The sequence below is a fragment of the Pristis pectinata genome, chromosome 27 (genome assembly GCF_009764475.1).
Source record: "Pristis pectinata isolate sPriPec2 chromosome 27, sPriPec2.1.pri, whole genome shotgun sequence".
NCBI classification, from domain to species: domain Eukaryota; kingdom Metazoa; phylum Chordata; class Chondrichthyes; order Rhinopristiformes; family Pristidae; genus Pristis; species Pristis pectinata.
In genome coordinates this window covers 6,145,222-6,289,400 of record NC_067431.1, presented here as the reverse complement: position 1 = coordinate 6,289,400, position 144,179 = coordinate 6,145,222, and the positions used below count along the sequence as shown (strand labels likewise).

General features: G+C 41.8%; 2 protein-coding genes across 6 annotated transcripts; both read left to right on the top strand.

Moving 5' to 3' along the window:
• The first annotated feature begins 9,573 nt into the window (after positions 1 to 9,573).
• Positions 9,574 to 46,409, top strand: ei24 (EI24 autophagy associated transmembrane protein). Of its 5 annotated transcripts, none has more exons than XM_052039931.1 (12): positions 9,592 to 9,638; positions 12,147 to 12,195; positions 13,441 to 13,568; positions 16,227 to 16,375; positions 18,895 to 18,955; positions 21,458 to 21,524; positions 23,187 to 23,311; positions 28,123 to 28,242; positions 29,117 to 29,228; positions 32,192 to 32,303; positions 34,282 to 34,356; positions 40,279 to 46,409. In XM_052039931.1, exons 3-12 carry the CDS (start codon positions 13,527 to 13,529, stop codon positions 40,439 to 40,441), a joined length of 1,026 nt encoding a protein of 341 aa, XP_051895891.1. In that variant the 5' UTR covers positions 9,592 to 9,638; positions 12,147 to 12,195; positions 13,441 to 13,526; the 3' UTR covers positions 40,442 to 46,409. The 5 variants fall into 5 exon arrangements, 3 of the variants coding, with proteins under 3 accessions (XP_051895890.1, XP_051895891.1, XP_051895893.1); XR_007958289.1 differs by lacking the exon at positions 12,147 to 12,195 and having other exon boundaries at positions 9,593 to 9,638; positions 13,389 to 13,568; positions 40,279 to 40,644; positions 41,055 to 46,409; XR_007958288.1 differs by lacking the exon at positions 12,147 to 12,195 and having other exon boundaries at positions 9,593 to 9,638; positions 13,389 to 13,568; positions 40,279 to 41,829; positions 44,891 to 46,409.
• A 16,321-nt stretch (positions 46,410 to 62,730) lies between these two features.
• On the top strand, positions 62,731 to 128,630 carry stt3a (STT3 oligosaccharyltransferase complex catalytic subunit A). Its single transcript, XM_052039794.1, is given in 19 exon segments — positions 62,731 to 62,794; positions 90,260 to 90,383; positions 95,212 to 95,272; positions 96,682 to 96,803; positions 97,202 to 97,347; positions 98,430 to 98,520; positions 101,171 to 101,238; positions 101,240 to 101,278; positions 103,458 to 103,622; positions 104,724 to 104,904; positions 107,974 to 108,129; positions 110,165 to 110,256; positions 112,121 to 112,276; positions 113,464 to 113,652; positions 114,628 to 114,744; positions 119,108 to 119,210; positions 123,220 to 123,408; positions 126,393 to 126,508; positions 128,343 to 128,630. Coding segments are annotated over 18 exon segments (2,118 nt in total). The 5' UTR covers positions 62,731 to 62,794; positions 90,260 to 90,295; the 3' UTR covers positions 128,382 to 128,630.
• Positions 128,631 to 144,179: the final 15,549 nt, after the last annotated feature.

Sequence of the window (144,179 nt, the reverse complement as noted above, 5' to 3'; positions counted from 1 at the left end):
TTCTCTCTTTTCTCTCTCTCCTTTCTCTCTCTCTCTTTCTCTCTCTCTCTTCTCTCTCTCTTTCTTTCTCTCTCTTCTTTTCCTCTCTCTCTTCTTTCTCTCTTCTTTTCTCTCTCTCTCTTCTCTTCTCTCTCTCTCTCTCTCCTCTCTTTTCTCTCTCTCTTCTCTCTTTCTTTCTCTCTCTCCTTTTCTTCTCTTCTCCTCTCTCTTTCTCTCTCTCTCTTCTCTCTCTCTCTCTCTTTCTCTCTCTCTCTCTCTCTCTCTTCCCTTTCTGGGTTTTAAAACTAACAATGTATACATGTCAGATATAAGTTACTCTGCTTAACTAAATTAAGTTTACAGAATTATGTTCCTAGCTTTGAAACTGCAACTTGCCTGAAAATGTGTTCTATTTCTTAGAATTTTAGAAGAGCGTCATCGAAGAGTTTGGTACGTTTACATAAAACAATTGTGGGATATTATATTTTTAAAAATAGTCTGTCTGCAGAATAGAAGTACTGCCCCAAATAGTGATCACTTGCACTTTCTACATTCTGTATCCCTAGGTCTGAGCCATCATACTAATGGAGAAGTAACAGCAACAGAAGATGCAAGAATATACAGGCTGATTGACAGTTGGGAGGCACCATGGAGAATCCTCAAATGTCTGCACTGATAAATTTGGCTCCCTTTTGTATTTGATTCATGATGGCAGACAGGAATGATCTGAACCAATAGGTACACAACAGATCTAACCTCAGTGCGGTCAGGTGTCAGGCAAGGCTGCATCATCACCCCAACACTGGCTACCTGAGGAAAAGGGTGTTTGAAGATCAAGACCCGCAAACTTTGCACAAAACTCGTGGTCCAGCAGGCAGCAGTGACCCTTCCATCTACATGCTTCTGAGACTTGGATTACCTACAGCGCACACTTTGAGCTACTGAGAAGATACCAACAACATTGTTTACAAATCCACTAGAGAGAGAAACAAATGAATGACAGAATTCTCTCTCAGGCCAATATCCATAGCATTGAGGCCCTAATTACACACAGTGAGCTCTATTGGGCAAGTTGCATCAGTTGCATGCCTGACATCAAACGGATGCTCCATTCCAGGCACTGTTATGGTTAGAGATTACTATCTGGACATGTAAAGAATCAAGGGTCTTTTCAATACTTGGGGGGGGGGGGGGAGGGAGAGAGAGGTGCAAAATCCCCACTGACTCTTGGGAACCCCTGCTCAAAGTGAAGCAGGAGCATTTGGACAGGACTGAGAACCTGGTGCAGGGAGCATGTCATTTGCAGAAGGAGCACATCATTTCCCAACCCTGCCAAGCAACCCACCCCCAGCTCCCCCCCCCACCCAAAATCCGTGGGCCCCACATTGGTCTCACCACATCCCAAACCCTCAGAACTGGAGTGGAAATAAGTTGCCTGGAATGGGGGGCTGTAGTTATAAGGAGAGATTGGAGAGGCTGGGATTGTTCTCACTGGAGGTCACTCCTCAGCTTCCTGTGCTCATGGATGTTTATAATAGATAGGGTCAATCTTTTTCCCAGGATAGGGGCTTCTAAAATTGAGGACATGGGTTTAAGTTGAGAGAAGAAAGATTTAAAGGAGATATGAGGGGCAAATTTTTCACACAGAGGATGGTAGGTATATGGAACAAGTTGTCAGAGGAGGTGGTAGAGACTGGTACAATCACAGCATTTAAAAAGCATTTGGACAGGTACAGGGTTAGGAAAGAGACAGGCTTGTGGGCCAAATGCGGGAAACGGGGATGAGTGTAGATAGGCATTTTAGTCAGCATGGATGAGTCACACTGATGGGCTCGTTTCAATGCTGTATAACTCTGACTATGAGAAGATGGTGGGCAGTGGGGAGATGGATAAGCAAAAGATGATATCCATGAGATGATGAGACCAGGGTTGCTAGGGGGATGAGTGGTTGCAGTCCTCTGGTCAAATGGGTTTCAGAAAGTAGTTAGAGGGTGATAATTCAGGCAAAGAAGCATAATGTGTCAGGCTGTGCAAATAGAGAGAGAAAAACTGATCCAGTATCACAGGTGGACGATTTGCAACTGAAATGGCCTGAAATGTTAACTCTTTCTCTTTCCACATCTCCAAACTACATTGTCATTCGATTTTCTAGCCCATTGTCTTTGCAGTTGACACCATATCTCCCAGCCACTGTTTCAGGCTTTTTATTTTTACATAGCTAGCTGTTTGTGGGTGTCCAGTGAAGAAACCAAACCATACATTTAGATTTTTCATTAGAATCCTACAGTTGTTTCTGGTGCAGCTCTATCACTGCTCTGTTATATTCACCTTGGAGCCAACCTGACTCTTCAATGCTGCTGTCCACTTCCAGCTCTAATATCTTTCATCTGTGCTGCTGCCTCTATCCATTTGCTGCTAATGTTATAATTAATAAAAGATATTGTTAGAATGTTTGATGGAATTTTTGTTTTCGAATAAAAGCTGATTATTTACTCTGCAAAAAGATTCTGTAAGCCTTTTCTCCTGTCCTGACTATAGTGATCACCAGTTCAGATTGATAGAAGTGGAAATTAGTCAATCAGTCATATTATAAATTGTAGGGATTAAAATTGAGTTGGTAGATTGTACTAATAGAATCCCACCACTACAAAATAAAAATAAGCCAAGATGCTCAGTTTTTGGCACTGATTTTATGTCCTATTGTACTATAGCTGGGTGACCATTTGTTCTAATTAAAATCTGAATTGTCTTAATACTAAGTTTGTTCCTCCTGTGTCCTCATTGACACAATTGTCCTAGTTTTCACGTGGAAGATAAACCAGAGAATGATGTGCATTATCATCAAACCACAGCCACATAAGGCAATGAAAGCTTATTTTCAAGACACTTATACCCTGGGTATGTATGTCCTTGACAACAAACTTGAAATTTGAACAACTTGCTTTTATATCAACGAGTGATTGATCCCCCTATCCAGGGGGATGAGAATCCATGCAGAAAGACAGAGGGAATCAAAGCAGAGACCAAAGCAAAAGTTAGAAAAGCGAAAAGTAAGAGTGATACAGAAAAGTCGAAAGCAAAGGACAAAAAGGTTACTAGATTCTAAAAGGACAATGAGTGTAAGGGCACTTTATCTGAATGCCGATGGTATTCGAAACAAGGTCAGTGAACTTGTGGCACAAATCAGTACAAAGAGGTATGATTTAGTGGCTATTACAGAAATGTGGTTGCAGGGTGGAGATGAGTGGGAATTAAATATCCAAGGGTATCAGGTAGGATAGGCAGGAAGGTAAGGGAGGTGGGGTAGCACTTTTAATTAGGGATGAGATCAGGGCGATAGAGACAATATAAGATTTAAGGAGCAGAATGTTGAGTCCATCTGGGTAGAGATTAGGAATGGTAAAGGGGAAAAGTCACTGGTGGGAGTTGGCTATAGGCCACCAAATAATAACATTACAGTGGCACAGGCAATAAACCAAGAAATATTTGATGCATATAAGAATGGAACGGCAGTTGTCATGGGGGACTTTAACTGTCACATAGATTGGGCAAATCAAGCTGGTCGAGGCAGTCTTGAGGAGGACTTCATTGAATTCATCCCTGATAACTTTCTTGAACAGCATGTTAGTGAACCTACAAGGGAAAATGCTATCTTAGATCGGGTTCTGTGCAATGAGACAAGTAAAATTAATGATCTTGTCGTTAGGGATCCTCTTGGAAAGGGTGATCATAGTATAATTGAATTTCTCATTCAAATGGAGGATGCAATAGTTTGATCTAAAACCAGTGTATTATGCCTAAACAAGGGAGACTACAATGGGATGAAAGAGGAGCTGGCTGGTGTAGACTGGGAACACAGGCTATATGGTGGGACAGTTGAGGAAAAGTGGAAGACTTTCAAAGAGATTTTTCACATTGCTCAAAAAAAAAGCATGTTCCAGTTAAAAACAAGGAGAGTAAGGATGGGGAGAGCCAGCCTTGGATAACTAAGGAAATAAAAGAAGGCATCAAGCTAAAAGGTCATGCATACAAAGTCACCAAGAGTAGTGGGAAACTGGAAAATTGGGAAAATATTAAAAAGCAACAAAGAACTGCTAAGCATGCAATAAGGAAAGGGAAGATAGATTATATAAGTAAACTAGCACAAAATTTAAAAACATAGTAAAATCTTTTGTAATTATATAAAGCAGAAAAGGGTGGTTAAAGTGAATGTAGGTCCCTTGGAAAATGAGAAGGGGGAATTAATACTGGGTAATTGAAAATGGCCAAGGCCTTGAACGACTATTTTGTGTCGGTCTTCACAGTAGAGGACACATCTGATGTGCCAAAGAGAGATGTTATGGATGTGATGGGAGGTGAGGTCCTCGATACAATCGCTGTCACTAAACAGGTAGTGATGAGCAAACTGGAGGGCATAAAGGTAGACAAGTCCCCTGGTCCTGATGGGATGCACCCCAGGCTACTGAAAGAAATGGCAGAAGTTATAGTAGCAACGTTTGTGATACATACCAAAATTCTCTGGACTCTGGGCAGGTCCTGGCGGATTGGAAGACAGTGAATGTCATGCCACTGTTTAAAAAAGGATGTAGGCAAAAGGCAGGTAACTAGAGGCCAGTTAGCTTAATGTCTGTAGTTGGGAAAATGTTTGAAGCTATCATTAAGGAAGAAATAGCAAGACATCTGAATAGAAGTGGTTCCATCAGGCAGACACAGCAGGGATTCAGGAAGGGCAGGTCCTGTTTGACAAACTTACTGGGGTTCTTTGAGGATATAATGAGCGCAGTGAATAGAGGGAAACAGGTGGATGTTGTGTACTTTGATTTCCAGAACGCGTTTGATAAGGTGCTGAATAAAAGACTTATCCATGAGATAAGGATGCATGGAGTTGGCAGTAATGTATTAGCATAGATAGAGGATTCGTTAACCAATAGAAGGCAGAAAGTTGGGAAAAATGGGTGTTTCTCTAGTTGACAATCAGTGGTGAGCAGAGTACCACAGGGGTCGATGCTGGGCCTGCAACAGTTCACAATAATCATTAACAATTTGGAAGAGCGGACCGCGTGTAATGTATCTAAGTTTGCTGGTGACACTAAATTGAGTGGAAAAGCAAATTGTGCAGAGGATGCGGAGAGTCTGCAGAGAGAGATAGATAGGTTAAGTGAGTGGGCAAGGGTCTGGCAGATGGAGTACAATGTTGGTAAATCTGAGGTCATCCACTTTGGAAGGAAAAATAGAAGATCAGATTATTATTTAAATGGTGAAAGATTGCAGCATGCTGTTGTGCTGAGCGACTTGGGAGTGCTTGTGTATGGATTGCAAAAGGTTGGTCTACAGGTGCAACAGGTTATCAAGAAGGCAAAAGGAATGTTGGCCTTCATTGGTAGAGGGATTGAACTTAAGAGCAGGGAGGTTGTGCTGCAACTGTACAGGGCACTGGTGAGGCCACACCTGCAGTACTGCGTGCAGTTCTGGTCTCCTTACTTGAGGAAGGATATACTGACTTTGGAGGCAGTGCAGAGGAGGTTCACCAGGTTGATTCCGGAGATGAGGGGGTTAGCCTATGAGGAGATATTGAGTCATCTAGGACTATACTCGCTGGAATTCAGAAGAATGAGAAGGGATCTCATAGAAACATATAAAATTATGAAAGGGATAAATGAGATAGAGGCAGGAAGGTTGTTTCCACTGGTAGGTGAGACTAGAACTAGGGGACATAGCTTCAAGATTTGGGGGAATAGATTCAGGATGGAGATAAGGAGAAACTGCTTTTCCCAGAGAGTAGAGAACCTGTGGAATTCTCTGCCCAGGGAAGCAGTAGAGGTTACCTCATTAAATTTATTTAAGACACAAGTTAGATAGATTTTTGCATAGTAGGGGAATTAAGGGTTATGGGGAAAAGGCAGGCAGGTGGAGCTGAGTCCACGACCAGTACAGCCATGATCTTATTGAATGGTGGAGCAGGCTCAATGGGCCAGATGGCCTCCTTCTGCTCCTATTTCTTATGTTCTTATGTAAGGGAGTGTTGGTGGGACAGGGACGTGGTTATAGTGTGCTTGAATAATCTGAGAAAACAAAGTTTGTGGGCTTCTGGAATATTTCCTGAATGTTAACCAGCACAGGCACATCAAGTGGAGATTGAATGTTGAAATGAGTCTGTCCAACTTTCTTTCTATTCTGACAGTACTTTAATGCAAGACTGCAATCTTGGCAGAGAGCAAATCTGCTAGTAATCTGATAAGGGACAGAAGGGAGAAGACCCATTTACTAGACAATTAAATAATGTTGTTGCCTGTAATTTTCAGGGGTCCCAGGCAGCAGGCACAAGAGGGGGGAGCACCACATTCATTACACAACATTCATGGCTCGGCTTGATTGGCCATTAAGACTCCCCCAGCAGCTCAGAGACAAGAGACACTAAAATTAGCATCAGTGGGGCTATAAAGAGAAAAGATGAAACAGCAGCTCTGCACACAGCCACAGGCTGAAGGGCAGGCTATGGGAGGAGATTTAACAGGTATGTCACTGAGGTGAAGAACTTCTGCTGCACAGAGGCAAGAAATTGGAATGTTGAAACAAACTGCAAATACTCAATAGCCAGGAGCCAGTGACACCACAGAATGTAACCAGGTAATGTGGCAGAAAAGTAATACATGAGAAAGGAAAGAAAAAAATGGAAAAGGGTAGTTGGAACTGTGTGGTTCCCAGACCAGTGAAGGATTGGTGGGAGAAGTATACAGAGGGCTAAGCAAGAACGAGAATTGTGGAGATCATCGTGACATGTTTTTGGTTATTAATAAATTTAAATGTTTCATGAGCTTCTGACTCAAAGGTTCTATAAATTTGTGGCAAAATTTAGAGCTCCTAATGCGTTACATGGATCAATGTTTCATAATTGTATGAAAAGGTGTGTTCTTGCTAAATTTGTTAATTCTTGAGACTCTACATCCAGAATCAGAAGGAATTTTGAGCAAAAAACTAGAGATTAATTTTTAATTGCAGACATGGGCTTGTTTTTGTTTAACCAATAGATTTCTTGACTGCTGTGGGAAATTAGAGATAAGGTATAGTAAGATAAAGAGATCACCTTGAAACCAAAATTCAAAGTTACAGTAAATTTAAATCCATGGAGCATTTAAAAATAGTCTGAGTTTGGCTATAGTTAAGAAACCGCATTTGCTTCAAGAAGTCTTAAGTTATTCTATGGTATTAATTCAAGTAGTCATTAAAGTGCAGATTAATTCAACTATTGCAAGTCTGAGAGCTTGGTTTTCAGATTGATTCCTCCCACATAGAGGTTTTATCAAGGAACGAGGAAGCATAAACTTGATTGAAATTAAGATGTATTATATCAATGCAACAGATTAATAAAGAATAAGGTAAGGAAAAGATTTTATCCTTTGCCAAAGTAATGGTGAAGAATTTATTTTTTTACCTTAAGAAGTATTTTAAGAAAGGTTCCATTCTTTCAAAAGAGTCCACAACTTGTGTGAAGTGGCACCTTTCATATAAGAATATGATAATTAACGTCTTTTCAATTTTATTTAATTTCTTTTTCAGAGCAATTAGTAAGTATTGACCAGAGTAACAGACAACAGAGGGTTGATTGATGGTTTTTGAATTAGAGAAATGTGAATAGTGGCATTTCCTAGAGATGGGTGTTGGGGCAATTGCTGCTTTTTTTCTCTGCACTAAATAACTTAGACTAGGAGGTGCAATCCATAATTTTTAAGTTTGCATATGACACAAAACTTGGTAACATTGTGAACTGCAAGGTTAGTTATAGTTTGCAGCTGGATATAAACAGATCAGTGGAACAAGCAGACACATGGTAAGATGCAGTTTAACAGAGAGAATTGTAAGGTGATGCATTTTAGTAGGAAGAGTGAGGAGAAGCCATATAGAATATGGAACATAATATAGAATAAAGGATACTGTTGTTCAGGAGCAGAGGCACTTAGGCATACATGTGCACAAATCTTTGAACGTGGCAGAGAAAGTTGAGAAAGCAGTTAGTAAAGCATACACAATTCCAGGCTTTATCGAAAGCAGGGAAGTTACACCAAACTTTTATAAAAGACTGATGTGGCCTCTACTAGCTTATTGTGTTCATTTCTGTTTGCCACATTATAAGCAGGTCGTGAAGGCATTACAAAGACTCCAGAAAAGATTTACAAGAGTCCCAAGTCCTGGGATGAGTGACCACAGTTGCTAGGAGGTTGGGACTGTTTTATTTGGAAAAGAGAAGGCTGATTTGATAAAGTATATAAAATGATGAGGAATTTGTTCAAAGTGAATAGTGCAGGCTGTTCCACTTTGGTGGGTAGGGTTGAGGATTCGAGGTCACAGGTATAAAACAAAGGGGAAGAGAATTAAGAGTGACATAACTAAAAACATTTTTAAGTTGGAATCTCGAATGCAGAGGAAGAAGGAATAATAAATATGATTGAAAAGCGAAAGTATTAGGGACGCGCAATAAAGGACTTTATTCCTTGGAGTGTAGGAGACTGAGGGGTGATCTTATTCAGGTGTATAAAATCATGAGGGGCATAGATAGAGTGAACGCATAGTCTTTTTCCTGGGGTTGGGGAATCAAGAACTAAAGGGCATAGGTTTAAGGTGACTGGAGAAAGATTTAATAGGAACTTGAGGGGTAACTTTTTTTTTTACACAGAGGGTGGCAAGTATATGGAATGAGCTACCAGAGGAAGTGGTTGAGGCAGCTACAATAACAACTTTTAAAAACAGTTGGACAGGTACATGGATAGGAAAGGTTTTAAAGGATATAGGCCAAATGTGGGCGAATGGGACTAGCGTGGATGGGCATCTTGATCGGCATGGACCAGTTGGGCTGAAGGGCAGGCACAGTAGTGTACCGGTTAGCGTAACACTTTACAGCGCCAGCGACCCAGGTTCAATTCTGGCCACTCTCTGTAAGGAGTTTGTACGTTCTCCCCGTGTCTGCGTGGGTTTCCTCTGGGTGCTCTGGTTTCCTCCCATATTCCAAAGACGTACAAGTTAGGAAGTTGTGGGCATGCTATGTTGGCACTGGAAGCGTGGCAACACTTGCGGGCTACTCCCAGAACACTAAAGATGTATTTCACTGTGTGTTTCGGTGTACATGAGACTAATAAAGTTATCTTACCTTATCCATGCTGTATGACTCTACGAACGGTTCAACAGATAATCTGTTAGGTTCATTTATTTTAGGAAATAATAAATTTGGGACTTGTGTAGTGGGTTCCAACTCTTTGAACCATAGCAGTTTTCCTTATAACCTATTGAGTAGAAATGAAGTCCTATGTCCAATTACAAACCCCTTTTTTAAGTAGAATTAGGAGAGAATTCCCCACTTTGAGAATGGCTTTGAGCCCTGGGCTATGAGAAGCTAACCAGCATTAACAACCATATAAAATACACACTCACCACTGGCTCCCTCCACACCCGCCATCCATACCCCGACCACTTTTTTTTTAAGCCCGCGAAATGGACGCCGGGATGTGTAGTTCCTTTGCAGCCGACGCGGGGGCTTGCTCCGGGTTGCATGCCGGGATGTGTAGGCGAATAAAACTACACTACCCGTCGCCGCGCGCTCCTGCGCATGCGTGGCGACGGCCGCTGGCCAGGCCTTGAGTGCAGAGCGTTCGCCCTGCGGGGAATGAGTGAGTGTTTATCGGCTTGAACTGGCGGTGAGAGAGAGAGAGAGAGAGAGAGAGAGAGAGAGAGAGAGAGGGAGGGAGAGAGAGAGAAGGTCAAGTGGAGGGTTTAAGGTGAGGGAGGGTGGAGGGGAGAGTTACTGAGAGGTCTGGAGTGTGGAGGTTGTGTGTGTGGTCACTGGTGGGCGGCTGGTTCCTGGGTCATTGTCCTCTCTCTCTCTCTCAGGCACCGTCTCAGGGTTGTGACTTACCCCTTGGCTCTGCCCCTCGATCCCTGCTACACATTTATTTGTTTGCATTTTGTACCACGGTAGTTTTGTTGGTTGGGTGGGGGGAAGAATAGCCTTGTTAAAGGGTATTATCCCTAAGGGGAGAGGGACGCAAATATTATTTGGACATAGTTTCTCTTTTTAAGATTTAGATCCGGGGAAGAGGCGTCTGTTCGTTTCACCAGAGCAAAAATTTATCACATGCTTCAGCAAAGCAGTGACAGAAAACCATTAAAAACCCTGCCTGAACAGGATTGTGCTGTCCCTTGGTGTTTGTGAGCTGTTTTTGATGATGTTGTTGAGGGTGGGATGACGTGTCATCTTTTGTGCAGTGCCAGAACTCTTGTGCTCTGACAACTTCTATGTTTGGGAATTTGATGGGATCTGTTGTAGATTTTAAATCAACTCAGTTTAATAAAATACATATTTCTGTCACATGGCATAAGAGCACACAAGGAAATAAGGTTAAAATTGTGTCATCCCATGTTTCTGAGACCGGTATTGCAATGTCTAAACCAACAACCTCCTCTGCTCTGGTTGCTCTTCAACTGAAACAGACTTTGCCAAACATGTACCAGAACCATGTAGTGGTATTGGCATATAGTGGGTGTTCAGTGTCAATTATGTGCAGATGTTTGTGGTTGCAAATGCTTGCTGACCCCGCCTCAAATCTTCCTAACCAAAAACACTGATTTCTCTTGTTCACTACACTTTGCTAAAATACTGATTTTTATTTTGTCCGATATAAGCTATACTTCTGAAAGAAATTGGTATCTGTTGCTTTAATAGCTACATTACCTATGTGCAGACATTTTTGAGAATTGGGAAAGCATGTATTACATGTGGCACTGTAGCTACAGAGTTCTACAAACTACTCAATTGCTGGAAATGGAATGTGACACCAAGCCTTAAAAGTAAGCAAAATATCTATGAACACCCTTTTATTGGGAAGAGTTACCCTTGTTGAGGCAGGAAAATATTGAAGATGTATCACAGATTAATGCCATTCAGAACAATATAGTGATGGTTTCTGTTGCTCTGGTGCTAGGCCATGTGGCTATAAATGCCACAAATGGCTCTAGACTGCAGATATTGCCATTACCCATGTAGAATGTTCTGTATGTTACTAAACCCATTATGCAGTTGAATTTATTTATAAAGCTTTGCATATTTCATGACTTTATTTTTGGATAGAGGATTTACATTTCTGGTGAATCACTTTTACCTGCAAGTTTCCAGTCACGGAACTTTGACCAGTTTAAAAACCTAACTCATCTGTGTTTACCACTTGCTTAAATCTTTTGTTAAGTATTCCAGACTGCAAAGAAATTTGAGAGGTGTTTCTGAAATACTGCTTAAGTTCTTTTCTGTCAACTGTGACACCACCTTGCAATCATTTGACGTGATAAAGGCATAGTGTTGAACCTTGGAACTGCCTGCTTTATATGGCTATGACAATTGCATCGTTTACTCCACTTTTCAAACTCATCCGGCATCTAGTCTTTACAAATCGCAGTTACCTCATCATTGAGAGAGGAATGGAACCCACAGAAAGGGAGATGAATCAATTCTCATTGTTAGGGTGGCCCTGACTTTGTGTGCAGTTGTGCTTTAATTTGTTTCCAAATGTGAGGGAAAAGCAGTAGGACGCATAGCTCTATGAGTTCACTCTGCTATTCAATAAGACTATTGCTGAACCTTTGTCTTATCCACTTTTCTATCAGGTCCCCATATTCTCTGATTTTATTAGTGTCCCAAAAATGGTTACTCATCCTTGAAAATACTCTCTTTTTAACTGAACATCCATAGTCTGTGGTAAAGAATTCCAAATATTGCAGTCCTCTATATAAAGACATTTCTTATTTCAATCCTAAATAGGTGACCTCTTATTGTGAGATCCCATCTTCTAATTGTAGGTAGTCCAGCCAGAGAAAACACTAGTACCACCACCACCAATATTTGTAGTCAGCCCTCCTGAGTCCTGAATCTGTAACCTCTCATTTTTCTAAATTCCAGTATTAGTCAACCTTCAAGTGACCTCATAGGACAACCCTTCATCCATAGAATCAATCTATTGAATCTGTGCTGTTTATTTGCTGTGCTGCTTCTCAGTTTTGAAGACCTCTGAAGTAAATTAGAATAAGTTGAACCAAATCAGTAATATAGCTGACATAGATTATATAGAAAACCATCTTGCGATGACGTGGAAGGAATTTATTCAACTAAATCATGTGCCTCTCCCTAGCTTTAGTGTTGTACACTTCAGAGTTGATGTCCGGCACACGATGGAGAAGGTATGTATTTTTTTTGGAAATTCCACAACTGTGCCACCCATTTGGCATCATTCTAGAGTACTGTGGGTGGCCCATAGACATGGTGCCAGACATAAGGACACATTTAGGCTTGGACAACATTACCTTTCCAACTGAAAACTAAACTTGGTCTGGAGAGGTTCTCCATTTCATGCTGATCTCACCCTCCACTGCAGCGTAGTCTGTTTAATTATTAATTAAAACTACTAGTATGCTGTATTAAATTGGTAATTTGTATTAACATTGTATAATTCTTGCTGCTGAAGAATTTGATTATTTTCAAACCTGTAAACAGTTTTTTTTGCAAGAATATATTTGTCTCCAAATGAGAGTCCAATGAGTGTGTTAATGGAAGCTGGGATTCCTGTCATTGTCACAACTTAACACACTAAGGGTAGTAGATATCGTTCTTGTTTAAGAGCAAATATAAGATAATTTTGTTTCAGTTTATCACTGCTGATTTTTTTTATATCTTCTCTTTCTTTATGGACCCTGATATTTTTAGTTTTTCAGTTTTCATTTTCAATTCGGTTGATGCTGACTGTATTTTCAGATACTATCAATGTTTGGCAAACTCGGGTAATGCTCAAAAACCTTTCAGTAAGTGCCTCAAATTTCTTTTTATCATTTAACTGAAGTATCATTTAATCATAATGAAACCTGTCCCAAACTGCCCCAGATTTCGTTTCTTAAGGACTTACCCCACCCCCTGCCCTCCAGTAATCCAACCTCCAACGCCAGGGGTGATATCGCTGCATCTCCACAAACAAATGTAATTGGTTGGTACAAATGCAGATATTCTATGTAGAGTAAGTTGCATTCTTAGAAGAATTCAGTGGTTGGCATTGCAAGTGTGTTTTGTATCTGTGTTGAAAAACAAAAATGTGGATCTTTGTCAGATCAAATGTGTTTTGTCAGATCAAAAAGAATCAAACTACTCCATCTCCATTTTAAGTCTCTTGCAATTTATGTGCACAAATTGTTATATTACCACAATCATGAAAGGACTTCACTTACAAGCCTTGATTGAGCAGAGGCTGACAAACGAGAGGTTACTAAACAAAGTCATATGAAATCTATTATTCCCCTTCCAAACTTCTGCACAGTATAGGTAGAAATACTGGAAGTCAGTTGAATACATTTACTTTTGTTACCTGTTGCCCTTCTTTCTCCAGCCTACTCATTCTTTGGATGTGATCTGTCTGATTCATCTGTTGATATCCTCAGATGGTAGAAGATACGGCAGGTTCCCATGATGAAACCCTGCTGTGAAGTTGCTGTTGCTATGGTGTATAGTTGATGCTACTCTGGCCATGGCGGACAGTGTTAGGACATTCCTTTTGGATGTTGTTAAGGTGAGTGTCCTCTATTAAATTGGACCTATTCTGAGATACCATGTCCAGAAGAAAGATCACACAGTCAAACCTGCAGACTTGGCATGGATTAGATTTTTATTGGGTGTATTGCTCACCCTCAATTGCCCTTGAGAAGGTGGTGGTGAATATTCTCTTAACACCCAGTAGTTTGATAGGCCATTTTGGGGCATTTAAGAGTCAGCCACATTAATGTGGGTGAAAAGGTAAGAAAAAACTGCAGATGCTGGAAATTTGAAATAAAACTAAAAATGCTGGAAACACTGTCGGTCAGGCAGCATCATCAGTTTCTTTTTCTGCAGATGCTGCCTGACCTGCTGAGTGTTTCCAGCCTTTTCTGGTTTTACATTGCTGTGGGATTGATCACATATAGGCCAGACTGAGCAGACACTGGGTAACCTTCTCTAAAGGACTCTGGGACCCAGATAGGTTTTTATGACAACTTGGTAGTTTCACGATCACCATTATTGTTCAGGATTTATTTAGCTTCCCTAACTACCCTTTTTAGATGTGTGTTAAACTTGCAGTGAAGCCTAACATTGAAATAAGTATTGTATCTTGCTGTGGGGTGTGTTCAGAACTTTTTTATGCACAAGCAAAGCTAGCAATTACAGTACCCTTAGCACACCACATAATTAATGAATTATTTTGGAATAAAGCCTCTGGCTGCTGTGTTTGACTATGCAACAATGTGCACACCACATGATCACACTAATGAAACTGACCATTTGAGCTCAGGGCAGGCACGGTAGTGCAGTGGTTAGCATAATGCTATTACAGCGCCAGCGACCTGAGTTCAATTCCCACCGCTGTCTGTAGGGAGTTTGTACGTTCTCCCCGTGTCTGCGTGGGTTTCCTCCGGGTGCTCCAGTTTCCTCGCACATTCCAAAGACGTACAGGTTAGGAAGTTGTGGGCATGCTATGTTGGCGCCGGAAGCGTGGCGACAATTGCGGTCTGCCCCCAGAACACTCTACGCAAAAGATGCATTTCACTCTGTGTTTTGATGTACATGTGACTAATAAAGATATCTTATTTTGGTGATGTTGTTTAATAGAGGAAAATTAGCCAAGATAACAGAGAACAGCAGCTTTCGCATCCATTTCATGAATTGTAAAGGCTCTTGGTTGATAACTCAGCTGAGAAACAACACTCCCTCAGTGCTGTACCCAAATTTTGTTTTAAATCAGAATCGGGTTTATATTCACTGACGTATTTTGTAAAATGTGTTGTTTTGTGGTAGCAGTACAGTACAAGACATAAAAACTGCTATAAGTTACAAAATAAATAAATAGTGAAAAGAAGAATAACAAGGTAGTGTTCATGGACTGTTCAGAAATCTGATGGCGGAGGGGAAGAAACTGTTCCTAAAACGTTGAGTGTGGGTCTTCAGGCTCCTGTACCACCTCCCTGATGGTAGTAACGCAAAGAAGGCATGTCCCGGATGGTGAGGGTCCTTGATGATGGAGGGATAAAGGGGATCTGAGGGGTATATCTTTCACACAAAGACTACTTGGTATCAGGAATGATTTGCCAGAGGAGGTGGTGGAGGTGGGAACATAACAACATTTAAGAGGCATCTGGATAGGTACTTGAATGAGCAAGGCATTGAGGGATATGGAATTAATGCAGGCAAGTCAGTTTGGTATCGCTAGGCATGGACACAGTGGGCCAAAGGGCCTGCTTCAGTGCTGTACACCTCTATGACTATAATAGGTGCATGTCCCTAAAATAGGTTCTGAATCTGGGTTAATGAGCAGTTATTCTGTCCAATTGGGCCCTGAGATAGACTTAGAATTTTCTCCACTGAGCTGTCACAAATGCTCCTCATCTTGTCTTCACCCAGCAGAGATTCGCATCCCAGTGTTAATTCATTTTGTTATTGCCGTTTCAGGTTCCCACATTAAATCAGCTAAGGCGGATCAAACCTGAAGCAATTCTGGTTATCATGCAACTTCTTTCAATTGAGTTGATTTATTTGATAGGGATATGAATACTGCTGGTTGCATTTGAGTGGCTTGTTAAGATATTTTGAGGCTAGGTTTCCTTCCCTGAAGAATGCGTTTGATCTAAGTAGGCTTGTGATATTTCGATAGTTTCATTATTAGATTTACGATTACCAGTTATTTTAGATTGCAGATTAATTACTTGAATTTAAATTCCCCAAGTGCCTATTTTCATTTTTCAATCATGTCACCTTTAATAGCCCGTGTCTCTGGATACTAGTCCAGTAATTATACCACAATGCTACCCCCTAGTAGAATTTTTAAGATGGCCAAAATGTTTTAAGGAGGTGAAGACCATTTCACATGAAACTACTGCAGAAGCTTCAGTACCAGAGTAATCGTTAAAATTTGTAATGTACGTATTTATTTCAGTTTAGACTTGTTTCCCGAGATTTTTAATACTTCTCCCTAATCAGCTTTCATTCAGGTAAGCCCAATCCCTCAATTTGTGAAGTAAGCAAATTGCTAATTATTGGCTTCTTCAGATCAGCTCCTCAAGCCTGGGTACCACGGTGTCATGTTGATGCACCACAATAATACATTAACATCGTCTTTGATATGAAAGGCTTCCTCATTAAAGGACAGAAGTTATAAAAGGTCAAGAACTGCCTATGCCATCTGCTTTTTTTTCCCCAGGGGATAGGGGATTCTGTTTTTGGAATACGAACAATCTCCAAGCTTGATGAACGGATTCACCAGAAGCGAGAAGAACAAAGAAAGAAGAAAGAGCAACGCAGTGCGTTGGCACACCGCAGAGCTCAGATAGAAGAGAAGAGGGAGGAGAAGTGAGTAATGACAGGCTACCTGTTACCAAGGCCATTGAATATAAAATAAATGAGAGGCTGGCAGGTTTGAGGGACTGAATTTACTAAGGTACCAGAGTTCTGTTTTGATGTATATATGAAACAAATGCAATAAGAGCAGAAATGTGAATTTTATCATTTGTTGAATGGGTAGAAATTACAGTTTTTCCACGTATGTTTGAATTTTTAACAGAGCTAAGAGCAAGCTTGGAGGAATATAGAAATTGTGAAGGATACCTTTAGGGTATTTTTTAAAAATACTAATGAAAATTGCTGAATTAAAAATTAAAGTGAATGTGCTAACTTATGCACGTGTTCTTATGAAAGATTTGTCATGAATATAAAGGTCCTGATGTTCGGAAGCAGTGTAAAATACATTCCTTGGGTAAAATTTTTATTGGGTAAAATTTTTCTTGGCAATGAATGCATTTAATGAAAGGCTGATTATTATACAAGGAGGAAAGGGATAGATACCAATAATAGAAAGAGGAACAAGACCTCAGTTGAGCATTGATACTGGCAGGAACTGACTCAATTCGATAATCTGATTTGATTCTCTGCTGTTCTTAAGATTCTATATAATAATTTACGGGGAAGGAAGTAATTTTGAATTGATAAGAAGACCGCACAACTGTTTTTCTTTCACAGATTTCAATTGTTTCTAAACTTTTTCTCATTTTAAGTGAATTAAAAGTATGAGTTTAAAACAAAAAATTGTTAAATGATGTGATGGTATAACTTGCATTCTAAAGATATTTAAAAAAGTGTCATGGAGAAAAATGTAGCTAAAAGAACTGACAAATCCCATGAGAGTCATAATGAGCCATGAGAATCCAAGCCACCTGCCGAACCTTTAACCATCTGAATAAGCTAGAGGGATGCATCATTATCAAAATGTCTGAGGGGGGAAAAAAAAACAAAAAATTTTGAACAGTTAAATAGCCAGGGTGCTTTTAACTGCTGTGTCAGTTTAAATGTAAATAGCCTGAATCCAGAATCACTGGAATTAAATAAATTTTGTGTCCCCAGAGGTGAGTCACACTTTTGTTTCCAGAGTCAATTTGGACGTAATCACCTGAAGTTGAGAGTTGAACATTCCCCATCATCAAAGAGGAGATATAAAAGCTCCACAAGACACAAGTAGAGTTCCCTTCATCTGAATAATCCCTTCATCTGAATAATCCCTTTATCCCATGCGATTATCAAACTTCCCTTAAAGGTTCACCTCATTTGACTACGTGGCTAACTCAACACAGATACAATGCAGTTGACTTATTCAGCTATTCAATAGAATGGTTGCATCAGGTTCAATTTGCCTTGGAGGCTTTTTAACTTTAACACTTATATGGTGCTGTGGGTGGGGGTTTGGGCGCATGTGGAGTTGGTTGCTCCAAGAACTCCATCCTTTCCCATGGATCTTGCAGCCAATGAAAAGACTTCAGCTCCTGTCCAATAATCAGTAAGGGGTGCAAAAGCTGTATCTAAGGGGTGCTACCAAACACATCCTGCACATTATCCGTGACTGGGTTAAACGGAATGTGTGGTGTCATGTTGACCCAGCAGACATAATGTATTATGCATAGAAACAAAATGGGGTGATGGCTTTGGTCATTATGACACAGCAGGGGAGAAAGTTTGAAGAGTAAGCCACCCAGTGTAAGAGGAACTTGGAATAGCCCAACCTGGAACACAGGGAAGAGTAAAATTATAATTGATAATGTCTTTCTCTTAAAATTCATTTGTGTAAAAACATCAAATACAGGGAACATAATTTCTTCCATTTATTAACTTTAGTGTGTCAGTTAATGCACAAGTTAAATTCCTGCCTATGATCCTTATGTGAATTAAAGACTGCATTAAAATGGTACCTGATTGAGATGGGGTGATTGAATTAAAATGATAAAGTGGGAGCTGAGGGCACTGTGGAGGGAGAAGTGTGATATCTGCATATAAGCTTGTGTTCTAGCATCCCCTGCTACCTGTCCATATCAGAATGACAGTGGCTAGCAATTTGCCTTTTCCATTCCTGAGGTTAGGAGTGGGGCTGGGTAACGCAGCCTTCAAGTTTGAATCATGCAGAGAGAAGGCAGCTGCGCTGTAGAGGTTGGAGTGGGCATTGGGAATTTGATGAGCAGCCCTGTGTTGGTAACAAAATGATACAAATTCCAGGATAATACTTGAAGATATGGAGAGGCTTCAAGGAATTGTGATGAGAGTTAAGATTTGGAATGCTTTGCTAAAAACAGATTGGTTATGGCGCTAACATGAAGTTAAATGTAAAAATAAAACCGGGAATAAGTAGAGAAATGCAATGAGACTGAGCAGCTCCATTCGGGGGAACTAACACAGATACGAGTCTGAATAGCCTCCTTTATTGAAATGTTTGTTCTGAATAGTACACCAGGGCCATGTAGCAATGTGGGCTTGTCTGTAGGGCCAAAGACTAGACTTGTCTAGAACTCATCATATCTGATGAAAGACACCCTGCTTCTGTTTTTCAGTGAGCCCCGAATAGCAAACAGGATTGTGCAGTGCTGTGCCTGGAACGGAGGGATATTCTGGGTAAGACACTTAATTCAACTTACTGTCAGGTCCTCCTAAAGGATGGGAAGTTTGACTGTATACTAAAACCACTTATCCATCAGCAATTTCAGATATATCTTTATTTGAGTAGTTTAGCAGCCTCCTTTCATTATAAATGATCAGAAATTCTAGTCGTTTGAGCATCTGCATTGATGAAAGTGGAAGAAGTCCCTATTTTCCACTCGAACAATTCAATCAGTAACTATCCATAGCAACCCTCTGCAGGTGATTTGTAATGGATGATTGTTCTACTGATTATAGCAATAGTGAGCTTAATTATAGCATATGATTACAGCATTCTCTGTTGCAGCTTGTGATAGTAGATTCGGATTCATTCCTGGATGTTACCATGGTAGGCAAGTATAGCTTTATTGCCTATTTCAATTGCCCGCAACAAGGTAATGCTTAGCCACATTTTTGAAATGCTATAGTCAGTGTGGAATAGAAATGATGAGAATAAAATCAGTGAATGGAGGGGAAAAAATGGCTTTATTCTTTTGTTGAAGTGGTTTGGAGAAGCTTGGTGGCATTGTAGGCCATTTTGAGAGGGTAGTGGATCTGATATAATGGGAAAGATTAGTAGATAAAGGACATCAGACTTTTTTGATGTTTTTGTGAACGGAATGATGTACTGTTTTGTAACGGGAGATTTACAGGATTCTATATTGTTCTGTGGCTAAGGTGCTGTTCTTTTTTAAAAACAGTTATATTGTTTTCAGTTTCCTATGATTGGTGTTTAACTTTTGGGAAGAAAAGTCTGCAAACTTTGGGATGTTGTCAAAAACAGAGCAAAGTTATATCTCAATCAGTGCATCAAATTAAAGCTCTGCAGTCCAGCCACAACTAGTTGGGAATGGTGGTGGACAATTAAATAGTTCCAAGAACATCCCCACCCTCAACGATGGCAGAGCCCACCTTGAGTGCTGGAAGCAGGACTGAAGTTGCAACAGAAAATGCTGGAAACACTCGGGCAGCATCGGTGGAACGAGAAGCAAAGTTAACAATTCACGTCAAAGGCCCTTGGCTTAAAGCATTTGCAGCCATTCTCGGTCACAGTTACCAACTGGAAGATGCATCTCCAATTCCTCCTGAGATCACTACTAAAGAAGCCAGTCATCAGCCGGTTCAATCCCCTCCACGTGAAATCAAGAAACAGCCTAGGGCACTGGACACGACAAGGGCTTTGGAACCAGATAACGTCCATCTGAAGACCTTTTGCTCCAGAATTAGCAGCTCCTCTAGTTGGGTTTTTCCAGTACAGTTACAACACTAGCATCTACCAAACAGTGGGAATATTGCTCAGGTATGTCCTGTTCACAAAACCTGAACCCATTCAGTTTGGCTAATTATCACCCAATCAATCTACTCTTGACCTTCAGCAAAGTGATGGAAGCAGTCATTGTAAATGCTATATCAAGCAGCACTAACTCATCGATAGCATGCTAACTCATGCCCGCTTTGGATCTCACCATCATTACTCAATTCTGGACCTCGTCACAGTCTTGGATCAAAGATGGGCTGAATTCTGGAGGTGGGCTGAATTCTGGAGGTGAGCTGAGAGTAACTCCTTTGACAACAAGAGAGCATGTGAATAAATGTTGCAACAAGGAGCTGTGACAGAATGGAAATCAATGGGCATCAAGTGGAAAATGTTCTAATGATTGCAGTCCTACCTCCTACAAAGGAAAATTGCTATTGGAAGTCAATTATCCCAGCCAGAGGGCGTCACTGTAGTTCTTCAGGGCAGTGTCCTAGGCCTGACCATATTGAACTGCTTCATGTATGATCTACCTTCCACCATAAGGTTGGAAGTGAGGATGATTATTGATTGCTCAATGTTGTATTTAGTCAGTACATGAAGCTGTCCAAGCTTACATGCAGCAGGGCCTTTGCCACGTTCAGGGAAGGGGTGATAATTGGCATGTAACATTCATGGCACACAAGTGTCAGGCAATAACCATCTGCAGTAAAGAGTTTAACCACTAGCCTTTGATATTCAATGGCATTACTATCGCTTGGAACTGATTAAGTATTTAGAGGTTACTCTGGTCCTGTTGCACGTTACCTCTTGTGTTTAACAGTAATGAAATGTATGTTGTTTAGCAGCCACCACCGATCCTCAATAGATTTATTGTGATTGAATGGAATTTAGTCAAATTCTTTTGTGCCAGAAAATGTTGCACCTTTTGCCAGTGGTGAGACATAGAGGAAATCCAGGGTGTCTGCAAGTTTCTCAACACGTTCTAGTAACTATTTGCACTGGGCTGTGATCAGACCACATTTGTAGACTGTGCAGCCATCAGGGAAATGAAGGTAAAGGAAAAACTGAGGTATAAGGTTGTAAAATTGCACATTATATTCATCTTAAAGGAACGCAATAAGCAACAAAAACCCCAGTTGTAACTTTTATTGCAGTGAATATTTGATGCGGTCATGTGCCATTGTTTCCAGTAACAGTTGTTTTTCTTTCTTTCCACACAGTTGAGTATCTTTGTCTTTTACCGGGTCTTTATCCCTCTGCTTCAGGCCATCACTGCACATATTATTGGTAAGGAAACATTGCAAGAGTGAAATCCCTGAGCAATAGAATCCCACAAAAACAAAAATTCCTTCAAAGGTCCCCAGCTGGTTGTTTAGTAAATGTACTGAATGGTGTGAACCAGGCCATGGACCAAAAAGATCCCATGTCAATCTCCAAGTTTTGTTGAATTGTGTGAACTAGAGTATTTTGTTGGGAAGAGTAGCATTAGCTGTGAGTTAGATGCAGTTGAGATAGTAATTGTCCACGATCTAACTGTGTGCCACAATAGCCCGAGGAACTGAATGGCCTATTCCTGTTTGTATCAAGGCTCAACCAGGAGGTAGTGGATAAAATGTAACCTCGCTAGGGTGCGAAAAAGTAAATTTGGGTTCCCTTTTCCAACCTCCATCAGGATGAATGTTAGAAGGTGATTGTGGGTAGATATAAGGTGAAAGTTCAGATTAGTTTACTGTCACATACACCAGGTTGCAAAGAAGTTCCTTGCTTGTGTGAAGCTCAGAGTAATAATAAATGGTAATAATAAATAAAACTATAAGTACAGCGACAAGTGCAAGAAAATGGTGCAAAGTACGACTGAATGGTGCAAAGGTAGTAATACAATCTGACTGGCCTCCACTCTGCTTAATTACATGAAGAATGGCCTTTTGGGTGAGTAGTCCGAAGTCCGCGTTATCAGGAGGAATGGGAATAAAAAGTCAGAAGTAATATTTGGAGTCTGATTCTATTTCAAAGCCATTGCAGTTTTACAAGGCTCTTTCCTTGTTTACTTAAGACCCATTTTAAAGTTTCAAGGTTAATGAGTAGGTTGTCATGTTGATAAAATAATTTGTTTGATTGGACCTATATGGACAGGGGAGAATATCAGCTAACTCTGTACTGACCGTTAAGGTGTTGCGAAACTACTTAGTCTTGTGCATACCCCTATTGTGCACATTTACAATAATGTTACCTTTTTCCAGGGCAGAGAACACACTGGAACTTATTTTGTATGTATGGATGACAATTTACAATTATATTAAAGAATTGGATGGGGTGGATTACAAGTTTAAACTGGACACATTTTGGCTATCTTTTCCAGTAATTCCAGCAAGCTGGTTCACACAGCTACACAAGCTTTAACCAGTGCCTTGTTGAAATTATGCTTGTTCAAATATATCAAAAATTCCAGCAACATTGTGACATGTTGTTTCGGGGAATATTGTTCCAGCAACATGATCTGACCAATTGAAAACAAAAAAAGTGGCTGGCTCCCCATAAGCAATGGAAGAGAGAGGTGTATCTGCAGTCCAGGAGGGCCAGTGGAAACTACATTAACAATTTCTTAGTACTTTGGGGAATCAAACTTGATTACAGTTTCCACGTGCATTAGAATAATTTTTTTTAAGTATCTTTACTATGAAGTTCTTCTTTCATACTTCAACTTCTTGTGAACAATGCACTTTTACTTTTCTCATTTTAATTTGCATTGCTGCTATTTTACAGTTCTGTTGTTTCTACACTTCCACAGGACCAACTATTAGTTTCCCTCTTGTCTTTCAAGCATCCACAAACCAACTGTTTTGCATCAGGCTGCTTTTTCTGTTAAGGGGAAATCACTGGTTTTAAGCAGATTGGAAGTTGCTAATCTTTAACTATTTTGGTAACTGGTTTTTGTTTTTGCCTGGGCAGGTGATCCCTCATTACATGGAGATGTCTGGTCCTGGTTGGAATTTATCCTGAACTCCACCTTCAGTGCTTTGTGGATATTGCCTCTCTTTGTTCTCAGTAAAATAGTGAATGCCATCTGGTTTCAGGTAAGTAATACTCAGCATTGGAGCAGGTTTTCCCTGAAGATTGTTCAGTTATAATTTTGAGGCTGGATACTCCAGGGTGAGTCAGACATTTCCCGAGACACCAGAAAGGTTTTCCCTCATCTGGGCACATCAGGAGTGTGATGAAATACTGATCACTTGTACAGATGAATGTAATCTCTAATATCACCTGGGAAGTTGGACATCATCCTGGATGAAGCAGCTAGCATTGGGACCCCTTCCACCATCGCTCCCTCACTCTGCTAACTTCAGTATGGGATCTGCATTATGACTGCAATAATTCACTGGATTTTGTTTTTACAGCACCTTCCAAATTAACAGGCTCTATTAAACTCCATTAGCATGGAAGTGGGCCTCTCAGCCCATGTCCATGCTGATCATCAAGGGCCCATTTGCACTAATACTGAATTTTTATTCTCCCCACATTCTCATCGACTTCCCCCAGATTCTACCACTTGCCCACACACTAAGGGCAACTTAACCCATCAACCAGCATGGTTTTTAGGATGTGGAAGAAAACAGGAGCACCTGGAGGAAACTCGCATGATCACAGGGAGAATTTGCAAACTCCACACAGATAGCACCAGAGGTCAGGATTGAACCCGGGTAGCTATAGCTGCAGCATCCCTGAAAAGCACTGATAAGAGGCGAACTAGAAGCCAACCTCATTTGGAAATGTATCATCTGTCACACATTGTCGCTCAGTCAAACTCCCCTTCACGTGAGATTAATTTCAACACGGACTGCACTGTTTCAGAACGGAAACTCACTTCTGCCTTCTCAGGTGGCTAGTGGTAGGCAGTAAATGTCAGCCCTGCCAGTCTGAACCTGCTGCAAGGAAGATTTTTTAAAAGTACATTACTAATTTTCAGACATTCATGTGATTTTAAAAACCCGAATTCTAGAATTAATCAGCGTGTCGTGCACTTTGTGTGGAGAGAGAATGTTTCGGGTCAATGACTTCATCAGACCTAAAAATAAAGGTGAAAGTGAAAACTGGTATGTTTCAAGTACTTAAAGCAAGAATAAATTTAAAGCAACAGTCCTACCATCTCTGAACAACTCAAAACACAATGTCAGTAGATTTAATTTGCCAAAGCTCTTGATAAATTTACTTTGGGCTAGGAAATCTTTTGGATATTTGAGATAGGCATGGAATACAATCACCGTATCTTTGACTCCCATGTTGGGCTATTTTTAAAAAAAAAATTCATGCAGTTTCTATTTCCCCAATTTAGAATGTCATTTTTCCCAGCAAGGATGCATTGCACTGACCCAAGCTCAGATTGGCAGACCCAGGTCTTTGGTTTTAATCTATTATAACTCCACAGTTAATTAGTGCTTAGCTTTGCCAAGCTTCCTATTGCTTGTGCTGTTGAAGCACAAGTAATACCTTGCAGGATCATATCAATTCAGCACATGAGATGTAGTAGGTAGTGTTGCCCATTGAGCCTGCTCCAGGATTCATGAATTTCCGATGGGTCTCTCTAATTCAATCTTTACGTGCCAGGCCCATAATGTCATGATTCTACTAGCATTCAAAATCTATCCATCTGTCTTCAATGTAATAATAAGACTCACAACCCTCAGGCGTAGAGAATATCAAATTTGCAATGCTAAATGAAGAAACATAAGCCTTGTTTCAGCTTAGTCTCAAGATTTAAAAAAAATTTGGCACTTACAGTTTTAGATATTTAAATCAGAGCACATCTTCTCCCTCTGCCAGTCCCCCAGCATCTATCTTGTCATGCCCTAAAAAAAACATCTATATTGCACCACTTCTAAATTCATCAATAAGAGTCTAGTCTACTCATTTTCCCCACACAGGACAACTTATTCATCACTCAAAGCTATATTGTAAACCTTTGCACCTTCTTAGACAAGTATATCCTTCCTTAGGTCACATCGTACAAAGGCAGTAGCCAATATTCTTGCATTTCATCTTGTAGCATTGCAGTAAGCTTTTATACTCCAATCTATCTGCAAGAAAGGCCAACATTCTTTTTGCTTCTCCTTTTGCATACTGCACCTGCATCTTCTGAGGTTCGCACTTAAAAGTAAATCCTACTTGAATAGCAGCATTGCATTTTCTATCTTCCATTTCTATACTCAGGAATTCTGGAAGATCAAAAGTCATTCAATCTCTATAGCCACTTAATTAAACTTTTAAATGTAGGTTATCAGGATCTTGTGATTAATCAGATTTTAATCCCAGTTTTCCGGCACTGTTTCTTGAATAATGTCTTGTGCCTCTGCTCACATTTACTTTTGATTGCTAAAACCTTCTACTGGTAGGTTTAAAAAAAAATTAAACAGTTTTGGGTTTATTGCTGGTTAATTTCACTTCCTCTTTGTCAGTTTCTTGGTTAGCCTTTACTGAATTCAACAATCTTACTTTTGGCAAAATTATAAGGATCTTCCTTTAGTCTAATATCTTCATCTACTTTTGTTGGCCATATTTGTACCATAGAGTGGGGGTGGGTCCTTTCTTGAGTGAATGTCTATTTGCGGAGAAGTCGTCCTAACTAATTCAGTACGCCTAGTTCCATTCGTGATATCTGACAATAAACCATCAACAGTTGAGAATCTATCAGATCTTTCTAGTTCAGGTTTCTGAAGACAGAGGATTAACATTTGAAGTCACCTTAATCCTAATTAGATTCCCTCTTGCCTGTTTTTAACATTTTTTCCTTTGGATATGAGAACTTCAAAAAGGTCAACACTACTGTTTCTGTGACATTCTCCCAATAACGATTAAGGAATGCCAATTACATATCTAAACCAAGATGGTGTGCAACTTGGAGAGAGGCTTAGAGTTGCCTTTGCAAATTTCTGTCATGCATCCTGTATGTACTGTACCTGTGATACTCTGGTGGTTCAGGGAATGGAGGTTTAAGATGGATGCTCTACTGATCTTGTGAGTTGTTTTTTCTAGATGTTGCAGAGTATTAAAGAGTACTTCCTGTAATGTATCTAAAACGTATTTCTCCAGGCAGAGAGCTTGATTTCTGGGACCCATTGATCTGTTAATTGGTAGAAGTTCCCAGAGGGAAGTGAAGGAAACCTTTGCTCCCAAAGTATTGGTGTCAGGAATTCATTGTCTGAAAGGGTTGTGGAAGCTGAAATTTATAAAATACATCTGAATGAATCCTTGCAGCTGTAACCTACAAGCAGACCAAGAGCTGAGAAGTAACATGAATAGTTCTGTATTTACCCAGCACAGACACAGTCAGCTGAGTGGTTGTGCTGTAAGCTCTGCTGTAAGCTCTTTATTTTAAAGGATTCCATCATGCTTCATTGTACCTTGCAGAAAGTTAGGAGTTGAGTCACCTGCCACAGGACACATCTCACCTTAGAATTGCTCTATAATGCCTTTTTATGTGATGATCCCAGTTATGCTTCTGGTCAGTGTGACCCTCCCCCCACACCTCACCCATTGGTCAAAACAGGACAGCTTTGCTGGTTGTCAACTGCGTTCCCACCTCTTTCTCCCGCCCCACACCCCAACCCCAATCCACCAAAGAAATGTCACAATTCGATTTTTCAGAATGGAAAACCACCCTTAAAATCATTTGCTTCCAATAAGAGAGTTCTTGCATGTGGAGAGTGATAGCAAGGAGTCAGATGTTAGAGGATAAACCATTCGCAAAAAAAAGACGCATGTAATAGTGAAACAATCAAAGGGAAATAATGTCTATATTTTGTTAAGATTGGTTTAAATGTCTAAAATGCAATTAGCCCAGGGAGATGGAGGTTTCCTTGAACTTTTGCCAAGCTAGTGGCAAATATTCTAGTGGGAAGTGAAAGACTGAAGGAGGAAGAATGTAGCAGAGCATGCTTTACAAATGATAGACTTTATGAATGATTGTGCAAAGCAAGAGGAATTTTGGCATTAGTCCAGTATATTTGATCCTTGTGCATGTCTTGATTCGGATCCCATAAACTGATGTAAGCAAACTTGTTTCTTGAGTGCTTTTCCAAGGCTGTAGCAGATATAGTGGTTATGTTTTTAACCACTATATCTGTTTATAGTGGTAGGAAAAAGGTTGACGGAATTTAATGCTACATGTTGTTCAGTTAAACAGAATCCTGATGGTGAGATTCTATTTGATCAAATGATTTCTAAAAAGAAGCTTTACTTAATTAAAGAATAACATAGGTTAAATTTGTATTACCTGTTATTTAGTTCTAACTGTAAGCTACCTGAGCTCAGTTTTACAGAGCTTTCAATCTGAGATTATTGCTGGCTGTTAAGAGCTACCATTTTCTCTAGTAAAGCAAGGACAGGATGTACCTGAACACCTAGCTGCTGGGTCGGCATGGGATGAGCAGAAAAATAAAATTGAAAAATTGGTAACCTAACATAAGAGGGAAAACTCTGGAAATGCATGATAGATTAAACAATCTGTAAAGAGAGTAGATCAACAGTGCACACTTAAAGTTCAGAGTCCTGGGAGGAGGCTGCTAAGCTACAAAGATTCTTGAAAGAAAATAACCTTCGTTGTGGGAAGATGGAAGATGCATATACTTATGTTTATGCCTTACCACCCATCGCTCAATCCCAGCATTAATGCAGACTTGATTCTTTATAGTAAAAACAGAAAATGCTAGAAGCACTCAGTAGGTCTTTGACCTGAAATGTTAACTGTTTCTCTTTCCACAGATGTTGCCTGACCTGCTGAGTGCTTCCAGCATTTTGTATTTTTCTTTCAAATTTCTGGCATCTGCAGTTTTTCAGTTAAATTATCTATAACATTGCTTCACTTGTTACAACATTGTTCTATGTGTTACAGGACATTGCCGATCTAGCATTTAAAGTGTCTGGAAGGAAAGCACAACCCTTCCCCAGCATCAGTAAGATTATCGCAGACATGCTCTTCAACCTGCTTCTGCAGGCCTTGTTCCTCATTCAGGTATGATTAGATCAGAAGCACAATGTTATTTTAACGAACAGATCAGACTCCAAGCCTAGAGTAGGTGTAGTTTTCCTTGTCAGCAATAGGATTATTTTTATGTTTGACTATGTTCTGTTTAAGCACTTGAACCACATGCTGGTGTGGTATTGATGAAACCCAAACTGGCTGTTGATGAGAAATGTTCATCATCATCATCTTCTGGCCCATTCTGTCAGTAGGTCTCAATTTCTTTACACAGATTTATGCTGGCATTTTTCTGAACAGCACAATTCTTTGTTAGATTCTGTTATAAAACTGTGAAGAAATGTGAAGTTTTATTGGTAAACGTTGAAGGGGAAAAAAGACTGTCTTTGGGACATACAACAAAACTCTGCAGTTAATAAAATACCTTTTAAATATAGGCTCTATTGCAATGTAACATAGGAAGTCCAGCTGTCAGTGTATGGAGAGCAAGATTCCACATTCAACAGTTTTAATCACTGGTTGGGGGATTAATATTGGCTAGGACACAGGAGGAAATGGCCCAACTATGTTTGAAATAGCACCGTGGAATTTTTACTGTCTATCTGAAGAGGGAGAATGGTTGACAGGTTAACACCTCAAACAAAAGAGGGCACTTATAACAATGGAGCACTACCTTCATAGTGCATAGGGTCTTCCTGGAATTTGCAGTGAGGTTCAAACCCACAACCCTGTGGTTCAGATGAGAGTGAAACTCCAGTCTCTCAAGCAGTTGGGTTATGACTGTGAACTAGGCTGAGCTAAAAATAAACTGGAGTTCCTGGTAATTCAATACCTTCTGCTGAAAAGTGTGAGGCCAGGGTTGGTTCTGGGATGCTATTTTACTGTTAATCTCTGTTTCTAACTCTAGGGACTGATTGTGAGTCATTTTCCTATTGAAATCATCGGACAGCTGGGCAGTCTGTTCCACATGTCAATGCTATATTCCCTGTACTGCTTTGAGTACAAGTGGTTCAACAATGGTAAGTAAAGTTTGTGCCATTAACATCTGATGTAAATCGGGTGTGTAGAAATGTAATTGCATGAAAATGAAAGATGGAGAAAGACCAGCTTGTCCAGTGAGCCCAATTGCGAAGTTCCTACACAGCTTGTCGCCACCACCAGAACCCCCAACCCAGTCAACTACATAGCCTCTCTGGGAGAAAAGAGAAAACAAAAATAAACTTATTAATTTAGTTAAAGCACACCTGGGAAAATTCTTCTCTGATCATGAAAGCCATTAAGTAACTTCCCAGAGAGCAGGTGAACTGGAGAGAGACACACTACCGGGCCTGTTTTGTTGACCAGATTAGGAGTTTCTTGCAAATGAATGCAGTCAGTTGGTAATAAGATATCTTTATTAGTCACATGTACACTGAAACACACAGTGAAATACATCTTTTTGTGTGGAGTGTTCAAGATGGCAACTTGTTCAATAGGAAAGTAAATTTGTTTTGGCAGTGATTACACCCTGACCACTCACTTCATCCTCTTATTTAATTCATGCTCGTGCTGCTCGACACCTCCTCAGCAAGATCCCATTACAAGAAGAGAATCAGTTCACTGGATGAATAATAATTTAAGGCAAGCCTGGTAACACTAACAGCTGGCCTTTGTAGCACTTCATTGCAGGACCATATAGTAGAATGATAGTGAAGGGAAGGCTGGGCAAAAATGCACAGTGCAGTCGCTCAGTAACTAAGCTGCTCGGTATCTAAGCCACTCACTCCTGAATAATTTGGTAAAAAGCCACTTACAGGACTATATTCCAGCAAAAACCACCAAGTGGACAAATTGTATGTCCCCACTGGAAGGGCAGCAATTTAAAGTTGGACTGTCTGAGGGACACCTGTTTCTCAGCCTAGTTATGGTACTAGTGACATCATCAGTTACAAGCCCTTATTCATAGAGAAGTACCATAATTATATGCTTGCTTAAATAGGTTCACCTCCCTTCAAGTCACCTGCTACGTCAATGAGTGCAAAGGTCCCCAACTGATGCATGCTATCTGAGTACGATTAATGCTAATTGATACAAATCTCTTGGATACAGTTAATAGCAGTCACATCATGAGGGTCTAAGATTAGATCCAACATTCGATAAATGTCAGTGGTTGTGTCCTTTTATCTGGGGGAAATTTCTCAAGCTTAAAGCAAAACCTAGGCAGCAGATTGATTTTCACAGTACTGTTTGGGAGCCTTTTTGGGGGCTTTTTTTTATTCTGTAACTAACGTGAACAGGCAGATGTGACACTGCATGAGTCACTTCAGGATTTTATAGAATACACTTTGTTAGAGAAACAAAGGACTGCAGATGCTGGAATCTAGATGAAAAACACCATGATGCTGGAGGAACTCAGTAGGCCAGGCAGCATCCGTGGAGAAAAGCAGGCGGTCAACGTTTCGGGTCAGGACCCTTCTTCAGGACTGAAGATAGGAAAGGGGGAAGCCCAATATATAGGAGGGAAAAGCAGAGCAGTGATAGGTGGACAGAAGAGGGGAGGCAGGGTAGCAAATAGAATATTTATTTTAAAAACTTTTTTTTCTTCCCCAACTTTTCTTTGTGGGATGCCCATGCAAATATTGATACCCTTCCTCACCCCTTCCCTTTACACATAGATCTTGATGTCTTCCTAAGTATGTCGCAATTATTGACATCTTCCAAATATCATTTTCAAATGATGGTTATACCTTCTTCCTGCTGTGCAATGGTTTATGCCCAGCCACAGGACAGATGACGTTTCAGTGCAACTTTGCATGCGAAAGGTTGAATGCATCTGTAAGGCGAGCCTGGTGATTGAGTCTTTGAGGAGGCATTTGAATGCACAATTTTCTGATGTCATCAAAAAGTTAATGACTGGGTCACAGCTTGTGGTTCCCTTTGAGCCCTTACTACTTATACACTGTTTAAAAGTCATGTAACTTGAGATCTGGACAGAGTAGTTTTCACACTATTGGAGACATCCTGATTGAGGGTCCAAACCAGCAACTTGAAAAAAAAATTGCAGATAAAAAAGTTCCATTTAAATCTGTGGAAGTTTGTTTTTGAGGTATGTTCTGCTCCCAAAGGGAGACAATATTCAATGATCCCCCTGTCTCTCCCGCTCCTATCTTTTATGTTCTTATCAAGCAAAGCAGAGAAGGCTCATTAGGTTGATTCCTGAGATGAAGGGGTTGACAGGCTGACCATGTTGTGCCTATACTTATTGGAGTAGAAAAGAATGAGAGGTGATCTCATTGAAACATATGAGGTTCTGAGGAGGATTCACAAGGTGAATGCTGTGAGGATGTTTCCCCTAATGGGTTATCTAGAATTAGGAGGCATAGTTTCCCAATAAGGGGTTGTCCACTACAGAAGGAGCTGAGGAACTTCTTTTCTGAGGCTCATTAGGTTGGAATTCTGCAGTCTAGTTGTTGTAGAGATGGAGACATTGAATATATTCAAGGCATACATTGACACACATATGATCTTCAAGGGAGACAGTATAGGGAGATTGTGGAGAAAATAGTACTGAGGTCATGATTGGATCAACCATGATCTTACTGAATGATGGAGCAGGCTTAGTGGGCCAATTGGCCTATTCCTGCTCCTTTTTCCTTACGTAAACCCAACTGAAGGCCCTGACATTGTAATGTTGTGGCAGGAAGGTCTCTGGATCTGGGGACCTTGGCTTTTTCTGACTCAACACAGCACACTTCTAGTCAAATGGTTGTAGATTCAAGGAGGAAAGAGTGTAGCCCATTAGGCTCATAGTAACCTGATATGAAGGATCTGTAATAATTTGTAATGAGATAATGAATGGATTGTTGCGATGCATGGCAAATGTTGTATTGAATTGCATGACCTCAATTAGATAGCTGAAGGTTCTCCAATTTTCATACCTTTAATGTATATTTTAAATGCAAAGCATTGTCTTGAAACATTTGTTCTTTGTGTGTGCGTATAGGGGTGGAGATGCACCAGCGCTTGTCCAACATTGAAAGGAATTGGCCCTATTACTTTGGTTTTGGATTACCCTTGGCTATTCTCACTGCTCTGCCCTCGTCCTATGTGATCAGGTTTGTGCTGTGCAGAAACTGTCTAGGTAAAACTAGCTGGAAAAAGTAAGAGGTCCTTGGCATAAATAGTGTTACAAAAGTAGCCATGCTTAGGACAAGACAAGATATCTTTATTAGTCACATGTACATCGAAACACACAGTGAAATGCATCTTCGCGGGAGTGTTCTGGGGGCAGCCCACAAGTGTCGCCACACTTCCGGCGCCAACATAACATGCCCATAACTTCCTAACCCATACATCTTTGGAATTTGGGAGGAAACCAGAGCACCCAGAGGAAACGCACGCAGATATGGGGAGAATGTACAACCTCCTTACGGACAGCGGCCGGAATTGAACCCAGGTTGCTGGCACTGTAATAGTGTTACGCTAACCGCTATACTACCGTGCCAGAAACATTACAATTTACCGCTTAGGCTAGGCTAAAGTATTGTATGTAGCTGTGGCTGCGTGTTTTAGGAAGCTTGTCAAAGCCATTGATAGGGCACGTGAGATTTACTAGCAGAGAATGGAGAGTGAGGGTCTTCAGTTATGTGGAGAGGTTGGAGAAATTGGGATTATCTTCCTTAAAGAGGAGAAGGTTATTTGCATATTTTAATAAAATTATTCAAAATCCTAAAGGTCTTCGTAACTATAACTAAAGGTAGAGTAAATGGCAAGTGGATCAATAAACCAAAGAACACTGATTTTAGCTAATTAGCAAAAGCCAGAGTTGAGATGAGAGAAAAATTTATGTAATTAGTAATGTGATCTACAATTCATTACCTGAAAGATTGGTTAATTAAACTTCAACTGTAACTCTCTAAAGAGAAATAAATATGTGAATATTGAAAATTACCAAGCTCTGGGGAACAGAACAGTAACTTAATTGGACGGCAGTTCCAAAGACTAAGCACAGTCAAGGTGGGCTCCTCCTTAAGCTGTAAATTCTGAGATTCTCTTACGTCCCCTTCCAACACCACTGCCAAAAAAAACCCATGACCCCTTGGAAGATCTTGCACCACTTTCACCCCACTTTTTCTTTCTTGAAGTCCCTGAATATATCATTGCTTCCAAGGTCTGTGTCCTTTTCCTCCAAGTTATCTGTTCGAATCTCACCAGGTTTGCCTCCCTGCTGCCTCTGTGTTGTCAGATCCCAAGCCAGTTCAATTTTCTCCAGCCAAACCTGGGTAAAACTGCTGTCCCATTTTTATTCAGCAGCCCCAGCACAAACCCCATCTAGCCACTGGTTATAACTGTCTCCCTGCCCATTGTTTTATCAATCATGAAATCCTTATCTGTGTAAACTTTGTCCTCCCCAGCATACAGACCCATAAACTTCATCACCTTTACACCTGAGCACACCTTCTGTGGAAACTCTCATGACTTTATAACCGTCACATTTGTATTTTCCATTGGTATCCACACTGGTTTTCCATCCTCTGCCACCTGTGAACTTCAGCTCATCCCAGATCATATTCTGGACCACCCATTACCCATGTCCTTATTATCAGCTCCCAGTCCCTCAGCACCTCAGATTTAAAATTCTGCTTTTTGTATTTATGCCTTTGCATGCTCACCCTCCCCTGTATGTGTTAGTTTTCTGCAATTCCCTCTCCAGTTGCTAGTTATAGTAATTGCTGCAGAAACCCTGAACATTAGGGACAGAGTGGAAAGAAATCAAAAAGATACAAGTGGTGATATGACAAAGCGTATGAGAATTGGATGAAGTGTGTTCAGGGAAGAAAAGGAGATGTAAAAATTCAGAGTTACAGAAAGAAAAAAACACTTCTAGGCAGAAGGAATTATATTAGACCAAAGTGGATTTATAGTAGTGTCAGAAAGGTTAAATCTATTGTGTGTGATCAATGAGGCCAAAGGCTGAAACCAGTAATAAAGTGTGGCTGCTAGTCTGCTTCCAATAGAAGTAGTATTCTGCCTAGAGCAGTGTGTTAATATTACCACTTTGTAACAGACAATGTCTCTTTTTATGTTTTACAGTGGCTGTTTGTTCTCCATTCTCTTTCCTCTGTTTATAATAAGTGCAAATGAAGCAAAAGTCCCAGTGAGGTCATTGTGAGTACACTTTGATTCCAATCTCTATCACTCCACTGAAACTGTCCAAGTATTTTTAAGGTTCACTATTAGAGATTGAATTAAGGAGGGAGGTTAAGGATCTTCTGCCGTCCCATAAGTATGACAACAAACCACCTTTCACCAAGCTGGAGTGAGACTGATGCTGTATTGTGACCATCTCCCAGATATTGCTCCTCAACAATGATGTTTCAACTCTCTCTTCAACTCCAGAAGTATTAAGGTGTGACAAGAAAAGTGATGTTACTTCACTTCTGAGTGGAGATTTTGAATTTAGCCTTGCCTGATGACCATCATCACGCACTATTTGTCATAAGGGTACAATGTACATTTTGCGGAGTTCCAACCCATGTCTCTTTGTCCACAGCTTTATGCATTTCCCTCCAACATGTTGGTGGGTAGAGTGACTTGTTTCACGGACGATGCCAGAAGCCTTGGCAATTTGTACTAAAAACACATGCTTGTTATTCTTGTTTCCATTCTCACCTACCCTAATCAAGTATGTTGCCCCAGTGGTCCAGGTTAATGTTAGCCAACCATAGCACTGCACATCCAAGTGCACAGCAAACTCCCCTTCCGTCACTGCCTGGTTGGTCCTTTTATCTTGTCAAAGGGTACATAAGCTGTTTAAAAAGGTGGGAAGAAAATCATAGTTGGGTTTTGAAATGATAAAATAATCTGGAGATTAAGCTTTAATTGCATCCACATGAAGTAAATCACCAATGATTATAACGTGGGAATTTCTTTTGAAGTGGGTAGCAAGAAAAATCATGTTCATTCGCAATGTTAGAAATTTACAGCACGAAGAGACTTGTTCCATGCTGGCAAAAAGCCACTGTTTGGGTTGATCTCACGTTCCAACTCTTGTTCTGTTGGCTTACATTCTTCAAGTGCTCATCTAGGTGTCTTTCTTGTATCATGAAAGTTCCACTGCCCTTTCAGTTAGTTCCGGATTCCATCCTACATCTTGGGTGAAAATATTTTTCTCCATTGTTTCCCTCTAATCCTTCTGTTAATACACTGAATATCTATCCCAAAGTTATTGACCTGCCTGCTGCTCCCCCAATTAGGCTTATAGTCATTTTACACTCAAATCAAATCTTCCCTCAGTCTCCCTTCTTCAATCCCAGACTATCCAGTCTTTCCTGGTAACTAAGAGTATTTAGTCATGGCTTCATCTTCATAAATCTCGAATGCACCCTCCCATGCCATCACATCCTTATGGTTTGGTGATCAAAACTACATGCTTTAGTAACACTATATCCAAGTTCTTGTATTCTATGCCACAATGATAAAAGCAAGTACTTGTCTGCCACCTTGATCACAAGACAAAGGAACAGAAGTAGGCCATTCGGCCCATCAAGTCTGCTCCATGAGCTACACGAAAATCTATTCCTATCTAGCCCCAATTTCCGGCCTTGTCCCCATATCCCTTGATGCCTTGACTAATTAGATCCCTATCAATCTCCTCCTTAAACGCCCCTAATGATCGGGCCTCCACAGCTGTACGTGGCAAAGAATTCCATAATTTCACTACCCTCTGGCTAAAGAAATTTCTCCTCATCTCTGTTTTAAACCAGTACCCTCTAATTCTAAGATTGTGCCCTCTAGTCCTGGACTCACCCACCAGGGGAAACAGCTTAGCCACATCTACTCTGTCCAGTCCTTTCAATATTCTAAATGTTTCTATGAGGTCCCCTCTCATTCTTCTGTACTCCAGTGAGTACAGTCCAAGAGCCGACAAATGCTCATCATATGTAAGCCCTTTCATTCTGGGAATCATCCTTGTAAATCTCCTCTGAACCCTCTCCAACGTCGGTATATCATTCCTAAGATATGGGGCCCAAAACTGCACACAGTATTCCAAATGAGGCCTCACCAGTGCTCCATAGAGCCTCATCAACACTTCCCTACTTTCTACACTATACCTCTCGAAATGAATGCCAACCTAGCATTCACTTTCTTTACTGCCGATCTGACCTGGTGGTTAACTAGGGTATCCTGCACGAGTACCCCCAAGTCCCTTTGTACTTGTGTACTTTGAATTTTCTCCCCATCTAGATAATAATCTGCCCATGTATTTCTTTTTCCAATGTACAATGGCACACTTCTCAACATTGAGTCTCATCTGCCATTTCTTTGCCCATTCTCCTAAACTATCTAAGCCTCACTGCAACCTTCCTGCTTCTTCAATACTCCCTACTCCTCCACCTATCTTGGTGTCGTCTGCAAACTTAGCCACAAAACCATTTACCTCATAATCCAAATCATTAATATACAAGGTAAAAAGAAGCGGCCCCAACACCGACCCCTGCGGAACACCGCTAGGAACCAGTAGCCGACCAGAACAGGATGCCTTTATTCCCACCCTTTGCTTTCTGCCAACCAGCCAATGCTCCACCCATTCCAATATCCTACCTGTAATTCCATGAGCTCTCATCTTATTAATCAGCCTCTCGTGTGGTACCTTGTCAAAGGCCTTTTGAAAGTCTAATTAAACAACATCCACAGCCTCTCCTTTATCCACCCTACCTGTGATTTCCTCAAAAAACTCCAATAGGTTGGTCAGGCAGGATCTTCCCTTCACGAAACCATGCTGGCTTGGACCTATCTTGCCTGGCACCTCTAGGTATTCCATAACCTCATCCTTGAGTATCGATTCCAATATATTTCCCACCACCGATGTCAGACTAATAGGTCTGTAATTTCCTTTATGCTGCCTCCCACCTTTCTTATACAGCGGAACTACATTTGCGACCCTCCAGTCCTCTGGAACCATGCCAGAGTCTATCAATTCCTAGAAAATTATCACCATTGCCTCTGCAATCTCTAAAGCCACCTCCTTCAGAACCCGGGGGTGTACCTCATCCAGTCCGGGAGACTTATCTGTCTTTAGTCCATTTAGCCTCCTTAGCACCTTCTCTCTAGTAATCTTAACTGAACTCAGTTCTATCCCCTGAGATCTCTGACTATCCGGTATATTGCTGATGTCTTCCACAGTGAAGACTGATGCAAAATACTCATTTAGTTCCTCTTCTACCTCTTTATCATCCATTATAATCTCTCCCGCACCGTTTTCGATTGGTCCTATATCAACCTGTGACTCTCCTTTACTCTTCATATATTTAAAAAAAACTTTGTATCCTTTTGAATGTTATCTGCCAACTTCCTTTCATAATTCATCTTTTCTTTACTGATGACCTTCTTAGTTTCTTTCTGTAGGTTTTTAAAAGTTTCCCAGTCTTCTGTTTTCCCACTAATTTTTGCTTCCTTGTATGCCCTCCCTTTTGCTCTTATTTTAGCCTTAACCTCTCATTATCCACATTTGTGCCTTTTTTCCATTCAAAACCTTTTTTCTTGGAATATATCTATCCTGCATTTTCGTATTGTAAAAATTCCATCCATTTCTGCTCTGCTGCCCCTCCAACTAGCTTATTCTTCCAATCAATTTGGGCCAGTTCCTCTCTCATGCCACTGTAATTTCCTTTGGTCCACTGAAATATAGATGCACCTGCTATCAGCTTCTCCATTTCAAATTTGAAACTGAACTCAATCATATTGTGATCGCTAGTTCCTAATGGTTCCTTTACCTTTAGTTCCCTAATCACCTCCGGTTCGTTACACAGCATCCAGTCCGAAACAGCCGGTCCCCTAGTGGGCTCATCAACAAGTTGCTCCATAAAGCCATCTTGTAGACATTCCACAAACGCGCTCTCCTGAGATCCACTACCTTGCTGGCTTTCCCAATCCACTTTCATGTTAAAATCCCCCATAATTATCTTAACGTTGTCCCTCTGACATGCTTTTTCTATTTCTAACTGTAACTTATAGTCCACATCCCAGCTGCTGTTAGGGGGCCTATATATAACTGCTATTATTGTCCTTCTACCATTGCTATTTCTTAGCTCCACCCAAAAGGATTCCACTTCTTCTGACCCAATGTCCGTCCTTTCTATTGATTTCATATCATTACTAACCATCAGGGCCACACCACCCCCTCTGCCTACCTGCCTATCCTTCCTATACACTGTGTACCCCTGGACATACAGTTCCCAATCACATCCATCATTAAGCCATGACTCGGTGATTGCCACAATGTCATATTTTTTAATCTGTAGCTGTGCCACTAGGTCATCCACTTTATTCCTAATACTACGTGCATTTAAATATAGTACATTTAGGCCAGTATCTGCTACCGATTTCATTGTACTTCTGTTGTTCAGCAAATTATCCGGACTTTTCACCTGCCTTTCCTTCTTACCATCTTCACTGCACACTGTCTTAAACTTGTTCCTATATACCTCTTCCTCTATCCTAACATCCTGGTTTCCATCCCCCTGCCAGATTAGTTTAAACCCTCCCCAACAGCTATATTAAATATTCTTGACCTCTTGAGTTACCTGACATATCTTCAGGGATAAATACAGAATGCTGGAAACGCTTAGCAGGTCAGGCAGCATCTGTGGAAAGAGAAAACAGTTAACATTAGAAGGTTCTGTGATAAGAAATGTAGACACAAGAGATTCTGCAGATGCTGGAATCTGGAACAACACACACAAAATGCTGGAGGAACTCAGCAGGTTAGGCATCATGTGGAGGGAAATAAACAGTCGACTGTATATTTCCCTCCACAGATGCTACCTGACCTGTTGAGTTCCTTCAACATTTTGTGTATGATATGAAATGTTAACTGTTTCTTTTCATAGATGCTGCCTGACCTGCTTCGTATTTCTAACATTTTCTGCTTTTATTTTGGATTTCATATTCAATCTCCAATTTTTTTTTCATTTAGTATTTTCGGGTATGTGTGGACATGCATTCCAACAACTGCCGATTCTTCTGCACTTCTTTGTATCTTATTTACTGATTCATAGCGTTGTTTCCCCTTCCCACGTGTATAACCTCATTTCTGTAGATTAATTTCCACATGCCACTGTGCTCACCTGACTAGCCCATTGACACTTCCCTCACTTTCAACCATATTAAGTGTACGGCTGTACATTTGAGTCCAAATCATTGACATGTATCACATAAATCAGGAGGTCTGGTACTGAGCCTTGTGCATCCAGCCTTCCAGACTCCTGCTCTGGTCACATCAGTTACTTCAGAACTGCAGTGACAGCAAGTGCTCTGTGTTGGATCTACAGATGGGCAGGAGGTGCTTGGCAGGACAAGTGGGTGGGTAATACAGGAGGTTGCCGAGGAAGACCCTTGCATGCCTTTCCCCATAGCAGACAGTGAAGAGACCATTCTGTAGTTCAACAATCAGATTTCTCTCCTTGCTTGAAGACAGTAAAACTTGTTACACTTCCCTTTGTCCCGCTGAGCTAATTTTGAATCCAGTTTGCTACAGTCCCTTGGATCCCAATGCTTCTTGCTTTCTTTATCAATCTGCCACATGGAACTTTCTCAAGTACCTTGCTACAACAAACGGACTACCCTAATCAATGTTTGCCATTACCACATTAAAAATTCAGTCAATTTCACCAGTCAAGTATGTACTGACTGCCTGATTAACCTGTGCCTCTCCAAATGTTGATTTATGCTGTCCCTCAGAATTTTTTACCATAACTTGTCCACCATTTTATTAGGCAGCCTGACCTGTAGTTAAGTAAATACTTTTCTCACTTTTTAAGTAACAGTATCACCATTGGCAGTCTTCCAGCACCGTGCTGGTAACTAAAGATGATTGGAAATCGATAGTCAGGGCCTTTGTTATTTCCTAAGAACTTGTGATAACCTAATGATTTATTGACTTTTAAAGATGTAGGCCCCCTTACTGTGACTTCTCTCTCTATGGGGTGGAGGGGGTGGGTGGTAAAGAAACTTGTTTGGGAATGGGGAATTGCAGTTACTCTTTATAAATAAAACTGATTAAAATTGTTTGCTCTTCTCCCCTTCCAGTCATTTTCAGCTGCACCTCTTCTCCTTTGTTATCATGCTCAGCAACAAACTCTTTCACAAGACAGTTCATATTCAAACTGCCATGACAACAACAGGGTCATCTGAGCATCTGCCATCTTCTCATCTGTCCCCTGCCAAACAGAGACCCATGATGCAACAGTAAACTCCAGTTCAGGGCACTTTGCTTCCTGACACTTTGCACAAGGTACACTCAAAGTTTTGCCTCCTATGAAGGCAGGACAGTTTTCCTGGAGGCTTTGAGTAGCCACGTTTCGCTTGCATGTCTAGATGTGGATTGTACCTGGCACTTCCGACTTCCAACCCTGAATCTGTACATAACTTGTCCTCCTGCTATGGAGCTGGCAGGTAAAAGGTTTGAACTTCGATCTGATTTTAATGTGGTAACTTTTATGTGAGAAAGCATTTTATAGAAGATGTACGAGTGAGACAGAATTTGCAGCAAATACTAGCTGACTTGTGCCTAAATGTTACTTTTTTTTTGTACACATTTGTGCCAAGTATGTGACTTACGGAATACAATGCTTTGCTTTATTGTTGTTTTGAGGGAGTTTTGTGAGGGGTGGGGGAAATGAGGAACTGCCTGTGGGATTGTAAAAATGTAACTGTACTTGTGTCAGTATTAGTCTCAGTCCAGATAACCATCAGGGATATCATAATGGAACGGTAACGTGTTCTAGCTCAATATTAAACCAATAATGATTATGGTAAGTGTATTCGTGATCCTATTGAATGAACGAAGCCTGTTTTTTTTTTAGAAATTTGGTTGTTTTGAAGAGGGAGAATGGTGTACTGCAGTGGACTTCACAAAATCTTGCTCCTCAACTGAAAATCTTGCTCCATCTATTCTTAATGTAAGATTATTTCCATGTAGATTGTCTCAAATCTGCTGTTATGGTTAGGATTGATGGTGTTCACACCACTGACTGTTGGATTTATGGCTAAGTCACATACTGACATACACGCTCACTGAGCAAGTAAGTGAAGGTCACTTGCACTAATCTGGGACGAGGAGAAATACCCAAATGTTCCACTACCTGACATGCCTTCTGTAAGCTGTACCAAAGTGGGTTTGTTGCTCTTCTGAACTCTTTGGCAGATTAGATGTTTAATTTAAAGTCCTTATTGCACAACGATCCAAACATTCTTTGAAAGTAACCACACAACATGGGGAACCCATATCTTGCCACAAGTAATGTTCAAGGCAAGTGATCCTGATCACTAGTCAGTCAAGACTTTTTGTAGTAAGTCCATTCCAGCCCCTTCCAACTTACAAAACTAAACTGTTCATGTTAAGAAGTCAAATGAATAAAGTTGGTTAAAGTTGCCACTTTGCTTCGCCAGCATGTTTGTAAATTAGATCTGATATCTTGGAATAGTTGCAACACAGAAGGTAACCACGTGGCCCACCGAGTCTACTCTATGTTGACCAATGTGGTGTTGAAGAAAACCACTTAAGCAAAATGTAGGAATGTTTGGAGACGGAAACATGAAGGGTCAGGTGCCCTCTTCTCCCAGCCTATCCCCCACATGGTAAGATCATGCTTTGTAAACTTTTGAGGTTTGGTTCACTTCTGTGCTTTTTGTCATTTTGCCTTTTTTTCCTGGATTGGTTGCTGTTCAGTGAGCTGTTATATCTCAGTCAGATTTAAAAACCTACAACTGTTGGCCAAGGTATTTCATTATTAATGATTTTCTGGATTTCAAGTTATAGCCAAATATATTAAAAAAATTAAAAGAGCAAAGTACAATTGTAACGAAGAGCCAGTATGAGTTGGCTGTCAAGCCCATAGCATATACATCAGATTTTAATGAATTAGAGTATCTTCATGACTGGCAGGGGAAGGGAAATTTTGAAGTATAACTTTGATTTCCCCAGTGGAGATTGACATTGGTGAGCAAGAGTAGGTGTAGATTGAAAGATCAAAGGTGTATTTGTGGTAATGAAAGCCACCATGTGTAAAGTATGCTCGAGGTTGGTTATGTGGGCAGTTATTGAATGACACAGATACTGGATGACATGAAGTGAAAGAATAGTTACTGTATTAAGTGTGTATGGAGGGCTGTGGGTCGAAGCTAATTAAAGTCACCGTAAAATTAATTTTGGGTTAACTCAGATCCTGACCACACTTATTCCTCACCTCCGATTTCCACATGACCTGATGTTGACAGATTTTTTTGTTAATTTTCTGCTTTTCCCTCATCACCTAAAAAGTGGTGGCTTTTTGCTGAGGGATAGGGGACTACCTAACCCAGCTGGCAAGGTTCAACCAGATCACCATACAGGTATGAACCAGGAAGACCATTTACCCATCCAGAAAGACGCTAAAGGTCCCTGTTCTACAGCTGTTTCAAAATTGTTCCAGAGCGTTCATTTTTACTGTCTTACCCACAAGTCTACTGTGTGAGTTGATCATGTTTATAAAGCAGAATTTCCTGGAACGAGTTCTAAATTTTGCCTTTTACTAGCAGGAATCTATCCTGCCTTTTTACAGTTATTAGTTTAAAATTGTTCCAGTGTCATGTTGCTCAGTTGTCATGTTTGCTTTTGTAAGGTTGCTGCTTGTTAACTCCCCTTGTAGTTGAAAAGCCTGTTTCTCTAGCCTTTCCTCTGAACTTTGCTCTTTGAATGCTTCATATCTCCAATGAACAGAAATCAACATTATAGACTGAGGCAACAAATCCATGGTACTGCAGTGCATAGGATAGCTTTAGCTAATTTCAACCATTTGATAAAAAGATGCTTTTAAACCTGTTCTAACATTGAGATTTAATGCACTTGGTGTTTTAAAACTTATCAAGTAGTTTATGTACCTCTATGATCTACCTTGGCCATTGGCCAAGTTCAGCAGACTCCTGTGGCCTATCCTATGATAATCACAGACATTGGATAAAGGTTACTAACAAACATGGGAATGATGATGATGAGGATTTTCCTTTCCCCTGCTCCGAGATTGGATCCAGGTATACCACAACCAATTTTAGCAATAGTGTGTGTACTATGGAAGGAGAAACCAATGTGTGGAAGAGATTTGTTATTTTACCCAACTGAGATTCTATTGCAGAGCCTGTTCTCAAATGAGGTGTGTCAGAACAGTAATATGAAGACCAATATGTCTAGTTAGCTCAGTAACAATGTTAGTACATAATTCTGTGAAGAAAGGTTTTGAATAGGGTAAACCCCATTGCATCAGAGGGAAAATCATAACCAACGTCATTGTGTTTTAGTCGTTTTTGCGCTTTGTTTTTGATCGATGTTGTTCACCAAGCTGATCACTGAAAGTAGTTATCACCAAGTTTTCTTAATCTTGAATATGTAGAATAAAAAAAATTAAAGGGCGTTCTCTGTCTCTCTGGTGCGGACTGCGGCAAACAGCCAGGTTCGTATAAAGACGGGCTCTCAAGTTTGCATCATTTGTTGTAAAGTTAATCTTTTTTTCTCTCGTATTTTCCCTTTTTTGTGTCCATCACTTTCCCACGTTGAATGCTTTTCCACAGCTGACACTGTGGGACTTCTCTATAAATCCCTTAATTACATTTTATGGCACGATTCCCTCCAGAGGTTTATATGTAAGCCACTTAAATCCCTCATTTAGATTCCAGCCTGTAACTTAAATATATTCATCACTATTATTCAATATTTAATGAACAAATTAGCTGATCCAAAAAAGACTGTCCTGGTGTGATTTGTGTATCTTTAATTAACGGCAGCTCTCCAAGCAAAGTAAGTTTGGTTTTGGTTCATAACTCTGAATTGCATGTGACCTTTATTTACAGAGACTATCTGTACTCACCCAGGCATTAATTTATGGGTTGCTTTAATGCTGCAAAACTTCTGCCTGCTCCAGGTTATTTGCATATTAACTGGAAAAGGTCCTTGAAGCTCCATATAGTCAGCAAATACTCTTGAAGATGTGTGCAGACAGAAGTTAGCAAATCCCATTTGTCAAGTTTTACAAGTTGTTGCATCTCACTCCTTGCAATAGAGACCCATAAAGCAGGTTGTATCTATGTTCTTGCCAGGGCCACTGCCAAATGAAGTCAGATCTCATACCATTTAAACTCTGTGTTGGACCTTCAATACCAATAGTGTGCCAGTAAAATAGTTAGCCAGTGAAATTAAATTTTGAAACAGTATGATGAGAAACTAGCAAACTGAGCAGTCAGCAAGGTCTCAGGCCAAAGTAGATTATGGTTCAAGTAAACACTAATAATCATTTCAGGAAGCTCTGGAACTGAACGCAAAAAAAAACCTGTAGATGCTGGAAATCTGAAAAAAAACAGAAAATACTAAAAAACCACTCAGATCAGGCAGTATCTGAGGAAAGAAACATTTGACGTTCAGGCTGAAGACCCTTTGTTAGAACCGGAAAAATGATAATTTTGTTGCAATGAAGATGGTGGGGGGTGGTGTATCTGTGATAGGGTGAGGTCAGGGTTACTGTCGGGCTGAGCTGTAGGAGTCCTCTGCTCATGGGTTAAAGGAGGCAGTTAGAGGGCGATAATATAAAGAAACACATTGTTGCTTAGCAGGTCAGACTGGACTCATGGGGGGAGAGAAAGTAATTGGTTCAATGTTGCCTCCATTCTCCAGTTCTGATGTGGGATCTTTGACCAGAACCATCTACCTAAAACGTAGGAGTGTTCCATTGGAGCCCTGCTGGCTCTAATCTCATCAGCTGACCAAAGAGGAAGGGCTCACTGGAACTTTAAAGACTGAAAATGAAGTCCACCCTCATTAGATACAGTTTTAACTGATTACAGGAGAAAAGACTTCTTGGAATGCCATTGGTCTTCATTCCACCCCCCCGTCCATTATTTGCTCCAAGTTGCCTTGAGTGAGTGAAGTTGCTGGCATTTGTCAATTGACCATGCTGGAGATTTCTTTACTGCAAAGAATTCGTCTGTGGGAGTTGTAACAGCATTCACTTAAATTGACTGTGTAGTGATCACATCTTTTGTCTGCTGAAGAAAAGCATTGGTGAACGTTCCTTTTGCATTGGGTTGCTTCTAGGCTGTTGCAACTGCCTCATAGCATAACTGTTTGACGCAATTAATTGCACATAACTTGTATTCTTGTTTGTATTATATCTTGTGTGATTTGTCATGCAATTGAAACACCATCTCTGATTGTGAATTGTTAAGCTGTGAGGTTCTGGTAATTGATGGGTTATTGTGCTACCCTTGTATATCTGTTGTTAAAATGTATATTTTAACTTTCATCCTTGAAGCTATTTGCAGGAGACATGGAAAAGGTTCAAGCAGATGCTGTAAGTTCAGATTCCTTCATCCCACAACCCCTGGGCACTGCTATCTGATGCACCTATTTCTATTTCTGTTTGTTTGCAATACAGTTTGCAGCTATCAGATGAAACTGTTGCTGCACTGATCGATGAAAGCTTTCAGCAGCTAAATTACTGAGGGCTAGACAAAGCTAATATGGTTTTTTTTAAACCCAGTCCCACCCTCCTGAGGGGTCAAGTCAGTCAAGGGTATTGTTACACCGTTGCCGGTTCTAAGTGACACATTTAATGCTGTGTATCAGCAGGGTGCAGAGGGGTGGGGTCAGGCATCACCTCATCCCAACGTCCACCACCTGCAGCAGGGATCACTGTTACCCTGGCTCAGTGCAGGTCTGGCTGTTGGTTCTGCTACCCCTAGTTACTTGGCTTTAACAATGTCAACTGAGTGATTATTCAGAGATGGGATGCATCCTCAATGGTAAAGTAAAACCTCTCTCACAACAAACCAAAAATGGGATGTGAAATATGTGGTTACAGGTGTGCTGAAGGACTGAGTCCTAATGTTTTCTTGGCAAGCTGCTTGTACTCCTTTATATGAAGGACAATATTAAACTTTATTTCTAATGTACATTTTCAAACTTCATAAAGCATGTTGCTTTCAAGCTACAGGAAGCTTGAGCTGGTCAACTTTTTTAAAAAAAAGAGCAAGTCTTAATGTGCTATGTTTTGTGAACTTGTACAAGGTTAAAAGTTGTTTTACATTGTATGCTTTTGTAATGAGGATAAGTCCTCGGTCCCTGTCAGACTGAGGATTTTCACAAGACAGTTTAGTTTACTTGTCAGTGTACGTACCACTGAACGTGGAAATAAAGGCACTTGTACCAGTTAGAATCTCAAATTTCTGAATGAGAAGCTGAAGAATGAGAATGTGCAATTCAGTTTTGGAAGAAGACCTGCAAAAAAAATATAACCACACTCAGTTGTAAATAGCACCAGCCAAGTTAGGGAAAAAGTGCTTCAATAACTCTCACAGGGCACTCAGTTCATCACCTTAGTTATGCCAGAGGTTCTGGGGCCAATCCATGATCAGCAGTGCACAACCTTTCCTAAACTGTTGCAGAATGATTTTTCACAGTACAGGGAAATATTATGAAATCATTGTACATCAAAATACGTTATTAAAATGCATGTATTCACACTGATTTAATCCAAGAAAAGATGAAGGTAACAATTTCAAACCATAACCATTGACCAGAAAACATTATGGTGAAAATGGGAAATTGTTGGAATTTTGCCGATCTATCAAATGCAAGGGATTGCCCAATTTTACAATGAATCCGTTTCACTGCAGAATTCCAGCACATGAATCATTTCTGTAATACTGTAATATATCTGCTGATCTCCCGTGCCCACATACATTATGTGAAAGAAGAAAAAAACTTTGAGTGGTATTGGCAGGTTGGGGGGGGGGGGGGTGATTAATAAAGTGACAAAGGTAGTAGGACTAGTAGAACATAATTAAGGGTAAATAACATTAAAGTTGTATTATCATCACACAAGATTCAGTTTCATACTCAATATGCCATGTGCAACCAACAAGACTTTTAAGTAAGTTTAAACAGGCTGACTTGAAAAGAATACAGGAATTTTTCATACTGATGCACAAAATCTTTATACTAAGCCAAGGAAATAAATAGTCTAATCAGGCCACACAATGACAGATTTGTATACATCAGCTCCTTTTGGTCTGGCATTCAAATGACTTACAAATACAGAGAGGAGTAACATGCAGTGAAAATTACGAACCGCAGATGCTGGAAATCTAAAACGTGAACAGAAAATGCTGGAAATACTCAGCAGGTCAGGCTGCATCTGTAGGAAGAGAAACAGAAGTGTCTTTGACCCGAAACATTAACTCTATGTCTCTTCGTACAGATGCAGCATGACCTGCTGAGTGTTTCCAGCATTTTCTGCCTTTATTTGAGAAGTAACGCCAAGTCTGGATTCATCCCTGAAAAATCTTTGGAAATGATACACATAATCATTGCTGGAGTAAAATCTATCCACTAGTTTTTCAAAATGTTGATAAAACCAGCATATTTTCCACCAAAAAACCTTTGCTTGATCATTTTCAACTCTGAGGGGTCAATAGACTAATTCTCTTGCACAGGTCTGAGAAGTAACAATTGCAAGATAAAAATGGTAAATTGAAAAGTAGGAGTGGTTGTAGCAATCAAATTGTCATGGGTATGATATCTGTATTATAAAAGAGAGCATCTAGGACAGTTTAGCAGTTTGCAAGGGAAATACAAACTGATGGCCAGACAGAGTTCTTTTAAAAATCATCTAAAGCTATCTGTATATGAATGATAATTAAAATTAGAGGGAACAGTAGATCAATATATAGTATTAAAGGTACATTGAGTTGTACTACCATGTGTGCCATGACCAGCTTTACTCTTCCTGGAAGAGTACAGATCCAATTCAGGAAGTACGGTATGGCCATCAACTCCAATTCTTAAGTCTGATGCATTTAGACAAGATTATGCCAAATGATGTAATTGGTCATGGTAAGTAAAGTTTCATCTGAACCAAGTGTTATGTCAAGTACCAGAAATCCTACTGTATTGTGCGGAAGGTTGGATCTTGGATTACTGGACACAATCTGGCCAAACCAAAATAAGTTTAGGACTTTCCGGGTGGGGTTAGGCTCCAGGCACAGGAAGCACAAGGGGGGGAAGTTCATTTCAGAAATGTATTTGATGAAAATTAGAGCAAAACCCGGGAACTGGAAACATTTGAAAACCATAAAATTGGGTTTGGGAACACTGGGGCCAGTCCTAGGCAATGCGCAATCTGGAGCTCTGTGGCTGGAGGGTGAGCAGGGTGGGGAGATGGTGAGAAAAGTCCTGGAGATCGGTCTGGGCCCACAAGAATATGGTGGAATCTATATCACTGGGGCTAAAAGTAGTTATAGAATGACGAGTTCCTGGAATATTGGGGGATAAAACCCTGTGAAGTGGAATTAGAGATGACCACCTGTTTTCTGACCAATAGATGTCACTGCTCCCACTTTCCTCTTCACTAGTTAGCCTTCCCAACCTTCAGAGAGAAATGCGTGAACTTTTTGTGTAATAATACACACCATTTCTACCTCTTTCCCTATTACTTGTCTGCTTCCATCTAAAAGCATAGACTTTATTAAACATAAATTTCTCCAATCAAAAAAATTACCCTATAAAACACTCATAGCTCAAAGTATATTTTCCTCAAATCCCAAAACTGATTCAAGAAAAAGCCCTTTTTTTTTAAAAAAAGCTGAATTTTCAATAAAATGAAAAAGGCAGTGGATTGCTTTGATCTAGCTTACAAGATCAGTTCTTTCTAGGCCATCAAATAGATCACAGTACAAATAAGGAAATTAATGGTGCATGCAACAGGGGAAATACCGTAATCATGAGAGACTGGGTAAATCAATTTATAACTAACAATGTAAGGAATGAATGCATGAAATGTGTACAGGGTGAATTGTTAGATCAGTAATGTTGAGCAACTGACGTACCAACAGGCTATTTTAGATCTGTGCAATAATCTTGTTATTAAAAGAGTCCCTAGGAATGAGCAACTTTTATGATAAAATTTATATTGTTTGAAACTGATATAGATAAATATGAAACCATAAGTTTTTGATCTAAACAAAGGAAATTGTGAGGGTATAAGGGCAGGTTGGCTGTGTTACACTGGGAAGTTACACTTAAAGGTATAACAGCAGACAGATAATGGCCAGCATTTGGAAAAATTCTACATGATTTGTAATAAATGTGCATTCCTTTAAAACTAAAACTTAAAAAGTGTCTGCAGTGGATTACAGGAGAAACAGTGTTGAGGCTCAAAGTTGCCAGAAAAAAACAGCCAGTCTGGGGCCTGGGAGAATTTTACATTTCAGCAAAGATTGATCAAGAAATTGATAAAGAGAGTGAAAATAGAACATGTGAAACAAAATCAAACTGTGAGAGGGTATGTAAAAAGGAAAAGAGTAGCAAGAGTGATTATGGCTTCCTTACAGAGAGCAATGGGAGAATTTACCAAGGAGAATAAGCAGAGAATTAAACAGATACTTTAGACCATAAGGTAAAGGAGCAGAAATAGGCCATTCAGCCCATCGAGTCTACTCTGCCATTTGATCATGACTGATTTTTTTTTTTCTCAACCCCATTCTCCCACCTTTTCCCTGTAACCCTTAACCCCCTTACCAATCAAGAACCTATCAATCTCTGCCTTAAATACACACAACAACTTGGCCTCCACAGCCGTCTGTGGCAACAAATTCCACAGATTCACCACCCTATAGCTAAAGAAATTCCTCTTCATCTCAGTTCTAAAGGCACGTCCCTTTATTCTGAGTCAGTGCCTTCAGATTCTAGACTCCCCTACTAATGGAAGCATCCTCTCCATGTCCACTCTATCCAGGCCTTTCAGTATCCGGTAGGTTTCAATGAGATCCCCCCTCATCCTTATGAACACCATCAAAAACGCCCAGAGACATCAAATGCTCCTCATACATTAAGCCATTCCTTCCCGGGATCATTCTTGTGAACCTTTTTTGGCCCACCAAGTTCCTGCTGACCATCAAGTAGCCACCTATACTGTACCCCAGTGTTATATAGTGACAGACACCAATACTGTACCCAAATGTTACACAGTGACAGACCCGTCCCTACCAGTACTGTACCCCAGTGTTACACAGTGACAGACCCGTCCCTACCAGTACTGTACCCCAGTGTTACACAGTGACAGCCCTGTCCCCACCAGTACTGTACCCCAGTGTTACACAGTGACAGCCCTGTCCCCACCAGTACTGTACCCCAGTGTTACACAGTGACAGATCCGTCCCCACCAGTACTGTACCCCAGTGTTACACAGTGACAGATCAATCCCCACCAGTACTGTACCCCAGTGTTACACAGTGATAGCCCTGTCCCCACCAGTACTGTACCCGTGTTACACAGTGACAGATCAATCCCCACCAGTACTGTACCCCAGTGTTACACAGTGACAGCCCTGTCCCCACCAGTACTGTACCCCAGTGTTACACAGTGACAGATCAATCCCCACCAGTACTGTACCCCAGTGTTACACAGTGACAGCCCTGTCCCCACCAGTACTGTACCCCAGTGTTACACAGTGACAGACCTGTGCCACCACTGCACCCAATTGTTACAACTACAGACCTATCTCCCCAGTACTGTACCCATTATACTGTAACAGATCTGTTAGAGATGGATCTGGATATAGGTCTGTACAGGCCAGGGGGTTCAGACCAGACCCGAACCTGTACATGGGTACCTCATCCCTGCTTCCGTGGTCCCAGGTTCAATGTCAGGTTGGGCCCCAGGGACTCGAGCATGCAGAAATTGAGATAGTCAACATCTGGTTTGTAACTGTATTCATGGCACACCTCCTAAATCCCCATGCAGCAGCAGAAGCTTTTAAGGAATTGGGCCTTTCCTGGGGATCCTCAGATGTGTGGATAACCCCATGGTTGAGGCAACTGAAGGCAGAGGGGTGCCACACAGGTCTGTGGGGTTGGCATTGCAGACAGGCCAAACTGACCCCTCCTTCAGGCCAGATGTTGTGCCCCACAGTCCAAAAATAAGTTGTCTTCCAAAGATGATAAGTGGTGAGAAATGATTATGTCTGTCTGTGTACCCAACTCCTGTTTGCATTGGAAAGTGTCTGATACTGTTCTAGTTATAAAAGTGCAGAGACATCGCGTGTCAGTCAGGTCTTTACGTAAAGCCACCAGCGGCATGAACATAGATCATAGAACATGACAGCACAGTACAGGCCCTTTGGCCCACAATGCTGTGCCTACATTTTGTCCTGCTCTGAGATCTATCTAACCCTTCCTTCCCACGTAGCCCCCTGTTTTTATATCATTCATGTGTCTGTCTAAGAGTCTCTTAAATGTCCCTAATGTATCTGTCCCCACAACCTCTGTCGGCAGTGCGTTCCACGCACCCACCACTCTGTGTTTAAAAAAAAATTACCCCAACATCTCCCTTGTACCTTCCTCCAGTCACCTTAAAATTATGACCCCTCGTGTTAGCCATTGTCGCCCTGGGAAAATGTCTCTGACTGTCCACTTGATCTATGCCTCTTATCATCTTGTACACCTCTATCAAGTCACTTCTCATCATCCTCCTCTCCAAAGAGAAAAGCCCTAGCTTGCTCAACCTATCCTCATAAGACATACTCTCCAATCCAGGCAACATCCTGGTAAATCTCCTCTGCACTCTTCTAAAGCTTCCACATCCTTTCTATAATGAGGCGACCAGAACTGAACACAATACTCCCAAGTGTGGTCTGACCAGAGTTCTATAGAGCTGCAACATCACCTCGCGGCTCTTGAACCCTGCCTAATGAAGGCCAACACTCCATACACTTTCTTAACAACCCTATCGACCTGTGTGGCAACCTTGAGAGATCTATAGACGTGGACCCCAAGATCCCTCCGTTCCTCCACACTGCTAAGAGTAGTGCTAATCTCACTGCTATGAGATTTTTGAAACCCTCTAATCTGCAGAAGCATTACTCACTTTTCTCCAAGTTTGCCAACTCTCAAACTTATGTCCAATTTTCCTGCATCTCTTTGTTTGAATCTCTCCAATCAGGTTTCTTTTCCTATCTCACCACTAGAACAGCCCGAGCCAAGTCGTACAAACATACCAATTAGGTGTAGTTTGCCCCTTTGCCCCTCCAGCCAGTTAGTAGGACCATGGCCGATCTGATTGCAACTTCGGCTCTGCAAACCCATCTACCCCCTCGTGACCATTCATTCCTTTGTTTATCAAGAGTCTATCTACTTTTGTCTAAAAATATTCAAAGACTCTCCTTCATTCGACTTTGCTGATGAGTGTCACATGTTAGCATGTTCCTGGGAGACTTTATGTACTTTTTCTGTCCACGGCTATCTGTTTCTTTCCAGTGTAACGCAGGTCACAGTCTAACTTATACCTTCTGCAAGCTTTAAGCAGAACTCTGTTCCAACACGTTCCTTGTAGTTATCATTAATTTTAATTTAATTGACCATCACACTTTGCTTCCTGATCATGTTAACAGAATTAATATACATGTTATATTTGCTTTACAATCTTTATCTTGACATTAACAATCTTTGCAACATTATTCCATTGGACCAACAGCAATGCCAAGGTACAGCAGGAATTTCTGCAGCTAGAACATATTATTCATTTAAACCCCCTTTAACAATGACACTGTTTTCCTCCAAAACATTCTGCTCTTCCCCAGCTCGGCAGCCTTACTTTTGCTTGGTTACGCTCTTACCCAGTCAGAGTTGGACCATCTCCAGGAACAGGGGAGACACCAGAGACTGCAGATGCTGGAATCTGGAGCAACAAACTATCTGCTGGAGGATCTCAGTGGGTTGATCAGTGTCTGTGGGGGGGGGGGGGGGGGGGGAGGGAAGGAATTGTCGACGTTTCGGGTGGAAACCCTGTGTCAGGACTGAGAGTGGGAGAGGTGAGATGGCCGGTATAAAGAGGAGAAGGGGGAGTGGTGAGACACGAGTCCAAAGTGATTGGTGGACTGAGGAGGGGTGAAAGATGATGGGCAGATTTTGCCAGGTCGGGGAGGGGAGCAGGGGTGGAGTTGGGAGACGGTGGCAGGTGAACGATAGATGGAGGCAGACAGAGAAAACTAAACTGAGAGGGAGATGGAGCAAGGTGGGGGGAGGGGACGGTGAAGGTTGGAGACAGCTGCTGGAGGGAGAGAAGCAGGAACAGAAAGCGCCACCAGTTCTGGACCCTGGTAAGGAGTTGATCTCATCTCTATTAGGGGAGATGTGAATGGCAGATAGAACCAGAACTAGATAGGGGAGGGAGCCTGTGGGTGAACCGTGTGTGGAATGGGTTGCAACAGTTTCCTTTTTGGTGCCTGTTTTCTCCAGTGATCCATCCTCAGCCTCTTCCAAAGTCCTTTGGCAACATGCCCATACAGCCATATCACTAACCTCCGCCAACCCTACCGAATCCTCCACTTCTGTCGTCGTAAATTAGCATTCCCAAGGTTTACACCATCTTGTGCTAAAAATCACGAGGAGCTTTTTCCAAAATTTTGATCGATGACGGGGGATTGCTTCAGTCATAGACAAATGATCTGCTTCTGGAACACGCACCAAGGTCTGCAGTCCTAAAAGGACGGCAAAGCCAACAGCACTAGGACACCAGCCTCACTTTATGTGGTATTGACACTCATCTTCATGGTACTGGAACTGTGAAAATTTGTGTTAATTGTATTGGAATAGTTTATACTTGGCTCGATAAGAATTACATTCATTTCTGCCCTCTGCCTCATTTCTTTACAAACAATTACACCTTTGGCTCCAGGCAAACGTGCACCGAATCCCAGTCTGCATCATTCTCAACTTGCATTTCTGCATTCCTTTCGGAGGTAACTGTCAAGATGCTTCAGAAGGCACCTCTTGTCAAATGGGAAAAGGATGGACTGGAATTAGAGCTACTGTCAAAGACAAAGTCACTTGGTGATTGAAAGGTGGGGAACAAGGCAATGGTGCTGAGAGGAAGGTCATTATGCCGGAAAGTTTGTGACCACAATAGAAACAAGTAGATTTATGTTGTATGGTGGACAAAGATGCATTGCCGGACAAGATTACAGAGACATAATGCCTCTGTAAAATTAATTAATTGAACCAAGGTAAAATTTGGTACATTTAAGGTGTTACATTTACCTGGATTGTTAACATTTTGGATGAACTGTAGATTGTTGACAGTAAAAAATATTGTAGATAGTTTGAGTAAGGTGCCATGTATTCAGTGGATTTTGAAACTCAAATCAGAATGTATGCAGTTGTACAGGAGATATGAACTGCTCAAAGCCTGTGTTTATTTATTAAAGGTTCTTCACAAACTGTCTCTGGAACTTTGTAATCCAGAGAGCAGAGTCATATAACACAATCCTTATAAATGGATGACAGCCTTAAAGAAATTGGTAATTGGTTTATTATTGTCACATGTACAGATATACGGTGAAAAGCTTTGCTTGCATGCCATCCAGACAGATCATTTCCATACACAAGTACATTGAGATGGTAATGAAGGAAAAACAGTAACAGAATGCAGAATATAGTGTTACAGTTACAGAAAGTGCAATGCATGCAGTCAAATAAGGTGCAAAGGCCATGATGAGGCAGATAGAGAGATCAGGTGTTTTTTATTGTACAAGAGTTCCGCCGTTCAAGAGTCTTATAACGGGGATAACCAGGCTGTCCTTGAGCCTGGTGGTATGTGTTCTCAAGCTTTTGTATCTTCTGTTTGATGGGAGGGGGGAAGAAGAGACAATGTCCAGGTGGGTGGGGTCTTTGATTATGTTAGCTGTTTTTTCGAGGCAGCGAGAAGTATAGACAGAGTCCATGGAGGGGAGACTGGTTTCCGTGATGTGCTGAGCTGTGTTCACAAAACTCTGCAGTTTCTTGCGGTCCCGGGCAGAGCAGTTGCAATATCAAGCCATGATGCATCCGGATAGGATGCTTTCTATTGGTGCATCTACAAAAATTGGTGAGGGTCATTGGGGACGTACTGAATTTTCCTTAGCCCAATCATTGTTCATTGCAAGGAAACAAAAAAAAATGCTGGAAATCTGAACTAAAACCAGAAATCACTGCAAATACTCGGCAGGTTAAGCAGTATTTGTGGACAGAAAAATAGAGTGACTATTTCAGAATCAGAATCAGAATTATTATCAGATTTAGATGATGTAAACTTTGTTGTTTTGTGGCAGCAGTACAGTGCAAAGACATAAAATTACTATAAATTACAAAAAAAAAGTGTAAAAAAATCTGAGACCGTATGTCAGAATTAGGGAAAAAATAAGAAAAGGTAACTTTAACTTGCAGAGAAGGTGACAGGAGGACTGGCCAGGAGAAAGTCACTATCTCTGAGAAGGCAATACCAGATTACATGGGTTAATGAGGTAGTTAGAAGCAAATACAGAGACACAGAAGATTCTGCAGATGCAGGAATCTGGAGCAACAGACACAAAGTGCTGGAGGAACTCAGCAGGTCAGGCAGCATCTGTGGAGGGAAATAAACAGTCGACATTTTGGGTTGAGACCCGTCATCAGAGCTGCAGTTAGAAGCAGATTAGGCCTTTTTGTCTGCTTTACTATTATGGTTTGCTAACAGCAGGGCTGTGGGAGATACCCAGCAGATCAGGCTGTACTGATGGAGAGAGAAACATTACATATGGGTGACTGGCAAAAATTGCCAATCCTGATACAGAAATGAAAGAGTGAGTTACCTACCATTCATAATTTTACTACAGTTAGATATTGATCATCAATGCAATTAAGATGTTACTAAGGCCATTGACATCAAAGTGGAGTGGTAGGTATGCATTATGTCACAGACTGCAAGAAGAGACGTGGTGAAAGATTCAGTGTCCTGATGCAGGGTCTCGACCCAAAACGTCGACCATCCCTCTGCCTCCACAGATGCTGCCTGACCCACTGAGTTCTTCCAGTAGTTGTTTTGTTACTCCAGATTACAGCATCTGCAGTATCTTGTGTCACTGAGCACCTGACATGATTGGGAAGAAAAGAACATTACATCCAAAATCTCCAACCTACCCCATTTGTCCTACATAAAAATATAGCAGCCCGGTCGATAGGCACCTCATCCACAACCATTCACTCACTCCACCAGTAAGATACGATAGCAGCAGTCTGTACCATCTACAGGATGCACTGCAGCAACTCACCTAGACTCCTCATACTGTATCTTCCAAACACACAACCTCTACCAACTAGAAGGACAAGGGAAGCAAAAGCATGGAGAACACCACCACCTGGAATTTGCCCTCTAAGTGTTGACAGGGCTGCTTTGAATCGGTGGACTGGACCACATTCAGGGATTCATCTTCAGATCTGAATGAATATGCCACAGCCGTCACAAACCATCAAGACCTGCGTGGATGAGTGTGTGCCGTTGAGAACACACCGAGTTTTCCCAAACCAGAAGCCCTGGATGAACCAGGAGATTCGCAGTCTGCTGAGAGTTAGATCTGTGGCGTTCAAGACATTCAAGACCTACAAGAAGTTCAGGTACGACCTACGGAAGGCCATTGCGAGAGCGAAAAGGCAGTTCCATGTTAAGTTAGAGACCAATTAGATCCACAACAGCTGTGGCAGGGTTTGCATGCCATTGCTTCCTATAAGGCAAAACCTAACAGCATAAATGGCAGTGATGCTTCACTCCCCAGTGAGCTCAATGCCTTTTATGCACGCTTTGAAAGGGAGAATGACACACCTGTCAGCGTCACTGCCTGGGAGGTGACAGCATCTGGTGACCCTGTGATCTCTGTCTCGGAAGCTGACGTTAGAACATCCTTCAAGAGGGTGAATCCTCGCAAGGCGTCAGGCCCCAACAGTGTACCTGGCAGGGTACTGAAAATCTGTGCCGACCAACTGGCTGGCGCGTTCAAGGACATTTTCAACCTCTCTCTGCTGCAGTCAGAAGTTCCCACCTGCTTCAAAAGGACATCAATCATACCAGTGGCCAAGAAGAGCAGGATGAGCTGGCTCAATGAATATTGCCCAGTAGCACTCACATCTACTGTGATGAAGAGCTTTGAGAGGTTGGTCATGGCTAGAATTAACTCCTGCCTGAGCAAGGACCTGGACCCACTTCAATTTGCCTACTGCCACGACAGGTCTAAAGCAGACACAACCTCACTGGCTCTCCACTCGGCATTGGAGCACCTAGACAACAGCAAAACATACGTCAGGCTGCTGTTGATCGATTACAGCTCGGTGTTCAACACCATCATCCCCTCAGTACTAATCAACAAGCTTCAAAACCTGGGCCTCTGTACTGCATCATCGACTTCCTCATCAGGAGACCACAGTCAGTGCAGATCAGTAATAACACCTCCTCCTCACTGACAATCAACACAGGCACACCTCAAGGATGTGTGCTTAGCCCACTGCTCTACTCTCTCTATACTCAAGACTGTGGCTAGGCACAGCTCAAACGCCATCTATAAATTTGCCGATGGCACCACTATTGTTGGCAGAATCTCAGATGGCGGTGAGGAGGCGTACAGGAGTGAGGTAGATCGGCTGGTTGAGTGGTGTCACAACAATAACCTCACACTCAATGTCAGCAAGACCAAGGAGTTGACTGTGGACTATAGGAAGGGGAGGTCAGGAGAACAGACACCAGTGCTCATTGAGGGTCAGCGGTGGAAAGGGTGAGCAGCTTCAAGTTCCTGGTCGTCAACATCTCAGAGGATCTACCTTGGGCCCAACATATTGATGCAATCATGAAGAAGGCATGCCAGTGGCGCTACATCATTAGGAGTTTGAGGAGATTTGGTATGTCACTAAAGACTTGCAAATTTCTACAGATGTACGGTGGAGAGCATTCTGACTGATTGCATCACCACCTGGTACGGAGGCTCCAATGTGCAGGATCAAAAGAGGCTGCAGAGGGTTGTACACTCAGCCAGCTCCATGACAGGCATAACTCTCCCCGCCATTGAGGACATCTTCAAGAGGTGGCGCCTTAAGAAGGCAGCATCCATCATTAAGGACCCTCACCATCTGGGACATGCCCTCTTCTCGTTACTACCATCAGGGAGGAGGTACAGGAGCCTGAAGACCCACACTGAATGTTTCAGGAACAGCTTCTTCCCCTCTGCCATCAGATTTCTGAACGATCAGTGAGCATTACTTCATTATTCTGCTTTTGCACTATTATTTGTTTTTGTAACGTAAAGTAATTTTCATGTCTTGCGTGATACTGCTGCCGCAGAATAACGCGACATATGTCAGTGATAATAAACCTGAATCTGATTCTGAAGCCACACACCATCCTGACGTGGAAATATCGCCGTTCCTTCACCATCACCAGTTCTAAATCGTGGAACTCTCTCCAATAACAGTATCGTGGGTACAGCCACACCTCAAGCACTGCAGCGGTTCAAGAAGGCAGCTCACCACCACCTTCTCAAGGGCAATTACAGATAGACAATTAAATACTGGCTCAGCCTGCAAAGCCCGCACCCCTTGAATGCATGTATTTTTAAAAAAAAGCAAGACTTATCTCTTGGTTTAACCTTCCAACCAGCCACAAAGATCAAAACTAAATCATAGAACCATAGAACCATACAGCACAAAACAGGCCCTTCGGCCCACCGTGTCATGCCGTCCATCAGACCACCCTCACACTACCTAACCCCTTCCTCCCGCATATCCCTCTATCTCACGTTCCTCCATATGCCTATCCAACAAGCTCTTGAACCTGTTCAATGTATCTGCCTCCACCACCTCCCCAGGCAGTGCATTCCATGCACCAACCACTCTTTGGGTGAAAAACCTCCCCCTGACATCTCTCCTGAACTTCCCACCCATAACCTTAAAGCCATGACCTCTTGTCTTGAGCATTGGTGCCCTGGGAAGGAGGCGCTGACTGTCTACTCTATCTATTCCTCTCAATATTTTATATACCTCTATCATGTCTCCTCTCATCCTCCTCCTTTCCAGTGAATAAAGCCCTAGCACCTTAAGCCTCTCCTCATATTCAATACCCTCCAATCCAGGCAGCATCCTGGTAAATCTCCTCTGCACCCTCTCCAATGCCTCCACATCCTTCCTATAATGAGGTGACCAGAACTGAACACAGTACTCTAAATGTGGCCTAACTAGAGTTTTGTAAAGCTGCATCATAACCTCGCGGCTCTTAAACTCAATCCCACGACTTATGAAAGCCAACATCCCATTGGCCTTCTTAACTGCTCTTTCCACCTGTGAGGCAACTTTCAACAAACTGTGAATATGAACCCCCAGATCCCTCTGCTCCTCCACACTGCCAAGTACCTTGCCGTTTACCCTGTATTCTGCCCTGGAGTTTGTCCTTCCAAAGTGTACCACCTCACACTTCTCCGGATTGAACTCCATCTGCCACTTGTCAGCCCAGCTCTGCATCCTATCAATATCCCTCTGTAAGCTCCGACAGCCCTCCACACTATCCAAAACACCGCCTATCTTAGTGTCGTCCGCAAACTTACTAACCCAGCCCTCCACCCCCTCATCTAAGTCATCTATAAATATCACAAAAAGTAGAGGTCCCAGAACCGATCCCTGCGGGACACCACTAGTCACTGCCTTCTAATCCGAGGGCACTCCTTCCACCACAACCCTCTGCTTTCTACATGCAAGCCAATTCCTAATCCACACAGCCAAGCTTCCTTGGATCCCTTGGCCTCTGACCTTCTGAAGAAGCCTCCCATGAGGAACCTTATCAAATGCCTTACTAAAATCCATGTAAACCACATCCACCACACTGCCCTCATCTATCTTCCTGGTCACCTCCTCAAAGAACTCTATCAGGCTTGTGAGGCAAGATCTTCCCTTCACAAAGCCATGCTGGCTGTCCCTAATCAGTCCATGATTCTCTAGGTGTTCATAAATCCTATCACTTAGAATCCTTTCTAACAGCTTACCCACCACAGACGTGAGACTCACCGGTCTATAATTCCCTGGCCTATCCCTATTACCTTTTTTGAACAAGGGGACCACATTCGCAATCCTCCAATCCTCCGGCACCACCCCCATAGACAACGAGGACTCAAAGATCCTTACCAGCGGTTCAGCAATCTCCTCCCTAGCCTCTCGAAGCAGCCTGGGGAAAATCCCGTCAGGCCCCAGAGATTTATCTGTCTTAATATTATTTAACAACTTCAACACATCCTCTCTCTTGATATCAACAACCTCAAGAACATTACCCTTACCAGCACTCCCTTCCGCATCATCAAGACCCCTCTCCCTGGTGAATACCGAAGAGAAGTACTCATTGAGAACTTCTCCCACTTCTACCGCCTCCGGGCACATTCTCCCACCTTTGTCCTTAATCGGACCTACCTTCACCCTAGCCATCCTCCTACCCTTCACGTACTTGAAAAAGGCCTTGGGATTTTCCTTAACCCTACTAGCCAAAGCCTTTTCATGTCCCCTTCTAGCTCTCCTCAGCCCTTTCTTAAGTTCCTTCCTCGCTACCCTATATTCCTCACGGGCCCTGTCTGAACCTTGCTGCTTATACCTCACGTATGTTACCTTCTTCTCCCTAACAAGTCGTTCCACCTCTCTCGTCACCCACGGTTCCTTCACCCTGCCATTCCTTCTCTGCCTCACCGGGACATATTTATCCCTAACATCCTGCATAAGATCCTTGAATATCGACCACATCCCCATGGTACATTTTCCTTCAAAAAGGACATCCCAATTTACACTCCCAAGTTCTCTCCTTATAGCCTCGTAGTTAGCCCTTCCCCAATTGAAAAACCTCTTGTCCTCTCTGCACCTGTCCCTGTCCATGACAATTTTAAAGGTTATGGAGCAATGGTCACTGTCCCCCAAATGCTCACCCACCAATAGATCTTTCACCTGTCCCGGTTCATTTCCTAAAACTAGATCTAACATGGCATTCCCTCTAGTCGGCCTGTCAACAAACTGTGTCAGGAATCCCTCCTGGACACATTTAACAAATTCTGTCCCATCTAAACCTTTGGCACTAAGCAGGTTCCAGTCTATATTTGGGAAGTTGAAGTCTCCCATTATAACAACCCTGTTATTTCTGCTTCTCTCCAAACACTGCCTGCCAATCTGCTCCTCTATATCTCTACTGCTACTGGGGGGCCTATAGAATACTCCTAGTAGAGTAACTGCTCCTTTCTTGTTCCTTAACTCCACCCATACGGACTCTAGAGATGATCCTTCTACAACATCCATCTTTTCCACAGCCGTAACAGTGTCCCTGACCAGTATCGCCACCCCTCCACCTCTTCTCCCCCCTTCCCTATCCCTGTTAAAACACCGAAAACCAGGAATATTCAATATCCACTCCTCTCCTGACGTCAGCCACGTCTCAGTAATAGCCACGATATCAGAGTCCCCCATACTTATCCAAGCCCTCAGTTCATCCCCCTTATTCCTGACACTTCTTGCATTTAAGTAAACACACTTCAGTCCATCTACCTTACTACTTTTACAGCCTGTATTCTGCTTCTCCTTCCCCAAAGCCTCTCTACCTGTTTGATCTAACTTTTCCCCATTCCCTTCTTCCTCTGACCTACTCCTTCGGTTCCCTTCCCCCTCGCAACCTAGTTTAAACCCTCCTGAACCACCCTAGCAAACCTGGCCACAAGGATATTGGCCCCCCTCAGGTTCGGGTGTAACCCGTCCTCTCTGTACAGGTCCCACCTTCCCGAGAAGAGATCCCAATGATCCAGAAATCTAAAACCCTCCCTCCTGCACCAACTTCTCAGCCACACATTTATCTGCCACCTCCTCCTATTCCTACCTTCACTATCACGTGGCACTGGCAGCAATCCCGAGATTGCTACCCTTGAGGTCCTGTTCCTCAATTTTCTGCCTGGCTCCCTGAACTCACTCTTCAGGACCTCATCCCCCTTCCTACCTATGTCGTTGGTGCCAATATGGACCACAACTTCTGGCTGCTCTCCCTCCCGCTCAAGAATTCTGTGGACCCGATCAGCGACATCCCGGACCCTGGCACCTGGGAGGCAACATACCATCCGGGATTCATGCTCACTGCCACAGAATCTCCTGTCTGTTTCCCTGACTATCGAGTCCCCTATCACTACCGCATGTCTCTTTCCCACCCTTTAATCATAGGGACATTAAAAACTACTGTGAGTAATTTGCCTGGTCTTTGCATCTATTTGTCAGTGATAAAACATCCAGAAGTAACTTAAAGATTTGTCACCCTAATTACATCTGGGCCCAATCAGACATGCTAACATTCAACTGGAAAAAAGATTCTTATTGCACAGATCCATGTAATTTAGCTCTGTGGTCAGGTCTGCCGCCTCCCCCTTAGATCCAAGGCAAGACTCCCCCAGCCCCAGGTCCTCCTGCATCCCATGAGGCCCGGCTCCGGGAGCCCCGCCCACCTCCGTTCACCCTCCTCGGTCCGCGGCCCCGCGAGAATGACACGTACCTCTTTGTGCGCTCAACCCAACTTGATAGCCGAAGCGGAAAGGGCGGATTGACGGTAGAATCGGCCAATCAGAAGGCGGAGTGTCCGGGGCTCTGGGCGACGATTGGTCGGGAGGCGGACGCTTCCGGTGACAGGGTAGGTTGAGGTGGCCGTGTGGCCTGAGCTGGTGTTGGATGGAGTGAGCGCGGAGCCGATCGGGTAAAGTGGGGGCCGGGGTGAGGGGTGGGGGTCGAGGGCCGGTCGCTCGTTACTGTCGGCCGGGGGCCCGAGGCAGACGTCGGCGTGAAGCGCGCCGGTGCTGCAGCCCCTTGGCCTCTTCCATCCTGTTTCCCGCGCCCGGCGCTCCCTCAATTCCTCCCTCCTCCTCTCCTCCCCTCCTCCCCTCCTCCTCTTCCTCCTCCCCTCCCTCCTCTCCCTCCCTCCTCTCCCTCCCCTCCCTCCTCTCCCTCCCCTCCTCTCCCTCCCCTCCCTCCCTCCCCTCCCTCCCTCCCCTCCCCCCTCCTCTCCCTCCCTCCCCTCCCCCCTCCTCTCCCTCCCTCCCCTCCCCCCTCCTCTCCCTCCCTCCCCTCCCCCCTCCTCTCCCTCCCTCCCCTCCCCCCTCCTCTCCCTCCCTCCCCTCCCCCCTCCTCTCCCTCCCTCCCCTCCCCCCTCCTCTCCCTCCCTCCCCTCCCCCCTCATCTCCCTCCTCCCCTCACCCCCTCCTCTCCCTCCCTCCCCTCACCCCCTCCTCTCCCTCCCTCCCCTCCCCCCTCTGTCACCCTCCTTCCCCTCCCCCTCCTCTCCCTCCCCTCCCCCCTCCCCTCCCCTCCCCCCTCCCCTCCCCTCCCCCCTCCCCTCCCCCCCCTCCCTCTCTCCCTCCCCCCCCTCCCTCTCTCCCTCCCCCCCTCCCTCTCTCCCTCCCCTCCCCTCCCCTCCCTCTCTCCCTCCCCTCCCCTCCCTCTCTCCCTCCCCTCCCCTCCCTCTCTCCCTCCCCTCCCTCTCTCCCCTCCCCTCCCTCTCTCCCCTCCCCTCCCTCTCTCCCCTCCCCTCCCTCTCTCCCTCCCCTCCCCTCCCTCTCTCCCTCCCCTCCCCTCCCTCTCTCCCTCTCTCCCTCTCTCCCTCCCCTCCCTCTCTCCCTCCCCTCCCCTCCCTCTCCCCCTCCCTCGCCTCCCCTCCCTCTCCCCCTCCCTTCCTCCCCTCCCTCCCTCCCTCTCTCCCTCCCCTCCCCTTCCTCCCTCCCCTCCCCTTCCTCCCTCCCCTCCCTTCCCCTCCCTCCCTCCCTCCCCTCCCCTTCCTCCCTCCCCTCCCCTTCCTCCCTCCCCTCCTCTCTCTCCCCCCCCCCCACCTATTTGCCCCGGATCCAGCCTTCTCCTGTTGCCCCATTGTCCAGCCCTGCACCCACTGCTTTCCTCCCCTTCCTGATCCTGGTTCTTGGCCACCGCTTAATGAACTTTTGCTTGGTTGCCCCAGAGTTTCACTTCACACCCACACACTCCCTCTTCCTTTAAATGAAGGAGGATGCACTCCACATTCTTTCTGTCTGACCTTTGTCTAAAGTTGTGGAGCACTTTCTCGATCTGTGTGTGTTCACCTTTTCTCCTTGTTAACCATGTGCTTGGTTGTCTTGTCCAGGTTTCCGATCTTAAAAACACTCTTATGAAAATATGATTATCCACCAACAAGAATCCCTGAAAAAAAATTGAATCAGGGCTAGAGTTGCTTTCATACTTGATCATTTGAATTTTTTAAAACTTACTTTCCAAATATTAGCTTGCATTTTCCACTTTAACTTTACTGCATATATGAATACATGCTCCTTCCATCTTCTAAATTATCTTGCAGCCTGTGTGTTAGCCCTGACTGTCTTAGCCATTGACTTCAAATTAAGTGGTATCCTAGTCACAGTTAATTCTATCTCATGGTGTTTTATAATGCCCTGGTAAGGGTCTCAGGGCTGTGATTGTAAACTTTTTTTGCATTTTGCTATTGTTCAGATCCTGAGAAACTTCAAGTTCCCAGCATTTGATTCCTGCCTCTGATTTAGGAAAGACCAAACCTGGAACATTGTTACATATGGTTGTCTGATCTTGTGCCATTCCTAATGAGACATTGAAGTAATTTGACTCTGTAAAAGTACTTCAATGCTGCAGAAAACTATTAGCCTGCATGACAGTGTTGTGTACAGCGTGATAAATTATCATTAAATCTTTTGCACCAATGAAGAATAACTTGCACTCTTGATCCTGAGTGGGAAGGTCGTACATTGAAGCCCCTTTGTGCATTAAAGCTATGCCTTGTTGGAACTGCTATCTTTTTTTTGAGTCATTGATCAAATGGTGGTTGTAAAAGATCTGTAGCAATGTTGTGAAATTGCATAATGTGGGGAAAAAAATGAAATTGCCCATCATGGCAGGAAAAATAAAAGTATATATGTAAATGGTGAGAGAATACATGGGAATCTGCCCTAGTGCAAGATTCACTAAAGACTAGTATACAGATACAGCTAGGGTTGGGAAACCTAACAATGTTATTTATTGCTAGGAGAATTTTATGCAGTAATAGGGAGTTTATACTTCAGATATGTTGTTGTTGACACCTCTACATTGCTGGGTACAATATAGATGTTCTTATTTAAAAAGGAAAATTAATGCAGTTCAGAGAAGGTTTACTGGACTAAAAGCTGGATTGGGCAGTTTGCCTTTTGAGGAAAGGTTAAGACAGGATAGATATGAATCTGCTGGAGTTTAAAAGGATGAGAGGTGATTTGATTGAAATGTACAGATCCTGGGAAGTCACGACAGTGGATATGCTGAGAACATTTCCTCCTGTGAGAGAATCTAGAACTAGGGGTCACTGTTTAAAATTAAGGAGCTGCCTATTTAAGACTTGGATGAACTTTTTTTTATCAGAAGTTCACGAGTCTTTAGAACTCTCTTCCTCATGAAGGAGGTGGACATAGAGTTTTTGACTATTTTTAAGATAGAGATGGGTTTTTGATAACCAGTGGGGTTGAAAGTTACTAAGGGTGAATGGGAATGCAGAATTAAAGTTGTACTCAGATCAGCTATGATCTTATTAAACAGCGGAGAAGGCTTGAGGATTGAGTGGCCTGTTTCTCTTCCTAAATTGTAGTGAAAATTAATCACATTGCCTATTATTTATTTATTAACCAACATAACCCTGGTTGAGTAAATCAGAAATCTTTGATATTTAGCCTTTGCTGCCTACAAATTGGCTGTCCATTTTCTACTCAATGATGAGCCAAAATGCTTCATTGGCTGTAAAGCTTTTTGGGATGTGAGGTTGTGAAAAGTGTATAATTTGAATCTTCTGAACAATTTGACACTAAATGTATGTTGAGCTCGCCTACAGAAGGTGGAATGAAAGTGATGAAAGGATTGTTTGGCTTCTCAGTTTTGTAATCTTTTCCCAGTGCAGTCCTACCCAGTTTGCAAACACTGGAATTATTTAGGAATGTACCTTTCATTTAAAGAGAAATTGGAAGCCGTTGTCAGATTTGAAGTGTTGGGCTTCAGTGTTATTTCAGCTCTCAAAAATGAGTTCGTAACAAAATGTTTAATTGAGCAGTATGTTGTAGGTTGTTAGTTAATTTTACTTTTGTAAAGTGATGTTTTTGCAATGGCCATATTTCATGCACTTCTCTTTCATCCCTTTGCAATGCTGTTGAAAGCTAATGATCTGCCAAAGCAAAAATGGTGGATTTTTCATTATACATGTCAACTGTCAGACCAGGGTGACCATATCAATTTCAAAGTGGAACTGTGAACTTCCCAAAAAATAAACGATACAGAAAATAGAGTGCTCACTGCCAGCACCTTGGTTGAAATTATTTTTTTTTTAACAAACTGTTCATTCTAATTTTTTCAAGAATTCCACTATAAAAGTTTTAAGAAAAATAAGATGATTTCATGCACAGAAATACTTCTGATGTATAATGGCTACTGTAAGGGAAATATGGCAGCTAGTCTGCAGGAACAACATGAAGCAGATCACTGCTTCATCTTAAGTTTATTTATTGATTTTTGGGGTTCCAGGTGTCATTGTCAAGGCAGTTGCCTATTGCTTTTCTCTAATTGTCTTTGATCGAATGGTGGTGAGCTGCCTTTTGTGCTGCAGGAAACCTTATGGTGAGTGGACTCCCACAAGCTCTTGATGAAGGTGTTCCAGAAGTTAGATCTGGTAACGATGGATTGGAGATATGTTTCCCAGTCCGAGTAATGTGTGACTTTAAGGAGTAGGTGTGATGGTGTTGTCTTTGAAGCTCTTGTTCTTCTTGGTAATAAAAATTGCAGGTTTGGGAGGTGCTGTCAGAATAGTCAATGTACGTAAGTGCTTCCTTTGCATTTTACAGATGGTACATGCTTAGCCACAGTGTGCCAGTGATGGAGGAGATGTTAGTGGGTGGCCTGGTCCTGGATGGTGTCAAGCTGCTTGTGTTGTTGCTGCTGCACTTCTTTGAGCAAGTGAAGGGCATTATTATACTCCTGACTTGTGCCTTGTAGATGGTGGAAAGGCTTTGGGTTCTCGGGTGAGTCACTTGGCAGAGATACCCAACCTCCGACTTCCTCTTGTTGCCCTGATATTCATGTTACTGGGACATAAACATTTGGTCTACATTTCCAGTTAATGATGACTTCCAGGATATCGTGGATGTTGAGCGAGTGATGGTAAAACCATTGTACATCAAAGGTAAATGAAAATAATAAAAAAAAACACAGATACTAGAAATCTGAAATAATACAAACAGAAGCACTCAGCAAACCAGGCAGTGTCTGTGGAAAACGAAACATAATTTTTCAGGTCCTAGACCCTTTGTCAGAACTGAGAAAGAGAAAAAAAGTTAGTTTTCAGTACCAGAGAAGGTTCTCCCCAACCCTCCCCGTTTCTCTGGAACTGGTTTTCTCTTACCCTGTCCTAACAAAGGCTCTACCACCTGAAATATTAACTGTTTTCCTTTTCCATAGATGCTGCTTTCTGAATATTTCCAGCATGTTCTTTGATTGTCAATGGTAGGTGGTGAGACACTTGTTTTGATATGGTTGTTAACTGGCACTTTTTCTGATGTGTATGTTACTTGCTGCTTCTTGCCCTCCGCCTGACTATTGTCCAGGTCTTGCTGCATGCTGGAGTGGACTGCTTCATTTGCTAAGGAGTTGTGAATGGAATCGAACATTGTGCAATCATCAGTGAACATTCCTACTTGTGATGGAAGGAAGGTCATTGATGAAGTAGTTGGGCCTAGGACACTGCCCTGAGAAACTTGTGCAGAGGTGACCTGGGCCTGAGGTGACTGATTTCTAACACCATTGGATTGTTCCCCTTGACTTCTGTTTTACCAGGGATCCCTGATGTCAAGGGCCCTTACTCTAATCACTAGTCCATCTTTGGATCAAGGCTGTGATGAGATGTGGAGCTGAGTGGTCCTTGCAAAACTCAAACTGGCATCAGTGAGCAGGTTATTGTTTAGCAAGTGCCATATGACACAACCATTGGTGACACTGATTTACACTGGGCAGTAATTAGCCCGAATGGATTGGGGGGAGGGGGGGTTTATGAACAGAAAATGCCTAGGTAACTTTTCATATTGTGGATAGATACCATTGTTGTAAATGAACTGGAATGGTTTGCGTGGATGTACAGTAGGTTCTGGAATGCAGATCCTCAGTATTCTGGGTGGGATGTGCTTTGCCTGGTGTGCTGTCAGCAATTTCTTGATGTTGTACAAAGTGCCAAGGTGAATCATCCATTTGGTACTCTGCCTGGACGTGGTTGTGAATGCTTCATCCGTGTCTTCAGTGCTTGCATGTAGGGCCCTACCATTCTTGAGAAGAGGGATGTTCTTGAAGGTGCCTGCTCTTGCTAGCTGTTTAATTGCCTACTACCATTTATTGATAATTGGTTTATTAGTGTCACATGTTCCAAAGTACAGTGAAAAATTTTGTTTTGCATGCCATCCATACAGATCATTTCATTACACTAGTACATCGAGGTAGTACAAGGGAAAACAATAACAAAATGCAGAATAAAGTGTTACAGTTACAGAGAAGGTGCAGGCAGGCAATGTGTAAGGCCATGAGGTAGGTTGTGAAATCAAGAGTCCATATCATCATACAAGAGGTCTGTTTAATCATATAACAGTGGAATAGAAGCTGTCCTTGAGCCTAGTGGTACATGCTTTCAAGGCCTTTGTATCTGCCTGATTTTGGGGGGGTGGGGGGGAGCGCGGGGAGAAGAGAGAATGTCTGGGGTGGGAGAGGCCTTTGATTATGTTGGCTGCTTTACTGAAGCAGCGAGAAGTGTAGACTGAGTCCATGGAGGGGCGGCTGGTTTCTGTGATGTGCTGGGCTGTGTCCACAACTCTGCAGCTTCTTGTAATCTTGAGCAGAGTTGTTGCCGTACCAAACCATGATGATTCCAGATAGGATGCCTTCTGTGGCGCATCTGTAAAACATGGTGAGGGTCAATGGGAACGAGCTGAATTTCTAGCCTCTTGAGGAAGGAGAGGTGCTGGTGTGCTTTCGTGGTCATAGCATCTGCGTGGTTGGGCCAGGATAAGTTATCAGTGATGTTTACACCTAGGAACTTCAAACTTTCAACCATCTCCACCTCAGTACCATTGAAGTAAACAGGGTCATTTATGACAAGATGTAGCAGGACTGCAGAGCTTTGATCTAATCCATTCATTGGGCAATGGTTTTGTTATGTCTATTACACGCTTAAGGTTCTGTGTCATAGCTTCAACAGTTTGATATATCACTTTTGGGTATGCCTCGTGCTGCTGCTGGCATGCCCTTTTGCAGTCCTCTGAATCAGGATTGAACCCCTAGATTGATAGTAATGGCAGCATGAGGGATATCCTAGGTCATGAAATTAGAGATTTGGTGTTGTGCATTTCTACTTCCATTGATGGTCCAAAGCCCAGTGTTTAGCTGCGAAATGTGATACTGTCTCATTCACAGGACTGTACTACCACACAACGTGATAGAATATGTTGATGAGGATGGGATTTTGTATTCTCAAGGACTGTACAGTAGTTACTTCTACCACTGCTGTCATGGGCAAATGCGTCTGCAAGGTGAGGGGAAGACAAGCAGGTTTATCCATCGTGTTGATCACTCGCTGTCTGCTGCACACCCATTCTGGAAGTTATGTCTTTCAGGACTTGGACAATTCAGTTAATGGTGCTACTACCAGCCATCCCTAGTGATGTCCCCTACCCAGAGTACCCTGTTTTCTTGCAATTTTCAGTGTGTGTTCAATGTTGTTCAAAGTGGAAAAGCACAAATTCATCAGCTAGCACAGAAGGGTCCATGGTAATCAGGAGGAGGCTTCCTTGGCTAAGGTTGGCATGTCATGGGTCTATGGGGCGTGGTATCACTGAGTGCTCCCAGGGCTGCTCCTCTCTCTGGTGGGTCAGCTCCCCTGATGGGACACGGCATAATCGGGGATTGTTATGAAGGTATCTGGTGTGATGTCAGTACTCTATGATTCTGTACACTTGCCTTTGTTGGGCTATTGCTGGGCTAGACGGTATAACAGCTCTCTCAATTTAGTCCCCAGTTATTTGTGAGGTATATGTCTGAAGGGATCAATTTTGGTGCTGAAGTTGATGCCAGGTGGGTGTGTTTGGTTTTATTCTTTCTCTGTTTCACTGTTGGGGTTGTGATGCAACTAAAAAGCTTGCTAGGCCATTTCAGAGGGCATTCAAGAGTTGACCACACTGGTGGGTCTGGAGTTGCAAGTAGGCTAGAGAGGGAAGGATGGCTTATTTCCAACCCTGCAGGACATTTGTGAACCTGATGGATTTTTGTCATCATCATTACCAATGACTAGTAAATTTAGTTAATTAGCTTGTTGGTTGTGTAAATTCAAAGGGGATCATGGAGCATGAGATCCTTTTATACTTTAATAAAGAGTGATTAAGGTTTTAATGTTCACTTGAATGAAGATACAAGACGACATTGTGCTGTCTCATCTAAAGAGATGTCACTTTTAACAATGTGGCACCTAGTAATGCAATTAGTGCAATGTTATCCCAGGACATTTTTCCAATCTAACTGATGTGTGTTAATTGTTGATTTTAATTGTTACTTGCGGTGCATGAATAATATTAAGAAATTAGTTCCTTTCTCCTCTGCTTGAAGTAGTTGCTCTGTGTATTCAGGACAGGTAACCTTTTCACTGTCTGCACTGGTGGTAGTCCTGGTCAGATCTGTGACTAGTATTTCTGTTCTAAAATAATTGTTAAAAATTAGTTAATGCAGTAGCTTGGGAATGTCCTTGCTTTCTGTGAGTTCCAGAATTGCTTGGATTTTGTAAGGAAGATATTGGTATCTTGCAGCTGCTGTTCTGCACTTGTAGCTAAGGCACAGAATTGAATTTGATTCTACATTTAACTCGTACTGTAATTTGGCACAGCAGAGAAAGAACATTATTCTGCTTCTAGCAGCCCACCTCATTCTGTATCTGACCAGGAAGTGCTGATTAGGTGGCAAAAGCATCAGTATTGTAATCCCTTGTCCAGAAACTTCCCTCTGTGTAGCACCCTTCACAGGCTATCTCAAAGGGGGACAGGGAAATTTCTAAGTTGTTAGTTACTGTTGTGATATTAGAAACCACAGCTAATTTGGTCTAATGACTCACCTTATTACCCTCAACACTGGTGCCCTACAAGGCTGTCCCCTTGGCCCCGTACTCTACTCCCTATACACTCAACTGCACAGCCAGATTCTGCTTGAATTCCATCTGCAAGTATGCAGATGACACCGCCATAGTGCACTGAATCTCAAATAATAAGTCGGAGTACAGGAAGAAGATATAAAACCTAGAGGCATGGTGTCATGACAATAACCTTTCCCTCAATGTCAGCATAACAAGAGAGCTGGTTATTGACTTTGGGGGGGGGGGGGGGGTAAGGGTAGGCAGTGCACATGCTTGTCGTCCAGCCACATGGACATGTCCCCTCTGACCCTCACCAATTTTTATTGATGCACCATAGTAAGCATCCTAGCTGGATGCATCACGGTTTGGTATGGCAACCGCTCTGCCTGAGGCCCCAAGAAACTGCAGAGTTGTGGACACAGCTCAGCACATCACAGAAACCATCCTCCCCTCCATGGACTCTGTATACTTCTTGTTGCCTCGGTAAAACATGATCAGAGACACGCCCCCCACCAGGCTCAAGTACCGCTTCTAACCCACCGTTATAAGACTATTGAACAGTCCCCTAGTACAATAAGGGACTCTTGACCTGACAATCTACCTCGTTATGGCCTTGCACCTTATTGTCTGCCTGCACTGCACTTTCTCTGTAACTGTAACACTATACTCTGTATTGTGTTATTGTTTTCCCTTGTACTACCTCAATGCACTGATGTGGTGAAATGGATGGCATGCAAAACAAAGTTTTCCCATTGTACCTTGGTACATGTGACAATAATAAATCAACTTACCAATTTGTATAATAGTAAACCGATTTACCAATATTGAGTCCTGAAAGCTGCATATTCACCACATGGAAAATGCTGTTCCTCAACCTTACATGGGGCCTCATTGGAATGGTGCACAATGTTGCAGACGGGTTGGAATGGGAGTGAGATGGAAAGCTTAAGGTGACAGACGTAGACTGTTAATGAGGCCCAGTGCAAGGTCAAGGAACAGAACTTTGGTCATGTGCCAGCTGAGTCATGGGAAACATTTATTAGTGGTAAATATGCTGGGGGAGGGGAAAGATAGCAGAATTTGCTCAATGAGGATGGATTGTAGAACTGTTAGCATATCCCACCCCTGCACCATTTTATGCTTTGATGAGAAAAGTAAACATAAGAATTAGGAGCAGGTGTGGGGATCTAGTGTTTCAAACCTCCTGCATCAATTCATCAAAATCAAGGCTGATCTTTTACCTCGGGACCATTTCCTGTACTGTCTCAATGTCGCCGAATTCTTTTAATATCCAGAAATCTGTCACTTTCTATATTGAACAAACTTGGTCACTGAGCCTCCACAGCCCTTTGCAATAGACAATTCCAAAGATTTACCATCTTCTGATTGAAGAAATTTCTCCTTATTTTGCTTCTAAAGGACCTATTCTTTATTCTGACACTGTTGCTACTGGTTCTGGATTCTTCAGTCTGGGGAAATATCCTCTCTGCATTCACCATATTGAGCCCTCTAAGAATTTTATGCTTCAATGAGATCCCCTCTCGTTCCTTTAAGTTCTGGAGAATACAGGCATAGTCTGCTCAGTCTATCCTCATACAGCAGACACACCGTCCCAAGAGCTAGCCTAGGGAGTCTTCACTGCATTCCCTCGATGGCAGGAATGTACTTTTTCAGGTAAGGAGACCACAAGTGCAACTGTATACAAATACTCCAGATACAGTCCCACCGAGACTTTGTACAGTTGTAGTAAGATGTATTTATTTTTGTATTCCAGTCCTCTTATAATATCAGCTAACATATCATTTGAGGTCATGCCCTCTTAGAGTCATAAAGCGGTATAGCACTGATACAGGCCCTTCGGCCCAACCAGTCCATGCTGACCATAGTGCCCACCCAGCTAATCCCAATTTCCTGCGTTCGGCCCATATCCCTCTAAGCCCTGCCCCTCCATGTACCTATGCAAATACTTAAATGATACTATTGTACCATGCCAAAACCACTTCCTTTGGCAGCTCGTTCCATATCCTCACCACCAACTGCGTGAGAAACTTCTTTCCTTTTTCAATCTTTTTATTAGTTTCCAGATTAATACAGATTAATATATAACATCGATGAATGTACATGTAATGCAAAGAGATCAAGAGAACAATCATGGCATAGATAATCATAAAGAATAATAAAATATAAAAAAAATCTTTAGATCTCACGATCTCTTAGTAGATGAATATATTATAAAAGAAGGGAAAGAAAAAGATTTATTGTGTATATAAAAGAAAAAAAATCCCCAAATCAATAAAAAAAATATAGTAAATAATATATCAAACCAAACTAAAAAGAACATTCCAAAAAATAGACAAAAGAAAAAAAACTGAACTGAAATTTCTCAGTAGAAACTTCAGTATTATGTCATCAACTCCATTCCTCTAAATTGAAAAGTTATTGAAAAGGCATTTATATCATATGAAAGTATTGAATAAATGGACTCCAAATATCTTCAAATTTAAGCGAAGGATCAACAGTACCACTCCTAATTTTTTCCAAGTTTAAACATGCTGTAGTTTGAGAGAACCATTGAAAAGTAGTAAGGGGTATTGGATCCTTCCATTTAAGCAAAATGGATCGTTTGGCCATTAATGTAACAAAAGCAATCATACGGTTAGCAGAAGGAGATAAATGGCCAGACTCTATCCTTGGCATCCAAAAATTGCAGTGATAGGGTGAGGTTGTAAATCAATATTCAATACAGTTGAGATAATGTTAAAAATGTCTTTTCAATATTTTTCCAAAAGAGGACAGGACTAAAACATATGTGTCAGAGAAGCCACATTTGATTTACATCTGTCTCATATAGGATTTATATGGTGATAAAAATGGGCTAGCTTATCTTTTGACATATGGGTCCTGTGAACTACCTTTAAACTGTATCAAAGAATGTCTGGCACACATTGAAGATGTATTAACTAAATGAAGAATTTTCTTCCATGTCTCTATAGGTAAAGATGTCTGGAGTTCATTTTCCCATTCATTCTTAATTTTGTCCAGTGATTCTGGATGTATTTTCATAATTAAATCATAGATTATTGCTATCAAGCCCTTCTGATAAGGATTAAGACCTAAAATTTTTTCCGTAATTTCAGTTTTATATGATGTCGGAAAAGAGGGCATTGTAGCTTTTAAAAAAATTTCTAATCTGCAAATATCGAAAAAAGAGTGATCTAGACAAATTGTATTCGTTAGACAATTGTTCAAAAGATGAAAAACAGTTATCAATGAATAAATCACGAAAACATATTATTCCCTTTTCCATATAGAAAAAGCTGAGTCAACTCTGGATGGTTGAAAGAAAAAAGATTGAATGGGACTTGACAAGTTAAATTTATTCAATCCAAAAAATTTACAAAATTGAAACCATATTCATATTGTATGTTTAACAATTGGGTCAATCATATGTTTACTTAATTTGGTAAGTGCAAAAGGGAGTGAAGCTCCTAAAATAGAAACTAATGAAAATCCGTGTACTGATTGATGCTCAAGGTTTACCCATTTGGGACATTGAGTTGCATCTAAATCTTGTATCCAAAAAATTAAATATCTGATATTAATTGCCCAATAGTATAATCTAAAGTTAGGCAGGGCCTTACCACCATCCTTTTTTAGTTTTTGTAAATATTTCTTACTTGACCTTGGGTTTTTATTCTGCCAAATATATAAAAGAATTTTAGAATCAATAGTGTCAAAGGATTTCGGGATGAAAGTTGGAATCGCTTGAAATAAATATAAAAATTTTGGTAAAATATTCATCTTAACCACATTAGTTCGGCCTACCAGTGATAGAGACAGTGGGGACCATTTAGTAAATAATTGTTTAACATGGTCAAAGGCAGTAAATCAACTTTAAGTCCTTATGTTTCTTGGTAATTTTAACACTTAAATACATAAAATAATCAGTTACTAATCTAAAAGATAATTGCCTATAAATTGAGGTTTGCATATTTAATGGAAAAGTTCACTCTTATTAAGATTTAATCTATAGCCAGAAAAAACACTAAACTGATCTAGTAGTGATAGTACTGTGGGGATAGATTCCTCCGGATTAGAAATATAAAGTAACAGTTCATCTGCGTAAAGAGATATCTTATGAATCTTCTGTCTGCGAGTAATACCACATATGTTTGAAGAATCCCGGAGTGCAATAGCCAAGGGTTCCAAAGCAATATCAAATAATAAAGGGCTTAAAGGGCAACCTTGTCTAGTACCTCGAAAAAGCCTAACCAAAGGGGATCTTTGATTATTAGTAAGTATTGAAGCCATAGGTGTATAATACATCAGTTTGATTGCAGATATAAATTTAAGGCTAAAATTAAATTTTTGAAGTGTAATGAATAGATATTCCCATTTGACTCTGTCAAACGCCTTTTCAGCATCTAGTGAGACCATAAATTCTGGAATTTGGGATGAAGGGGTATATATAATATTCATTAATCTCAATATTAAAATGTAAATAACGATTCTGAATAAATCCTGTCTGGTCTTCCTAGATAATTTGTGGAAGAACCTTTTCCAATCTAAAGGCCAATATTTTGGAAAATATTTTTGAATCTACATTTAATAAAGAAATAGGTCTGTAAGGTGCACATTCAGTGGGATCTTTATCCTTTTTAAGAATTAAAGAAATAGTTGCTTCGTAGAAGGACTGTGGTAGTTTACCCACTGATAGGGCATCTTTAAAAAACTTTTGCTAACCAGGGAACAAGAATATCAGAAAAGGATTTTAAAAAATTCGACTGTATATCCGTCAGGGCTGGGTGTTTTACCCGAGTTCATTGAAAATATTACTTTCTTTATTTCTTCCTCCGAAATGGGTGCATCTAATATAGAACGTTCATTTAAAGATAATTGGTGAATCTTCAAATCTCTTAGAAATTCATGCATTGATGTAGAGTCCTCAGGGGATTCTGATTGGTATAAAGAAGAATAAAATTCTTGAAAGGATTTATTAATTTGAACATGATCTATTGTGTAGGTACCATCTGGTTTACAAATTTTATGAATCTGACGTTTAGTTAAAGTAGCTTTCGATTGGTTGGCCAATAATTTACCAGATTTGTCACCATGTATATAAAATTGACTTCTGGTTTTAAGTAGTAGATTTTCAATTGAAGATGTTAATAATAAACTATGTTGTAATTGGAGTTCTGTTCTCTTTTTATAAAGCTCCAGATTAGGAGTATCAGAATATTTTTTTATCGATTTCTTTAATCTTGTCAGCTAATATACATATTTCATTATTGGTTCATTTTTTCAATCCAGCGGAATATGTGTAGCGACTGACCGTCCAAGCAAGCAAACCAGCTCGGCGGTCGGGTTGCACGTTGTCGGAGCGGCGCGGCCCAAGATGGCATTGGGCCTTCGTCTTCCCCGAGCGATGGGGAGAACCTGCGCATGGGAAAAGTTTGATGACGTAGCGCATACATCATTTCCGTTTTCGGTGGGCGGGAACCGTTCTTCTTAAAAGGCCCGTGCAAGGCAGGAAAATAAATCAGTTTTGTTCTGCAGCCCATCGACTAGTGTCTTGCTTTCACATCGCAGTAGCAGCCGCTACATTGGTGACCCCGACGGTCCAAATGGATTTTGGACCCGCACAATGGACGACAACGCAGCAGCCAATGCAGTGGCACTGAAGCTGCCCAACTTTTGGATGCTTCGGCCCAGCGTCTGGTTTGATCAGGCTGAAGCCCAATTCCAACTTCGGCAGATCACCTCCGACTTCACAAAGTACTACCACGTGGTCAGCTCTCTGGACCAGGAGACAGCCGCCCAGGTCAGAGACTTCATCCAGTCTCCTCCGGAGGAGGATTAGTACCTGGTTTTCAAAGACCACCTTATTCGGACCTTCGGCCTCTCCCATCGCGAGCGCGCCGCCCACCTGCTTCATCTCGACGGCCTGGGGGACAGATCCCCCTCGGCCCTAATGAACGAGATGCTGGCCTTGGCTCAGGGACACAAGCCCTGCCTAATGTTCGAACAGGCCTTCCTCAGACAACTACCCGATGACATTTACCTGCTGTTGGCCAATGCCGATTTCAGCAACCCACGTGAGGTAGCCGCCCGGGCAGATGTCCTGTGGAAGGCCAAACGCAAGAGCGGGTTGTCCGTCGGCCAAATCGCTAGGCCAGGAACCCAACGCCTACCTAAACCAGTCCCAGCAACCGAGCGACCACACCCCAGAAGCACAGACGACGACACTGGCGACCAGCTGTGTTTCTACCACAAGAGGTGGGACGCAGAGGCCCGTTGATGCCACCCACCCTGCAAGTTTCAGGGAAACGCCAGGGCCAGCCGTCACTGATGGCTGCGACGGCTGGCCGCCAACATGGCCTCCTAGTCGTTCGGGACAAGCAGTCCGGACATCATTTCCTCGTTGATACTGGAGCAGAGGTCAATATTTTGCCCCCGATTGGCCGCGATGCTCGTAACAGGCAACAAGGTCCCGTACTCAGTGCCGCAAATGGCACAATGATACGGACTTTCGGTACCTGTACATTTCAATTACAATTCGGCGATAGCCGTTTTATTTGGAACTTTACCCTTGCCGCCGTCGCCCGGCCACTCCTGGGAGCCAATTTCCTTCGGGCCCACAGCCTGTTAGTCGACCCGCGAGGGAAGCGGCTAGTGCACACCAGAACTTTTCACACCTACCCCTGGGAGAAGCCAGCCTATCAGCCCCACACCTAGATTCCGTTTCCCTGTCTGGCAACGAGGTCACCAAGCTCCTAGCTGAGTTCCCATCGGTTTTGGCACCTCAGTTTACAAATTCGATGCCCAAACACGGGGTGCGGCACCACATCATTACCACAGGGCCACCCCTTCATGCCCGAGCACGACGACTACCTCCACACAAGCTCCGCCTGGCAAAGGAAGAGTTCCGCTGCATGGAGGAGCTGGGGATCGTTCGCAGGTCAGACAGCCCCTGGGCGTCCCCCCTGCACATGGTCCCCAAAGCCACTGGCAGGTGGAGGCCCTGCGGCGACTACCGCAGGCTGAATGATGCCACCACCCCGGACCGCTACCCCATCCCTCACATCCAGGACTTCGCGGCGAACCTACACGGGGCCCACATCTTCTCCAAGGAGGACCTCATCCGGGGATACCGCCAAATCCCGGTCCACCCTGACGACATCCCCAAAACTACGTTTATCACTCCATTCGGCCTTTTCGAATTCCTTCGAACGCCGTTTGGCCTTAAGAACGCCACGCAGACTTTCCAGCGGCTGATGGACGCGGTAGGCCGAGACCTGGACTTCGAGCTCATTTACTTAGATGACATACTAATCGCCAGCTGTGACCGCCAAGCACACCTTTCCCACCTCCGCCAACTGTACTCCCGTCTCCATGATTTCGGCCTCACTATCAACCCGGCCAAGTGCTAATTCGGACTTGACTCTATCAATTTCCATGGCCACAGAATCACCAACGAAGGAGCAACACCCCTACCCGCCAAGGTAGACGCTATCGGCCATTTTGCCCGTCCCAACACGGTCAAAGGCCTGCAGGAATTCCTGGGGATGGGGATGGTCAACTTTTACCATCGGTTCATCCCTGCAGCAGCCCATATCATGCGCCCTTTGTTCTCGCTGATGTCTGACAAGGACATTGCCTGGAACGGCGAGGCTGCGGCTGCCTTCGTTAAGGCCAAGGACGCCCTGGCAGACGCCATGATGCTGGTACGCCCTAGGGCAGACGTCCCAACCGCCCTCACGGTGGACGCATCCAACACCGCGGTTGGTGGAATACTGGAACAACTAATCGAAGGCCGTTGGCAACCCTTGGCATTTTTCAGCAGGCACCTTAGACCACCCGAACTGAAATACAGCGCTTTTGATCGGGAACTTCTTGCGCTGTACCTGGCAGTCCGTCATTTCCGGTACTTTTTAGAAGGCAGGCCTTTCACCGCTTTCACTGACCATAAGCCTTTGTCCTTCGCCTTCTCCAAGGTCTCCGATCCCTGGTCAGCTCGTCAGCAGCGACATTTGTCCTACATTTCTGAATTCACAACGGATATCCAACATGTCTCCGGAAAGGACAATGTCGTTGCTGACGTGCTTTCCAGACCCACCATCCACAGCCTCTCCCTGTGTGTTGACTACACAGCCCTGGCTGACGCACAGCAAGCCGACGACAAGCTGCCCAGCTACAGAACCGCAGTCTCGGGCCTGCAGCTCCAAGATTTCTTGCTCCAGGTCAGCAGACCCTCCTTTGCGACATCGCAAATCTAAGAAAAAAACGTTGATTATCTTTCCTCCTGATATGAGTCTCTTGGGCAAAAGTGATCTGAGTATTTAATCTGTGAAAAACTTTAAAGATCTTCTTGCGCTTGATCGGATTGTTTAAGCTGTTGGTATTCCATGAGATAAAATTAATAGTCTTATCCATTTTAACAGATTAAAAAACATATAGTATGTAAAGAGTTAATCTCGCTATACAAGAGACCCACTAGCAGGAAGAAGTAAAAAAGTTCAAAGAGGAAACGGATATGACGGCAATTTGGACATATTTGTAGTTCATCAGTCCAGAAGAAAAAAACCTAAAAACAGTCCCACCCCCCCCTCCCCCAACAGCCCGAAAACTGGCCAGTAGGCAGCCAGAAAGCGAACCTCTAATTGAACTAACCCCCAGTTCAGTTATTGGTGGCAGATGTCGAAGTTGGAAAAATATGTAAGCCACCCTTGGTTGGTCTAAACAGGCTACCAACATAGTCGAAACAATGTTACCAAACTAACAACAATAGTTGTGAAACTGAAACAGCCAAAGGGTGTTAACAGTCGACATTTAAAAAATAAAGTTTTATAATTATTTCGGAAAGAAAACAATCAGTCATTTTGTTAAATTCTTAATTATTATCAAAACATAACATTAAAAAATATTAAAAGAAAGAAGAGGAAAGGTTTCAAACTAAAAATGAATTGCTTAATAAACCAAGTAGGTAGTAAATCAAAGGAAGAACACTGTCTCTTCCACATTTCTTAAGCTTCTAAAGTTGAAAGCTAGTTCATAAGAAATTCTTTGGCCTCTTGGATGGATTTAAACCATTTGCAAGATTTATCAGGTAGTGTAATTCTCAACCTTGCTGGGAATAATAATGCAGGATGATAATTGCTTTGATAGAAACAAGCCATAACTGGTTTGTAAGTCAGCCTTTCTTTCATAACTTCTGGGCTGTAATCTTCAACTATTTGAAACGTCCATTGTTTAACTTGAATCATTCCACGTCCACGAGCAGTATGAATCAAGAGTTCCTTGATGTTGACATAATGAAATTTCAATATTACTGGCTGAGGTTTTTGGTCCGGGGCAGGTTTGGATCTTATTGCTCGATGAGCTCAATCAAGAATAGGCTGAACAGGAAACATTTCGGAACCAAACACATCAACCAGAAGTTTAGAAGAAAAAAATCCATAGGGTTACCAGTCTCAGTTTTCTCTGGAAATCCGATGATTCTTAAATTTCTTCTCCAGCTGCGACCTTCCAGGTCGATGTCCTCCGTTGTTGCTTTTCCAGGTTTTGCTTGGTTATAATTAAGTCTTTTTCAAGTGAGTGGAGTTTGGCATCTCTCTCTTTACCAGCTCGGTGGAGTTCAGCAATTAATTGCTTTTGTTTAGCATTTTCCTGGATAAGTGTATTTTGCCTGTCTTCAAAGTCCTTTAAAAGGGACTTCAATTCGGCAAAGCTCTGGTGAAACTTTTTATCCAGATTAAAAAATAGCTTCCAAAGTAGGTTGGTCTCCATTACCTTTGCCATTAGCGGACGATTTAGCTCTGGTGTACATTTCAACAGTTAAAAACCAAAATTAAACTTGTGCCAGTATTATAAAAGACTTATTAAAGGGTGGTATATGAAAGATTAAAAAGTGACTGGAGCAACGCCAAGTTGTGACTTACTCCATCGAGCGCCACCAATGTTCTCCCAACTGCATGAGAAACTTGCCGCTCAGGTCCCTTTTAAATATTTCTTCTCTCACCCTAAACCTATGCCCCTAGTTTTGGACTCCCCTACCCGGGGAAAGATGGTTACCATCCACCTCATAAAATCTCATAATTTTAAACATTTCTATAAGGTCACCTCTTATTTTCCTATGTTCCAAGGAATAAAGACCTAGCCTGGTCAACCTCTTGCTATAACTCAGGCCCACTAGTCCTGGCAACATCCTTATAAGTCTTTTCTGCACTCTTTCCAGTTTAACCACATCTTTCCTATAACAGGGTGACCAAATCTGTACAGAGTACTCCAAGTGCTGCCTCACCAACGACTTGTACAGCTGCAACATAGTGTCCCAACTCCTATAGTCAATGCCCTGACTGATGAAGGCCAGCATGCTAAATGCCTTTTTCACCACCCTGTCTATCTGTGATCTCTTTCAATCAACTATGCACTTGCACTCCTAGATCCCTCTGTTCCATTACATTCCCTATCGCCCTACTGTTCATAGTATAAGTCCTACGCTGGTTTGACTTTCCAAAATGCATCATCTCACATTTATCTGTATTGAAATCCATTTGCTACTCCTTGGCCCACTTCCCTAACTGATCAAGATAATCTTCACTATCAACAACAACACCTGATTTCATGTCGTCTGCAAACTTACTGATCAAGCCTTGTGCATTCGCGCCCAAATCATTTTTATAAATAAGTAACAAAGGTCCCAACACCGACCCCTGCGGCACACCACTAGTCACTGGCCACCATTCCGAGAAACAACCTTCAACCACCACTTGGATCTGGAGATGATATTGTCCAGAAGGTTCTTCAGAAGTCAAGAATGAGGTGTAAATCTTGTGATCACAGCCGTTTTATTGGATGTTCATAACAAAGAAATTGCAGTATAGAACTGCAAGCAAATAACACTAACTCTAGCTGTAACTAGTTCTTACTCACTCTAACAAAGAACTTTAGCCTTGCTAAAGTCCAGATAGACAAAATCCACTACCATGCCCTCATCTACCTCTTTGGTTACCTCTTCAAAAAAAAAGGTTTGTCAAACATGACTTTCCACAAACAAAGCCATGCTGACTAGTTTCCCTAGTTACTTGCTATGCTTGCAAGCTTCCAGTAACTTGCGATAAAGACGCCAACTCCCTTCAACCACTGTTTTAGAATCTGTCACCATTTTAAAAAAATATTCTTGTGTTTTCTACACCAGAGTGGATGATTTTGAAATTTTCTGTATTATATTCCATCTGTAATGTTCCCACCCACTCAACTTGTCTACATCCCTTGAGTCCTCTCTATATCCTTCATTCCACTCACAATCCCATCTAGTTTTGTATATCGGCAAAACTGGAAATACGATGTTCCCTCAGTAAAGTCATTGATATTAGATTGCCACTGTGTGAGGTGGAATTGCCATTCTCTGTGATAGTTACAGTCTGCCAACCAATAACTGTTTACGCCCACTTTGTTTTTTGTTCAACATCCAATTCTTAATCCATGATATTATAAATTGGTTTATTATTGTCACGTGTACCAAAGTACAATTTTTTAAAAAAAATTTGTTTTGCATGGCATCCATACAGATCATTTCATTACAACAGTGCATTGAGGTAGTACAAGGGAAAAGGAATGAGAGATTGCAGAATAAATTGTTACAGAGAACGTGCAGCCAGGCAGTAAGGTGCAAGGTCATAACAAGGTAGATTGTGAGGTCAAGAATCTATCTAATCGTACTAGGGAACCATTCAATAGTCTTATAACAGCGGGATAGAAGCTGTCCTTGAGCCTGGTGGTACATGCTTTCAGGCTTTTGGTTCTTCTGCCCAATAGGAGGAAGGAGAACAGTGAATGTTTCGGGTGGGTGGGGTCTTTGATTATGTTGGCTGCTTTACCGAGGCACCAAGAAGTATTGACAGAGTCCATGGAGGGGAGGCTAGTTTTCGTGATGTGCTGAGCTGTGTCCACAGCTCTCTGCAGTTTCTTCTGGTCTCGGGCAGAGGAGTTGCCATACCAAGCTGTGATGCATCCAGATAGGATGCTTTCTATGGTGCATCGATAAAATTGGTAAGGGTCAAGGGGAGCTTGCCAAATTTCTTTGGCGTCCTGAGGAAGTAGAGATGCTGGTGAGCTTTCTTGGCTGTGACGTCTACTTGGTTGGAACAGGGCAGGCCATTGGTGATGTTCACTCCTAGGAACTTGAAGCTTTCAATCCTCTCAATATCAGCACCGTTGATTATTGCCCCCACTCCTACGTGCTCTAATCTTGTTGTCCAACTCCCTGGGTAGGACTTCATTGAAAGCCTTCTGAAAATGTAAATACACCACGTCCACTGTTTTCCCCCCATGTATTCTGTTTACATTCTCAGAATTCCACTACATTAATCAAACACTATCTTCCTTTCATAAATGCATTTGATGCTCAATCCTAATATTCTTTTCCAGGTATTCGGTTATTACATTCTTCATTATAGATTCCAACGTTGTTACTATTGATGTTAGGCCAACAGTTAGTACCCGTTTTCTCTCTCCCTTCTTTCTTAAGTGGGTCACATTTGCTGCTCTCCAATCTACAGGAACGATTCCAGAATAGGTACAATTTTGGAAGAAAATCATATTTTGTAATACAGCAGCTATTTTGTAAGACAGAAGATGTAGAAACTCATAGTATCCAAATTTGTCAGTGACACAGATCTAGGGATGGTAGTGGTAGGGGTCATCAGCGGTCATAAGCATTAAATTACAAATAAGTTACTGTGAATATACATCAGTGAATCCATTTGCCGTTTTTGCTCAAGGTAAGCAAAATATAGCAACAGTCATTCTGGGACCATTAAAGATACGAGAATGGATGCATTCATGAATATGTCATTTAAAGTTACAAGTAATTAAGAAGATCAATAAAATACTGTTCTTTATATGTATAGAACCAGAAGTTCCTGTTTGAAAAGTTCTGAGCATTGCACAACTATAAAGAATTGGAGGGAATACAGCATAAAGTAACCAGAGTGCTACATTGATTCCAAGGGTTAAATTACAAAGAGGTATTGCCTAAATCAGGGGTATGTTCACTGGAATTTAGAATGTTAAAAGAAGCTATAATAGTTTTTAAGCTAGTAGGGGGAAACTGGTGATTAAAAATTGGAAGAAATTATTTCTTCTGAGTCACAGGGAGGGGTGAATTGGGTGTCTAAAAATGAAATGCCAGCCATTCAGGAGTGGTTAGGGAGATACATCTACACGCATAAAGTGGAAGAAAATTGGGATATACTGTATTTGTAAATGGCAATTGAAGCTTGGTCAATTTTAAATAATTGAGAAGTTTTGTTGACTGAAGAAATTGGAATATTGGACAAGGGCAGGTTTATGGATTTAAGTCACAAATAATCATGGTGTTAAATAGATATTTGTCTGTCTTACAGTAGACGAGTAGTACAGTAAGTCATAAGAGAAAAAGCAGTAGTTAACAATAGGACTAAACACTGATGGATCTTTGGCCCTGATCACCTGCATCACAGTAGCCCGAGAGATACAGGATGCATTAGTTGTGATTACCAAAAAAAACCTCCTATTTTCTGGAAAGATTCCACCAGATTGAAAAGAAACACTCCACTGGAGTTCTGAATGGACATTGACCTAGTTTCTCTCACTGTAGAAATTAAAATAGAATGCTTGAAACATTCAGCAGTTCAGGCAGCATCTGTGGAAAGAAAAGCAGAATTAACGCTTCAAGTCCAAGGATCTTTGTCAGGACCTATCCCAACGCTTTCTGGTTTTGTTTTGGATTTCCACTACCAGCAGATTTTGATTCTCTTTTCACAGATGCTGCCAGACCTACTGAGTGTTTTGAGCTTTTTTCTTACTAATTTAACTGTAATTATTAATGTTTGACTGGGACCTCCTTAGTGCAAAAGGTTTAGATGAGACAGAATTTGTTAGGTGCATCCAGGAGGGTTTCTTAAATCAATATGTAGATAATCCAACAAGAGGGACTGTATTGGACCTGGTATTGGGTAATGAGCCTGGCCAGATGGCTCTCCTTTCAGTTGGATAACAATTGGGGAACAGTGACCATAGCTCCTTAACTTTTAAGATAGCTATAGATAAGGATAAGTATGGACTTTGCGGGAGAGTATTAAATTGGAGCAGGACAAATTACTAGAGTATTAGGCAGGAACTAAGGAGATTACAGCTCGGTGTTTAACACTAACATCCCCTCAGTACTAATCAACAAGCTTCAAAGCCTTGGCCTCTGTACCACCACCTGCAACTGGATTCTCAACTTCCTTATTGGGAGACCACAGTCAGTGCAGATCAGTAATAACATCTGCTTCTCACTGACAATCAACACAGGTGCACCTCAAGGATGCTTGCTTAGCCCACTGCTCTACTCTCTCTACACTCATGACTGTGTGGCTAGGCACAGTTCAAACACCATCTATAAATTTGCCAATGACACCATTGTTGGCAGAATATCAGATGGCGATTGAGGAGGTGTACAAGAGTGAGGTAGATCGGCTGGTTGAGTGGTGTCACAACAACCTCACACTCAACATCAGCAAGACCAAGGAATTGATTGTGGACTTCAGGAAAGGGAGGTCAAGAGAATACACACCAGTATTCATTGAGGGGTCAGTGGTGGAAAGGGTGAGCAGCTTGAAGTTCCTGGGCGTCAACGTCTCAGAGGATCTATCTTGGGGCCAACACATTGCTGCAATAACGAAGAAGGCACGCCAGCGGCTCTACTTCATTCAGATTTTGAGGAGATTTGGTATGTCACCAAAGACTCTTGCAAATTTCTACGGATATATGATGGAAAGCATTCTGACTGGTTGCATCACCGCCTGGTATGGAGGCTCAAGTGTGAAGGATCGAAAGAGACTGCAGACTCTGGTTGTAGACTCAGCCAGCTCCATCACGGGCATAAACCTCCCGCCATCAAGGACATCTTCAAGAGACGGTGCTTCAGTAAGGTGGCATCTATCATTAAGGACCCTCACCATCTGAGACATGCCCTCTTCACGTTACTACCATTGTGGAGGAGGTACAGGAGGTTGAAGACCCACACACAACGTTTCAGGAACAGCTTCTTTCCCCTGCACCATCAGATTTCTGAACAGTCCATGAACACTACCTCGTTATTCCTCTTTTGCACTATTTACTTATTTTTGTAATTTATTGTAATTTTTCTGTCTTGCACTGTACTGCTGCGGCAAAACAGCAAGTTTCATGACATATTTTAGTGATAATAAACCTGATTCTGAGTTAATTGGGAACAGCTGTTTAGGGCAAATCAACATCTGACATGTGGAGGGTGTTTAAAGACCAACTACACAGAGCATAGGACAAATATGTTCCAGTAAAAAGGAAGGACAAGGATGGCAATTTAAGGGAACCTTGGATGACGAGGGAAGTGGTGAGTTAAGTCAAGAAGAAGAAAAGTGTATGTAAGGTTTTGGAAGCTAAAATCAAACAAAGCCCTTGAGGATTATAAAGAAGCCAGAAAAAAAACTCGAAGGGAATTAGGAGAGCCAGGAGGGACCATGAAAAGTCCTTGGCAAGTAGGATTAAAGATAATCCCAAGGCATTCTATACATATATCAAGAGGATAACTAGGGAGCAGGTAGGACCACTTAAGGATAAAGGAGGGAACATGTGCTTGGAGGCAGAAGATGTGGGAGAGATCCTAAATGAGTACTTTGCATCACTATTTACCAAGGAGAAGAATGTGGAGGACAGGGAGATCAGTGTGGAGCGTGCTAATATCCTAGGGCATTTTGAGATAAAGGAGGAGGTGGTGTTGAGTGTCTTAAAGAACGTTAAGGTGGATCAGTCCCCAGGGCCTGATGGGATATACTCCAGGTTATTGAGAGAGGCAAGAGATGAGATTGCTGGAGCCCTGACCAAGATCTTCATGTCATCTAGCCGCAGGCGAGGTCCTGGAGGACTGGCGAGTAGCTAATGTTGTTCCATTATTCAAGAAGGGAAATGGGGATAATCCTGGAAACTAGACTGGTGAGATTCACGTCAGTGGTAGGGAAGTTACTGGAGAAGATTCTTAGAGATAAGATTTATGAGCATTTGGAAAACCATGGCCTAATTAGGGACAGTCAGCATCGCGTTTTGCAGGGCAGGTTGTGTCTTACTAACTTGATTAAGTTTTTTAAGAAGGTGACGAAGGTGATTGATGAAGGTAGAGCTGTGGATGTTGTCTACATGGATTTTACTAATGTGTTTGACAAGGTCCCTCATGGGATGCTCATCTAATAGATTAAGATGCATGGGATCCACAGTGAATTGGCCATTTGGGTTCAGAATTGGGTTGCCCATAGAAGACAGAGTAGTGGTCAATGGGACTTATTCAGGCTGGAAGTCTATGACTAGGGGTGTTCAGCAGGGATCTGTATTGGGACCTCTGCTGTTTGTGATATATAGACCTGGATGAAAACGTAGATGGGTGGGTTAGTAAGTTTGCAATGATACAAAGATTGGTGGTGTTGTGGATAGCGTAGAAGGCTGCCAAAGGATACAGCAGGCTGTAGATCAGTTGCAGATATGGACTGAGAAATGGCAGATGGAGTTTAACCCAGCCAAATGTGAAGTCTTGCACTTTGGGAGATCAAATGTAAATGGACAGTACATTGTTAATGGCAAGACCCTTAACAGTGTTGATGTGCAGAGGGATCTTGGGGTCCAAGTCCATAGTTCCCTGAAAGTGGCTACACAGGTTGATGGGGTGGTAAAGGTGGTGTATGGCATGCTTTCCTTCATTAGTCAATGAATTGATTTAGAGTTGGGGAGTTTTTGCAGCTTTATAAAACGCTGGTTAAGTTGCATCTGGAGTATTGCATTTAGTTCTGGTCGCCCCATTGCAGGAAGGATGTGGAGGCTTTGGAGAGGGTGCAGAAGAGATCTACCAGAATGCTGCCTGGATTAGAGAGCATGTGCTATAAGGAGAGGTTGGACAAACTTGGGTTGTTTTCTCTGGAGCAGTGGAGGCTGAGGGAATGTCTGATAAAGGTTTATAAGATTATGAGAAGCATAGGTAGAATAGACAGCTGGTATCTTTTCTCCCAGGGTTGAAATGTCTAATACCAGAGGGCATGCATTTAAGGTGAGAGGGGGCAAGTTCAAAGAAGGTGTGCAGGGCAAGTTTTTAACACAGTGGTGGGTGCCTGGAATGCACTGCCAGAAGTGGCAGTGGAGGCAGATACAATAGATAGAGGTGTTCAAGAGGCTCTTAGATAGGCACATGACGGTGCAGGAAATGGAGGGAATGGAAATTGTGAAGGCAGGAGGGATTAGTTTAGTTGGGCATTTGATTACTAATTTAATTAGTTCGACATAACATTGTGGGCTGAAGGGCCTGTTCCTGTACTGTACTGTTCTATGTAAATGAAAAACACGATGATGCTGGAGGAATTCAACAGGCCAGGTAGCATCCGTGGAGCAAAGCAGGTGGTCAACGTTTCGGGTCAGGACTCTTCTGATGATTAGCATCATTGTGTTTTTTCATCTAGATTCCAGCATCTGCAGTCCTTTGTTTCTCTATGTTCTGTGTAACACTGTTCAAGAAAGGAATGAGAGAAAATTAGGAATTGCAAGCCAGTTAGTCTAATATCAAATGTTGGAATCCATGATTAAAGAAATGATAGCAGATTGCTTAGAAATCATGACACAATTAGGCTGAGTCAACACAACTTTATAAAAGGAGAAATTATGTTCAAGTTTATTCGACAAATGTGATGTTGCACAGAACCTGGCAGTATACTGATAAACTACAGCAGGAGTTAAGAAAGCTGTAATAGTGCAAAGCTCCCTCAGCACTGCAAGGGAAGGTGAACTGAAACAAGGAGATGGGTAAATGAGTCAAGTTGGCGTGTGTCAGGGATCACTCCTGCATTCTCAGCAGTTACTATTTATATTAATGACTGGCTGAAGGAATTGAGCATAACATCTAGACAACACTAAGGCAGATAGGAAAATAACTTGTGAAGAGGGTACAACAGGTAAATATGTGGGTAACAAGGTGATAAATGTGGGGGAGAGTGAATTATCCACATTGGGTGGAAAGATAGAGTGAAATGTTACCGAAGTGGTGTGTGTGATTAATAATTGGTGTTCAGAGACCTGGGCAGCCTTGTACAATAAACAAATGCTTGCATTCAGGCACCACAAATAATTAGGAAGGGAAATGAAACATTGGCACTAATTGCAAGGAAGATGGAACACAACACCAAAGAAATCTTGCTATAACTGCCCAGCTTTTGTTGTGGTCACGTTTGGAATAATGCAGTGCATGCCACACCACCAGTATTGTGGATTACTGTGAACTATTCCACACTCCTGTGTGGTTCCCCACAAGATAAAACCAGTATAATTTCTCAGCTTTCTTGAATATCAAGCTTTGAGAGATGTTAAGCAATCCTGTTGTAAAAAATCACACAGTGTTTTGGCAGAAACTCTTTCTATCAAGATTCATGTGAGTACTTGTTGTTTAGTTTATAGGCTGTTTTACTCATTTATATCCTGTACATTTTAAGATGAATTAATGAAATAGAGTACTGGAGCAGTGATTTAACTGCCTTTCTAGCTACGGGAGCTAAGATTAGGTTTTGTCCAGATGCTGCAATGAAAGTCACTTCTCTGTAGTAGTCCTCTATAAAATGCATTTGAAAGTCATAGATGTGATTTTGGAGTCCAAAATTCTGTAAAATTCTGCACAATACCTCATTGGCTAATCAGAATAATGAAAACCACCCAGTGACACAATGGAGCAGGCTGCTCTGAGGCTGAGGTTCAGAAAAGTTGTTCTGCAAGGAAATTTACTGAAACTGGTACGCTTCTTGGAAGTGTCTAAAGTAGAAATGTATTCCACTTTCCAGTTTGAGATCAACTTTTGAAATTTAAAACAGCCTTTCTGGGGAAAGTATTCATCCAGTTGCACCCTGATGTTTTTGTTTTCATGGTTTTCTGGTGTTTGAGTTTGCATTACAATTTTTATGTTTTGCTTTCCAGTTTCATGATTTGTCAGCTGCCTACACCAGACCAAAGATGACGAAGCTGGGGTTCCTGCGATTGTCGTATGAGAAGCAGGATACTCTGCTGAAGCTGCTCATTCTGTCCATGGCTGCTGTACTCTGTAAGTGGGGCTAGAAACAGTTCTTGAGTGGGTGCTATTCATAAAGTTCGGTACTCATTCTCAGTAGACCGTCCCTTGCTGTAGAAACCTGAAACTCTCTTGTTCTCTTCCCTTTTAAAGCTGAAGTTTGTTTCCAGCTAACTGCTACTTGGTAATTTTCTTTCTTCCGTCAATAGCTATGTACTGGCTTTTCCCAGCGCTTGTGAATTTTCACATTAGGATATCTCCTAGTTAAATTTAATCTGCATCTGATTTAATCTTGAATAATTTGTCTGTAAAATTCTTGGTGCGTAGTTACGATATTAATTTAGCTTCAGTGTAAATTACATGCTTTGCATTGTCAAAATTTGCTTGACCTGGTTTTTGAGTGATTAAGGCATTACCTAACTCCTAAATGGAAGTGAGTGGGATTTTCTCCCTAGTGGACAATTGCTCCACTTCATCTTTGAGGTCTAATTCCAGATTTAGCTGCATGTTCATCTTAACTGTATATTCATCATAACTGCAGCATCAGCATGAGGCACTGCGTAAGTACACATCGAATCACGTAGGTGCAGTATCTTGTAGTGCAGTAGAAAAATACACAATTATTTTCCCTCCCATTTCCTATTTCCTTCTGAGGCTTTAGTGTGTATTTCAGCACTGAGGTGAGTAAAAGAGCCACAGACTGAGTTGTGAGTACTTCCAGCCATCCAGCTGAATTTAGTAAATACTAAGTGAGAAAATCCTAGCACTTTGAGATGAACTTGCTGAAAGGTGCTAATACAGATTTGTTCTTAGTGTTGCACTGGAGTAAAAAGATTGAGTTGTTCCTCGAAGAATGAATAAGGAAATGCATAGGGAGCAAGTTGGTGCCAAACAAACTTTTTTTTAATTCAGGTGGTCTGTATAACTTTTAAAAAAAAAATTTTAAATGTTGGCTAAAACCCATTGATCTTTTAGTTATTTTCCATTAACTGTTAATTTTTAAAGTTTCATTTAAGTTGCTTATGGTGGAGAAATTAGTCTTCAAGGCAAGTTATTCCTACATATTGAAAAGCAAACATATAAAATTGACCCCTAACCATTCAGTTAAACATCTTGTGACCATTGCCATTCTCTGATCCGGTGTAAAGATCTGAGATGGCCGTCATTCAAAAAATGTCTGTGGTATCTACTACCTTTAACACTTGACATTTCAGAAGTGATCAATGGAGAAGATATGCTAATTCTTTCTAGGAACAGTTTTGAAATTTCAGCAATTTAGTTGATGTCCTCTTTCAGTTGTATGTTTGTGTCCAGTTGATATACTTGGCCCTATGCTGTTCGCTACCCAAGAACAAAATCAGATATATGAAGTTTTGCACGTCAGGACCGCTGCGGGCCTCCACCAGAGTTTCCTCTGGCTTCGCCCTTTCGGCTTTCAAAGTTCTCGTTTGAATATTTGCTACTACCACCAAGATCTGCACCTGCGGCAGCTCCACCCGGCCCCGCGCCCTAGGCTTCCGTGCTCACCGCAGCGTCCCTCCTACTCGTCGCGGACTAGCCCCCGCGAGTTTTCCTTTTCCACTGCCAGCGACGGCCGGGTGTGGGCTTGATGCTCCAGCGCCATCCATTTTCAGGGCTAGTTGATTCAGCAGGTGAGTTGTTGCACACTTACCGGTAGCAGTAGGGATACTGAGGAGCAGATTGGGAGGCAGTTTTTGGAGAGGTGCGAAAATAACAGGGTTATTATAATGGGAGACTTCAACTATCCAAATATTGATTACACCTACTTAGTGCCAAAGGTTTAGACGGGGCGCAGTTTGTTAAATGTGTCCAAGACGGATTCCTGACACAGTATGTCGACAGGCCGACTAGAGGGAAGGCCATATTAGATCTAGTTTTAGGTAATGAACCAGGTCAGGTGACAGATCTATCGGTGGGTGAGCATTTGGGGGACAGTGACCATTGCTCCATAACCTTTAGAATTGTCATGGACAGGGATAGGAGCAAAGAAGACGGGAAGATATTTAGTTGGGGGAAGGCGAATTATGAGGCTATAAGGCGAGAACTTGGGAGTTTAAATTGTGGTGACATTTTTGAAGGGAAATGTACTATGGAGATGTGGTCGATGTTCAGGGATCTTTTGCAGGATGTTAGGGATAAATTTGTCCAGGTGAGGCAGAGAAGGAATGGTAGGGTGAAGGAACTGTGGGTGACGAGAGAAGTGGAACAACTAGTTAGGAAGAAGAAGTCAGCATACATAAGGTGTAAGCAGCAAGGATCGGACAGGGCTCATGAGGAATATAGAGTAGCAAGGAAGGAATTTAAGAAAGGGCTGAGGAGAGCGAGAAGGAGACATGAAAAGGCTTTCGGGAGTAGGGTTAAGGAGAATCCCAAGGCTTTTTTCTCGTACATGAAGAGCAGAAGGATGGCTAGGGTAAAGGTAGGTCCAATTTCAAAACAAAGGTGGGAGGATGTGCCTGGAAGCTGTGGAAGTGGGTGAGGTTCTCAATACTTCTCTTCAGTATTCACCAAGGAGAGGGGTCTTGATGACGCTGAGGACAGTGTTGATGAGGGTAATGTTCTAGAGTATGTAGATATCAAGAGAGAGGATGTGTTGGAGCAGTTAGAAAATATTAGGACAGATAAGTCCCCGGGGCCTGACGGAATATTCCCCAGGCTGCTTCGTGAGGCAAGGGAGGAGATTTCTGAACCGTTGGTTAGGATCTTTGAGTCCTCGTTGTCAACGGGGATGGTACCGGAGAATTGGAGGGTGGCGAATGTTGTCCCCTTATTCAAAAAAGGTAGTAGGGGTAGTCCAGGGAATTACAGACCAGTGAGCCTTACGTCTGTGGTGGGTAAGCTGTTGGAAAGGATTCTAAGAGACAGGATCTATGAGCATTTGGAGAAACATGGACTGATTAGGGACAGTCAGCATGGCTTTGTGAAGGGAAGATCTTGCCCCACAAGCCTGATAGGGTTCTTTGAGTAGGTGACCAGGAAGATTGATGAAGGTAGTGCGGTGGATGTGGTCTACATGGATTTTAGTAAGGCGTTTGACAAAGTTCCACATGGTAGGCTTCTTCAGAAGGTCAGAGGCCAAGGGATCCAGGGAAGCTTGGCCGTGTGGATTCAAAATTGGCTTGCCTGTAGAAAGCAGAGGGTTGTGGTGGAGGGAGTGCATTTGGATTGGAGGGCTGTGACTAGTGGTGTCCTGTAGGGATCGGTTCTGGGACCTCTACTTTTTGTGATATTTATTAATGACTTAGATGAGGGGGTGGAAGGCTGGGTTAGAAAGTTTGCAGATGACACAAAGATTGGTGGTGTTGTGGATAGTGTGGAGGGCTGTAGAAGCTTGCAGAGGGATATTGATAGGATGCAGAGCTGGGCTGACAAGTGGCAGATGGAGTTCTATCCAGTGAAGTGGTACACTTTGGAAGGACAAACTCCAAGGTGGAGTACAAGGTAAATGGCAGGATTCTGGGCAGTGTAGAGGAGCAGAGGGATCTGGGGGTTCATATCCACAGATCACTGAAAGTTACCTCGCAGGTGGATAGGGTAGTTAAGAAAGCTTATGGGATGTTAGCTTTCATAAGTTGGGGGATCGAGTTTAAGAGCCGCGAAGTGATGATGCAGCTTTACAAAACTCTAGTTAGGCCACACTTAGAGTACTGTGTCCAGTTCTGGTCGCCTCATTATAGGAAGGATGTGGAGGTGTTGGAAAGGGTGCAGAGGAGATTTACCAGGATGCTGCCTGGATTAGAGAGTATGGATTATGAGGAGAGACTAAAGGAGCTAGGGCTTTACTCATTGGAGAGGAGGAGGATGAGGGGAGACATGATAGAAGTAAACAAGATATTAAGGGGAATAGATAGAGTGGACAGCCAGCGCCTCTTTCCCAGGGCACCAGTGCTCAAAACAAGAGGACATGGCTTTAAAGGTAATGGGTGGGAAGTTCAAGGGAGATGTCAGAGGGAGGTCTTTCATCCAGAGAGTGGTTGGTGCATGGAATGCGCTGCCTGGGGTGGTGGCGGAGGCTGATACTTTGGACAAGTTCAAGAGATTGTTAGATAAGCATATGGAGGAATTTAAGTTAGAGGGATATGTGGGAGGAAGGGGTTAGATAGTCTTAGGTGTGGTTTGAAGGGCGGCACAACATGGGCCGAAGGGACTGTATTGTGCCATATTGTTCTATGGTTGTGTGGTTTAGGTTTTGGCCCTCACCAGCACCGTATAATAACTTTCTGACAAACAGCACATGGGAGGGTATCAGGGATCACCAGTGACTCCTAGCTTCCATAGAATGTCACTTCTATGAAAATAAAATGTGTGGAATGAAATGGCATATGCAGTGGCACAAATCAATGCCATTTTAGTCTTAGGCTGGGGCTAAGTAGTATGTTTCTCAGGGCTTGATTAATTGAACCTTGAAAACAGTTTTTGTAATTCTCATCATGCAGCACGTTTGGCAGTTAAAGTTTGGTTAAAGAGAGGTGTTTAATGATTACTGTCCTAGGTATTAAAGATTTTATATATTCACTAAATCAAAAGGCATGCTAGGTTGTCTGTGTTTGGGCCTCCATTCCAAGTTTTCATGATCTGACAGCTTTCCAATAACAACATACTCAAATGATCTTAAAAGAACGAGGCAGAAGTTCATTGAGATTCTGACTCAAAAAGAATCTGCAATCGATATATGGACGTTGTAGAAACTTAAACTGGTGATTGGAAACAAGAAGTGAAATTGGTTGACAAGTGGTTAACTTCAATCATTGCTTCCTACAGCTATATGTATGTGTTAAGTCTTGTATTGGAAAAAAGTGTGGTTTCAGTTAGTAAGCAATTCCGTACATTTTTTCCACAGCATTCTCCACCAGGTTATTTTCTGTATTGAGGTTTGAGAGTGTGATCCACGAGTTTGATCCGTAAGTACTGCCATCCTTTGGAGATTTTAAACTCCCAATATCACCAGACTTTAGTGTTTTTTAATAAGCGTATCTTGAAATGCTTCAACTTTTTAAGCCAAACTTGTTAATGCATAACAGTAGCTTTAGCACTTGCTCTCATATTACCTCTCATATTAGGGGATGGAACAAAGTGACTTTCTAGTCTTTGAGCAAATCACTTACTTTTTGGGAAGAATTTGGATTATTGAGCTGAACTTGGAGTAAGAGTCGAAAATGTGGTTAGAGAAGCAGCCAAAATCTTGTATTTCTGTCGTGGATATTATTATTGATAAAATTCACTGTGAATTGGGACTTCACCCTCGAGTATCAAGATATTTCATTCATTTATTCTCTCTTAACCTTGCTGGTAAGACTATCATTTGTTGCCTGTCCCTAATTGTTCTTGAGAAAGTAGTGGTGAGCTGCTACAGGCTGATGAAGATATGCTGGCAGTAGTGTGGAGTAGAAAGTTCCTGGATTATTCACTGGAGTGTTACAATCAGGAATGTATCATGGGATGACATAGCAATAAATTATTAGAAAATAGCTTTAGAAATTTATTCGCACCAGTTCATAAGACTTTGTACATATGTTATAATGCATCACCAAAAGGAAACATTCAGCCGATTGGCTTGCACTATCCAAGCTGTCCAATTAATCGCATTCACATACCATGTGTATATTTATCTCTTCAACTGTATGTCCAGTTCCCTTTGGAATTTGCTTCCACCACCTCTTTAGCCTGTGCACTTCAGATTATAACAACTTTCTTGCAAACTTTCCTGAAGTCTAGATCCTCTGGTGGCCAGTGGAAATAGCATCTCTCCACTTCATCCATCAAAAACCTATAAAATTTTGAACACCATTTTTAAATCTCCCTGTAATCTTTTCTGAGAACAATTCCAGCTTTTCTGTTCTCTCCAGATAACCTGACCCTCACCCCTTTATCACTTTTCTTTTATAGATGTAGTGATTTCTTAACTGCATCCAGCTTTTGCAAGTGTAAGGAGGTTGATGGACAGTAGGTTGTATTATCAGAGTAATTTATCCTACTAACTGAAGAGCACTACAGCCTGTTTAAAAACTTCTTGTGAACCTGCTCAAACCTCATCTCTTAGTCCAAACATTTGCTCAGCCTGCCTTGTACTTTATTGTTACACTGTGTGTCTGTCTTCTTCATTCTTGACATGTGACATCCACTGGTAATTATTGTTTGTCCCTGGTTGGCTTTGAGAAGATACTGTTGTGCTGCCACCTTGAGTCATTGCAGTCTTGGCTTATTTCTCTGTTTTATCAAGTTGCCACAGTGATGTAAACCACTGAAGTAGTTGTATGTATTAGGGAATTTACTGTGTTCTTACCCCTTGCCTCCCACCCCTGAAACTTAGGTACTTCAATTACCGCACCACTCGCTTCCTCACTGAAGAGGGGTTCTACAAGTTCCATAATTGGTTTGATGATCGAGCCTGGTATCCACTGGGCAGGATTATCGGAGGAACAATCTATCCAGGTCAGTATGGTTCTGGTACCTTATCCATTAATCTGTTTGTTTATTTATAGTGGTTTAGTTATTTTTTGGTATATATTTATTTAGCATTGAAGATGTTGTAGCTTAATTGTCCTAGAAGGATTGGAGGCTGACCCAGTAGTGGGTATTGATTTAGACTTTTTAAGCATCAAGAGGTTATGGCGAAGAAGGAACTTGTATCAATTTCTATAACTAGAAAAAAAAGTACTGGGCAGGCTAATTGAGCTAAAGTCCCTGGGTTTAATTCTTTGCATCCAGAGGTCATAATGGAAGTGGCTGTAGAGGTACTGGTGGCCTTGGTTGTATTCTACAAAAATTCTGGAGAGGTCCAACAATGACATTTTCTTTGCGTGAGTCTGACAATATTTATTTATTTCCAGGTCTTATGATCACTTCCGCTGCCCTCTACTACGTGCTGCACTTCTTCCATATCACGGTTGACATCAGGAACGTCTGCGTGTTTCTTGCTCCTCTCTTCTCGTCTTTCACCACTATTGTCACTTACCACTTAACGAAGGAACTGAAGGTAGGGAACGAACCAGTAACTGTACACTGCTGGAGACGAAGGTCCACTAAAACTAACTCAGGGCAGCACTTCAAACTAGAATGCTAGCAATGCCAACGGTGTTATCAGGGAATTATTAATTCACAATAGATTATTCTTTTAAAGGAGAACTATTTCACTGCAGGATCTCTATCTTTATTTACTATTGACTTGTAAGCATTTTAGAATTTTTTGTTTGGATGGATGTTCAGTTGGCAAATTGGATTGTTGTCCAATCTTGGCAGATTGAATCCTTGGTTTTCTCTTGATGAGCAGTAAACGATGGGACAGGTATCACCAGCGATGATCACTTGCATTCGATATTTGTGGTGGTATATTCGCAGAAGTTTTTAATGACTAGCCCAAAAGTGGTTCTTAACTGCTGGGATTGGCACTGCTTAGTTTACATAAGTAGTACACCTGAAGTTTGGTGGAGGGGCTTATAATAACCAAGGTCACAATATTAGCTAATCAACCTGTACAATCTGTTCTAGAATAGAACTTGTCATTTAGGGAGTCAGAACTTGTCATTTAGGGAGTCTGAACTTGAGATGTTTTAGCATTTTTATCAAATGATTTCTCATTCTGCAATTCCAGAGTTTAGAAATTAAACTCAACCTGTGAGTAAATTGAAAAACCACACCATCTCTAAAGTGCTTTAGAATTTATAGTAAGGTCTATAATATGTACACTAACAGTGGCATGGGGTGCTGATTGCTTTAAGTAATGAAAATTGGAAAGGCATCAAATAATATTCACAATTGTGATGAGTAAACTGCTTTAACAGCCAGTATTGAGATGAGTGTAAGTACTGTTTTAAAAACATGGCTATTTCAGTCTGAGACAACTATTTGCAATAAAACACACTGCTTGAGACACAGCAAGCTTATTAGAATATAGGCAGATTTGTGTTTTCTGTGGAAGTACATTCTTGAAATTTTGACAACGAATCTCTTGTCTAAAGTTTCAACATTTTCTAATTTTGTTTCAGGTTAAAGCATTTGTCATTTTTTTTTCTTTTAAAACAAAATCTGTGCTCCATTAATATGCTGATTGTGTTTCAGGATGCTGGTGCTGGCTTGTTAGCTGCAGCTATGATTGCAGTGGTTCCCGGTTACATCTCTCGGTCAGTGGCTGGCTCCTATGATAATGAAGGTAAGGAGCTAATCCAAGTGTTCTTTGTGTTGAATAAATTGGTTTAATTAATTTTACAGCTGCTGCAGTGTAAATTAGCAATATAACCCTTAATGCTAATGAACTATAAGTACTTCCAGTCTTGCTTTCAAATGCTCAGAAGAAACTGTTTCAGAATGGTATAATATCTTCATTCCCCCCGCCCCATGTCTTTGCCCTTGCTGATTTCCTGCTGAATTCCCTCATTTATATCTTCATTACTTGTTTAGAGGATATGAGCCAAATGCGGGGCGCATGGGACTAGTTTAAATGGGAGTCTTGGTCGGCATGGGCCAGTTAGGCTGAAGGGCCTGTTTCTGTGCTCTGACTTTCTTTAAATGTGACCACTCTAAATATTCTCTGGCAGGTTTCCCTTAATCTACTCCTTGCACTGTGTGATATTTGCCTATTACCCTTAATCTGGTCCATTTTTAAAATTTTGTCCTCATTTTCAAATCTTTCTGTGGCCTTGCCTACATTCTCTCTATAATCGCTGAAACCATTCATTTCTGACCTCTTGCAAATCACCACTTTTCACTGCTGTGCTGTTAACTGCTGCAACTCCTTCCCAAATTTCTTTGGATTTTATTTTAACTCTTCCTTTGAGATTTTCCGTCAAGTATACCTCTGACCAATATTTCCTTGTAGAGTTTGGTGTTGAATTTTGTTCATGCTCCTGAAAAGCACTTTAGGAAGTTTTACCATATAAATGCAAGTTGTTGTTTATAAAAAGTTTAATAATCAGTCTGAATTTCTGCAAGGCTGGCAGCTCAGTAAAAGAACTGTCCAGCATTAACCTCCTTATCAGCAAAGAAGTTTGGAACTTCCACGGTCAGTGTGTGGAAATGCAGATGTTCCAAACCTCTGCACAGCTGATGGTTGCTGTTAGATCGGTTTGGACTCCTCATGATGGTCCAGCAAAAGTGTGGTGAACTCCAGCAGTTTTCCAGCCAGGAAATCCAGCTGCTGAGCTTCTGCTGTTTAAGATGTAGTGCAAGTTTGGCAAACTGATTCATTGCAGTGGGGAGAAATTGATGTCTGCCTTATTAGGTTTATTATTTTAATTGTTATGTTTATAAATTTACATTTTTCAAAATTATGTTTAATTTTAACAGTTTTGTGTACTTGTGAATGATAATCTGTCATTCAAGTTGTTATAGAGTCATACAGCACGGAAAACAGGCCTTTTGGCCCAATTTGTCCACGTTGACCAAGATGCCCACCTAAGCCTAGTCCCAGTTGCCCATGTTTGGACCCCACATCCCTCTAAATCTTCCCTATCCATGTACCTATTCAAATGTCTTTTAAAATATTGTTGTTGTAGCTGCCTCAACCACTTCCTCTGGCAGCTCATTCCATATACATACTACCCTCTGTGTGAAAGTTTACCCCTCGGGTTCTTATTAAATCTTTCCCCTCTCACCTTAAACCCATGTTCTCTCGTTCTTGATTTTCCAACCCTAAGAAAAAGACTGTGCGCATTCACCCTATCTATGCCCCTCATGATTTTATACACCTCTGTAAGATTGCCTCACAGTATCCTACACTCCAAGGAATAAATCCTGGCCTGCCCAAATCTCCCTGTAACCCAGTCCCTCGAGTCCTGGCAACATCCTAGTAAATCTCCTCTGCACTCTTTCCAGCTTAATGGCATCTTTCCTATAGTAGGGTGACCAAAACTGAACACAATATTCCAAATGCGGCCTTCTTGTCCAACTGCAGCATAACATTCCATTTTTTATACTCACTGCCCTGACTGATGAAGGCCAGCGTGCCAAAAGCGGCCTTCACCAACCTGTCTGCCTGTGATGCCACCAGTTTGACAGCTGGTACAGCCTGTGGGCATGGGTAAATCATTTCTGTTGGATTTATGACCAGAAGGCCTTGCACTATGCAGAGCAGAGTGAACCTTTGAAGAGTTCTTGCTGGGTTCAGCAGGTAGGTAAGTACAGATGGCAAGTTGCCAGATGGAAATTCCAGGCCATCGCTTTTGAAAACATTGGCTTCTATTATTGTGCACTTGCACTTGCACTAGAGGTTCAGTGTGACTCCAAATTGAGGTGAACTTTGCTGCCACTGGGATTTTCCATTCTTTGTTTCAGGGCAGGTGGTTGCACGTCTAACTTGAATGTTAGAGCTTCTCTCTAATGCTTGTGTAAATGGGTCCAGTTTCCTTTGGGATGCAGAGGATGTTATTCATAAATACTTCTCAGCAAGCCAAGGTGAATCAACATCAATTCTTTGATTGTGACATTTTGAGGTAGCAAGGGTTAGCCAAGGCATGAGGGAGCTTTCTGTTCTTTCAGGTTTGCACCTTTAATTACCTGTCTGGATCAGAAGGACATATGACCTGGTCCTTTGATCAGCATCTCATCCGAAGGCCAGCACTTTGCCTATGCTAGACTGAGTCTAAGATTTTGCCCAGGTATGAAATACTTCAAAGAATAGCAGGTTTTTAAAGTTCCTGTCCAGATCACATGAACCTTTTATTGATTGTAAAGTTTTGTTTGCTGGATCTTGGATCTGGAGTTATGTTGAATAAAGAATGCTAATGAAAATGGAAGTGATTTGTCTAAGATGCCTGTTAATTAGTTTACTGCCTTTTGGTAATATGTGATGTTTATCTCTACAGGGATTGCTATCTTCTGCATGTTGCTCACATACTACACTTGGATTAAGGCTGTGAAATCTGGCTCTATCTACCTGGTCTGCTATTTGTGCAATTGCCTACTTCTACATGGTAAGCACTTGTTCAACTGCAAGGCCGACAGGAAGAGTTGACTCTGCCCCCAAACTTGTACAACCACTATTTGTTATAAATCTCATTGGATGTTGTAACAGGGCCTGTAATGACTATTTCAAATATCAACCTTTTTGTGATACTTTTGAATCTCGTTACATACTATTTTATTTATCCAGCCCTTTGGTCACACCTTTGTTAAAATACTACCAGGAAGTGGCTGAGGCTGATTTCTATTTTGCTTACCATTCAGAGGGAAGGATATGATAAGGTATTTATGTCACGTGTACATCGAACACACCAGTGAAATGCGTCTCTTTGCGTTACTGAGAATGTGCTGGGGGCAGCCCGTGTATATATGTTCCATCCCAATGTATTGTCCTCCTAGCTGAGTAACAAAAAAAGTCATCCAAAAGTCTGAATCGCAAGCTAACCCCTCTCTAACCTTCAATTAAATTTAGCTTGACAGTAATTATTTCACATGGAGGAACTTCTATTTGTCAGATTTCCTTCACATCTGTGTATTTATCGTATTGAATTGTTTTGTGAGCTGTTGGTCCACAAGGAGTTGTGTTTTTTCCTGCCCCTCCCCCCCCCCCAAAAAAAAAACAGCTACCTAAAAGGATTTCAAAGGGGAGTTGGTTGAGCACTTCAGAAATTTACAGGTTGCACAGAAAGTGAGGGAGTTAGTGGTCTGATGGGCCAATTGCTGCTACCTGCATTGTGAGATTCTAGGATTGGAGCCTGAGGTGGTTGCTGGTGTTTGCTAGTCATACTCCTGGCAGATTGAGAGCTTCCTTGCACAAAGATTATGGAAATCAGCAGTGGCACTCAGTGACTGATGTCAAAAGAACACTTCAGTCGCAATCTTAATGCAGAAGCACTTATTGATTGAATATCCCTATTGCCCAACTCTTTACCACCTTCTGTACTCCATCTCATGAGGAATTTATTTATTTTGAGTCTGTTATCTTACTTGTCACTGTGTGTCAGAAGGTCCAGCTGCTGAAATTTTGAAGGGTGCTTCATGGAAATAAAATTTAAGGTGCAAAATTAATTATCCAAACCCCAACAGTATTTAGTGTGATTCAAAATGGTGATTATACAGGTCCTGATACAACATCCAATGTCATATATAACAAAGGCATTTGAGAGCGGTACAGTGGTGTAGCTACTAGAGCTTCTGCTTTGCAGTTCCAGTGAACCAGGTTCTGTCCTGATGTCTGGTGCTGTCGGTGTGGAGTCTGCATAGTATTCCTTATGACCAAGTGGGTTTTTCCTGGGTGCTCCAATTTTCTTCAACATCTCAAAGACAAGCTGGTTAGTAGGTTAAATAGTGACTGTAAGTTACCCCAAGTACAAGTGGGTTGTAGGAGCACCAGGGTGGAGTTGATGGGTGTGTGAAATAGAATAAGTTATAGAGAAATAAGTGGGGGAATGGGATTGCCCCTGTGTCGGCATAGGTTTAGTGTCTTACAGGCCTCTGTCTATGTCATTTTAAAAAACATAATGCAAAATTAGAACCCAAAGCAATTGGAAAAAGCCTACTGCTACCATTCATTTTTCCAAGAACTGTTTATCCTGCAGAATCATTTTAGAAATATTTAATAAACAAAATTAGTATTTGTTGAAATCTGAAGATACTTGGAATATATTAGGCTCCTTTGGAAGGATGTATTCCAAAAAGATTTTGCACTTCTGGGTACTAGATACCCAGACTGATAAGCAGTAAAACATTTTGGTTAAAGATCCTTCATCTTAAGTGATCTGCCTCAAGAACAACAACTTCCTGGGGATTGTAGTTGGTACTAGAAGCATGTAGCTGGAGAAGAGTAGCTTTAGGATTTCTTTATCTTTTCATTTAATTAGCTTTTGATGTGATTATTATGTTCACCATTTTGTTATGGTAAAATTATCATATTTGTACGTTGGTACTGCATTAAGTGTTGAACTAATGATCAAGGTAATGAGGTAACTGTAATGGCACAAGTGCTGTTTAGCTTGGTTCAACTGTTTTGACCTGTATCTTGAAACAGTGCAGTCTTTTTTGCTAGACAAACAGAAATTAATTTCATATCAGTGTCTATTGCTACCTACAGTTGATGTTGTAAGAATGTTCATGCCTACTTGATTTTGGCCCTGCTGTAATCTTAACCGTGGCATGTTTTATCTTTCTCAGGTTTCTTCTTGGGGTGGTTATGTATTCCTGATTAATCTGATCCCACTTCATGTACTTATCCTTATGCTGACTGGACGATTTTCCCACCGGATCTATGTTGCGTATTGTACAGTATTCAGCCTTGGAACTATCCTCTCGATGCAGATTTCCTTTGTGGGATTCCAGGTTCGTAAAACTACTGCCTTTATTTAAAGATGCAGAAAATTCCACAAGCCTCTGATCAAGCACATCTTAGTATATAGGGTAGTGTGGACCAAACTCTGTGTTGGCGGGGAGGTTGTGTTTCCCAGACAACAGTTGGTAATGCAAAATCACGTCATCTGCTTGTGCATCAAAAAATGCAAATTGTAAGGAATAAATTTTATATTAATTTACATTTATTTCCACATAAATTCTGTGAGAACAACTTTTATTCTGTATCTCAAATTTTTGGGTAGTGATTTGGAAATGTGCCCTGACAGAATTCACATAACTGGAAAGCTGTAAAGTAGGGGTTACCTGTAGTGCCAGTTTGGACCAATAAGCCAAACCTTTTACTTGTTTGTTCAGGTTTCTCAAATTACAGTAGTGGGAGTAGGCTTCAGAGCTTGCTTCACCGTTTAATCAGATACTGACTGACTGACTGATCTTGCATTTACTTGCCTTTGATCCAAATCTACGGATGTCCCTCCAAACAAAACTTTATCATTATCTAAACCTAAGAGTTTTTATTGATTCTCAAAATCTATAACCTCATGCAGGAACAAATTCAGGATATGCACTATGCTTTGTGTATGTGTGGGGTAAAATACCTTCTGATTTCACTTCTGGACGACCTGAATCTAAGTTTAAGATTAGGATCCCTTGTTCTGAATTGTTTCTGTGATGCATGTGATTCATTTTGCAAGGTATATGCAGTTAATTTTGGGCTAAATTTCCAACTAAAATAAGCAGCTCATGCAATAACGCTTTCTCAGTTCTTGAATCATTTTCACAACAGTCATAGAGAAGTCATTTGGAATTTACTGTTCTCTCACTCTTTTCTAATAATCATTAGCAGACTTGCGGTACATTTTCCCTAAAAATGTTACATTTTCAGCTTTAATTTCTGTCGTCTCTAAAATTGCACTCACCAGGAAACAATTCACTGCAATTCACCAAATGAAGGCATTGTTCAATATTGTGCACAGTTTACATGTGGGATACACTGTACCCCATGTACAATTTTGCTCTGGGCATTCGATAAAGAAAAGCTTTAATACTCTGTTTTCTTTTCCCTTCCCTCAGCCTGTCCAATCTTCAGAGCATATGGCTGCCTTGGGTGTCTTTGGTCTGTGCCAAATTCATGCCTTTGTTGACTACCTACGCAGCAAGTTGAATCCACAACAATTTGAGATCCTTTTCAAGAGTGTCATCTCTCTGGTGGGATTGGTCGTTCTGTCTGCAGGAACTGTGTTGATGCTGACAGGTGCAGTATCACTGTGCATATTGTTTCCATCCCTCTCCCTTTAACTCTCTCATTACATCCACTGACTAGCTGGCAGAAACCCCAGCAGGCTGTATATGATGGTTTCTCTAATCAAATCCTCATTGCAAAAGAAACATTGATAAAAGAAGGTTACGTGGAAATGACTAGAGATAACTGAATGTTTTTGCTCAGTGGTCATAGAACAGTACGGCACAGGAACAGGCCCTTCAGCCCACGATGTTGTACCGAACTAATTAAACTAGTAATTAAATACCTAACTAAACTAATCCCTTTTGCCTTCATGATATCCATATCCCGCCATTCCCTGCCCATTCATGTGCCTATCTAAGAGCCCCTTTAAATGCCTCTATCGTATTTGCCTCCATCACCACCCCTGGCAGTGCATTCCAGGCACCCACCACTCTGTGTTTTTTAAAAAAAAACTTGCCCTGTACATCATCTTTGAACTCACCCCCTCTCACCTTAAGTGCATGCCCTCTAGTATTAGACATTTTGTCCCCGGGAAAAGGATACCAGCTGTCTATCTATGCCCCTCATAATCTTATAAACCTCATCAGCTCCTGATGCTAATCATCAGGTTGTTTTTTTTTGCTGCAGTGGGCCATTTGGCTGAAGCAGACCACCTTGTTTCTCGCTGTTTATGAAAATTTATTGAGGGTCGATAGAAGGTGGGGACAAATGTGTAACTTTTTGGGACTGGCCCACTGTTGTGTGCCCACTCTCACCTGGGCTGAATGCAGAGAGCCGAGCCGTGCCCCAAATAGGGCTTACTGTGGAGGCCAGACGTTAATAGCCTTTGTCAGAAGCTGGAGTGGTGGAACATCAAGCTTCTCATTCTGCCAGACGTCAAGGATTTTAATAGAACTGATGTCAAAGTAATTTCATTTTAAATGACCTTTTTATTAAACCTGAGTGACAAGTGCAGCTCTGGTTCCGCAGTGCATGTCATAGAGTCGTACAGCATGGAAATGGGCCATTTGGCCTACCATGTCCATGCTGGGCACTCACCTTCCTTTATTCCATCACCCACCTCTTGGCCCATAGCCTTTCACACCAAGACAATTTAAGTGCTCGTCTAGACACTGCTTCCACCATTCTCTCAGGCAGTGAATTCCAGGAGCTCACTGCTCTCTGTGTGAAAAAGGTCTCCTTCAAATCCCTCTAAAGCTATGTCGTCTAGTTCTCTAGACCTCTAGTCCTCTACACATCCTCACAGTATGTACCCTACCTCTGATAGGGTAGACTGCAGGAAACTTTTCCCCATATCTACATCCCTCATAATTTTATATACCTCAGTCATGCTCCCTCATAACCTCCTCTGCTTCTGGGAAAACATACCCAATCCCTCCTGTCTCTCCTCATGACTGAAAGGCTCCTTCCCAGGCAACATCTCAGTGAATCTCCTATGCACCCTGTCCAGTGTTATCACATGTGTACACAGATCTGAGAAGTACTTTAGTTTCAATTGCTCATAGCTGGCATATCTATTCAACTCCATCCACTTGTATTTGCCCCTTCATTTCTTCTTTTACAATATTTTTATTAAATCCATGAAAAAAAATACAGAGTACATGCATCAAGAAAGAGTAAAAATACTACTGAATACATTGTGTTAAATCGTACTTAGGATTACAATACTCTAAATCAATAATCACATACAGTAGTTAATAAAGGAAGAAAAAATTGAAATATTTATTACAAAAAAAAAATCTACCCCCACTACCAAAACCCGAAGCTGTTAAATAGAAGAAACAGCCAGGAAAAAACCTTAAAAAAAAACGTACAGTGTCAGCCAATATCTGCGTTTTAGTCCCCAAATCAGAAATTTTGAATATAATTCAATAAGGGTCCCCACAGGGTTTGTAAGTCCAGGTTAAATTCAAAAACTGAACAGCGAATCTTCTCTAGATTCACGTATGACATAACATCCCATGACCATTGAACATGCGTAGGCAGAGTAGCTTCCTTCCATTTAAGCAGTACTGCTCTCCTGGCTATAAGAGAAATAAAAGCCAGAATATGTAAATCAGAAGCCTTCAAAGTTATATCTTTTTCTCCAACAATCCCAAATAGTGCAATCAAAGGATTAAGTTTAAAATTTATTTTGAAAAGTACAGAAAAAGTATGAAAGACCTCTGTCCAATATTTTTTAAGACTCTGACACATCCAAAACATGTGAATTAAGGAAGCCACTCCGTTATTGCACTTATCACAGTAAGGAGATATATCAGAATAAAAACGGGATAGTTTATCTTTAGACAAGTGAGCTCTATGGACCACTTTAAATTGAAGGAGAGAATGACGAGCACATAATGAAGAAGTATTAACCAACTTGAAAATTTCATTCCAAGTTTCCTCAGAAATTGACATCTGCAAATCTTGTTCCCAAGCGTTTTTAATTTTATCCGGTGACACCTTACTCATTCCTAGTAATCTGTCATAAATATTAGATATTGAGCCATCCTGAAGGGGTTCCAAATTAAAAATTACATTTAATAAATTCTTATCAGGACACAAAGGAAAAGAATGTAATTGAGATCGAAGAAAATCTCTAATTTGTAAACATCTAAAAAAAAATGAGTTTTTGGTAAATTATATTTGGTAGACAATTGTTCAAACGAAGAAAGGTTTCCTCCAACAAACAGATCTTGAAAACAAGTAATACCTAATTTGTCCCACTCTTTAAAAACTACATCAGTCATATTGCCCTTTCATTTCTGTTTTTACCTTTGTGCCTACAACAAAACAGATTGCTCTGTGATTATCAATTAGCATTTATAAATCTTGCATTCAGTGATCATGTCTGACATTTCCTGCTGGTATTATATTTGTTCCACAATTTCCTTTTTTTCCTGTATATGTGGTCTCGAAATTCCTGTCAATTTATTATTTGCTTGGTTGCTGCCTTTTGAGTTTGAAAAGCTTCTGCGTTAATACTTCATCACATGAAGAGTAAATGTTTTGAGAATGCCTAAAACCAAAACCACATCTTGTAACAACTGAACTACTTGTTTTCTGACCATAACTAGAAAATTGGTTTCATTGCAGGCAAGATTTCCCCATGGACTGGCCGTTTCTACTCTTTACTAGATCCTTCCTATGCCAAGAACAACATTCCCATCATTGCCTCAGTCTCTGAGCATCAGCCCACCACCTGGTCTTCATATTATTTTGACCTGCAACTCCTTGTCTTCATGTTCCCAGGTATGCATATTTACAAAACTTTAATTACTTAATCCTTCTGGTCTGGGTGGTTATGTAAAATTCTATTCTGAAAGCTTCCTTGGGCTATTAAAAGATCTGTGCAGTTTCCTGTTTGAGTGAAACAGTTATGATTTAAATGAACGCTTTCTCTTTCTGAAAGAAGCTATTACTCACCTTGCTTTTTTTCAAAAAAAAATATCAACTTGCTATAGTAATTCTGGGTTTCTTTCAAGATACCAACTAAGTAACTGTTCTTTGGAAAGGAGATGGTAAATGCAAGCAAACTAACTGAAGCTTGGAGGGCATTGTAACAGATTGGTCTATCCACTTCTTGTTTACAAAGCAATTGGCCATTTATTGGCAAAAGCAGCACAAAAAAATTGCACACTTTGACATCCAAGTTACATTCAGCACAAGTAGTGTACAGAGTCATATGCACTTGTTGAAAATAAAATGCAGAGCTCTTCGTATTCTTAAATCAAACTGATTACCATTGGGAGGTTCTGCTAATTTCACTTATTTTCAAGTCTCCAAAGAAGCTCCTAAGGTTAAGCTGAGTATAAGATTTGGAATTTTTTAATCTACTCATACTAACTGCAGCAATACAACAACTATTGGTTCAATATATCTTTGTAAATTTTAGTAAGTTAAAATTGGATTACCTACAGCTGTTAGATTTGCATATTTTGACCTGAATGTATTAAACCCATTTTCAGCTGTAGTGATCAGATTTGCCATTCTTAAAATGTTTGTGCTTTGTAAGGTGCGTTAATTTTTTTTTCTATTCCCAACACTCCAAAACATTGCCCATTGCGCTGTTTTCTGGTGTGTGTGGTGATGTACAACTCATTTACATCTTGAGAAGAAAAACAAACTTGGGCAATTTCCGCCCTCACAATGGTACCAAAGAGGAAGCTACCCCATAATGGGACTACCTCAATGTCCTCGCTGAGGCAGCACAAACTAGAAAATAAATTTGGAACCTGGCTAGTCAGTGGGACCATAATCAAAGTGTTTAGTGCTGAAATATTACAGAAAATGACCTTTCTAAATGGAGAATTTGACATTTTAAATTGATTTGAAATATGTTTTATTCATTTGAGAGATGAATGAATAGAAGATCAGAATGCATTAGTTGCTCCTAATTACCCTCTAGGAGCCACATTCCTGAATCATTGTATTCTGTGTACTGAGCGTACTTCATAGTGCTGGTTTTTGGCAGATTAGTGATGAGAGAATATATTGCTTATCTTGGGGATAGTGGTGTTCCTTACTGCCTTTTATTCTTGGCGTCTTGGTGGTAGAAGTTGAGTTTAGCAGATGCCATAAAGTTATATTTATACTTTGTCATGGAACTTGCCAGACTGTTTCTGTGTTTCTAGTCTGAGATGCATGTGGGTTAGACTTGGGAAGAAAATTGGGTTTCACTGAGGTTTTTAATTAAATTTTTTTAGTGTAATTTTGTGACGTCCAGTGTTTTTGTTGTTCTAGATTTCCCATTACTGTTTGTGAAATCTTACGATGTGTAATTTGGCTGCTATTTTTCCATACACACAGCTTCACCGGAACTCCCCCTATAACTGTCTATTCCTTTCTCTCTTATTGAACTGAACTCTTCATTACCCCCATTATTCGATATGACTTGGTTTTGCTACCGACTTCTTTGCTGTCCCAAAGGATGCCTGCTTCACCCTCTGTAACATGACATTCTCTGTGGCTAAATCGGCTCGTCTCCACCTCGTATATCACTTCTGGACTCTTATTCCTGTATTCTTCTGCTTAGTAAAACAATCTTCAATCCATGGTAGTGTGGTAGCCCCAATCCCATGTGCTTTGATGTTGTCTATTAATCTCATGGCGCCTTATTGAAGGCCTTCTGAAAGACATTATAGGCCATATCCACATTTTCTCTTGATACAGTCTTGTCCTGTTTTGTTCTTCTATGCAAGTTATGAAATTGGGTTCTGGCAAATTTGCAAACTTGGCTAACTTGTTTTGTGTTTGACTTGGGCATTTTTCTGCTTTTCTCCTGCAGTTGGTTTGTACTATTGCTTCAACAACCTGTCAGATGCTAGGATTTTCATCATCATGTATGGAGTCACCAGCATGTACTTCTCAGCTGTGATGGTAAGAATCACTCCAACCTGTGAATGCTGGTATCATTGCCACATAAACCATTGCCATTGGGTTTTAATAACACATAATGGTGAGCATGTAGAATGTTTGAAGTGAACAATAACTGAGTCCAGCTTAATGTGCCTGTTGTGGAGTTCGGTCTCCCTCCACACTCCTGCATCAAATTTGTTCCTTTGTTCACTGATTTATTTTAATACTTGCAAAGCAGCACCCACTTGCAGTTCCAGGATGACTTAAAATCACGACTTATGCTTGGGGTATAATAATCACTGTATGACTGCGTGTGACTGGTATCATCCAGCTCTAACATTACACATCGTAGATGAGCATTTTCTTGACCAATCTATAAATATTTAACTATTACTTTTTAACCCAGCAGGGGTGAGCCCCCTGTCCCTGGTCAGTGTATGATCATAACACAACATCCCTTTCGATTCAACCGATCATTCAGTGCACATCCCTTCCAAGGTCATCTGTACTCAACAAGCTTAATTCCTTATAGCCTCATTCCTTCTAGTTACCAGATGTTGCCAAAACTATCATTGCTGTCTGCATTCCTACGGAGGTTAATTGGTTTAGAGATAAATCTTTGGCCTCTTTATGGCTCTAAAAGAATATTCCAGTTAGCTGTTTGTTCTACCAAGCCTCAGTTACAAAAAAAAGTCTGAGTTGTTTAATAGAACAGGGACGTTATGTTACAACGTCTTACCAGCTGCATCAGTGTCACAAGTACCAAAAAAAGTATACATCTACAATGCCCGATCTCTGTTTAAGACGGTGGTCAAAAGTTGCAACAGCCAAATTAAACATTCTGTTGTGATAGGAAGATCACTGCGGAGTGCACAATATGAAGTCCTGATTAGTACAGGAGTAATTATAGAAAGAGCAATTTACAGGAATGGATTAATGCTTCAGCAGTGTAGTCCACAACTTTCAAAAATTTTATTTTTGTGAAGTAGGGGATTTCCTCTCTCTTTATTTATGTGGGAAATACGACACACAGTCCGTTGTAACTGTATGTTATTCTCTGAGGTCTGTAATTTTGCAGTTGTGTTTGCTTAACTAGTAAGATGACACATCAGAGACGTTGTCTGTGTGCTAAATACTTTGTCTATGTTTTCTAAAAACAGTCCCTGATGGTTCAGTAATTACTGTACTAGCAGCAGGTGAGAAAATCTGTCATATTTGGTCCGGCCAATATGATTTCAACCTCACTCGTGGTTGACTTAACTGTATCCTCAGTTCAGAGGCAACTAGGGCTGGATAATAAATGCCAGTGATGTCCACATCCCATGAACAGGTAAGTGCGAAATATAATTGTGTGTGTGCATCATGCATGGGGATGAAAAACTTGCATCCCTAGCAGATAATGCAGCATCTTGGGGTCGAACAGACATATTCCATCCATTGGAGCTGCTTGGTGTTTGTACCATCAGTGGATAGGGCAGTGGCTCTAATACTGGCAATATTCTTCACATGGCTGAATCCAAACCACTTGATGTGGTTCTGATGGGAAGACAGGAAGTGCATTGAGCAAGAACTACTCTCCCTTCCTATCAGTTGTGCCTCTGCCCCTGTTTACTCCCTCTACCACTGATGCATTGTGCAGTCTACAGGATGCTCCATTTCCATAGAACACATCTTTTATTTGAGGCAGCAGTCCAGATTAATAATTCACAACACTTGTGCATTCAAGTGAGTGGCCCTTAAGGCTTTATAGGTCCTAACCACTATTATTCATCATTGTTGCCTGCAGTCTCCCCTGATTTAGATAGCAGGTGGAATGATGCTTTTGATGACCACCTTCAGCCTGTCTTTTATTCTTGTTATTAATTTTCTCATTTATATTACACAGGTTCGGCTTATGTTGGTGCTGGCCCCGGTGATGTGTATTCTGTCAGGAATTGGTGTCTCTCAGGTCCTGTCGACTTACATCAAGAATTTGGATATCAGTCGTCCTGATAAGAAATTGAAAAAGCAGCAGGATTCCACTTACCCGATCAAGAATGAGGTACAATGTCCCCTGGGTCACTCAACGCATGACCTAGCTGTTTGCTGCATCAATTGTGTTGTGTTAAAGTGATAAATTGCTCAAATAGTCTGGCAGATGAAGTACCAACCCTGTATTGAGATAGCGAGTATATCTCAGCCAAAGCAGCAGATTGGGCAGAGTTTTGGCAGAGGCCTGCTGAAGGGATGCACTGTTGGAGGTGTCATATTTTGGATGAGGTGTTAAATTGACAGTGTCTGTGCTCTCCTGAGGACATAAGGCATCCCATTATTCTATTTTGGATCGGGGAGGGCAGGACAGTGAGGGAAAGAGAGAGGGAGAGAATAATAATAATGGTTCTAGTATGTGAAGCAAAAACAACTTGAAACACAAAAGGCGCAAGTCTGGGTATGTTATTGTAAGACTCATCCACTTGAGTGTAAGAATCCTCTACCAATGTCATACTCAGTTCCTTGCTACAACACTCAACAACAACTTGGGAGTCCACTTTACTTTTCAGTACCCACACCCTCTATGGCTACTGCAGCATAGCAGCTCACTGGAGCAAAGAGATTTTCACCACGTGCTATATTTAAGACAACACAAGCACATTAATTACGTAACCAAAACCAATCATTCTGTGAAATGCTCTTAGGCGCAACTGATCACCTGATAAACACTTCATAAGTCCAGTGTTTACTTACACTGAGCTTTTCCAGTCATCTGCAGATAAGTGACCAAAACAACATCCTTTTTCTCCTCCTGTTAATTTCTCCTGATATTGCCTCCTGTTCTGTGTTGTAAAATAAACTTCTCGTTACTTAATTTGGAAATGGTAGGAGTGTGGAACGAGCTGCCATCTGACGTAAATGCAGGCTCACTCTTAAGTTATAAGAATAAATTGGATAGATATATGGAGGGGAGAGGTCTGGAGGGTTATGGACCGAGTGCAGGTCAATGGGACTAGCGGAATAAAGTTTCGGCACAGACTAGAAGGGCCGAATGGCCTGTTTTCTGTGCTGTAGTGTTATATGGTTCTATGATTATCTTGGTGTGAATTACAGCCTTCAATAAAGGAGGGAGCACATTGAATCATGGGGGTGAGGGTGGCACATCAGGTCAGCAATGATTGTAAGGAACTGATGTGATTGTTTCCAGAGCACAAGGATGCTATTCACCATCTTTGCCCGTAATTTGCCCTAATTTAGGTAGCAAGTGGAATGGTGCTTGTGATGACCTTCTTCCTGATAACCTACACCTTTCATTCTACCTGGGTGACCAGTGAGGCGTACTCGTCTCCCTCCATCGTTCTGTCTGCCCGCGGAGGTGACGGAAGCCGGATAATCTTTGATGACTTCAGGGAGGCTTACTACTGGCTCAGGCACAATACTCCAGAGGTATGGTCACTGAATTTGTCTCAGTGAGTTCTGCAAGCTGGGGGAAAATGGTTAAAAAATGATAGGGAATCCAAGCTGGATTTAAACTGCGATTGTCAGACACAAGGACACAAGTCTCACTGGTGTTTTGTGAGGAGCAGGCAAGGTAGATGAATGAACAAAGAGAAAACAATTTAAATTTTGGCAATGCAACAGCTGAACTTTTATTGTTTTTTCTATTTATTATGCAAACAGTCCAAGTCCAAAGTGCAGTATGTGACTGATGCTTTTAGAGCAAACAAGGTGCCACAGGGCCTCTTCAGGCTGAGACAGTCTGTGTTGTAAAATCCATAGCCACCTACTTTTTAAAACTTGCCGCCTCGAAGTTAGTCGGAGTAGAATGTGATTTGTGTAAAGTAAAACTCGTAGCCCAACGATAATGGTGCTGGTCTAGTAACTGAACCTATGGTCATCAGTTCAAATCCCACCATTGGCAAATTTTGAAACTGACTTTAATAAATATGGGGAATTTAGTGGTTGACACTTGAAGGCTCATGTATTTAATAAAAATGATTCCCCTTTAGTGAGGGGAACCTGCCATCCCTTCCTGGTCTCTGGTCTGCAAGTGATTTCAGATCCACGTTGCGTTGCTGATACTTATTGCTGTCAGGCCAAATGGGGAATAAATGTTACATTGCTAATGGAACAAATGGTCTTTAAAAGGCGGGCTTGCTTTTTTGATTCTGATCAGAATTTTCCAGTATTTACCTGGATCATTGTGTTTTGATGCATCTCCCTAGAGATGACATGGCTCGTTGACAGCGAGTGATCATTTAGTGTGAAGGCTTGAACTGCCAGTAGGTATAGTTTCTCTGTTTGCACGTTCAGGTCCCTCCCATAGAATTGTGGAGGGTACATTGTGCTGCATCAGTTGAGCTAAAGGAATGGTTGGCTTCCTGTCAAAGCTGGCTTGTTTGAATCTTCCCCTTTTCTCAGGATGCCAAAGTGATGTCGTGGTGGGATTACGGTTATCAAATCACAGCAATGGCCAATCGAACCATCCTGGTAGACAACAACACCTGGAATAACACTCACATCTCCAGAGTTGGGCAGGTGCGTCTCTTTGGAAAATGTAACTTCAGCTCAGGTGAAGCCACAGTACGGGATTTGTATTTTTATTTAGAAAGTGCTATGTAGGGCTAACTTTCAGGTTAAATGAAGTTTATCAGCTTCCAATGTAGTCGGGTGTTTGTTTTCTCTGCAGTGTCTCGTGTGACCAGTGCAACTCTAGGTCACCCTCTAGTGTTGAAAATAAACATTGTGTCTGCTAGAAATTCAAGTTTCAAATCCATTCATTATCTCTGCCCTTTGCTGGAATCATTAAATAATCCTCTGATAGCAGAAAGCATAGCTCAACATTTAAGTTTTCTCCATGGGTCCAAAGATGTTTGTGTGTTCTCTGGCTAGCTCCATACCCTGGTGCAGAAAGCATCAGATGTAACTCAGTTGTGGGTTCTTGAGCACATCGACTCAACTGGCAATGAAATACCACAGTGGTATTACACCATCACAGGTACCATCTTTCAGATGAGACTTTCCACCCTCTGGTGGATCTAGATCCCTTGACACTAATATAGAACAATACAGGCCCTTTGGCCCACCATGTTGTGCAGCCCTTCAAACCACGCCTAAGACTAACCCCTTCCTCCCACATATCCCTCTGTTTTAAATTCCTCCATATGCTTATCTAACAATCTCTTGAACTGGACCAATGTATCAGCTTCCACCACCACCCCAGGCAGTGCATTCCATGCACCAACCACTCTCTGGGTGGAAGAACCTCCCTCTGACATCTCCCTTGAACTTCCCACCCATTACCTTAAAGCCATGCCCTCTTGTATTGAGCATTGGTGCCCTGGGAAAGAGGCGCTGGCTGTCCACTCTATCTATTCCTCTTAATATCTTGTTTACTTCTATCATGTCTCCCCTCATCCTCCTCCTCTCCAATGAGTAAAGCCCTAGCTCCTTTAGTCTCTCCTCATAATCCATACTCTCTAATCCAGGCAGCATCCTGGTAACTCTCCTCTGCACCCTTTCCAACGCCTCCACATCCTTCCTATAATGGGGCGACCAGAACTGGACACAGTACTCTAAGTGTGGTCTAACCAGAGTTTTATAGAGCTGCATCATTACCTCCCAGCTCCTAAACTCGATCCCACGACTTATGAAAGCTAACGTCCCATAAACTTACGTAACTACCCTATTCACCTGTGAGGCAACTTTCAGTGATCTGTGGATATGAACCCCCAGATACCTCTGCTCCTCCACACTCCCCAGAATCCTGCCATTAACCTTGTACTCTGCCTTGTGTACCACCTCACACTTCTCCGGATTGAACTCCATCTGCCACTTGTCAGCCCAGCTCTGCATCCTATCAATATCCCTCTGTAAGCTTCGACAGCCCTCCACATTATCCACAACATCACCGACCTTTGTGTCGTATGCAAAATTGCTAACCCACCCTTCCACCCCCTCATCCAAGTCATTAATAAATATCACAAAAAGTAGAGGTCCCAGAACTGATCCCTGTGGGACCCCACTAGTCACAGCCCTCCAATCCGAATGCACTCCCTCCACCAAAACCCTCTGTTTTCTACAGGCAAGCCAATTCTGAATCCACACGGCCAAGCCTCTGACCTTCTGAAGAAGTCTACCATGTGGAACCTTGTCAAACGCCTTACTAAAATCCATGTAGACCACATCTACTGCACTACCCTCATCAATCTTCCTGGTCACCTCCTCAAAGAACCCTATCAGGCCTGTGAGGCAAGATCTTCCCTTCACAAAGCCATGCTGGCTGTCCCTAATTAGTCCATGATTCTCTAAATGCTCATAGATCCTATCTCTAAGAATCCTTTCCAACAGCTTGCCCACCATAGATGTAAGGCTCACTGGTCTGTAATTCCCTGGACTATCCCTACTACCTTTTTTGAATAAGGGGACAACATTTGCCACCCTCCAATCCTCCGGTACCATTCCCGTGGACAACGAGGACTCAAAAGATCCTAGCCAACGGTTCAACAATCTCCTCCCTCGCCTCGCGAAACAGCCTGGGGAATATTCCGTCAGGCCCCGGGAACTTATCTGTCCTAATATTTTCTAGCAGCTCCAACACATCCTCTCTCTTGATATCTACATGCTCTAGAACATTACCCTTACCAACACTGTCCTCAGCGTCATCAATACCCCTCTCCTTGGTGAATACTGTTCAGAGGAGATATTTCCATTATTTTTCAAGCAACATAATCTGACTAATTGCTGCTTGTGATAGATCTCTGTGTGAAAATATAGGTCCAAGGCTCCTGCATTACAAGGTCATTGCATGTTAGGCCCTGAGATTGAAAGATACAAGTGTTTCTGTTTTAATCCGCTGGATTTTCAGCACCTGCATAAGTGTCATAAATCTACAACAATTCTTTGTGTATAGCATTCATTACAACAGGCAAGATTCTACATCTGATTCTGTGCTTAATCCTGTGCTTTCTATAGTGAATTTGTGCTGTCTGATAAAACTTAATTCCCTCAGCCTGCAATTCCTGAAAAGGCAGAAGATCCAAAATGATTTAGTTGCTATCATTCTGATTAATTTTACAATCTATTTTAGTTTGAAAAATTAACCAGTGCTTATAAATGGAGGGGAACATTTGAAATTCATACCTAAATTATTCCTTACTTTACAATTTTTCAGATCAGTTTAACAAACAAATGTTTGGGTGACGTTCATATCAGCTTCCAATTAAATGATTGGGTATAAACCCCTTGGTTTCCCTCCTTACTGCATTGCCCTTTTCTACATTTCAGTCTTGGCCTCCTCCTCACTGACCATCATCATCCCCAAAATGGACATAAAGACTCGTCAGTGGCCTCTGAACTCAACTCTTCCCGAATTCTGCCAAGCTATTCTTTCTTAAATTGCTTGCTTCTCACTCCTGTTGACCCAGCCCAGTGGTTTCAGTGACATTATCCACATTTATAAAACAATGCCCACCTTTGTTTCACCTGGTTTCCTTAAAGCATGGCCCTTTCTCTCTCCTGTCAGTGTCCAATGTTAAAAGTGCTCTGTAACTTCAAATTGTGTGAAATTCAAGACCAATGATGAGCTTCAATATTCAGTCTAATGCAAATTCGGGTGATGAAAACTAAAAGGGGAGCACTGTGGGCCTAGAAATTCCATGCACCCAAAAGGGTCATTGTATATTTCTGGGATTGAAAGTATGTAACCCAGTAGCTGGGTCCGAAGCTAAACTCAGAGATGTGGGGCCGGTGGCTGTAGGGCTGATCAGGACTGTGCTGTAATCTGAGGTGAAGAGAGGGATTGAGCCTTGTGGCAGGGGATGGGTGGACAAAGGACTTGAGTGTTTGCCTTGGTGATAGGATGTGGGGTAGAGAAGATTTGGGCACTTGGTCAGCCAGGGATCTTGAAGGTAATTGTGTTTGCAAAACAAGGTTGACAATGAGGGAAGAGGGGGTTGGGGGGTGTCGGTCATCAGAGAGCACCTTTTGGAGCTTGGAAAGCGGAAGGGTGCTATTTGGTGGGAGTTGTTGCTGGAGCTTCGGCAAGGGGTATCGGGTTAAAGTGCAGTGTGTGGGCCTGGCCAGAACTATTGAAAATCCAGCAGAGCATTAAGAAAACATAACTGTCTTAGGAGTGCTCCCTGGAGGATGTGGTCCAGCTTCATCGCCATGCCCCATTGTTGAGCAGTGAATGTCACACCGTGCATCTCTGGCTCATAAGTCACATCACAGTGCAAAGTGACACTTGCAAAATACCCTGGTGAATTCAATGTGAAATAATCTGGAAATGGCCACTATTGTGTTTAATTTGTGTGAAACTGAAACCCATTGTGATTGAACTTCTAGGCAATTCATTTTAGTGAACAGCATACTTCAGATATTCCAATTATATAGCTTTGCGGTGTAGATATGAGATTATGTTATAGTATATATTCTTACAGCATAGAGGCCAATCAACCCATCAAGTCTTTGCTAGCATTCTCATCAATATCATTCCTCCATTTATTTCTCTGTAACCTATTCTTTCTATCGTGCTCATCAACAAATCTCTGCCCATGCCCCCCCCCCACCAAAAATTTCCTGCCACCCAACTACACTAAGGGGCAATTTAGAGAAGCCAATTAACCTACCAGTACGTCTTTAGGATATGGAGGTAAACTGGAGCATCCTGCAAAAGCCAAGAGGTTACAGGGAGAACGTACCACCACACAGAGAGCACCGGAGATCGGGAGCAAACCCAGGTCCCTGGATCTGTGAGGCAGCAGCACCACTGCCGCCCTGATGTACTCAGACATAACTGTCTCGCAGACTGCTGACTGGGTAACAGTCAGCAGAGGATAAGTAAGCTTAGAGTTATTGTATCCACATACCACTAACATTGGGTATATTCATCCACTTCTAGGCAATGGCTTCTCCAGAGGAGAAGGCCTATGAGATCATGAGGGAGCTGGACGTAAGCTACGTTCTGGTCATTTTTGGAGGCCTCACAGGATATTCATCTGATGGTAAGGTGTCTTTGCATCTCAATATTCCATGATAAGGTGCTAACAATTGCATGGATGCCCATTTCACCCCTTGACAACTGAGTTCCTTTTGTATAATTAGAACAAGCAGGTGTGCGCATTGCCTGAGAGTCTGAATGTGAAAGTTTGCTAATGGAGGTTCCTCTTAAATCTTAATTATGATTAATATTCTCTGCTGCAGGTTATGATGTTTGCTCTGATCATTTTTTCTTGTAGGTTTTGCTCAATTGTCCCAGTATCTTTTCCTAATGGTCATTCTCTGTGAATGAAGCTGGTACATGACAGGCTTTCTTATCGTGGAGGGGTATTATTCAACCCAAATTTACTTGGGCTCCTTTTCATGATATCTGTACAGTTGATCATAAAAATATATGGATATTAAGTTTTTATAATCCCATTCTTTAGGCAAGAGATATCACATCGTGGTGCCTAACCGTTGACCTGGCTGGAATGCAGAGTGGGGTGCACCAGCTGTAAAGAGGGAAGTAGCTGGAATATATATTGTGCTTGTGTGAGTTCAGGAGATCCCTAATCATGTAAAAGTCATTGAATTGCTTTGGAATTGTCATCCAAAATAAAAACAGAAACTGCTGAATAATAATCAGATGACTAGCATCTGTGGAGCAAGTTTCATGAGAATTGATTTCAGGTGTCCCCAGGAGTTGTTTTCGTACTTCAAGTAATTTCAGGGCTCACTACACCTTTTGTAGTGAATTTACCTTGATCATTTGGGTGTATTATTGCAGCCTTGTTTTAGAAGGCTAACTACTGCGTATTTTTTTTAATTTCTTAAAATTAAGGATTTGGATTTATTGGACTTAATGTGGTTAGTCTTTGAGTCGTTGCTAAAGGAGGTCTTTACGTTCTTCATGCTACTTCTGAATCCTGATTTTTTTTTTATTCCCCCCTCCTATCCCCGTCAGTTTAAATTCATTTTCAAGCTAGTATTGGTTTATTATTGTCACTTGCACTGAGGTACAGTGAAAAACTTGTTTTGCATACTGTACGTACAGGTCAATTCATTACACAGTGCAGATACATTGAGTTAGTACAAAGTGCATTGAGGTAGTACAGGTAAAAACAATAACAGAATGCAGAGTAAAGTGTCACAGCTACAGGGAAGTGAGTTGCAGGTAGACAATAAGGTGCAAGGTCATAAGGTAGATTGTGAGGTCAAGAGTCCATCTCATTGTATAAGGGAACCGTTCAATGGTCGTATCACAGTGGGATAGAAGCTGTCCTTGAGCCTGGTGGTATGTGCCCTGAGGCTCCTGTATCTTCCGCCTGGTGGGAGAGCAGAGAGAGAATGACCCGGGTGGGTGGGGTCTTTGATTATGCTGGCTGCTACACCAAGGCAGCAAGAGGTATAGACAGAGTCCAAGGATTTTTTGTTATAGCTCCTGATTGCTTTTAAGAGAAATAAAAATAAGTACAGAAACAAACTGAATCCTTGTTAGCATTTTAAAGCATAAAAATAATAATATTCCTAAATCTACAATGATACTTGTAGCATTGGACCACATGTCCAGGAATACATTTATCTGTGAAAGACAGATCAGGAAATTGGCTACTTGTCTCATGCCTGGGAATTTAGATCATTTGTTAGCCATTAAAGGTGGCTTGGTTCCAATGTAGAATCAAAGAACGGTTAGAGCACAGGAGGCCATTTGGCCCATTTTGTCCAGGCTGGTTTTGAGCAGAGCAACTCACTAGTTTTACCTCCAGTCCCTTCTCTGTAGTCCTGCAGATATTTCCTCACCATGTATTTATCTAACTCTCCTAGTCTCAATGGAACCTGCCTCCATCACATCTGCAGGCAGTGCATTTTCAGACTCCACACTGCTCAAAAAAAAGCGCTTCCTCACACCACTCTTAATTTTCTTAGCCTTTATTTTACACATGTGACCACTCATCCTCAACCCCTCCACCAAAGAGAACAGCCTCTCACAACTCACTGCCCAAACTTCTTGGCCTTCTCTAGAGAGGCTGGGACTGTTTACTATAATCTGTCCTTGTAACTACAGTGCTTTATTCCAGGAAGCATTTTGCACCCTCTCTAATGCCTTCACATCATTCCTATAATAAGGAAGCCAGAACTGAATGCAGTACTCCAGCTGAGGCAAGACCAGTGTCGACAAGATTCCTCCATTTGTATACTCTATGCCTCTATTGATAAAGCCGTATTGGGGATCCCTTATTAACCACTTTCCCTGCCACTTTCAATGATTTGTGAATATGTATGCCCAGGTCCCTCTGCTCATGCATCCTTTTTGGAACAATGTTCTTTATTCTATATCGCCTCTCCTTATTTTTCTTATCAAAAATGTCTCACTTCACCTTTCACTGCATTAAACCTTATCCCCATTCTACCAGCATGTTAACATCCTGCTGAAATCTATGACAACCCTCTTTGGAATTCACAATATTGCTAAGTTTTTATCATCCCCAAGTCTGGATTTAGATTTTTAAAAAATGACCCCTACACTGTTCTCTGGGGAATGCCACACCTTGTTGTCTTCCAGTCCAAAGAACAGGCATTCACGGTGACCTTCCTGTTGGTTACTTAGCCAATTTCATATTTATGCTACTGATATTCCTTTTATGCCACGTGCTTCAACTTTGTCAGGGCAATGAACTTGAAAGTCTGAAAAACAATCCTTAATCGTTCCAGTGAAGGCTGCATTATCTGCTTATCAGCAAGGTTTATCTCACTTAAGGAACGCCTAGTCTGTTAGTACAGGAAACTGTCAATCTGTTGATCAGTATTTAGTTTTGAAATAAGGTGGCTTTAGCATTTGTCTTCCTTTCTATTGGGTTTGAAACTGGTTTGGTCCTAAAGTAAACATTGCTTTAAGTGATCAACCCCATATGTCTTCTTGATGCGTCTCCCCATAATCCGTGGAGCAGGATCTAAGCTAGAAACAATCTGACAAATACTGTATAATAGCTAATACTTAGGATAAATATCTGGTGAAAAGTGTACAACCCTTGCCTAGGTTTGCACAGTTCCAAGACAGCATTATTGTTAGCCAGCACTGCATGCTGTAAACTTTAAAAACTTTCAACGTGCTTTGGAACTGTATATCCCACATCCATAATTTGATTTGGTTCAACAATGGCAAACCCAAAGCTTTCATTCTCAACAGTAGCTATGTGCTCCTGCTTCTAACACCATCAAGCCCCCTTGGATTAAATTTGGTGTTGACTAATCTTGGGCATTCAAAACTGAGATGAGGATTTTATCCCAAAACTGGTCAATTGAAAGGGCGTGTTCTTCACATCTCTGTACAATTTTATGTTGCAATCTTACATTACTGCCAAAAACTCAAACCACATGTTTCTTACAACGAGGATTCATTTTTCAAAAACCTTTCTCCCTTTCTGTAATCCTAATTCTGGCATTATTGTCCAGCTTCACTGGCATTCTGTACACTAGCAAGCCAGTGTAATTGTATCCCTCCAACTTCTCCCCTAGTCTGCTATTGCTGCCCTTTTCCAGTTTCTGATTCACAAACTCCTACTCCATTATTTTTCTCATCATTGAAAATTCACCTAACAACAATGTCTGCCTTGGGGATTCCACTATGGTCTCATTTTTATCTGGTATTTCCCCATGTCTACCCCTTCCCTCCTTTAGACCTCTCTATAAAAGCTTATCTATCCAGACTAGCTCTCGGTGATCATTCACTGTGATCTTCTTCAAAGTTCATTCTTTTATGGTTATTTTATTTTGTAAAATGTTGGAGATATTGTTCCCCTTTTAAAAGGTTTGTTTAGTGTGACTGGCAGATGAAGACTCTGGGTTACCTGGCTACATCCTCCCTGTTATTAAAGCAATAAGGTGGGATGCTTGCGAATATGTTTGCTAAGGAGTTACAAAATGAGTTACAAGTTAGCTTAAAGTGGCTGCTGAATTAATGGTATAGAATTTGAGGAAACATAGCTAATGATTTTAAATTTCATTTAGTGTCTTTGAATTCATTTTCCACAGATATAAACAAGTTCCTGTGGATGGTGAGAATTGGAGGCAGCACAGACACGGGCAGGCACATCAAGGAGCACGATTACTACACCCCGACAGGAGAGTTCCGTGTGGATAGGGAGGGCTCTCCTATCCTGCTTAACTGTCTGATGTACAAAATGTGTTACTATCGTTTTGGTCAAGTCTACACAGAAGCAAGTGAGTGTCAGCGGCATTTGTCTTGTAGTGTGTGTTGCCGGTGTGGCTTCAGTGGTGTAGTTGGACGGTATGGAAACAAGCCCTTCAGCCTACTGAGACTGAAGCAACCGTTCACATTAATCCCATCATATTCTCCCTACAATCCCATCAACTCCCCTCAGATTCCGCTACTACTACTAAAATTACATGCCCACAAGGGGCGATTTGCCGTGCACAAGTAACCTGCCAACCCACACACCTTTGACAAAGGAGGAATCTGGAATACCCATGGGGAACTTGCATAGTCATGGAGAACGTACATACTCCATGCAGACAGCACTGGAGTTCAAGATTGAACCTGGGGCACTGGAGCTGTGAGGCGGCAACTCCACCAGCTGCCCCGCTGTGCTGCCCAGTTCTGTTCAGTTGTAAAAGTTAAACCTGACCCTCACCATACCTGACACACAACGTTGGGTCCCATTGGACTCATGAGCCTGACCCTACAGTGAAGTCTTGCCTTTAAGTTGCACTTTCTGTGGCCACAGGCTATCTTTGCAGCCAAAAGCGCAAAAAAACCTGCAAATGCTGGAAATCTAAAACAAGAACAGAAAATGCTGGAAACACTCAGCAAGTCAGGCCACATCTGTGGGAAGAGAAATGGTGTCAACATTTCATGTCAGAGACACTTCGTCCGACCTGCTAAGTGTTTCCAGCATTTGCTGTTTGTTCCATCTTTGCAGCGATTGAATTTGAAGTGCAGTCGCCATTGAGATGTAGAAAGCACAATTTGGACTTTGCAAGATTCTGTAAAACTAAAGAAAATTACCAGGTAGTCAGTTTAGTGATGTAATTTGAGGGATAAATGTTGGTTGGATATCAGAAAGAACTCCCAATGCTGCTCTTTGAAATGCTGCATAAAATCTTTCTATCAGACAGGCTCCTACTTCATATAAAAGGCAACACCTCTAGCAGTGTGGCAGTACCTCACTACTATACTGGAGTGATGGGGACACAAGAGACTGCAGATGTTGAAATCTAGAGCAGAAAAACAAACTGCTTGAGGAACTCAGCGGACCAGGCAGCATCTGTGGAGGGAGTGCACGGTCGATGTGGGTGTGTGGCCCACTGTGTTTCTTTCCCCTCGTCTACCCACTCCATCTGCCCATCACCCTCACACAACTCCCACTGGGTCCCCTCCCCCCACTGTTCCATGTACCCAACCCACCTCCCTTTATTTTGTTCCATGCCCTGGCTTTGTTACCTATCGTTCCATCATCTGCAGCACTTTGTCACCTCCACCTATCACCTCCCAGCCTTTGTCCACTGTTCCCTCCTCCATCTGTCAATCACCACCCCCCCCCCCCCACTTCATCTGGATCCACCTATTGCTTGCCAGCTTTTGCTTCACACCTTCCCCCGCACTTTATACCGGCTATCTCCCCCTTGTCTTTCAGTCCAGATGAAGGGTCTCAACCCGGAACTTCATCTGTCCATTTCCCTCCACAGATGCTGCCTGACCCGCTGAGTTCCCTTTTTTTATATACTGGAGTAATTATGTACCCTTAAGCTGCAGGAATGGGAAAATGCAGAACTTCCTGCATTGGTGTGAGCTGGAGATCAGTCAGCCAACGTTGCCACCAGTAGAGGAGCAAGGCAGTCCTTGGGTAGTCAGTGCTACTCTCGAAACTTGAATCACACTTGCCAAGATTAGCATCACTGATGGATGTCGTGCTGAATGAAGCCTGAGCATACTTGAATAGCAAAACAAGCAGCCAATGTTTTCACTGATGTATAAAAAAACTTCATAAAATTTATCACCTGTTACTGAGTTTCAACACTTTTTTGCTCATATGTGGATTTTAGGAATTCCTTAATTGGATAAAATGCAAATATACCACAGAATTTTGAAAGGAGAGGTTCATAACGGCATAGTTTATTTATTGTCACAAGGCGATCACAGTATTGCAAATCCTATTGGACCCCAAGGTAACAAAAAAGGTGATGCGATGTGTGTATGACATGCTGGAGGCATCAATGGGGAAAGAAGCAGTCAGGACCCTTCATCAGAACTGAGACAGTAAGCTGTGGAGGGGTGGGGAGGACATAGGGAGTGCCTTTCATAGGGTGCAGACTGAAGTTGGCAGGATAACAATTACGTTTAAAACAAAACAGGAGGGGGGAGAAAGAAAGAAATTGAAACAATTCTACAGTCTTCACTGTGGAGAAAAAAATTAGTGACCTGAGATTCAACATAAGGCCCTTTATCCAGATGGAAGAAGAGGTGTAATTCCTCGTGCTCACATTGTGCATCGTTGAAACAGGAAGCTGAAGGTGGGCAACAGTGCGGGAGTGGAGCACAGTGCCCCAGGGAATCACTGAGGAAATGGTCCCTTCAGAATCCTGAAAGGGGAGAGAAAGATGTGTCTGGTGGTGGAATCCCATTGGAGGCAGCTGAAATTATGGAGATGATCTGATGAATGTGGAGGCTTGGTGGGGACCCCATCTGTGTTCTGGCTAAGAGGAGAAGAGGGCATGAGAGCAAAGTTGTGTGCCGTGGAGATGTGGTTGAGAGCCCTGTCAACTATCATAGAGGGAAATCTGTGGTTAAGAAAGAAAGAAAGGCACCTGTGAGAAAAATCACATCATCAGAGCAGATATGATGGATTTTGCTCTAAGCTAATAAAATGAGTTTAGTGTAGCTCTTCGTACAATTGAAGCTTGATGGTGATAGAGGGAGAGGGTGAGATCTGAAGATAAATCAAAGGCATCCACACTGGTGGTGGTGTCATGGAAAAGGTTCTAGACGGATCTGACTTTTGCTCGATAATACCTTTGTTCTAATGTGTCTGTCTGATGTACAGCTTCACAAGGTTGTCTGAAGGGCAGTATAAAGATAGCTCTGTGGTCCTGCATGCTGGGATCTGTGCCGGAACCAGCACTGGATGGTCTAAATCGGGATGTTAACTAGCAAGATTTGTATAATTGTTTCATTGTCCTCCCCACAGAACGCCCGCCTGGATACGACAGAGTGAGGAATGCTGAGATTGGGAACAAAGACTTTGAGCTTGATGTTCTAGAAGAGGCATACACCACGGAACACTGGCTGGTCCGCATATACAAGGTGAGTGCTGAAAGCAAGAGGTGCAACAAGTTGTGTTATATCATAACCTCTGAGCTATTCTGGTGGTTTCAACTTGAATTGTAGGATTTGGCACCTTCAGGAAAAAACACGGAGCTTCCCAGGGCCCAACGTGTCAGTCTCTCAGATAGCACTGAGTCACCACAGACCAGCCTCTAAGTTGCCATGACTCAGCTGTGTCTGGTTCTCTCTTCACTCTGTGCTAATGTAACTGATCTTGTTCCTAGGCCTCTGTTGCAGAAATCCCACATGTGTAACTTTATCCAAGATTTCTGCTCCTGCTTCACAACTCTTGTAAAACAGGTTGTGCAGGTGGAGGTTGAATGAGAAGGACCCGGAACTTGGCTGTGACGCCATCCATAAACAAATAACCTACTGACACAGAGTGACGACTTGGGCAGAGTACAAGAAGATTGATGTGGATTATATCTCAGATTGTGTGGTTGACAGTTCAAGTGAAATCTTTCTAATCTAGTGTGGATATTTTCAAATAGATCACAATACAAGTAACTGTCACTCATGCACAAGATCTTTCTCCAGGGATTGGCTATGTAAAGATCCTTTTTAAAACATTTCTGTCAGTTGTCTGTATCTGGGTGATATTTTCACTGAGTTTATACCTATGAATACATGAAATTGATGAGCAGGAAAAGCTTAGGAGGGTTCATCAACACCACCAGACCATGATGGCTGTAGCATTCTGAATAAGCTCTTCCTTCCCACTGATTTCCTGGAAGATATAAAATAAGGGAAAAATCCTCTGACCTCTTCAATTTGTTGACCAAGCAATACCTTTGAAGGAATTTGTCCTTTACATAGTGTGATCTCTGCTTCAATCAGAGTCAGGTTCATCTGCCTTTTGAAGCCATAAAGCCACAAAGCCACACAGCATTGTATTCCAGAGGTTCAGCACACTCTGGAAAAAGAACCACACAACAGCCCTGTGCACTTCCCCAATCTGTTAAATAGTAGCAGTCTATCAATAAGCATCCACCCTGCCTTTTAATTATTTTATGAAACCCCAGCAGACTATCTGTAAATGTGCATTGCTGTTAAGTGACCAGTGTTCTGGGTTTGGTAAGCTAAAAATAAATCATCCCTGTGGCTCTCAGTATAGGAAGATTCCCACCTGACCAGTGGGATGTGCCTTCTCAGTATATTTGGTAATATCTTTAGATTAACTGTAACCATCTTCATTCCTGGTATCATTCAGTGCTGGTCCTCCCCAGGTTATGACAGGATTCCTGTGAGCTGCTCGTAACCAGAACAGTTTGCAAGTCAGAAATGCAGCTGCGAACTGAGTTTCCACATGACGGGAGACACCTGCAGTCATCAGCAAATCCATCCCACCAGTCTCCCAAACGCATGTACAGGCTGCAGAAAAGTCAGGTGTTTGTAAGCTGTATGGAATTGCTTTTCCAGCCACACAACAATTGTGGATGGAAAAAAAGGCAGTTATATAGAAAATTGCAGCACAGAAACAGCCTAACTAGCCTGTGTCTGTGCTCCATAGCAGCCACCACCTTCACATCTGCCTAAATATACCCCCTCTCCCTCCTGTTTAATGAGTTCCCCCTTCAATGCATCTATACTGTTCACGTGAGCAACTCTGCATATTCTCACCTGTTTCTGGGTAAAGAATTCTAAATTTCCTCATGTATTTATTCATGATTTATTCACAGTCCCTGATTAAACAGTTAGAATTCATTTAAGTAAAGTGAGTATGAAAAGTTCATACACGTATTTAGTTGATGGAAACAGTCAAAGATTGTCTAAAGCTCAGCACACCCTGCCACTCTTGCTCTCCCGTCTGCAGGTGAAAGATTTGGATAATCGAGGTCTCTCAAGAACGTAAAAGACGCACAGCAGCCATGAGTGAAAGCAGCACTGAGGCCTTGTCCTGTGAAGAAGAGCTGTATTTTTTTTTTTTACGTACACTAGTTTGGGAATAAAGGAGGAGATTGGAGAGTTTGTTTACATGTTGCTTCCTATCTGCAGCAATCTGGCTGAAATGTCCAATTGGGTGATGAATGATTGGTGGTGAGTGACCAAAACATTACATTGACTTAAGTTCTAAAGTGGTCAAATAAAGGGTTCAAATGGACTGAGGTATTCTTTGTTGTGTGTGTTTCCTTCAAGGGTGTAAGGGTTCACTGTAGACAGTTTGGTTACGAGGAGCATGATTTCTAATATCTCAACACCTCACTCTGAAGTTTATATTGACTGGTACAGTTTCATGAACACCTTCATGTACAGACTGACTGATAGCACTTTGTTTGACAAGGGAGTGCTGAGGGTAGTTGTTCCACTTCTCTTCCCCACGGATGTAGCTGGGACTGGAGGGCTTGAGTTATTAGAAGAGACTGATTAGGCTGGGACTGTTTCCCCTGGAGCGAAGGGGGCTGAGGGGTGACCTTGTAGAAGTTTATAAACTCGTGAAGGGCATCAATAAGATGGACAGTCAGTCTTTTTCCCAGGGTCAGAGAGATGAAATCTGGATGGGTTTAAAGGGAATCCAAGAGGCAATTTTTCCCCCCCACAAAGGGTGGTGGATTTATGGAATGAGCTGCCAAGTGGTGGAGGTGGGTACAATTACACTTAAAATACATTTGGACAGGTTCATGGATAGGAAAGGTTTAGAGGGATTTGGGCCAAATGCAGGTAAATGGAACTAGCTCAGGAAGGCACCTTGGTCAGTGTCAATGAGTTGGGCAGAAGGGCCTGTTTCTGTGCTGTATAACTGTGATGCTAAATGAAAAATAAGTGATTTGAATGAATAGGTGTAGTTGAGATCTTTCTGCCATTCATCCAGGCAGGACCTTGTCAGTCAGGAGTAATGTTGGTTGGCTAGGTGCACCTTCCACCACCAGCAACCTGTATGGATGCCTCAAGTTGCATTTTTCACTTACAGCACCACATTCCAGCACAAGTCACCTTGCCCAACATGTAATCAAACAATCGTAGCGGGTTCACTAGATAGTCATTACGTTTATGAAGACCAGCAATGGAACCAATGTTGCAACTCTGAATAATTCCCCCAATCCTTGGAAATGTGCATTAATTTTTTTTATTAAAGTGCTTCAATCACACAATGAAGTGAGCAAAAAAAAACCCCACAAACCAGGGCACAGAACCTGACAGGTGCTGGAGGTTGATAACATACTTTTAAATAACCTGATTAAAGTAGGCTGTTTACAATGTGTTAAGATTTACCTGTACTGTCCTGGAACTCAGACTGGCTTCACATTAAAATAATGCAGATGCAGTCTTGTGACCTGTGAATTTCTTCACTTCCAAGATTTCTGGTTTGTTTGCCAAGTGCTGAATGTCCTTTGCTATCTGGTATTCATGTAGGCTGAAGGATAGGAAGTGCCACAGTCGAGTCTGTGTGTAAGAGAGGCAGCCTTGCCTACCCAAACTGGAGCACTGAAGTCAGCAGAAATGTCCTGACTGAGAGGTAGCAATGCACCAGCCTTTATGGGTCCATCATCTTTTTGTCTTCACTGACTGCATGAAAAGTTGTACTAGACTGTCTTGACTTGCCATTTGAAACAAGGAGTCCAGCTAGCTCATTCTCACATTAAATTATCAACTAACACACAGACCAGATAAGACCAAATGACATTAGTGAACCAATTGAGTTTTTGCAACATTGTGATACCTCTCCAGTTGCATTTTATTGGAAATAACTTCCTTTTAAAAATAATTTTTTTTAATGAATTCAAATTGCAAACCTGGATTACTAGCCCAGTGAGTTAGATACTACATTACCCCTCATTTTGGGAGGAAGCACAGGAATTAATGCTTAGTGTAATTTGGAGAGGATACCAAGAAATGTGGGATCATTATGGATACGTACCAGTAAATAGGTGAACTTACAGCTAGCTGGAGTGGAGAGATGGGCAGGTGACCAAAGTTGTGCGATTGTTGTTCTTTAACAGTGTGGCCAGTGCTCATTTTTTTTGTAGCCCTGAGAAGCCTCCCGCCTGCTCAGAGGGTCCCACTTCTGCAGAGATTTCTTGTTAGGTACTCATTAGAACTGGGAAAGCAAACCAAAGAGAATTCAGTGGTCTGGTTATAGTTCCTGTGCTGTGTAGAGATGTAGTTCTGTCAGAACAGCATCTCCTCACACTGCCACCACATACTGCTCCAACCACACATTCCGTCCCTCCAAATCCCACACACATAAGCAGACATCTGTACCAGCAGCACAGACAAAACAGCACAGGACGAGGCCCTTGGGCTCACAATGACTGTTCCAACCATGATGCCAGTTTAAACCAATCCCATCAGCCTGCACATGGTTCATAGCCCTCATTTCCCTGCCCATCCATGTGTCCGTCTTAATGCTTCTGAAACACCATCACATCTGTTTCCACCACCTTCCCATTGTGAGTGACACAAAATTTGCCTCCTTTACACTTTCCCCCGTCACCTTAAACCTATGACCACCAGTATTTGTCATTACCACCTCAGGAGAAAGTCTCTAACTATCAATACTATCTGTGCCCCTTACAATTTTACACACTTCTCTCAGGTCTCCCCTCAGACTTTGACCTTGCAGAGAAAACAACCCAAGTTTGTCCAACTGCTCCTCATAGCTCATACTCTCTGATCAAGGCAACATCATTTGCAACTTCTCCAAAGCCTCCACATCCTTCCTGCAAGGTGGTGACCAGAACTGCAATTATCCCCATGTGATATACCTAAAGTTTTATACAGCTGCAACATTACAACTAGTGCAAAAGGACAATGAGGTAGTGTTCATGGGTTCATGCACTGTTCAAAAATCTGATGGCAGAGGGGAAGAAGCTGTTCCTGAAATGTTGAGTGCAGGTCTTCAGGCTCTAGTACCTACCCCCCATGGTAGTAAGGAGAAGTGGGCATCTCCCAGAGGGTGTGGGTCCTCAGTGCTGCCTGTGGGTAGTGACAGGTAGCACTAATATTTTCCAGCTGATGTACCCTCCAGAACTCTTGCCATTCACCTAAACCTGGACAATTCTAGCAGGTCCCCAGCGAGCTTGACACGGCCCTGCCCATGGTGTCATTCCAGGGACAGTGCTGCCCCTGTTGGCGGTAATTTCCATGGGGCAAGGTGAAGTGTGATGGACAGAGACTGCTCTCCCATTCAGCCACTGCAGTGGCAGCAGAAGTAGCACTTGTGCAGGGTGGGTGGGAGTCACGGGAATGGATGTTTTAAAGCGAGAAGTGGAGGCACCTCTTGGAGTTAGACCCCAGACAGCAACTGATCTTCTGGGACTGATTGAGCTGAAAAGTCTGAGAGAATTATGCTGTCAATCACCTAAACCCCAAAATACCCTGCACTGCAAATGAAGTCATTGTCGTGTGAACGAGTGATCACACATTTACAATCATTACCACAAACATTTAATTATGGTTAAATTGTGATCTGGTGCATCTCCTGAGCTGCAGATGTGTCCCAAAGTTTAGTTTGCTTTTAGCTGTAAACTGGAACTGCAAAACTCCCAACATTCTGAAGTGTTTGCAAAGAGGAAAAAAATCCAGTTACAGGTAATGCTGAAAGCAACAATGATGCAAAATGCTTCCCAGCTGAAGGATGAGGTGCAGCCATTCACACCTGTTCTTTTTGTGTGATGACAATTGTTCAGTGGCTGTGGTTCCCTTGGAGGGACTGGCTCGTCTGTGTTTAAAGATACAAGCCACAGACTTTGTGTCTGCACATTTCACACATTCTGTGTGTCAGTTTGTCCTCTGGCTTTGATGGAGCAAGGCAACAATGGCCTCTGTTCCTCTGCTGGGCTGATCCTCACTCTGCTGTGGGTACAGAAATTGAGAAACCTGGAGAGATGGTGCAGGAGGGGGTGGGAGCTTCAGATCCCTGGGGTACTGGAGCAGTTCAGCAGCAGAAGGTGGGGTCCCTGGATATGGCTCTCCCACCCTTCTTATGTAGGTATGTTTGCCCACAATCCCTGGATTCTTTTTCCTGAATCCCTCCCATTGCTCAGAGGGATTTACCTTCAAGTGGCAGATTTCATCCACTTTTTCTGCCTCACCTCTCTCATAAAGATTGCCCTAATTTAGAGACCTGACTCCAAGTCAGTTATACAGCAGGGAAACAGGTCCTTCAGCCCAACTGGTCCATGCCAACCAAGGTTCTCATCTCAGCCAGTCCCATCTCTCTGAACCTTCCCTATCATGTATCTGTCCAATGTCTTAAATGGTGTTAATGCCTCAACTACTTCCCCTGGCAGCTCAGTCCATATACTGACCACCCTCTGGGTGTAAAGGTTACCCCTCAGGTTCCTGCTAAATCTCTCCTCTCACCTGAAATCAATGCCCTCTAGTTCTTAATTCTTCAACTATGGGAGGAAGACTGCACATTTACCCCATCTGTGCCCCTCATGATTTTAACCACCTCCATGAGATCATCCCTCATTGTCCTACACTCCAGTGAATAAAGTCCCTGCCTGTCCAACCTCTCTCCACAACTCAGTCCTGAGCCCCAGCAACATCCTCTTAAATCCCTTCTGCACTCTTTCCAGCTTAATAGCATCTTTCCTACAGCAGGGTGACCAAAATCAAACAATGTTCTAAAAGTGGCCTCACCAGCATCTTGTCCAAATGCAAAGTAACTTCTTTGCACAGTGCCCTAACTGATGAAGGCAGCTTCTGGCACACTAGCCTTCATCACCCTGTTTAACTGTGATGCCACTTTGAGGGAACCACATAACTGTACTCTAAGGTTCTTCCGTTCCACAACACTCCAAGACCCAACTGTTCACTGTGAAAGTCCTACCTTTGTCTTCCTAAAACGCAACAACTCACTTATCTAAATTAAACTCCATTTGCTGTTCCTGGCCTACTTACTCAGCTGATCAAGATCTCCCTGTAATTCCTGATAAACATGTTTACTGTCAAGGACACCACCTATTTTGGTGTCATCTGCTAACATGCCTTGTACCTTCTCATCCAAATCATTGATATGAATGACAAATAGCAATGGACCAGCACTGAGAAAAGTGAAAGTCAAGTTCGTCATCTGCACAAGTCCATGTGTGCACAGGTGCAATGAAGAACTTGCAGCAGCATCACTGACACATTGCATCAGATGAGCAGCATTATATGGCAAAGGGGTAGCGAGGGAGAGAATAAGTCCCAACAAGCATCAGTGAAGCAACAAATATGGAGGCATGAGATCCTGCAGATACTGGAATCTGGAGCAATGCACAAAATGCTGGAGGAACTCGGGTCAGGCAGTGTCTACAGAGGGAAATAAACAATTGACATTTCAGGTCAAGACCCTTCATTAGGGCTTGAAGGGTGGGGGGGGGGGGGGGGGGGGGGGGGGGGGGGGGAGAAGAAAGAGGAGGAATCCAGTTGCAGAAAAATATTTCCTCCCTCTTTCTCCAAACCAAAGGTGCAGCCATGGGCACTCACCTGGGTCCCAGCTGTGCCTGCCTTTTGGTTGGCTATGTGGAACAGCCCATGTTCCAAGCCTACACCAGTAATGCTCCCCAACTTTCACCACAACACTGACAACTGCATTGGTGCTGTTTCCTGCAGCCATGCAGAGTTCAACTGCCTCCAACTTCCACCCTGCCCTCAGATTTACTTGGTCCATCTCCGACCCCTCTCTGGAGTCAGATTAATCCATCGACATCATTTTCAAACCCACTGACTCCCAGTTACCTTAGCTACACCTCTTCCCACCCTGTCACTTGTAGGTATGCCATCCCCTTCTCCCAGTTCCTGCACCTCCACTGCATCCATTCTCATGACAAGGCTTTGTTTGGACTGCTACACTCAATAGCTCGATTAATATATGGAAGCATTCTGTAAGCTTTAACTACCCACCTTCAATGAGTCATGGACTTGCACCCCAAGGTCTCTCTGCTCTTCACTGTTAAGAGTCTCGCCCCTAAGAGTGTACTACCTTTTGACATTAGTTCTACCAAGGTGTAGAATCTCACGTTTACAGAACAATACAGGCCCTTCAGGTCACCATGTTGTGACCATCTTCAAACCACTCCTAAGACTATCTAACCCCATTCTCCCACATATCCCTCCATCTTAAATTCCTCCATATGCTTATTTTTCCCCCCCAATCTTTTTATTAGTTTTCAGATTAATACAGATATATAGCATCAATATTTATACATGTAATACAAAGATCAGGATAACAATAGCATAATCATAAAGAATAAAATAAAAAAGTCTGTAGATCCAATGATCTTAGTAAATGAATATAATAAAAGGAAAGAAAATTATATAAATTTAAAAGAACCCAAATCAATAAAATTATAAACAATAAACAAAAAACAAAGAAAAAACTGGGCTAAAATTTCTCAGTAGAAAGAGCAATGTTGTCAAGTCTGTTCCTCCAAGTTGGAAGATTATTGAAAGGGGATCTACATCATGTGAAAATATTGAATAAATGGACTCCAAATATCTTCAAATTTAAGCAAAGGATCAACAGTACCACTCCTAATTTTTTTTTCTAGGTTTAAACATGCTATAGTTTGAGAAAACCATTGAAAAGTAGAAGGGGGTATTGGATGCTTCCATTTAAGCAAAGTGGATCATTTGGCCATTAATGTAACAAAAGCAATCATACAGTTAGCAGAAGGAGATAAATGGCCAGACTATCCTTGGTAATCCAAAAATTGCAGTGATAGGGTGAGGTTGTAAATCAATCTTTAATATGTTTAAAATAATGTTAAAAATGTCTCTCCAATATTTTTCCAGAAGAGGACAGGACCAAAACATGTGTCAAAGAAGCCACATTTGATTTACATCTATCACATATAGGATTTATATGGTTATAGAAACGAGCTAACTTATCTTTGGACATATGGGTCCTGTGGACTACCTTAAACTGTGTCAACGAGTGTCTGGCACACATGGAAGAAAATTCTTCATTTAGTTAATACGTCTTCAAAGTCTCATAGGTATAGATGTCTGGAGTTCACTTTCCCATTCATTCTTAATTTTGTCTGATGATTCTAGACGTATTTTCATAATTAAATCATAAATTATCACTATCAAGCCCTTCAGATAAGGATTAAGACCTAAAATTTTCTCTGTAGTTTCAATTTTATAAGGTGTCAGAAAAGAGGGTATAGTAGTTTTTAAAAAATTTCTAATCTGAAATATCAAAAAAGTGATCTAGGCAAGTTATATTTATTAGACAATTGTTCAAAAGATGAAAAACAATTATCAATGAATAGATCCCGAAAACATACTATTCCCTTCCTTTTCCGTATGGAAAAAGCTGAGTCAGCTCTAGATGGATGAAAGAAAAAATTAGATTGAATGGGACTCGACAAATTAAATTTATTCAATCCAAAAAGTTTACAAAATTGAAACCATATTCCCATTGTATGTTTACTTAACTTGCTAACTGCAAAAGGGAGAGAAGCACCCAAAATAGAAACTAATGAAAAGTCAGGAACTGATTGGTGCTCAAGGCATAACCATTTAGGGCATTGAATTACATCAGAATCTGTACCCAAAAAATTAAATATCCAATATTAATTGCCCAATAGTATAATCTAAAGTTAGGCAAGGCCAAACCACCATCCTTTTAATTTTTGTAAATATTTCTTAACCTTGGGTTTTTTTATTCTGCCAAATATATGAAAGAATTTTAAAATCAATAGTGTCAAAAAAGATTTCAGGACAAAAGTTGGAATCACTTGAAATAAAAATTTTGGTAAAATATTCATCTTAATCACATTAATTCAGCCTACCAATGATAAAGACAGTGGAGACCACTTAGTAAATAATTGTTTAACATGGTCAATTAAAGGCAATGATTAGCTTTAAATAAGTCCTTATGTTTCTTGGTAATTTTAACACCCAAATACACAAAATAGTTACCAATCTCAAAGGTAATTGGCTATAAATTGGGGTTTGCATATTCAATGGAAAAAGTTCATTCTTATTAAGATTTAATCTATAGCCAGAAAAAACACTAAACTGATCTAGTAGTGATAGTACTGTGGGGATAGATTCATCCAGATTAGAAATATAAAGTAACAGGTCATCAGCATAGAGAGATATCTTATGAATCGTCTGTCTGCGAGTAATGCCACATACATTTGAAGAGTCCCAAAGTGTAATAGCCAAGGGTTCTAAAGCAATATCAAATAAAGGGCTTAATGGGCTACCTTGTCTAGTACCTCGAAAAAGCCTAACCAAAGGAGATCTTTGATTATTAGTAAGTATTGAAGCCATAGGTGTATAATACAGTTTGATTGCAGATATAAATTTAGGGCTAAAATTAAATTTTTGAAGTGTAGTGAATAGATATTCCTGTTCAACTCTGTTAAACACCTTTTCAGCATCTAGTGAAACAACACATTCTGGAATTTGGGATGAAGGAGTATATATAATATTCATTAATCTCCTGTTATTAAAATGTAAATAATGATTCTGAATAAATCCTGTCTGGTCTTCAGAGATAATTTGTGGGAGAACTTTTTCCAGTGTACAGGCCAATATTTTGGAAAATTTTTGAATCTACATTTAATAAAGAAATAGGTCTATAAGATGCACAGTCAGTGGGATCTTTATCCTTCAAGAATTAAAGAAATAGTTGCTTCATAGAAAGATTGAAGTAGTTTACCCACTGATGGGGCATCTAAAAAATTTTGGCTAACTAGGGAACAAGAATATCAGAAGAGGATTTAAAAAATGCAGCTGTATATCTGTCAGGGCCAGGTGCTTTACCTGAATTCATTGAAAATATTACTTTATTTCTTCCTCTGAAATGGGAGCATCTAATGTAGAATGTTCATTTAAAGACAGTTGGGGAATCTTCAGATCTCTTAAATTCATGCATTGATGTAGAGTCCTCAGGGGATTCCAATTGGTATAAAGAAGAATAAAATTCTTGAAAGGATTTGTTAATTTGAACAGGATCTATCATGTAAGTACTATCTGGTTTATGAATTTTATTAATCTGATGTTTAGATAAAGTAGCTTTCAGTTGGTTGGCCAATAATTTACCAGATTTGTCACCATGTATATAAAATTGACTTTTGTTTTTTTTAAAGTAGATTTTCAATTGAAGATGTTAATAATGTTGTAATTGGAGTTCTGTTCTCTTTTTAAAAAGCTCCAGATTCGGAGTATCAGAATATTTTTTTATCTATTTCTTTAATCTTATCACAACCAATATATGTATTTCATTATTAGTTCATTTTTTCAAGCCAGAGGAATACGAAATAACTTGACCATGGATATATCCTTTAAAAGTACCCCATATTATCCCACTGGAAATTTCTTCAGTAAAATTAAAAAAATGAAATCTGTTTTGATAAATTGGATCAAATCTGAGTCTTGTAATAAAGGATTAAATTGCCATTGTCTGACAAAGGATACATCTGGCAATTTAATTGATAAAATCAATGGTGCATGATCAGAAATGGCAATTGCATCGTATTTACAGTCCATAGTAAGTGGAGCTAATCTAGCACCAATAAAAAAATCAATCCTCAAGTGGTTATGGTAAACATGAGAAAAGAATGAAAATTCTTTATCACATGGATGTAGAAATCTCCAAGCATCTAAAATTCCAGATTCAACTAAAAAGGAATAATAAAGACAGTGGATTTGTTTGGAAGTGCAGGATTTGATACAGATCTATCCATGGAAGGGTTTAGACAATAGTTAAAATCTCTACCCATAATCAAAATGTATTCATTTAAATTAGGAAAAAATGCAAACAGATGTTTAAAAAATTCAGGGTGATCTACATTGGGTGCATAAACATTAACCATAGCAATTTTTATTATGAAGCAGACCAGTGATCACTAAAAATCTACCATTTGGGTCTGATATTCTCATGATGAACAAATGAAATTGGAGTCTAAAATAGAAGCTCCTTTCACCTTTGCTTGTGAATTCAAATGGAACTGTTGACCCCTCCAAAATCTTAAAAACATTGATTATCTTTCTTCCTGATGTGAGTCTCCTGAATGAAAGTAATGAGCATTTAGTCTATGAAAAACTTTAAAAATCTTATGTTTAAGTGGATTATTTAAGCCATTAACATTCCATGAAAATTAGTCTTATCCATTTTAACAGATTTAAAAAATGGTATGTAAAGGGTTAATCTTAATATTTCCAAGTCTTACCAACAGGAAGTAGTAAAAAAATTTAGAGGAAATGGACATGACCACAATTTAGAAAAATTTGTGGTTTAGCCCAGAAAAGTATAAAAACACCACCACCCCCCTCCCCCAAAAACTGGCCAATAGGCAGCCAGTACACTACCTTCTAATTGAACTAACCCCTGTTCTATTGGTGGCAATAGTCCAAATTGAAATATATAAGCCACCCATGTTTTGTCTTAAAATGACTAAGATAATACAAACAGAGATAAAGAACTCACAACATAGTTGTGAGATTGAAACAGAACCAAAGGGCATTAACAGCCAACAGTTAAAAAATACTGTTTAATAATTATTTTGAAAAGAAAGCAAATGATCAGTTATTTTGTTAAATTCTTAATTGTTATTAAAACAAGACATTAAAAATTGAGAAAAAAGGTTTAAATCTAAAAATTAACTAGATAATAAAACAAGTAGGTAGTAAATCAAAGGAAAAAGTCTCTTCTGCAATTTCTTAGCTTCTAAAATTAACCTAATTAAAAGAAAATTCTTGGCTTCTTGAATAGATTTAAACCATTTACAAGATTTATCAGGCAGTGTAATTTGCAGCCTTGCTGGGAATAATAATGCAGGATGATAATTGCTTTGATAAAGACAAGCCATAATTGGTTTGTAGGTCAGCCTCTCAACTTCTGGGGTGTAATCTTCAACTATTTGAAACTTCCATTGTTTAAATTGAATCATTCCACGTCTATGAGCAGTATGAATCAGGAGCTCCTTGATGCTGACAAAATGGAATCTCTATTACTGGCAGAGGTTTTTGATCTGGAGCAGGTTTAGATCTTAATGCTCTGTGAGCCCTATCCAAAAAAAATGGGCTGTCGAGGGAACATTTCAGAACCAAAAACATTGACCAAAAGATTAAAGAAGAATTCCATAGGGTTACCAGTCTGTATTTTCTGGAAAATTGATGATCCTTAAATTTTTCCTCCTGCTGTGTCCTTCCAAGTCGATGATCCTCTGTTGGTGCTTTTCTAAGTTTTGCTTGGTTGTTATTAAGGCTTTTTCAAGTGAGTGGACTTTGGCATCTCTTTACCATCTTGGTCAAGTTCAGCAATTAATTGCCTTTGTTTGGCATTTTCCTGGATAAGTGTATTTTGCTTTTCTTCAGTCTTTTAAAATAGACTTCAATTCAGCAAAGCTCCAGTCAAACTTTCCGTCCAGATTGGAAATAGCTTCCAAAGTAGGTTGTTCTCCACTACCTTTACCATTAGCAGAGGCTTTAGATCTGGTGGTCATTTTCAGTTTAAAAAAAATTAAACTTGTGCCAGTATTGTAAAAGACTTAAAGGGTGGTAAATAATAGATTGAAAAGTGCCTGGACCAAAGCCAAATGACGACTTAGTCCATGAAGCACCACCAACAGACTCCCATATGCTTATCTAACAATCTCTTGAACTTGACCAACACATCAGCCTCCACCACCACCCCAGGTAGCACATTCCATGCACCAACCACCGAGTGAAAAAAACTCAACTTCCCTTGAACTTCCCAACCCCATTACCTCAAAGCCATGCCCTCTTGTATTGAGCATTGGTGCCCTGGGAAAGAGGCACTGGCTGTCCACTCCATCTATTCTTAATATTTTGTATACCTCTATCATGTCTCCCCTCATCCTCCTCCTCTCCAATGAGTAAAGCCCTAGCTCCTTTAGTCTCTCCTCATAATCCATACTCTCCAATCCAGGCAGCATCCTGGTAAATCTCCTCTGCACCCTTTCAACACTTCCACATCCTTCCTACAATGAGGCAACCAGAACTGGACATAGTACTCCAAGTGTGGCCTAACCAGAGTTTTGTAAAGCTGCATCATTACTTCACAGCTATTAAACTCAATCCCATGACTTATGAAAGCTAACACCCCATAAACTTTCTTAACTACCCTATCCACCTGCAAGGCAACTTTCAGTGAACCCCCGGATCCCTCTGCTCCTCTACACTGTCCAGAATCCTGCCATTTACCTTGTATTCTGCCTTGGAGTTTGTCCTTCCAAAGTGTACCACTTCACACTTCTCCAGATTGAACTCCATCTGCCACTTGTCAGCCCAGCTCTGCATCCTATCAATATCCCTCTAAGCTTCAACAGCCCTCCACACTATCCACATCATCACTGATCTGTGTCTCATCTGCAAACTTGCTAACCCAGCCTTCCACCCCCTCATCAAAATCATTAATAAATATCACAAGTACAGGTCCCAGAACCAATCCTTGTGGGATACCACTAGTCACAACCCTCCAATCCAAATGCACTCCCTCCACCACAACCCTCTGCTTTCTACAGGCAAGTCAATTCTGAATCCACACTGCCAAGTCTCCCTGGATCCCTTGGCCTCTGACCTTCTGAAGCTGAAGAAGCCTACCATGCAGAACCTTATCAAACACCTTACTAAAATCCATGTAGACCACATCCATTGCACTACCCTCAATCTTCCTGGTCACCTCCTCAAAGAACCCTATCAGGCCTGAGGCAAGATCTTCCCTCAAAGCCATGCTGGCTGTCCCTAATCAGTCCATGATTCTCTAAATGCTCATAGATCCTATCTCAGAATCCTTTAACAGCTTACCCACCACAGACACAAGGCTCACTGGTCTGTAAATCCCTGGACTATCCCTACCACCTTTTTTGAACAAGGGGACAACATTCACCACCCTGCAATCCTCTAGTACCATCCCTGTGGACAACAAGGACTCAAAGATCCTAGCCAATGGTTCAGCAATCTCCTCCCTAACCTCACAAAGCAGCCTGGGGAATATTCTGTCAGGCCCCGGGGACTTATCTGTCCTAATATTTGCCAACAGCTCCAACATATCCTCTTGATATCTACATGCTCTAGAACATTACCCTTACCAACACTGTCCTCAGCATCAAGACCCCTCTCCTTGGTGAATACTGAAGTATTCATTGCAAACCTCACCCACTTCCACAGCTTCCAGGCACAGCTTCCCTTTAATCAGACCTACCCTTACTCTAGCCATCCTTCTGCTCTTCACATACAAGTAAACCTTGGGATTCTCCTTAACCCTACTCAAAGCCTTTTCATGTCCCTTTCTCACTCTCCTCAGCCCTTTAAGTTCCTTCCTTGCTACTCTATTCCTTACAAGCCTTGTCTGATCTTGCTGCTTACACCTTATGTATGCAGCCTTTTCTTCCCAACTAGTTTTTCCCTACCTCGTCACCAATGGTTCCTTCACCTTGCCATTCCTTCTGCCTCATCAGGACAAATTTATCCCTAACATCCTGCAAGAGATCCCTGAACACCTCTACAGTACATTTCCCTTCAAAAAATGTCATCCCAATTCACACTCAAGTTCTCACCTTATAGCCTCAATTCACCTTTCCCAGTTAAATATTTCCCATCCTCTTTGCTCCTATCCCTGTCCATGACAATTCTAAAGGTTATGGAGCAATGGTCACTGACCCCCAAATGCTCACCCACTGATAAATGTCACCTGACCTTGTTCATTACCTAAAACTAGATCTAATATGGCATTTCCTCTAGTCAGCCTGTCAACATACTGACAGGAATCAGTCCTGGACACACTTAAACTCTGCCCCATCTAAACCTTTGGCACAAAGCAGGTGCCAATCAATATTTGGGAAGTTGAAGTCTCCCATGATAATAACCCTGTTATTTTTGCATCTTTCCAAAATCTGCCTCCCAGTCTGCTCCTCAGTATCCCTGCTGCTACTGGGGGGGGCTATAGAATACTCCCAGTAGAGTAACTGCTCCTTTTTTTCTTCCTAACTTCCACCCATATTGACTCTAGAGAGGATCCTTCTACATTATCTACCCTTTCTGCAGCTGTAAGTGTCCCTGACCAGTATTGCCACCCCTCCTCCTCTTCTCCCCCCCCTCCCTATCCCTTTTAAAACATTAAAAACCAGGAATATTCAATATCCATTCCTGCCCTGATGTCAGCCATGTCTGTGATAGCCACAATATCATAGTCCCATGTACTTATCCAAGCTCAGTTCATCACCCTTATTCCTGATGCTTCTTGCATTTAAGTAAATGCACTTTAGCCCATCTGCCTTACTACTTTTGTAGCCTGTACTCTGCTTCTCCTTCCTCAAAGCCTCTCTACCAGTTAGATCTGACTTTTCCCCATCCCCTTCTTCCTCTAACCTACTCCTCTGGTTCCCATCCCCCTCACAAACTAGTTTAAACCCTCCCAAACCACCCTAGCAGACCTGCCTGCAAGGATATTGGCCCCCCTCAGGTTCAGGTGTAACCCATCCTCTGTACAGGTCCCACATTCCCCTGAAGAAATCCCAATGATTCAAAAATCTAAAACCTTCCCTCCTGCACCAGCTTCTCAGCCATGCATTTATCTGCCATCTCCTCCTATTCCTACTTTCACTATCACATGGCACTGGCAGCAATCCCATCTGCCATTTTTCTGCCCACATCTGCAACAGATCTATATCATGTGGTATCTGTTGCCAATCTTCTGCAAACATACTAACCCATCCATGAACACTCATCCAGGTCATTTATGTACATCACAAATAGCAGTGGTCCCAGCACAGATCCCTGTGGAACACCACTACTCACAGGCCTCCAGCCTGAATAAGTCCCTTCAACCACCACCCTGTCTCCTATGGGCAAGCCATTTCTGGATCCACACAGCCAATTCTCCACTGACCCCATGCATCTGAACTTTCTTGATTAACCTATTATGTGGGACCTTGTCAAATGTCTTCCTGAAGTTCAGATAGATGACATCCACAGCTCTACCTTCATCAACTCTCATCACCTTGTCAAAAAACTCAACCAAGTTAGTAAGATACAACTTGTCCTGCACAAAGCTATGCTGGCTTCCCCTAATTAAGCCATTGGATTCCAGAAGCTCATATATTCCATCTCTTAAGAATTTTCTCCAGCAAATTCCCTACAACTGATGAGACTCACCAGTCCTCTGGGACCTCACCCCAGTCAAAGAGGACAAAGATACTGGTGAAGGCCCCAGCAATTTCCTCTCACCTCCCTCAGTAACCTGGGGTATATCCCATCGTGCCCCAGGGACTTATCCACCTTCATACTGTTTAGGGGACCAAACACTACCTGCTCCTTGACCTCAAAATGCCCTAACATTTACACCTTCAGTTCTAATTTCTGCATCCTGCATGTCCCTTGCCTGGGTAACTACTGAAGAGAAATACTCATTCAGAACCTCACCCACATCCTCTGCATCCAAACAGATTCCCTTTAGGAATAAAGAGGTGGTCCTACCCTTTCCCTCATTTTCTTATTCCTTACGTAGGGATAGAATGCCTTTGGATTCTCCTTAATCCTGCTTGCTGATGACTTTTCATGGCCCCTCCTGGCTTTCCTAATTCCTTTTCTCAAGTTCACTTCTCTGGTCATCCTTATTTTGCCAGTCATGTCCTTCCTTCTAATTGGGACATACCTATCCTGTACCCTATGTAATTGATCCTTAACACTCTCCACATGTGTTTCTGGTTTACTCTGTCTAGTTCCTGCCTTATGTCTT

Coding starts and splice junctions, on each gene's coding strand:
- ei24 (XM_052039930.1), top strand. CDS start 13,527: ATGGCGGACAGTGTTAGGACATTCCTTTTGGATGTTGTTAAG. Junction 32,304..34,281: donor CCCTCGTCCTATGTGATCAG/GTTTGTGCTGTG, acceptor TATGTTTTACAG/TGGCTGTTTGTTCTCCATTC. Junction 34,357..40,278: donor AAAGTCCCAGTGAGGTCATT/GTGAGTACACTT, acceptor CTCCCCTTCCAG/TCATTTTCAGCTGCACCTCT.